Source organism: Mixophyes fleayi, chromosome 12 (genome assembly GCF_038048845.1).
Source record: "Mixophyes fleayi isolate aMixFle1 chromosome 12, aMixFle1.hap1, whole genome shotgun sequence".
In the NCBI taxonomy this organism is placed as follows: Eukaryota; Metazoa; Chordata; class Amphibia; order Anura; family Limnodynastidae; genus Mixophyes; species Mixophyes fleayi.
Window position 1 is genome coordinate 72,967,872 of NC_134413.1, and position 144,179 is coordinate 73,112,050.

The following is a 144,179-nucleotide window of genomic DNA, read 5'->3' on the forward strand; positions in this document are numbered from 1 at the left end:
GATGTTTAACAAGATTTGATTTCTGTGTAAAACATTTCCCACACTCACATGACCATTTCTCACCTGTGTGACATTTCTGATGTTTAACAAGAGTAGATTTATTTGTAAAACATTTCCCACATTCAGAACATGGAAATGGTTTCTCACCTGTGTGAATTCTCAGATGTCCTATAAGATTTTGTTTGAAATTAAACCTTTCCCCACATTCAGAACATGTAAATGGTTTCACACCTGTGTGAGCTCTCTGATGTTTAACAAGATTTGATCTCTGTGTAAAACATTTCCCACACTCAGAACATGTAAACGGTTTCTCACCTGTGTGAGTTCTCTGATGTAAAACAAGATATGATTTCTTTGCAAAACATTTCCCACACTCAGAACATGTGAATGATTTGTCACCTGTGTGAGTTGTCTGATGTCTTATAATTTTTTTACCTGTGTGAGTTTTCTTGTGTGAAACTAAATTTGATTTCTGTGTAAAACATTTCCCACACTCAGAACATGGAAATGGTTTCTCACCTGTGTGAGTTTTCTGATGTTCAACAAGATTTGATTTCTGTGTAAAACATTTCCCACACTCAGAACATGGAAATGGTTTCTCACCTGTGTGAGTTTTCTGATGTTCAACAAGATTTGATTTACGTGTAAAATATTTCCCACATTCAGAACATGGAAATAGTTTCTTGCTTGTGTGAGTTATCTGATGTTTATGAAGAGATGACTTAACCACAAAGCATTTCCCACCCTCAGGACATAGAAATATTTTATCATCTGTATGAGCTGTACTATGTGTAACAATATCTATGTTATCAGGAGAACATTTCTCATGATTAGAGAGTTCCGATGGTTTATCTGGATGTATAATTAGGGTAGTGGGGCTTCCTCCTGGGGAACCATGTGTGATGTTATCATCTTCTATTTCAAAATCTGTAGAAAAAATAAATTTTCCCTCCGAGATATTCCTGTGTTTGCATCCATCTGTTGGAAATAAAATAAATGTATGAAAATAAGACTTTGTATTTCACATTGATTGACATATTATAATGCCCAACATTTTCCTACTATGAGTAAGTTGAAATGTCCAGCTGTTTAATTTCAATTTGTAAACTACAAACACTTCTTCACTATTAGAAAACTGCATTACAAGCACATTGCATAAACCCAGCCACAGTGACACGCAAATAACATCCAACTTGGATAATTCCAGCCAAAATGTGGACATTGGAGAGTAACATCTCCTAAGCATACCCATAGCCCAGCCAGCCTCCTACAACAGGAAGACTCATTGTCTAACTAGACTCTGCCATCACACGCAAACACTGGAGCTTCAAAAGTAGAGTACAGATAGGTTAAATGAGCAGTGAGTCCTGGATATGGGTTTACACTACCGTTGGTCTCGTTGCACAGAGCAATAGAAAGTATCAGAATAGAGTAAGACAATGGAGTAGGGCAGAGATGGGCAACAGCACAAAGTAAAGTATAAGAGCAAAGCACGGAACTGAGTCAGATCAGAAAAATAAAGAGCAACTGTACAGAGCATACAAACACGCAGATCGGAGAGAAACTATTATGCAATGACGGGTGTGTGTGTGTTAAAAGGGGGAGATTGTGTGAAGAGAAGTTTGTGATGGGGTGTAAGTGATCTTAGAGGGAGGAAAATAATCTCATATTCTGCATTAGTATTACAGTGATAATATACAGCTGAGGATCAAATATTCATGGTAATGTCACATGTGGTAATACAGGGAGATGGTTATGGATAATATCACAGCAGGAAGTGTACAGGACATTCATGTGTAATTTCATGGAGTCAGACTGATGTCCCATGAGATAAACCAGACAGTGTGAGGAGGAGACTGGTCAGATCTGTGGGCTGGGAGCACACAATGATATGATGTGAGGAGGAGACTGGTCAGATCTCTGGGCTGGTAGCACACAATGATATGATGTGAGGAGGAGACTGGTCAGATCTGTGGGCTGGGAGCACACAATGATATGATGTGAGGAGGAGACTGGTCAGATCTGTGGGCTGGTAGCACACAATGATATGATGTGAGGAGGAGACTGGTCAGATCTCTGGGCTGGGAGCAGACAATGATATGATGTGAGGGGGAGACTGGTCAGATCTGTGGGCTGGTAGCACACAATGATATGATGTGAGGAGGAGACTGGTCAGATCTCTGGGCTGGGAGCAGACAATGATATGATGTGAGAAGGAGACTGGTCAGATCTGTGGGCTGGGAGCACACAATGATATGATGTGAGGGGGAGACTGGTCAGATCTCTGGGCTGGTAGCACACAATGATATGATGTGAGGAGACTGGTCAGATCTCTGGGCTGGGAGCACACAATGATATGATGTGAGGAGACTGGTCAGATCTGTGGGCTGGGAGCACACAATGATATGATGTGAGGGGGAGACTGGTCAGATCTGTGGGCTGGTAGCACACAATGATATGATGTGAGGAGGAGACTGGTCAGATCTCTGGGCTGGGAGCAGACAATGATATGATGTGAGAAGGAGACTGGTCAGATCTGTGGGCTGGGAGCACACAATGATATGATGTGAGGGGGAGACTGGTCAGATCTCTGGGCTGGTAGCACACAATGATATGATGTGAGGAGACTGGTCAGATCTCTGGGCTGGGAGCACACAATGATATGATGTGAGGAGACTGGTCAGATCTCTGGGCTGGGAGCACACAATGATATGATGTGAGGAGGAGACTGGTCAGATCTGTGGGCTGGTAGCACACAATGATATGATGTGAGGAGGACACTGGTCAGATCTGTGGGCTGGTAGCACACAATGATATGATGTGAGGAGGAGACTGGTCAGATCTCTGGGCTAGGAGCACACAATGATATGATGTGAGGAGGAGACTGGTCAGATCTGTGGGCTGGGAGCACACAATGATATGATGTGAGGAGGAGACTGGTCAGATCTCTGGGCTGGGAGCACACAATGATATGATGTGAGGGGGAGACTGGTCAGATCTGTGGGCTGGGAGCACACAATGATATGATGTGAGGAGGAGACTGGTCAGATCTGTGGGCTGGGAGCACACAATGATATGATGTGAGGAGGAGACTGGTCAGATCTCTGGGCTGGGAGCACACAATGATATGATGTGAGGGGGAGACTGGTCAGATCTGTGGGCTGGGAGCACACAATGATATGATGTGAGGAGGAGACTGGTCAGATCTCTGGGCTGGGAGCACACAATGATATGATGTGAGGAGGAGACTGGTCAGATCTCTGGGCTGGGAGCACACAATGATATGATGTGAGGGGGAGACTGGTCAGATCTGTGGGCTGGGAGCACACAATGATATGATGTGAGGAGGAGACTGGTCAGATCTCTGGGCTGGGAGCACACAATGATATGATGTGAGGGGGAGACTGGTCAGATCTCTGGGCTGGGAGCACACAATGATATGATGTGAGGAGGAGACTGGTCAGATCTGTGGGCTGGCAGCACACAATGATATGATGTGAGGAGGAGACTGGTCAGATCTCTGGGCTGGGAGCACACAATGATATGATGTGAGGGGGAGACTGGTCAGATCTCTGGGCTGGGAGCACACAATGATATGATGTGAGGAGGAGACTGGTCAGATCTGTGGGCTGGTAGCACACAATGATATGATGTGAGGAGGAGACTGGTCAGATCTCTGAGCTGGGAGCACACAATGATATGATGTGAGGAGAAGACTGGTCAGATCTGTGGGCTGGGAGCACACAATGATATGATGTGAGGAGGAGAGCAGAAGTCTACTAGGGACTGATGGCTCCTGACTACCCACTGGGCAAATACTTTTTTCTCATTAGTTTTTACTGACAGAGGAGGGTGTAGAGTAAAAGATTGTTTTAGTGTCTGAATAAGCAAAATATTTGACTCTTTTCTGTAATAAGTGTGTATTACTCACCTGTGCTGATATCTGTAGGGATTTCCTCCTCCTTACACTGCTGATCACCCCTCACATACGTCTCTTTATTTCCCTCTATAATTTCCATTTTAATGTCAGTCAGGACATTGTCCTAAATAGTTCACAAAATAATATAAAAAAATCATAATTAATAATCTGTGTGTAGAAGATCCACACCACTTTTTTACAGATCACATAATGAAAAGGTCATTTCGGAATTTAGCGAGATCCTAAAATCTACCTGATACTCCTGTGGGATAATGAGATTTTCCTGTTTACAATCTTGTGAATAAAGAGGACGGAGATATCTCTCTGGGGTATTTCTGTTACTGGATCCATCTGCAAGAAACACTGACTGATTACATTGCTTATATATGAGTACCAGATAATGTGTGTATCTAGATGGCCCTTAAGTCTCCTCTTACCTAGTGATGTGAGGGGCTGGGGATTCTCCATCTTCACGTCCTCGTACAGACCCTTGGGCCCTTCTAAATTCTCCAACTCATCCTGACACTTTATAGGAACCTGACATACACAATGACACAGTCATCATCCAGACACATGCCCTAATATTACTGTATTATGTCCCATTCCCAGCAGTCACCTCTCCTGTCACCAGCTGAACGATTTGTTTGGTCAATTCCAGGATCTTCTGGCCATTGATTTCCTCACGTATCAGTGACTGACGTTCAGGCACCGTGATGGAGATCTGGGTTGTGCTCAATACTCCAGAAACACGGGGGCGGCTCTTGGGTGTCACTGTGTAATCCTGCGTATTGAGAGAGACATCAAAATAAATGAAGTGAAATGATCCATCTATTTGGAATATTATTATTGGTTAATTGCGCAAAACAACCAATAATGTTCTATTTTATAAATACAACCCATAGCCTATATGTAACTGTTTCCTATATACAGGAATGTGGAGTGCATATAGCATTTACCTCTCCTGCAGCTTCGGACAGTGAACCCACCTATCAGAGTCCTCCATCTACAGCCGGCCCCCTAGGATCTATCAACTTCTTTGAACAAATTAGTGCAAACAGCAAAATGAGTTTAAAGTGGGGGTTAGTAATAGACAGCGACTCAGAATGGCCGACCTATGGAAGATAGTAGGTGAGGTAAATGCAGATTTAAAGAAGATAACAATTGTTTATTTATATTTGGTAGCTCCGGGATTATTCTTAAATAAAGCTCTGCCTTAATGCCTCCCTGTCGCCTCATTTTCATAGTAGGGGCTGTGCAGCCTATTGCTACAATGTACGCCCCCCTACATCCTCTATGGTGGCCCCCCCCCCCACATACTGCGGTGGGACCGCGTCATATGCACTGAGGCCACGCTGTGCTCTTCTTGGACATCCTATGGCAAGACATTTATCAGAAACTACAGGTACACACACTAGATCAACACACAGTGGGCACGCATACACTTGTTCAGTACTGGGCACACACAGGGACAGACACACCGGGATACATCTACACAGGGACAGACACTCCGGGCGCAAACATACAGGGACAGACACTCCGGGCGCAAACATACAGGGACAGACACTCCGGGCGCAAACATACAGGGACAGACACTCCGGGCACACATTACAGTCTTTTGATGAAACAGAGAGGTAGTGAGGGGGTTACTGAATATGAATGAAATTAACTGATGACGTGGGGATTAAGAATTAAAACAGGTTGAGGGAGTTAATAGTTATAAAGGGGTTAATGATGAAGGGGTTTTCATGATGAGACTGGAGTTAATGATTTTGAAGAGGGGTTAATTCATGATGAAGGGGATGGTATTGTGCGGCCGTCATAAAAATGCTCTTAGTATTATATAGGGTTACTAGGATGCTCTCTGTATTGTATGGCAGGTCACAAGAATGCCCTCTGAATTGCATGGTGGACACAAGAATGCTCTTTGTATTATATAGGGTCACTAGGATGCTTTCTGTATTGCGCCCACAAGAATGCTCTCGGCATTGTATGAAGGACACAAGAATGCTCTTGTATGGCTTTAATACTCTTGTATGGCTTTAAGTTCCCAACCCAACCCTGCCCAGAATCCCTACCTCTCCAGTCATGTACCCGTTTTATTTATAACATTAGGTATGATGTCACTGTAACATTCCCAGAATCCCTCACCTCTCCAGTCATGTCCCCGTTTTATTTATAACATTAGGTATGATGTCACTGTGACATTCCCAGAATCCCTCACCTCTCCAGTCATGTCCCCGTTTTATTTATAACATTAGGTATGATGTCACTGTAACATTCCCAGAATCCCTCACCTCTCCAGTCATGTCCCCGTTTTATTTATAACATTAGGTATGATGTCACTGTGACATTCCCAGAATCCCTCACCTCTCCAGTCATGTCCCCGTTTTATTTATAACATTAGGTATGATGTCACTGTAACATTCCCAGAATCCCTCACCTCTCCAGTCATGTCCCCGTTTTATTTATAACATTAGGTATGATGTCACTGTAACATTCCCAGAATTCCTCACCTCTCTAGTCATGTCCCCGTTTTATTTATAACATTAGGTATGATGTCACTGTAACATTCCCAGAATCCCTACCTCTCCAGTCATGTCCCCGTTTTATTTATAACATTAGGTATGATGTCACTGTAACATTCCCAGAATCCCTCACCTCTCCAGTCATGTCCCCGTTTTATTTATAACATTAGGTATGATGTCACTGTAACATTCCCAGAATCCCTACCTCTCCAGTCATGTCCCCGTTTTATTTATAACATTAGGTATGATGTCACTGTAACATTCCCAGAATCCCTCACCTCTCCAGTCATGTCCCCGTTTTATTTATAACATTAGGTATGATGTCACTGTAACATTCCCAGAATCCCTCACCTCTCCAGTCATGTCCCCGTTGTATTTATAACATTAGGTATGATGTCACTGTAACATTCCCAGAATCCCTCACCTCTCCAGTCATGTCCCCGTTTTATTTATAACATTAGGTATGATGTCACTGTGACATTCCCAGAATCCCTCACCTCTCCAGTCATGTCCCCATTTTATTTATAACATTAGGTATGATGTCACTGTAACATTCCCAGAATCCCTCACCTCTCCAGTCATGTCCCCGTTTTATTTATAACATTAGGTATGATGTCACTGTAACATTCCCAGAATCCCTCACCTCTCCAGTCAGCAGGTAGATGATCTCCAGGGTGAGATTTAATATCCTCTCACTCCTGTCCTTGTCCATCCTCAGGGAATCAGTGAATGATACAGAACAGGTTTCACCTTCATTTGACTTCTAGTAAAAGATCCTCTGATTTCTCACAGCTCAGCTGTCTAGGAATAAATATAACAATAATTATAAACATCACAGAACAGACATTTCACATAATTAGAAGCACTGAGGGCCTCATGTAGAGTTGGTTTTTGGTGCGTTTCTTTGTGTAAAATACGTATTTCTGTACCTCATATGCACACAAATATGTGTAAGAGTAAGTCCCTATGTAGAGTGAGACATCTTATACTTACCATCCTGTACGCTTAGATAGGCTGAGCAAGGAAGGGAAGGGGGGAATGCACGCGCAGGTCAAGTACAGTAAGTGCACGTCGCATAATCTGTGTAGCATGTAGAGGTGGAAACACCAGCAGATAAGCCTGGAGGCAGCTTAACTAAGGATCTGGAGTTCACAGGACAACGGGAGCTAGCACTCCCCCACCACAGACATTAAGCGCGTCAACAACATGGCACCAAAACAAAGTGTGTTAATTGACATTGTGACTAACTTCAGAGATAAATGGTAAAGATACTAAGACATTTGTGAATAATTTCTAAGTAGACTAATCCATGAACATTGCAGATAGTTATACTGAACCTAACATCATTCTTATGTACTGTGGCTGCATCATCTGTTTAAGGAGCTTGGCCGTTGCGTTATGCAACTTATCATATATAAATTAACCTGAACACATTATAAAGACCTTATATTGTTATTTACTCGTCATTACAAACTGACTATTTTGTGAGGCACAGTGGTAGAACGGTCACCCCAGAGGGGTACACAACCGGTTGGTTTCATCCACTTAGCCCTGACCCAAAGATTATCTTGACAACAAAGCCAGAAACAGGGCTCTATATTCCAATATAACCACTATAAAAGCCAAGGGGCTGATTCATTAAGGAATGTAAATGCTGATATGTGCCATATTTTGCATTAACTTGCACCGCACCTGCCCAGAAATGGACTATTCACCAGTGAACGCAAGTACAACTAATTCATCTTTGATCTCAAAGGACACTTCAGGTAACCTAAGTTTTCATAGGTGGAACACAGAAGGAAGTCTCATTCAAGCTTTGGGCATCTCTAAGATACGTGTCTTTCAGTCGTACCATTTGCACCAGCTGCAGGGCAGGTGTAAGTGCACAGTGATAGTGATGATGGTCACATATGTATGCTGCTAGAACATGTGTTTGCAATCAAGAGTAACCGTAAAAATGCATTTTTAAAAAACGCACATTAAGTTTGTTTTGTGTTCCGTAACGAATGAGGCCGACAGTGTTTAATAACCCAAACCTAGAAACAAGGTACAGGAGTTGTAATCACATCACTGGATACCATGCTTTCAAAAAGATTTCAAAGCCTTCATCACCCTACTAAGGCAACATAACATCAAATACGGGATGTACACACCCAGATCTCCCATCGAGGCCCAAACCCTCCTTCTTAATTTGGAAATTGCAACAGAGAAAGATCACCTGCCTGAAGCAACCTCCCTACCCCAAAGACCCCCAAAAATGACTCCACAACATCTGCCCAAGGCGGAATGGGCCTCTGGGACTTGAGTAAGCATAAAGTGTCCTTCTCAAAATTGAAGGCAGATGTGGCCTCCTGGAGGTATTTCATCATCTACTGGTTGGGCAGGATCACAAGAGTCAAAATTAGTATTAGCCCTAAATGGTGGTTCCCCTCTCCCTGCTAAACAACATCCATAAAGCCCATGTTCATATCATCTGGAACAAGAGGCCAACATCCTGAAGGAACCTATCACTAGAGGGGAAAGGGGACTCCCAGATAAAATAAAGTACTATCTGGCTTTTAAACATTTCTGAAGTGGCTGAATCATATGCCCACAGAGGCACATCCTCCTCGCTAGACATTGAATTCGGCTACCTAAACTGGCCTGACCTGACCCCACGTTTGCCAAAGGCTTCCAAATCTGCTACCAATTTTAAAATTCTCAACTAAACTCTGGGACTCATATTTGTTGAAACTGAACATCACCTCCCTATGACTCGTCTCTGGGGTAATTCTGCTTTCCGGCTGGAGACATCTATGGCCAAGTTTACCAATGCCCTCTATCTGACCTTAAATTTCCCACCGACTTCAATCAGAGGTGGCTGTCCCTTGCTGACCTCTAAAAGAGTCACTCTCTCACATTCTAAACGCATTTGAATACCTTCAAATACGACATTTCTTGTACTCCCTACCTCCAACCCACACGCTTTGCGACCTCACTCCATTTGAACGCATTTTCAGACCCCAGCCCACATGCAAGTGAATGAGATCCCAAATTGATGTCATTCCACTTGGCACTGCCCAACCTATGTGAAACTATTACTAGGCGGAGTAGGAGAGGGATCTTGTCGCCCCCCCACCATGAGGAGGCCTGGGAGGACACTAGTGACACTACAAATGATAGTAAGCACTGGCGCCCATGAATTTGATGGTGCTTGTAGTACTACAAGCACCAGCATGCAAACACTCATGGGCTGTCAGTACATGCTGACACTTATTAACTATCTTGGATGCCAGGCCTTTCATTACCACCCTTCCATCTTATTCTTTCCCACCACAGCGCTGTCTGTCAATGCTACCTCCAATATCTCTCCCTCCTGACTGGATCAAGAAATAACCCCTCTCTACACAGCAAATACTATCCTGCTTTCACTCACTATTATTCTCTTGCTCCAACAACCCTATACTCAGTCATTTACACTTCAATCTCTATGGTTGAACTCTATTCTCTTTCCTTTGCTGCCTGTTGGTCCTCTCCGTTCTCCTTTTCATTCAATCCTTGCATCATCACCAGGCTTCTGTACGGTGCTAAATTCAACTGTGTCTGCTATAAAGAAACTGAAATGACCGTGCAACAGTTTATATTGTCATGTGCAAGTTCCGGTGTTACAAGAAATATGGCAACTCCGGTGTAAATGTTCTTGCGTTTATTATCCTCACACTGCCTGCTCTTACTGTGCACTTCCTGCTTTAATATAACACCTATTTCTGCACATAAGAACAAACAGCACTATCATCATCATCGGTTATTTATATAGCGCCACTAACTCCGCAGCGCTGTACAGAGAACTCACTCACATCAGTAATAGAGATCATATTCTCTGGGTATCCTTGTCCATCTTCTATGCCCTCTTATCTTCTACTTGGACAGTTCAGGAGTAACAGGGAAGATCTGTAGAGACCGTCTGCAGCTATGCCGCAGCTCATACAGCAGATCTTCGGTCTGTCAGTGTCTCTCTGGTGTGAGAGGAGCTATACCAAGTGATCATTATTATGGAGGTATTCACGCTTACACATAATAAACATTTCCTCCATTACTGTCCTGTGCTCAGTTCTCTTCCTGACCCTTTTTCTTTCAGTCCCTCTCTATTTCCCACACACAGTTCTCCAGGAGCGCTGGTCGGACATAGTACAAATATGACAAACACGACTATGGTAAGTGTTATGACTGATACAGATAATAACAGTGACATGAATACAATTAAGCATAATAATGATTCCATGGATGGTCTCGAGCTAGCAATAGTGTAGGATCCATATTAATACATGAAGACAAAGTCGTATGAGGGAGACAGACATGAGGATGAGAGGAACCTGCCTGAAAGAACTGGAGACACTGAGGCCTTAAGGCTACATGTGATATATATGTATAATAAAGAGTATAATGCTAACAAATGGTGTCTGTTTGCTTGAATGTAGGAGCGACTCCTGGTGTTACTACGGTGCAGGCGGGCGGTCCCCTGTGTACTGAGTGGCTGTCATGTATCTGCTCATTTTTGGGTGAGTATAAGAATGAGATAGGGAATGTGAATGTAACATGGGCAGTAGACCCTATGCTGTACCTACGATGGAATGGTGTCTATACTGTGACAATTACAGAATGATGGAACAAAGTATAGTGGAATGGTGCGAGGGGGACTGTGGAATGGGCAGACATGGATCATTGTGTCCTTGAGTAAGGAACTGTGTTTGTATATGGATGTGTTTATGAACGTGGATCTCATGATAGGTGGTGGGTGAGTCTAGTATTTGGTCTGAGGAATAACCACTGGGGGCTTTGAAGCAGAAGACAGTCAGACTGTAACAACTGGGATACTGGCTGTGCCTGCGGGAGGCTGATGGTGTGCTGGAATGTAGGGTAGGGAGGGAGGTGCTGGTATATGGGGGGGGGAAATAAGATAAAAGTCTATGTTACATGTATATGGTGTGGAAGAGGCATGGTAAGGGTGGGGGGGGGTTAACGGCTAGAAGGGGCCTGATGTGTACATCACAGGAATAGGGTCTTAGAATGAAGGGGGAAGGTTGGTCTGGGGTCCATGTGGGTGGTGTAGGTAGATATGACTGTGGGTAACGGTATAGATTGCTGTTGGAGGGGTTTAGAGAAAATGGGTGAGGGGAGGTGTGTGGGACAGAGGTTAGAGGGAACTCTTGTTTGACATCGGGATGGGGGGGACTGTGTGTGGGGTTAGTCTCCAGCACTAGATAAGCTATGTGTTAGTGTTAATTGGTGAAAGAAGGGGGGGGGGGATTTGGGCTAGTCATGGTGTGTGAGTCCCTCTGTGGTGTATGGGGTGTAGCTGGTCTGGATATTCAGTCTCTCACAGCTCTGCTATTACTAACAGCCCTCTGCTGACTGCAGCACGGAGCCCAATGAGGATTATGCAGCAGCTGATGCGGGAGCTCACACCACATGTATGAAGCCCTGATCGCTGGGAGGCTGCACATAAACAGGGGGTAATGGCCTCTATGGAGGTAATTCCCGCTGTCTGGTGCAGAAGGAGTAATATATTATTATAGGAAGAAATGAACTCCGACTTACACAGGTCCCGGATGTAGATGTTCCTTATAGATGATTGATGGCAGCTCTCCAGGTACTAACATGTCGTCTAAGAGACGATGTGACCACGCCCCCTGTGCTGCGTCACTAGTTCGTTATCTGTAACACCAATATTGTGTGTGGGAGACTAAGGGAAAATGGCCGCCGCTATTCTGCATTAAGGACAATACACTAACATACTGTTGTACTCTAGTAAATAATTGTTACGTACTAGATCAGCGAGAGCTAACCTGTGACACTCCAGGTGTTGTGAAACTACAAGTCCCGGCATGCTTTGCCCGTAGATAACTAGCTGACAGCTGGTAGAGCATGCTGGGACTTGCAGTTTAACAAACACCTGGAGTGTCACAGGTTAGCCATCACTGTGCTAGATAAATGTCTTGCAGGAATATATTTGTACAAGATTAGTGTACTATAAAGATACTTGTAATTTGCTTATCTGAACACGCTCTAGAGGTCATCCAAGGTGTCTGGCAGATTCTTGTTGCATAAAAACACATATGGGGGGAAATAACCATATAGTGTAGTAATTTTTAAACGTGGGAGTTTCTCCCCTTCCAGAGTAAAGTATTTTTTTTCCTCTTAGAAGTCCTTGGTGTAACCACATAAAATAAACTATGTGCATTATCAGGTCCAGGGATCCGCCTGTAGATGTTTTTCACCTGCTCCAGGTGGTTGTACTCTGTATTTTCCCCCCAATATATGAGGGGATTCCAGCATTGTGTTGACCTGTGAGAGGGGGATATGTGGATGTTCAGAAGACTGGATGTATAAAGGCTATTTTGAGATAGGTTTTAGTAAGTGAGTGAAACAAGAATATAATTTGAAGACTTCACTATGTTATTTTTTGTCACTTCCTGTTAGGAGCCGTCCTGTAACTTGCGTTGGCTCACACTAATATACTTAATATATACTAATATACTTAACTCATACTTGCCAACTCCCCACGGAATGTCCGGGAGACTCATGGATTCCAGGTGGGTCTCCTGGACTCCCGGTAGTGTATGGCAGCCTCTCGCATCTGCCCACTTCCTAATGAAGTGGGCAGAATTGTATCCGAAATACAGCAATTCTCCGGGAATCGCAGCATTTGACCCTGCAGTAAAATGACGCGTTTGCATCATTACATCATGGGTGCGGGGCCCAAAATGATGCCATTTGCAGAATCCCGCCCCCCCTTTCACCGAACACCCACCTCCTCTGGCAGCTCCCAGATGCTAACTGCAAGAAGTTTGCAAGTATGACTTAACTTCATACTTGCCAACTCTCCCGGAATGTCCGGGAGACTTTCGAAATTCGGGTAGATCTCCCAGACTCCCGGGAGAGCAGGCAAATATCCCGCAAAGGCCCCTTGTCGTCAAAATGACGCGATTTGCGGTGAATTGCGTAATTTTGGTCCCCCATCGCAACAAAAGGGCCAAAATGTCGCGATTCACCGTGCCCCGCCCCTCCCGCTCCCCAACCACGCCCCTCTGCCTGGGATCTCCCGGAAAGATCTCTTAAAAGGTTGGCAAGTATGCTTAACTTCCGCCTTGGAGCCGAGCAGACAGGACGCTGTTCTGCCTCACCAGCCCCGGCTGTGTGCTAGGCAGCTGGGACGCTCTGTGTTTTGACTGTAATCACCTATCACTGTGGGGATGCTTGCCTCCTAGGAAGCCCTCTGATTGGTCCTAATGGCTTTAAATGGCAGGGAGGGTGTCCCTGCCGGTTATAGCGTTTTTGCCCTGCATTAGGTGTTGCCTCCTGTGTTGCTGAAATCTCATTCTACTGGATTACCTGCTGCCTGACCCTGCTTGTTCCTGGATTCTCCTAGTCTGCTGCCCTCCTCGACCCATTGGCTTGTTCTTTGAACCTTCTTTGCTTGCTACCTGCCCTGACCTTCTGGCTTGACTTTGACCTTCTTGTTTGCTGTCTGCCTTCGACAATTTGCAGCGTTACTAGTTACCCTGTGTATATCCCAGCCTCCATACTCGGTTACTAAGATAAGCTCCTATTATGAGTATAAGATCTGGGGGCATCGGAGTGCCTACATAGAATTTGACAGCAGATAAGAACCGCTTAGCCCATCTACTCTGCCCATTTTTAACCTATGGTGACCTCAAACCATATTTGATCCTTAGTTCTTTATAAGGATATTCTTATGTCTATCCCAAGCATGTTTAAATTGCTCTACTGTATTAGCCTCTACCACCTCTGATGGGAGGTTATTCCACTTATCTACTACCCTTTCTGTGAAGGAATTTTCCATCAAATTTCCTCTAAACTTATTTCCCTCCAGCTTCACCGACGAACACATCACGTTCTATGCGAACGGCGGCTTGTAGGTGAAGACCTCTAGCTGCCATGACCTAAGAGGTTAAGTAGTCTCCAGCGGAAGCTGTAACACTTGCGTTATGTTTTTATTGAATAAGACATTGAACCAATTGCTCAAGGAAATTAATGAAGAGTATTCTACAAGTGTGAACCAGTGGACATCATACTTGCCAACTATTGAGCCAATGCTCAATAGTGGATACTCCTTGGAATAGAAGATAACAAGCAGCGACGTGTTTCGTCTGTCTTGAGCATTTGCTCTGTTCAGCCTCATTTATTGTGAAGACATCTGATACATCGTCTCCAGAGGCATTACGTATATCGTGTCCTCAAGAGGACCTTTTCTCCAACTATCCGTGTATCGGTCCGGACAGACATTGGTGGTGCGTACCACACAATACTTATTGTGGAGCCTCAAGCCGTTTGAGCCGCTTGTGCAGCATGATGGGGATTTGGACATGTATTCCCTCTAGCGGGTAAGCTTTGGATGGTCTATTTATTTACCAGCTTGACAAATCATATCGGCTGAATGAATACCACTCACAGCGGAAAAGTTTTTTTGTATCTACGCTCCACTGATAATACATCACTATACAGCTGATACTATGGAGTTATACATCTGATTACATATACCGCTTCACTTGTGGGAATTTGACATCTAATCTAATAGCTGGAATCTGGTGAAATAGAGCTTTCTCCATCTATATCCTTATACAGAGCTATCACTCTTTTGGTCATATTGATACTCCGATTTATGAAAGTATTTAGGCCTTTTATATTGAGATACTGTTACGAGCCGCGACTCTTCTACCACAGTCCCGGCCGTCGCTATGACGGCCGGGACGTCACCTCTGGGGGCCAGCTGACCGTTGCTACGCAACGGTCGGACGCTTTTCTGTCCAGCGCCGCGTCCCGGCATTACAGGGCAGCCGGGCGCGTGCGCAATAAGGGTGCTAGCCTGTGGGCTAATTAATTTAGCATCGGATTAATTATGCAAGGGGCTGTGGCTGCTTCAGAGCTAGGCTCTGATTGGTGGACACTGGTATTTAAGGCAGTGAGGGTGGAAGCCTCACTGCCGGTTATAGCTTCCAGTTTCCTGTGTTGCTGCCTGCTGCTGTACTCCTGTACTTCTGGTGTTACCTTTGGATTGTTGCCTACCGTGTATGACCCCTGCCTGTTTACTGGATTTGCCTTTTTGCCTGTGCCCTTGATCTTCTGGCTTGTACCACCGTTTCTGCTGATTTGCCCGTGACCTCTACCCTTGGCTTGTTTCCTGACGATTCTTCCTAGCAAGTGACCCCTGACCTCGGCCTGTCTTTTGGAATTGCTGCCTGCCATTATCCTCTGCTCCTGGGTTCCCCGCAGCTGGTACATGCCACACGACCCTCTGTAGTCTGCAGCCAAGTCTGTCCCCACCACTAGGGGCTCCAGCGAACACCTGACTATCAGAGTAGACTCCGGGTGGTGTTGTATTAGTTGGAGGGGTTCCTGACAGATACCTGTTGGAATTCTCACACACACAGGTTCTTATGAGCCTGCGAACCATCTCATGTGAATATTGATTTTATCTAATTTTTATCATTATGTACTGTATTTATTTGTTGTTGGTGTAAACATAGGTACAATTATACACAGAGTCATTTGCATGTTTATCTTCACACACATTCACTTTGATTAGAACATCTCATGCGCAATCTGTCTTTTTTGGTTTGGTATGTCTGCTTATTAGAGGATTTGCACTCCCTCTATTTGATTTGCTGCATCTGATGTTCTATTTATAATTGTATGTCCATTGTGCTACCTATTAGCGCCGGAGATTCCTAATACACATTAGTGTCCTCAGCTATAGCGGGATCGCTAATTACTGGCGTTCAATGGTCTTTATGACATGCGGAGATGCGCATTTGCAACCTGCAGCTCTCCATATTGCTCTCCTCTAGCAGAAGCAGATCTCTTAGCTGTTTGCCACTTGTAATTTCCTTTCGCTCTCTAAGTTACCAGACCCGGGTCTGTCATTTGATCCTTCTTTTTATCAGAATACCACAGTCATTTCCACAGAATACTTAGTGTAAATAACAATCTTATTCCGCTCTCCTTACGCGTTTCTCGGCCTTGTTTAATCACGGTTACCTCAGAGATGTGGAGTCGTCATCAGGAAGGTTTCATTTTTAAACACATCTTATCCAATAGAGCCTCCTCACCAATCACAGGTGGTTCCTTTCATTAGACTCAAAAGAACTGTATATTGTTACAATAAATGTTAAAACCAATTTTTATTTGGATGGCGTAGTATATCTAACATGAAATATTCTATGAACTCTATCGCGTTTCTTTAAATAAAAATGAATGAAAATAAAAATAGTAATAAATATATGGCACCAAGAGTGGCGCTCGTTGTAAGTTATTAAATTAGCTCAACTCACCTCTCAAAAACAAATGAATTCTACCCCATGTGGGCATTGAAACTGGCACCTGTCACATCAAAGGTAAACGTCTAATTCAGCCACAGGCTCTCTTAATAAAAATGATCTTGAACCCTTAAATCTTAATTTCAGGCTAAACCTCCCAGTTTGGTGAGCAGGGTCTGGCTGGGCAGGGGGGCATCTGCCCCAGACGCCGGTACCGTAGTGGGCTACCTTGGGCTTTGTCACCGGGCCACTTGCATATTTTTTCTTTTAAAACAGGCTGCTAAGTCAAGTTTTGCCTCTGGGCTAAAATTTGCCAGCCCTTCCCTGTTGATGAGCCATAAAACATCTCCCTAAACATGACAGTAATTGATCTTAAATTTCATACAGTCTATTTTAAATACCATTCAACTCAATAGACTCATTTAAGACGTAAGAAACGGTGATCTTAATGAAAATAGCCAGAAGGCTTCCCTGCTGAAAGTATTGCCAAGCAATTACCTCCTCTCTGCGTTGGTTTCATCTCTTCTATCGCAGATACTCTTATACCATTCATAACCCCTCCATGTTTTTGAATGATGTGTCTAGAAAGACTGTGTACACCATTCCCCTTACAAATATTTCTTCTGTGTTCTTAAAAACGTACATTGTACGTCCCACATAGTGCATGCCACATACACAATCTATGACCTAAATAATCATTGTTGTTTGACTGTTCAAAAAATCTTTAATCACATATTTAGACTGTAAGCTCCAATGGGTCAGGGACTGATATAAGTGAGTTCTCTGTACAGCGCTGCGGAATCAGTGGCGCTATATAAATAAATGGTGATGATGATGATGATGATGATAATCCTTTAGGTTTCTCTCAAAGCCAGTCCAATAGTTCTATTTTTCATAGGGTTTTATCCTCAACTTGGTTTTCAGTACTAATTTATTCTTAAGAGTCACACCTCTCCAAAATACCAATTTTGGATTCTCATCAATAGAGGCTCTTAGGACCTCATCGTATTGTAGGAGAGCAAAATTCTTCTTTAGAACCTTCTTTATTTCAACTGACCAGGAGTTGAACTAACAAAAATCGGGATATCTTTATTACCTCCCTCTTGTTCTTCCCCAAAACTCTTTCCTTCTGATTACTCTTATGCAAAATTGAATTCCTATCAACCTCCATAAGTGCCCTATTCAATATATTCTCAGGCCATCACAGCACTGGGTAGTGAGTTCGATTCCCGAACATGGCCTTATCTGTGTGAAGTTTGTATGTTCTCCCCGTGTTTGCGTGGGTTTCCTCCAGGTGCTCCAGTTTCCTCCCACACTCCAAAAATATACTGGTAGGTTAATTGTCTGCTATCAAATTGACCTTTATCTCTCATCGTCTGTGTGTGTGTATGTTAGGGAATTTAGACTTTAAGCTCCAATGGGGCAGGAACTGACGTAAGTGAGTTCTCTGTACAGCGCTGCAGAAATAGTGGTGCTATATAAATAACCTATGATGATATGCGACTACTGTAGTTTACCTGTACAGTTGTTCTGTTATTCCAGACTTCATTAGTGATATGGTCCTAACAGCACAAATTTATTAAAACTCATTATAAAAGATCATGTGACTATGCCATCAATCTAGTTGGATAATTATACAATATTAAATATCTGGATGTTTTGTATTACGGCACATCTGTGATACATGTAACACGTTAATCAGTAGGGCATGCAATTTCGGTCACAGCCTTAAAGACATTTGTGGACATAAAAATAAATTGTTTACATTCAGAGCACTTTCTGTTCAATCACATGAAAACATAATACTTAAACTGTGACACAACCAGGCACAGTAACAGATAGGTGTCACGATTGCTCTGAATAAAATGGATTCCTAACCAGAATTTACACTGGCTGAGCAGATGTGCAGAGTCTTAACGAGCCCCCTGCTTTTCACCGAGAACGGTATGGACTTTGCTGCCAGGACTGCCTTTTAGCATAACACGAAGATATGGCAGAGGCAGCAGTAGACATAGCATGGTCAGACGAGCCGAGGACTGGTGCATGGGAGATCCAAGTGGTGCAGAATCAGAATCCAAGGAAGGTCAGACAAGCTGGGGACTGGTGCACGAACGAAACACAGTACAGCAGGCCTGTCCAAACTGCGGCCCTCCAGGTGTTGTGAAACTACAAGCCCCAGCATGCTTTGCCGGTAGACAACTAGTCGATAGCTGGAAAGGCATGCTGGGACTTGTAGTTTCACAACACCTGGAGGGCCGCAGGTTGGACAGGCCTGCAGTACAGAATCAGAATACAAGAACAAGGTCAGGATACCAAAAAATAGTCCAGAGTTTAGTATAACAATCAGCCAGATGCTTGGAGATAAATCTGTTGCTCCAACACTGCTGCAGTTTCCAGAGCAGGTTTATATAGACAAACACAGTTTACAGAGTCGCAATTCTAGAAAATAATGCTGGAACCTGGAAGGCAATTCTGTGGTGTAACAATGGGTCATTACATGACACACAGATCCTAGAGATGGGGGTGGTATAACGGTACTGTGTGCAGGAAATAACCCAGCGGTAGGAGTAAGTGGTCTGGTCACGCGATGGTGTAACTAATAAATTATTACCTTCTTCCTCATTTCTTGATTTGCGATTCTTTTGTTTCCAATGTGAAAAGAAGGAAACAACTGCACCACACACATGGAAAGACAGGATGCACATCCACTGAGAGGACGAAACATGCAATTGTAAAGGTTTATAGCATTTATATTAAAAATGAAAAATTCTAAAATGTGTTCGGTTTGACAAATATACAATAAGTTATAGCACCTCTAATGCACCAATTCTGATTTACTGAATCTGACATATAATTAATTTTTGTTTACCCATCTCAAGCAATTACTAATACAATATACAGTATAATGAGTAAATTACACTTTAATATACATACCTGTTGATCCAAAATATAGCGTAATAAAATGTAATAATTACAATTAAAATTAAGGGCATTGATTTATTCTAGCAAAACCGCTTTATTTTTATTTCTGTAGGATGATCACGTTTTAAGCATAGATATGTACACCCGGGAATTGAAACTTATTTCTTGATTTTACAAAAATAAAAACTGGGGATACAGAAAAAAATGGAAATGTAAGGGCCAGGATAACCAATAAAAGCTATATATATATATATATATATATATATATATATATATATATATATATATATATAAAATATGGTTAAAATAAATAAAGATTAAAAGAAAAAGCCATTATACAAAACTCAAAAAAGAAAAAATATACAAAATATATTTAATTATAATAAGTTAATATACAATGAAATAGAACTACCAAAATTATATAGTTCACATTTTAAAAACTAAAGAGGATTGACCACTCCCTCTGTACTAGTTACAGGCCCATCTCGTTATTAAATGTCGACCTGAAAATATTTGCAAAGATTCTGGCCACTAGGTCGAACCCACTTCTCCCAGCCCTCGTCCATCCTGACCAGGTGGGCTTTATTCCAGGGCGTCAAGCCCATGATAATACTAGAAGGATTATTGATTTAATTCACACAATAAACAATGATAATCTTCCTTCTCTCGTCATGGCGCTCAACGCCGAAAAGGCGTTCGACCGCATCTCCTGGTCATTTATGGAGGGTGTACTACGAGCAATGGGATTCACAGATAGATTTCTGACGGGTATCCTAGCCCTCTACCGGTCCCCGTCAGCTACTGTCTCTGCTAATGGCCTGACCTCGACGCCCCTTTTGATCACGAACGGCACTCGTCAGGGATGCCCCCTCTCCCCACTGATATTTGCTCTAGTTATTGAGCCACTAGCCGTTAGAATCCGAAACAATCACGAGATATCGGGCATACAAGTGGGCCCCTCTACTCATAAGATTGCTCTGTATGCGGACGACATCATACTCACAATTGCTAACCCCAAATCGTCCCCCCCCCCCCCCCCCCTCCTAGACAAGCTAGACCTTTATGGCTATTTCTCGGGCTACAAGATTAATCCAGATAAGACGGAGGTTCTAGATTTTAACATATCAGCTACAGACAAGTTATTACTAGAGCGCTTCTTCCCTTTTCAATGGGGACGACACAAAATTAAATATTTGGGTGTTTACATTACAAAGCACTATTGACATCTTTTTCAAGCCAATTTCCCTCACTTCCTCGATCAAGTAAAAATAGACCTTATAGCGTGTTGGCAGCTCTACATCTCTTGGATTGGTCGCATTAATGCCATCAAAATGAATATCCTTCCCAGGCTGCTCTATTTCTTTCAGACTCTTCCTATCCGCATCCCACCATATGTTTTTAAATTTCTGCAAATCCACATCTCTAGATTTGTCTGGTCGGGCAGATGGCCCCAAGTCCGTCTTAAGGTTCTTCAGAGATCCCCGCAGGGGGGAGGCCTGGGGATTCCTGATTTTCGAAGATATTACCTCTCCGCCCAATTCGCTCAGTGTATCCTGTTGTCCGGTCCGACGGAGGCCAGAGTATGGTTTAAAATTGAGGCGGAGGGTCTGGGATTGCTTTCTTTATCCTCTCTCCTATGGGTCCCAAGGTCTCGTCGCCCTAAACGATTATTATCTCACCCAGTAGTTTCACACTCCTCAAATACTTGGGACTCAACATCCCAAAAATTTGCCTTGTCTCCCCATCCCTCTCCGGTTGTTCCGCTATTCAACTCTCCGGAATTTCCCCCCGGACAGCATCACAGCTCATTCCAGCCATGGTATTCGCGGGGAGTCATTTACCTTAATCATCTATCCACCTCTGTAACTTTTCCTCAGTTTTCTGACATTCAATCACATATCCACATCTCCTCAAAGCACTTCTATCAGTTTTTGCAACTTCGCCATTTTCATAGTGTTGTTAAAGATCGTCTTCTATCCTGACCTCTTTCCACCTTTGAAGCCCTCTGTCTACGCCAATCTTCAACTAAAGGTCTAATATCAATACTCTACCACAAACTTGTTCCTTCTTCTTCCTCTCTTAGAGCCCTTCATGAACTAGCCTGGGATAGGGACCTTGGTGAAGAGCTACTGGATGAGGAATGGTCTGAGATATACAAAAATGCTGCCTCTAGCTCCATCTGCGTAAGAATTAAAGAGAATGTTTATAAGGTGCTATACCGATGGTACTATGTGCCATCGCGTCTTCACAAAATCCTTCCGGATTCATCTGATCGGTGCTGGCGAGGGTGCTCCCATGAAGGCACATTCCTCCACATATGGTGGTCGTGCCCAAAATTGTCAGGCTTTTGGATTCAGATAAGAGACCTGATTAATTTAATCCTCCAGGTGGATATTCCTCTGGAGCAAAAAAATGTTCTTCTTCCTATGGGGGCTCCCTCGACATAAGAATAAACTGATTAGGAATTCCTCAAGAGCTTTCACCAAGGTTTGGGACCCATGGTTATCCTTCTTTCACACGTGCTCTCCCTTTACTTAACTCGGTTCTAAAACCTCATGTCTTATTTGGACTTCTCTCCAACTAACAATGGATCTAGTCACTTCTTCTCTTCTTTCCTCTTCTCTCTTGATTTTTACTCCTTTCCTCCTCTATTCTCTCTCTTTCCTTCTCCCCTCTTTCTGTTAAAATTTTGGGTCACTTGTTATTACTAAAACTGTAAGTTTGGTTGTCTTATTGTTTTCGAATGTTTTTTGCTGATCGTTGACTTTCTTACTCTGTTTATTTCTGCTAACAGTATGCACTATGTCAATCGTTCTCTGTTGTTAACTTGACCTTGCAAAAATAAAACCTTTAAAAAAAATAAATAGGATTAAAAATAATAACAATAAAAAGATATAACCATCTCCCCACTGGAAACACCTAGAAAACAGTCCCAGGTGCATATAAACTAGAGATGCTTAGGCTCGGTTTTCCGAAAACCAATAAAACCGGGCCTCCAGGCAGTGGGCTCTGTGTTGCACACTGAGGGGTAAATGTATTAAGCTCCGAGTTCTTCAACACCCGTGAGTTTGGCGTCTTCGGCATTTAAATTTAAAGCGGCGCTGCCTTGTAAAGGGAAGTTTCCCTTTATAAGGCAGCGCCGCTTTAAATTTAAACGCCAAAGACGCCGAACTCGCGGGTGTTGAAGAACCCAGAGCTTAATACATTTAACCCCAGGCCTCCAGGCAGTGGGCTCTGTGTTGCACAGCGGGCCTCCAGGTAGTGGGCTCTGTGTTGCACACCGGGCCTCCAGGTAGTGGGCTCTGTGTTGCACACCGGGCCTCCAGGCAGTGGGCTCTGCGTTGCACACCGGGCCTCCAGGCAGTGGGCTCTGCGTTGCACACCGGGCCTCCAGGCAGTGGGCTCTGCGTTGCACACCGGGCCTCCAGGCAGTGGGCTCTGTGTTGCACACCGGGCCTCCAGGCAGTGGGCTCTGCGTTGCACACCGGGCCTCCAGGCAGTGGGCTCTGTGTTGCACACCGGGCCTCCAGGCAGTGGGCTCTGTGTTGCACACCGGGCCTCCAGGCAGTGGGCTCTGTGTTGCACACCGGGCCTCCAGGCAGTGGGCTCTGTGTTGCACACCAGGCCTCCAGGCAGTGGGCTCTGTGTTGCTCACCAGGCCTCCAGGCAGTGGGCTCTGCGTTACACACCGGGCCTCCAGGCAGTGGGCTCTGCGTTGCACACCGGGCCTCCAGGCAGTGGGCTCTGTGTTGCACACTGTGAAACCCTCCATCCCCCACCCCTGCAGCAGAGGACTCTACTTGGTTTAAGAAGATTAGTTCTCCAAAAAATGTTGCTAGAAAAATAAAAATAAAGTAATATCTAAGTAAAAAATGTAAAAGAAAATGGTTTGAAAAAACAAAACTAAACCACACACTCATTTTCAACTCCTATAACTTTCACTAAACTAGAGAAAATGACTCCGGTATCAAAATATATTGGAGAAATGGAGAAACATTGAAAGAAATATATAAATGGGACGAGTTAATTGCTTGAAAATGATCATAGCTATATTCATAGAAAAGTGATATTACAACCCCTTATACTAGGCTAGGGCCTTCTTTTATGCTCAGTGATAAAATGCGATGTCAGGGTTTATCGCTCCTCCATTGATTTTAGTAAAAAAGACAAATAGTTTTTTTCTGTTAATCAGTGTTTTAAATTCTACAACAGAAATATATTTTTGTGCTTATCATTTCATCGCTGTGTAAGTGTGGTGTCCCATGCTTGTATGCTTCTTGCTTCAAATCAAATGGCGCTTTATTGTTGCATCACAATAGCAGCAATACTTCTTGTCAGGATGACACCAGTAAACAATAGCGAGTTGCCTACACCTCCTGGTGACCCTAATGCTAATTAGACACTCAGTTCCCTAACTGGACACCGGCTAGCTCTTCTAGCATCAGTAACAAACATAAGTGAACAACACAGTCTTTTATTCCGCCACCCAAACACTGCAAACCAATCAATAACATCCATGATGCACCTGTGTGTTTGTGCACATTGGAAAACACTTTGTGGGAATTAACCCCGTCTGCAGTCTATACCTACAGACTCTTGGGATATCTCTTGTCCAGGGGCAGGCAGGCCTGAGTGGCAGGGGGACATCTGCCCCACAGGCCAGACCCATAGTGGACTACCTTGGGCTGCGTCACCTGCATTTTTCTTCATTTAAAATAGACTACGGAGTCGAGTCTCGCCCACTGGGCTGAAGCTTGCCAGCCCTCCCCTGCTCCTGTCCCTATACAGGAGAGGTGTGGCCAATAGGCCTCTTTGCCATTTGCCACTATATATATATTGTAACGAAAGGAGGCATTTAGCTGGCAATATGCAGAGAAAGCAGGGAAGTAGAGTAAAACATTGGCACAGTTATGTACCTAGGTGGAGATTAAACCAGGTAAAAACATATGTGTAGTTTAAAATTGGTTTACTTACATGATTTAAAAGCTGCTTCCTCTCAGCAAACAGACAGGGTGGGTCTGATAGTCTAAACAGAGCCAGGGGTGGGCGTTTCCTTTTAAAGAGAAGGTGGGTGTGTCACCTGTCCATCAAGCTAGGCCTGTGGGAGGAGTGTCAGGTATAAAAGCCTGCTTGTTTCATTGTTCAGGGAGATCAACGCTGGGCTAGCTGGCTGATCTGGACAGAGAGCTGGACTATGTATATTAAGCGTTGAGGGTCTCCATAATTGCTGTGCAAGTATACGGTGTCAAAACATTATTACCATCCTGACAATAAAGAACCATAAAAAGGAAGAAGTTGTACGCGTGTGCTTCTGCAGTAGCGGGCTCTTGCCACAAGTGGTGTCAGGAGTGGGATGCTCCGGGAAGCAAGTTTCCGCTACCCAACCCGCGCAGACGTCAACATGGAGGAAGTACTGAGAACTCTCGGGAATGTGGCCGCTGCGCAGCAACAGCAGCAAGCTCAGATGCTACAAGTCGCCGAGGCACAGGTGGAAAACACAAGGCTCTTAAGAGAAGAGTTAAGCCAGGTGAGGCATGACAGAAATGAACCACTTGGTCCTGTTCTCCAGAAAATGTCACCAGCTGATGACGTAGAAGCATATCTGGTGTCTTTCCAGAGACTTGCAAAAAGGGCAAAATGGCCTCCTAAAGATTGGGCTGAGAGACTGGCGCCATATCTGACTGGTGAAGCTCAGCGAGCTTATATGGATCTAGATGAGGAACGGGCCTCTGATTATCTGTGTCTAAAGTCTGAGATATTGGCTCGCATTGGAGTTTCCGGGCCAGGCCAAGCCCAGCGCTATCACCAATGGCGCTATGATAAAGAAAAACCGGTCAGAGGGCAAGTGGCTGAGCTTTCTAAAATTTTAAAGAAATGGCTGCAGCCTGAGTAGAATTCGCCTTCTCGGATTATTGAAGTTCTGGCGATAGATCACTGCATCCGGGGGCTGAACCGCGATTTGCAAAGGTGGGTTCTGCAATCAGACCCACAAACTTATGAAGAGATTGCCACCGTGGTAGAAAGGTTTTGTGCGCTACAGCAAATGACTAAAGAACCTGCATTTGTGCCAAAGCCGCTGCCACGCCAAAAGCCAGGTTTGACAATCCTTGCCACAGGGCCCAATGGCAAAACTGCTACAGACAGAGGGCCAGGTGCAAAGCTGTCTAATCTGAAGTGTTTTGAATGTGGTGAGCCAGGCCACTTTGAGGCAGAGTGTCCTAAACTACAGGAACCAATGGACTGTTCTGTAGCACATATTGGACCTGCATTTCCAAGCTGTTTTACCATGAGTCCCACATCAGGAAGTCCTTGTTTGTTCCGGGTGACTGTGCTAATCAACCAAAACCTTTTTCTGGCCTTGGTTGACTCGGGGAGTGAACTCTCATTGGTTTCCAGCTCTGCTTTACCCGAAACCATAACTTCTCGGTTGCCCAAAGTGAAAGTTCTTTGCGTACATGGCACAACAGAGGAGTATGAAAGAACAATACTACCAGTCACACTCAAAGACAAAACTGTTATGGTGGTAGCTGCCATAGCACCTAAACTCCCATATCCACTCATTTTGGGGCGAGACTTCCCACTGTTTAATGATGTCCTCGGTGAGCGGATCCGGCCAGACATGCCGGCAACTGATGCAACGGTCGGAAGCCCGGTCTTAAAGGAACCGTCTAAGAATCCACAACATCTGGACATCGATCTTTGGGAACCGCCAAACTGGAATGCCATCCTGGGAGTCACAGCAGGAGTTCCACAAAAGCATCTAACTGTGGGGAAACATGGACAGTCCAAACTAGCATTGGTCGGTGATGTCTCAGATGAGCCCACCCCGCTTGTCAGTGAGGATACGGACTGGTCCGCAATACCAATTTTGTTTCCTTTGCAGGACTTTGCTTGAGACCAACTTAATGATGCCACTTTGGAACTTGCCTTTAAAAGTGTGACTGAGGTAAATGGGGTAGCGAAAGCCGCCCAGCCTGCAGAAGGTATACCATATTTTATTGTTAAAAATAATTTCCTGTATAGAGTTGCTAATGTTCAGGGGGAAAAAGTAGAACAATTAATGGTTCCTCAGGTCCATGTAACCCTAGTGTTAAAAGCAGCACATACACATGTCTTTGGGGGACACCTAGGGGAGGATAATACACGGGAACGAGTTCTGCTTAGGTTTTACTGGCCCGGTGTACACATGGCAGTGAAAAAGTATTGCCAGTCCTGTCCCATTTGTCAGAGAACCTGTCCCAAACCCATGTACAGGGCACCTCTCATTCCAATACCAATAGTACAAGTTCCCTTTGAACGGATAGCTATGGACCTTGTGGGGCCCCTGGAAAAATCCGCACGTGGGCACCAATATATACTAGTGGTGCTTGACTATGTAACCAGGTATCCAGAGGCAATTCCCCTACGAAACATAAAGTCCAGCACCATAGCTAAAGAACTTGTATTGATGTTTACACGCTTGGGAATACCCAAAGAAATTCTCACAGACCAGGGTACTCCATTCATGTCTAAACTGATGAAGGACATGTGCCAGATGCTAGGGGTTACGGCGCTTCACACCTCTGTATACCATCCACAAACAGATGGCTTGGTGGAACGCTTTAACCGCACATTAAAGCACATGCTCAGGAAAGCAGTGGCTCAAGAGAAAAAAGATTGGGAAACTCTTATTCCCTATTTGATGTTTGCCATCCGTGAGGTACCTCAAGCTTTAACAGGGTTTAGTCCTTTTGAGTTATTGTTTGGGAGACAGCCCAGGGGTATCTTGGATATGTTAAAAGAAGGGTGGGAGCAGCAAGGTCCCAGGGAGCCAAATCTGGTACAATTTGTGTCCCAAATGTATGAGAGGCTAGGAAAGATAGGGCCCATTGTGCAACAACAAGGAACGACAGAAGAAAAGTTATGACAAAAGTGCTGTTGTTCGATCTTTCAAGCCTGGGGACAAGGTCCTAGTCCTGGTTCCTACCCAGGAAAGCAAACTTTTCGCCCATTGGCAAGGTCCATATGAAGTTCTAGAGGCTGTCGGTCCTGTCAATTACAGAGTCCACCAGTTAGGTAGGAGAAGGGAGGAGCAAATATATCATGTGAACCTCCTTAAACCCTGGCATGACGAGGAAACCTCTCCTCAGGTAGTGAGTACTGCCATTGAAAAGTCTGAAGTGCCCATAGAGCCAGCCTTGTCCCTTCAGCAGAGACAACAGACTGAAGAAATGATTCGCCGGAACAGGGATGTCTTCTCTTCCATTCCTGGGCGCACTACCTTAATCGAACACGACATTGTCACTGCGCCAGGAGTCATTGTCAAGCAGAAGCCATATCATATTCCAGAAGCCAGACGGGTGGACGTGAGAAAGGAGGTTGAGAAGATGCTCCAGTTAGATGTAATTGAAGAGTCCACTAGTCCCATTGTGCTTGTCCCGAACCCCAATGGGACAATTAGGTTTTGCAATGACTTTAGGCGCCTAAACAGTATGTTGCAGTTTGATGCCTATCCGATGCCACGTGTGGATGAACTAGTGGAAAATCTTGCTGGTAGCAATTATTTAACAACCCTTGATCTAACAAAGGGTTATTGGCAAGTTCCCCTGACTTCCACGGCCAAGCCAAAGACTGCATTTTCCACCCCTGATGGTCTCTTTATCAATATAAAGTCCTACCCTTTGGGTTGCATGGGGCAACTTCCACCTTCCAAAGGGCTATGAATAAATTGCTACGACCTCACACAGCTTATGCAGCCGCTTACTTGGACGATATAGTGATTTATACCACAGACTGGGGATCACATTTAGCCAAAGTTGAGGCGGTCTTAGCTTCATTACGGTCCGCAGGGTTAACAGCTAACCCAGAGAAATGTGCCATAGCCATGAGAGAAGCCAAATATTTGGGGTACATTGTTGGTCGAGGGCATGTAAAACCCCAGCTAGACAAAGTGGAGGCAGTCAAAAATTTGACAAAACCAGAGAAAAAGTCACAGTTAAGAACCTTTTTAGGCTTAGTAGGTTACTACAGGCGGTTTGTAAGCCACTTCGCCACTAGAGCTGCTCCACTTACGGACATGTTAAAAAAAAGTTGTCCAGATAGATTAACCTGGTCTGACTCTGCAGAAACCGCCTGGTCTGATCTTTGGTTAGCTCTTTGTTCCTCTCCAGTTCTACAAGCACCAGATTTTACCCGGAGGTTCTTCCTCCAAACTGATGCTTCTGGTGTTGGCTTAGGTGCAGTCTTGTCACAGGAGAAGAATGGAGTAGAAAATCCTGTCCTGTACCTAAGTCGTAAGTTGCTTCCAAGGGAACAAAAATATGCCACTGTGGAGAAAGAATGTCTCGCCATAAAATGGGCTACAGAAGCTCTGCGCTATTATCTCCTAGGCAAAGAGTTCACCCTAATAACAAACCATGCACCATTAAGATGGATGCAGAACAACCGGGAGGTAAATACCAAGGTAACCCGCTGGTTCTTGGCACTACAACCTTTCAAGTTCTCAATAGAACATAGGCCTGGGATTCTACACAAAAATGCAGATGCGTTGTCACGAAAATATGTACTCCTCGCGAAGTCCGCGTCCCCCTACTTGGAGACGCTAGGGGGAGGGATATGTAACAAAAGGAGGCATTTAGCTGGCAATATGCAGAGAAAGCAGGGAAGTAGAGTAAAACATTGGCAAAGTTATGTACCTAGGTGGAGATTAAACCAGGTAAAAACATATGTGTAGTTTAAAATTGGTTTACTAACATGATTTAAAAGCTGCTTCCTCTCAGCAAACAGACAGGGTGGGTCTGATAGTCTAAACAGAGCCAGGGATGGGCGTTTCCTTTTAAAGAGAAGGTGGGTGTGTCACCTGTCCATCAAGCTAGGCCTGTGGGAGGAGTGTCAGGTATAAAAGCCTGCTTGTTTCATTGTTCAGGGAGATCAACGCTGGGCTAGCTGGCTGATCTGGACAGAGAGCTGGACTATGTATATTAAGCGTTGAGGGTCTCCATAATTGCTGTGCAAGTATACGGTGTCAAAACATTATTACCATCCTGACAATAAAGAACCATAAAAAGGAAGAAGTTGTACGCGTGTGCTTCTGCAGTAGCGGGCTCTTGCCACAATATATATATATATTTATATATATCTATAATATAAATATCTAGTGGCGTGTGTTAGTCTGTCTGTGTGTGTGTGGAAAAAATAAAACCAAGCTGCAGCGCCACCTGCTGGGCGGAGTTATACACTGACCTACTAAATTCTTAGTGTGTGTGGAAAAAAAATTCAGAAAGGGCTGAAATTTGGTATACTAAGATGTTTTTAATTTGTTAATTTAATTTGTTAATTGTTAAAAGTGTTTATAAAGATTTAAAAAAATATATATATATTTCTTGAAGGAGAAGTGACAGTTGGGAGTGGTTGGTGGTTGCCGGGGGTGACAGTGGGGAGTGGTTGGTGGTTGAGGCCTGGGCTATGGCCCAAATGCATGACAAGAACCTTTTCAACACCTTAAGTAGCTTGATTTGACTAGAATGCATGAGTATCATGCACGGGTTAACTTGTAATTGTATATATATATATATATATATATATATATATATATATATATATATATATATATACTGTGACAAAGGGAGTGGTCTCTAAGAGTACCTACTAGGAGGGGCGATTGACCCTATCATCCTCCCTGGACCCATCACTGAACCCTGCTGGCGCAGAGGAAAAGCCCCCCCCCAAGGAGAAAATCTAAGCCCGCCCCTGACAGGGTTACACATTTGAACAGCAGTGCAACTTACATAAAGATATACAGGTGGAAGACATATGTGCGACAAAGTAAAAGTACAGAGTGTGAATTAGCTTATGTATTTTGAGGTGGTTTGGTTGCATTTTCTTCCACAGCTAACAGCAGCTGACTCAACATGGTCATAATAAGTGTATATATGTAAAGTATACATTGTTCTGTTTGTCACTCGGCTTAACTTTTGTAAAATAATGTATGCATTCTTTTCCACATTGTATTGTCCTTTTTCTGTAGCTGTGTTACAATGTAACAGGCTTAGATGTCATTGACCCCCCTGTGACACATATACACAGGATGACCGCTGCTTAAATGAGATGACCTACCCCTATACTATGTGTTCAGGACGTGATTAGTGATGGAGCGTTCAGAAAAACACCTGAGCCCTTACTGCTGTGGAAGTTGAATAACAGTCTGGTTTTTTTTTATGAACTTGGTTTTGTAGGAGATGAATATGTTTATAAAATGCTCTTCTTGCTTCCAGGAATGTGACTTTTTCAGTACGCACTAACCAGCACCTGTGAAACACTGATAAGAGACATAGGGGTATATTTACGAAACTGACCTGTGATTCCATCTAAGTGCCTGAGCTATCTACATATGACCGTTGATTGCTTGTTTGCACTGACTGTCTATATTTACATTGAGTTAAGAATTTGTAGAATCTAAACTAATAGTTCTGTGAATTGAGGAGTTCTTCTATAGGGTGAGTGTAAGAAGTATTCTCCCGGCTCAGGTCTGGGACCTCAACTGAAGAAACTCATTGGACCACTGTCCACTGTGCTTGGGAATTGTTCAATTGCATTTTTTCTTTGTGTATGAAGTGTATTTCAGTCCTCTAAGTGTGTCTGTAAATAAGCTTCTGTACCGAACAGTACCCATGAAAATTATGGCTTGAGACACATTTCACACTCACGGGGGGATTTCAATTGGCCGCGTTACTGTAAAAAGTAACGCGGCCTGAGCACTATTACCATTATTACGGTAATAGTGCGCTTAAATACTGTTATTATGGTAGTTTCAACGCCGGATTTTTGCTCGCAGCTCCCTGAGCTGCAAGCAGAAAGCCGATTTAATATTACCGTAATAATGGTAATAGCTTTTACGCGGCGGTACTTCGGGGGGGAAATAGAATTCCCCCTACACTGTCTAAAATAAATTCCACCCATCAAGGTACACTTTTAGTGTGAAGAATGTGCCTTGGTATGAACCAGTGCTAGCCGAAGGTATTTTGCAGTGCGCCTTTGGTGTGCTTAGTATCTGAACTCCAGTGACTGCTGTGAATTAGATCATAGATATGGATCATGTTAATTGAAGAAGTAAGCTAGAACCGCCATGGGAGCTGAAGTTTGCTTGGTCTGTACATATAACTAACAGCTTCATTGGGTGCTTAGTGCAATCAAGCAGATGTACACTAGAGGGGCCTCATTAAGAGTTGGACATAGGTATGTTTTCATCCTGTAGCATACACATTTCTGTATTGCGCAAGAACACTAAGGTGTATATTTACTAAACTGCGGCTTTGAAAAAGTGGAGATGTTGCCTATAGCAACCAATCAGATTCTAGCAAGTACTAAATAAATGATAACTATAATCTGATTGGTTGCTATCGGCAACATCTCCACTTTTTCAAACCCGCAGTTTAGTAAATATTCCCTATAATGTCTCATACACCAGATATAGGGTCTCTTCTCGTTATGTTTAAGTCAGGGAGGCACATTCGTTGGGTGAAGGTGCACATACTTAATATTCATCCAATCAAGGTTAAACACCCCTCTGCACAGGATGGGAAGACTATTGCCTATAAAACTTATGTGAAAATGTATACTCTGCCTCCTGATCTGATTAAGACTCAGTGGTCCGTGTACGTGCAAAATCAATAAGCTTATTTTTTCTTCTTCATAACTCCTGAGACTCCTTCTTTGGTCAGACGGCTACATCACTAGACATGAGTCAGGTGCCGACCTGCTTACTGCAACCCGCTAAGAACTAAAGCCTGTAGGTGTCTGCTACTGGAGGTAATTACAGTAATTGCAATATTAGAGAGGAGGGGATTCAATTAGCCGCAATGTTTGGAGGAACATCGCGGCTGCACAATCTTTCCAGAGAAATTCGCGGAGTGCCTTTGAGAGCGTTCCGGGGGCACTCCACCACTAATTGAATGTCTGACCATCATTAATTGACAGTACTACATTGGTACTACTGTGTCATTATAAGGGTTAAAATGTTTTATTAATTTTTTTTTATTATTATTATTTTTTTAATTTGAACTAGTAATGATTGATTTGTAAATCAGTATTCCAAAGACTATTACTGAGGCCAAATATATTCCCCCAAACTTATCCCCAAAAGAGTTGCTTAGCTCCATATGACCCTAGCAGTGAGGATCCCCACTCTGTCTGATGACAAGTAGATTAAACATCCCTGACACCAAACGGAAATAAACGGGGCTTCTTCCTGATGAGCGGAACAGAACAATGTATGTACACTCCCGTAAATTATATAGTATATTGGTGTAATATCTGGATATCGATGGCCATTACAATGTACCAGGGTTTCTGTGGGGCATATTTAATAAAGCACGATAGTGCTTTTAACCGGTCATTAAGGTGTCCTCCTGTCCTCCGCAAATTTATTAAGGGTGCATCGCAGCAGATATCATGGATATCTGCTGCTTTGCATTCCTCTTCGTTTTTGGGAGCAGTCACCATTCAACAGAATGGTGACTGCTCCCGGCCGCAATCTAACAAGTCCCGAAAAAACATTTTTTTCGGGAACTTGTCATGTTAATGTACAGCTGAAGCTGGCGTACATTATCAGAAATGAAAAAACCCAATGCTGTCAGCTCTGCTCCGAAGAGCAGAGCTGGACAGTGCATGTGTGGAGGGATCACATGATCCCTCCCTGTCACTCACCGCTCGCAGAATTGTGGAACTGCACATGCGCAATGGAAAGAAGAAGAGGAACGAAGATGACGTGAAGGAGATCCTAGAGACAGCGCGTCCCGAAGAGGGGGGGGGGGGTAAGTATGATTTTTTTTATCACAGAAACAGCAGTTTTTCGGAACTGCTGTTTCTGTGATCCATTTTTAATAAATTTGAGAAATAGATCAATCCTTATCCATGCGATAAGGATTGATAACTATTTCTCAATTCTGCCGATGAATGATAAATGTGCCCCTATGACCGTTCACGCATTGTAAGAAGACTTCATGAAACATTCCTGCAAATACATGAAATCTACAGAGAGCATAGTGGGCGGGATATACAAACTTTAAACAAAGACACGGCGTGCACTACTGTAAGGACATATATAAATAAACATTATACATTATATTACCTAATCTACTCCCAGCTTCTGCTCACACATCACAAATTAAATGAAAGAGAAGGCAAAGATATCCCTGTCCAGGTGAGCTCACAATCTAAGGGGTGTGGGGAGCACTTTAAAGCGGAATAACAGCTGTAGCTGCTGATTGGGAAGTGCGAGCAGCTAACGGTAGCACCATTGGCCTCCAATAGTAAGGCAGTAATTGGCTACTGGCATGTCTATGCAGTTACCGCTGGCGTCGTTTGGTTGGAGCGAGGAAAGACAGCAGAAGCCGGAGACACATTTTTGCGCAAAGACCCCATATTTATTTATTTATTTTTTAAAAAATGCAATTTTATTTGTTATTTTTTATATATTCTTTTTTTGGCATCTCTTCTATTTTAACCATTCATGTTTCACTTGTCTAAAATATATAATGTGTTTATGAATACTGTTTGCACTTCCTGGGTAGACTTATGTTTACTCCTTCAGCTCCCTAGTTACTATACAGAGTTCTCCAATTGCCTGTAGGAGTTTACTTCTGAAACGCGTTGCTGGGAGACCCCATACATTGGTATAAACCATTCTCTGCTACAACCTTCATCTATGCGGGTTTTCTATTTCAGCTCTTCCCCTGCATTGAGTACAGACGACTAGGTGAGCAGTTTCTTAAGTCTGAAATCCATGCTTTAAAATGTTACCTAGTCCCACGGTCAGCAGTCCTGAGCCAGTTAAAGCAAACGCTAATGCAGGAGGATTAGGGGAGCAGCAAAATGTAGTGACTGAGAAGTGCCGCGTTCACTTGTCCTCCAGGCATCAGAGTCGCTAGATTCCGCCCTGCCTACCATATAATTAGCTGGTTACACCCATCCAAATACCTTCTAGAATGATCTATAATCCAACATTGGACAACACTGATCTATAATAAGGTCTTTTTTGAAATTGAAGTTGTCAACTTTAAAATTTATTTTGCAGCTTCAAAAAGCGGAATTAAAATGGACTAAAAAACTGTAGGGCGAGAGGGTGAGAATTTGAAGAAAGTTGAATGACCGTCACAATACACTGCAGGCTGTGAGATGCCAGCTTTACTTTCTATTAGTGAGGGAGTGGTGTTACGTGTCTATATAGATCTAGTAACGAATCTTTCCTAGTCCTTTGTTACACATATTACGGTTATTTAGCTTCAACAATGTGTTATGTAATACAGGGAGCCAGGTGTATGATATATGGCTTAGTCTGCTCTGCACTATAAGCACTTGTGTGTATTGTTTTCTGTGTTAACAATTCCTGAACTTCTAAAAGACTTTACTAGCACAGGGTAATTAGAAGACAATGAAAACCAGGGGTTAAATGTATCAAGCTGCGAGTTGGGAAAGTGGAGATGTTGCCTATAGCAACCAATCAGATTCTAGTTATCAGTTATTTAGTACATTCTATTACATGTTAGATAGAATCTGATTGGTTGCTATAGGCAACATCTCCACTTTTCAGACTCGCCGAAAACTTGCAGCTTGATACATTTACCCCCAGGAATCCAGGATGCAGATTTCATTGAAGCAGAAAGTTTTACATTTTATGCTGGTTTGGAGATGTTACCTCACTGTTCCCAGTAACACAGCAACATCGTCTAGGTGATGTCTACATTATACATCCAAGGACATGGAAGGAGAGAATGTTGCTAGACTGGTCTTTTACTTGTTTTGACAGAGAACAGAGGACAACCAAAGACCGGCCATTGATAAATGCAGAATGAGACTGGATAGACTAGCTTTACCACCCGGACCGTTGGGGAAGAGGAGAAGGGATGTTACACAGTTGGCTGCTTTTTCACCGTCAGTAACTGACTGTTAGTGACCGCTCCTATTGGTGTCACCTTGCCACCAGACACTCGCCGACTTGCGAATGCCAACTGCGCAATAGTTGTAGGAGGATTCAGCTGCCACCACCAGTCTCCATCACCTGCACCCAGAACTGTTTACTTCAGGGTAGCTGGAATAGCTGATGCAGCACCTCTTTGCTGTGGGCTGGCTGGTGCCTCCTGATTGCTTACTATGGATCAAGGCTGCCAGGTAGCACGCAGAGTGTTGGCACAGAGATGTTGGGTTCAATGCAGGAACGCCAGCGAATGAATTACAGTGTAAGATCTTATCTGTTGGTCACCGGATACAGCAGGAACAGGCGTGAGGCAGAATCTTCAGGCAGTGATGGTTTATTGCTCAAGGGTCCTTATAAAGACCTTTATACACTAATTGGAGGTACTAGTGATCATCCAGGAGTACAGAAGGTATAATGCATTACATGGTCAAACGGGGCTCTTTTTATACAGACCTTACCTGGCAAGAGGTCATCCAGCCTCCTGCCCCATTAACCAATCCGGGCTGATTCATGCAGTCTGCATGTGAATCAGCCTGGAGAGATTAATACCTTTTAACATTATTGCTAGTGGCAAGGGGGAGTGTACTTCCCCACCCCCCATATCCACGAGTTGCCAGGGAACCAGGATGTCTAGGGCAGAAGATTTATCTTTAAATCTTCCGCCTAAACAATACTTCCAGGGACAATCCCTCTAGCCGAAAAAAGTAACAGAGAGAGAGTGAACAGACCCCGCAGCAGAAGCAGGCCCTGGCCTGGTACTCTTGGAGCTCTCTAACCTCCAGTATGATTTTCAGCATGATAGGTTCCCCAGCATGCCATGCATCTGCTGAACTCATTAGACTCCAGGGGGTAAATGTATCAAGGTGCGATTTTGCAAAATCAGCAATTTTCTCGGGAGAGTTGACACTCACAGATGTATAAACCTGAGATTTCATGTAAAATCGCCAAAGATGTGTTTCTACTAGCCTACTGCTGGTTACGTGAATATCGGGGGAAAAAAATTGCGTGGGTCTTGGTGATGTGAGGATTGCATGCAGCTGCTCGGCCATGGAAACCCATTCCATTAAGCTCCCGCCGCACAGTTTTTGTGCTTACATTAATGCCAGTGGAAGTTCAGAACTCTTCAGCTATGGAATCAGCAGAGTGCTGGCGACTTTTACGCACCATGCGCCTTAGCAGTCGTTGACCCCGCTCTGTGATTTTACGTGGTCTTCCGCTTCGTGGCTTAGTGGCTGTTGTTCCTAAACGCTGAAATTTCACGACCCGTGTTATTACAAAGGTGGCCTCCTATCACAGCACCACGCTTGAAGTCACTGAGCTCTTCAGAAAGACCCATTTTGTATCAGAAATGTTTGCACATGGAGACTGCATGGCTAGGTGCATGATTTTATACACTTCTGGCTTTGGGTCTGATTGAAACACCTCAGTTCAATAATTAACAGGTGTGGCCAAATACTTTTGTCCAATTAGTGTATGCAGTCATGAATGTCTGTTCCACAGTTTCACCACCAGGTGGAAGTGTTCCTTATCAACTTTAGATTGTACTATTGTATATTCCAATCACAAGTCATCAAATGTTTGGTATCTTAATAGAGACGTAGCGGAAACATATCACAAAGCTGCAATTACCATTGAGGTATGAGTTATATGTCAAGTATACCAATGCATACCTGTGATAAGCATTACTATATAAACCATTGCAGATCTCATGTAGGTGACTGTAGCTTGATATTTTGTGGACCCGATGACTATTTATTTTAATATTGTCCTTTTAGCTGCAATAAAGAACAATTTTATATTGTTTGTTTCATTGAAAATATATCTTACACATCACACAGTTACAATTTAGTGTAGTTGCATGTGTTTACGATAGGTTTGGTAAGTAGATAGATAGATTAATACAAGATAGACTCCAACAGCATATAGTGCTCCAGTATCTAAATGGCAGCCTATAGTATCACAGCAGAGCAGAACTGTGCAACAAAGATTTGGGGCTAGATTTACTAAACTGCGGGTTTGAAAAAGTGGAGATGTTGCCTATAGCAACCAATCAGATTCTAGTTATCATTTAGTTAGTACATTCTACAAAATGACAGCTAGAATCTGATTGGTTGCTATAGGCAACATCTCCACTTTTTCAAACCTGCAGTTTAGTAAATATACCCCATGATCCTTTAATGGCTGCCAGCACATGGTATTGCCTCCAAGAGCAGTTTGGTTGCACTTATAGTAATTTATCCTTTACTCAATGACGACTGTATTATTATCCTTACTATACTGAAACAACATAATGTTGCTTTAACTGATCCTGCACACTAGAACCCATCATCTCTTGTTAGCATTATCTCTGTAATTAGAATCCACCCTCCCTTCAGACAGTATTATACGTTTTCTGAAAACCGAGCCCACCCGAACTTAGGGGATCCGAGTAGGCTCGCGAGCCGGCTCGTTACTTTCGCGCATCCTCGGATCTGAATCGAGGCAAAGCATCATTGTTGCGTTGTCGGGTCTTGCAGGTTTTGGATTCCATAAGTACCTCCATCCCCAGGATATCCAGCACCATTACTCACACAGAAACAGGGGTAGCAGTGTTCTTGTCACTCTCCAGTCTCCAGTGACATTGCTCAGTGCCATTGCTCACACAGAAACAGGGGTAGCAGTGTTCTTGTCACTCTCCAGTCTCCAGTGACATTGCTCAGTGCCATTGCTCACACAGAAACAGGGGTAGCAGTGTTCTTGTCACTCTCCAGTCTCCAGTGACATTGCTCAGTGCCATTGCTCACACAGAAACAGGGGTAGCAGTGTTCTTGTCACTCTCCAGTCTCCAGTGACATTGCTCAGTGCCATTGCTCACACAGAAACAGGGGTAGCAGTGTTCTTGTCACTCTCCAGTCTCCAGTGACATTGCTCAGTGCCATTGGTCACACAGAAACAGGGGTAGCAGTGTTCTTGTCACTCTCCAGTCTCCAGTGACATTGCTCAGTGCCATTGGTCACACAGAAACAGGGGTAGCAGTGTTCTTGTCACTCTCCAGTCTCCAGTGACATTGCTCAGTGCCATTGGTCACACAGAAACAGGGGTAGCAGTGTTCTTGTCACTGTCCAGTCTCCAGTGACATTGCTCAGTGCCATTGGTCACACAGAAACAGGGATAGCAGTGTTCTTGTCACTCTCCAGTCTCCAGTGACATTGCTCAGTGCCATTGCTCATACAGAAACAGGGATAGCAGTGTTCTTGTCACTCTCCAGTCTCCAGTGACATTGCTCAGTGCCATTGGTCACACAGAAACAGGGGTAGCAGTGTTCTTGTCACTCTCCAGTCTCCAGTGACATTGCTCAGTGCCATTAGTCACACAGAAACAGGGGTAGCAGTGTTCTTGTCACTCTCCAGTCTCCAGTGACATTGCTCAGTGCCATTGGTCACACAGAAACAGGGGTAGCAGTGTTCTTGTCACTCTCCAGTCTCCAGTGACATTGCTCAGTGCCATTGGTCACACAGAAACAGGAGGGTTAGCAGTGTTCTTGTCACTCTCCAGTCTCCAGTGACATTGCTCAGTGCCATTGGTCACACAGAAACAGGAGGGGTAGCAGTGTTCTTGTCACTCTCCAGTCTCCAGTGACATTGCTCAGTGCCATTGGTCACACAGAAACAGGGGTAGCAGTGTTCTTGTCACTCTCCAGTCTCCAGTGACATTGCTCAGTGCCATTGGTCACACAGAAACAGGAGGGGTAGCAGTGTTGTGGAAGTAATTTGTAACATTGGCGCACACTGTTCGCCAGTGTTACAAAGTACTTCCAGAAATGTCCTTAAATACAGTATTAATCTTGTGTGCAAAATAATAAACTAATTTGCACCCCTTGCATTGTAACATGGTTTTATCTAGGAGCAAACCTACTCCTTTCTTTGTGCCTTACTTTCCTTAACGAATCAGGTCCACTGGGCCTGTGTATTCTGTAATATAAACATTGACCGATTCAGTGCATTGCATAGCAGAGGACAATTTAATCTATATTTGTTTTGATTGATAAAGTATCTTTATGTGTATAAAGGTACGAGAAAAACACACGATACATAACATTGAAGTGTACACAGTACAAGTTCATACTTTTTAGTACAATACAATACAGGACAATTTAATCTACGAACGAGCTGCTTCACGTTTTGACTTGACACTTTCACCTGTGTCTATTAGAAAGTCTCCAGTGTAATTTGTATAGTAGTTTGGGATAATTATAGAGTGTTGGGCGTTCCTGCGGGGGGGGGGGGGGGGAGGGACAGGGTAAAGTGAAACTGTTGCATGTAGATTCTTTACATTATTTCCTCACTCATGTCCTGTATGCAATGTTTTCATCTTCTGTCTCCTGAACAGACGTGTATGCAGTTCTCCGGACTCTCAGGTAAGACTGATATTAACGCTTTCAGTGTATAGAAGATATTACGTGTTGTAAGAGAAGGCGAAAGGGCTAATGAGAGGGGGCGGTCATATAAGTCCTTAATAACACAGGATCCCATTATCTCACTTATTACTGGGTTAACTTTCTCACTGATTCATAAATTGTGGCTCTTATTCCACATGCAGTATATAGGCCACTTTTATCTGGGTATGAGCTGAACGCTCACTGCCTGACGTACTGTATGTGTGAATCTAATATCAGAGCCACAGTAATGATATGGTTCTTCCTGCCTAGGCCCCTCCAAGAAACTTATAACTTCCTCAGCTCTTTACAGCCGGCAAGTAAACAATATATATTAACCCCTTCTTATGACCAAAGTGCTGAGATCTTTCATACCCAGATCCAGCCTTTACTGTATGGAATATATAGCTGATTTGGCAAGAAGAGATCCACAACACTTTATCGATAGATGACTTTTTATTTTATTTCATTATATGCCAGTGGCTTACTATTACATCACCAGTGAGTTGTATCCGTTATCATTACAGAGAGAATCTTGTGAATATTTTTTATTGATAAATGTATCAGTTATCCTTGTAGTCAGTATCTTCTTTGCTTATAGGTTTATGCTTTTTTTTTTGCTGATTTATACCTCTCTTACATCTATATGGTTTATAATGTTTATAGCTGATAGTTTATAGGCTCTCGATGTCTATAGCACACAGTGTTTGTGGCTCTTTTGCAAATTGTCTATCACTCTTGATGTTTTTAGCTTGTAGAAATGTTTGTGGTGGGAAGTTTCGTTATGTGTAGTGTTTAAAGCTGGTAGAGTGTATCACGCAATGTTTATAGCTATCAGTGTCTTTAGCTCTTCTGCCAAAGTTGACCTACTTATGAAGGAGCAGCTATGGGGCGGATGTGGAGAGAGAACCTCAGGGGCAAACGCAGGATTTGTAGAGGGGGGTTTCCACACCACCCCACCAGTGGGCGTGACCAGCATGCATGGGGGCTATAATTTTAGACAGTACTTGGCTGCTCTCCAACTCTTCCTATCACCATAATATACATGGGCAATGCTGCGTGCACTACTGTTAGGTGCATGCAGCTCTCCCTTTTCAAGTAGAGCTGTGTGAAGCAGGAGCAGGGTCCAGCCACCTCAATTATACAGTGCCGCAGGCTTGGAGGGGGTTTCCAGGCACTAGGAAACCCCCCCTTCCCCGGTTTGCCTATGAACCTCTACTATCTTTGGCACTTAAAGAGAATAACGATAATGTAACTACACCACAAGATGCTTTAACTGTGGCATTTATATTAAGATTCAACAGTTCATCATATAATACTAAATGAATCATTAAAACTAGTAATTCCTATTAAGACAAAACTACATACTGAAAACGCCATTTATTAGCCCTAGTTTTTACACACCAGTTTGTTATAGCTTGTAACACATGTTTAAATGCCTGACGATCAACAGTCGGACCCTGGTGTATATCAGGTTGCCTATTGCTGGATTAACTGGAGTTGAACACATCAAACTGACATCAAGGAGGAGGTCGATTCAAACGTTCATACAGACAGGAGGTCTTATGGATACATAAACTTTTTAAATCCAGATGGATTAAATGAAGCTTTGGAAATCAATGACATTGTATAAAAGGGTATCTAGCGGATTCATGAATTATAATTGGTGGTCACACAGTTTTGTTCATTTATTCATATTTTTTATAATTGTTACTTGATCAGATATTTGTATTGTTTATTACTCACTTTTTGTATAATTAATAAATAGATAGTACTATAAGCAGATGTATACATTAGGGTGATGATTTAGAGTTCCCCTTGCATGAAGCATGATTATAGATATTCTACTTTTACTGTAGTCTTTAAATAGCTAGAAATTACGTGACGCACACTCTAAGGGGTAAATTTATCAAGCTGCGGGTTTCAAAAAGTGTAGATGTTGCCTATAGCGACCAATCAGATTCTAGCTGTCATTTTGTAGAGTCTACTAAATAAATTATCGCTAGATTCTGATTGGTTGCTATAGGCGACATCTCCACGTTTTCAAACCTGCAGCTTGATAAATTTACCCTAAGACTCTAGAGGCTAGATTTTCTAGACTGCGGGTTTGAAAAAGTTGAGATGTTGCCTATAGCAACCAATCAGATTCTAGCTGTCATTTATTTAGTACATACCACAAAATGACAGCTAGAATCTGATTGGTTGCTATAGGCAACATCTCCACTTTTTCAAACCCGCAGTTTAGTAAATATACCTTTCAGAGTGCAGATCATTTCAGCTTCAACAGATATGACAATATTCCCTGTCTGTAAGAACACCTCACAATGGGAACAGACTGAAGAGAACAAGACTTATGGTGCTCAGTCACACAAGAAAGATTGGGGCCGTACTGAGCCTGGGGCAGTGGCCGACTGCAGATAATGTCACTCGGACAGTGGTATATCTGTTGTGTTCCCAGTGATGTAATAAACCTGACATGTTTCAGGGAATCTGGCTCCCAACTTCAGCTGTTCTTAATTAATTGTGATTTACATGTATTGCATGCATGCCAACTTTCAAAACTTCTATCCCAGGCAGGGCCCTCTTAACAACTTCTTGGGCCCCCGGGCACAGCAGTGCACCGGGGCCCCTATATACACATATATATATATATATATATATATATATATATATATATATAAAAAAATATTATATAAATGGGCCCTGCAGCCCAGGGCGGCCCGTCATAGGCAGCAAAAAAAACCAAAAACCTGTAAAAAAAAAAAGACAATACTTACCTTGCGGTCAGCTGACGATCCGGCTCCCTCCATGGTCTCCTCCTCCGTCGCGCTCCGCAATGGATGTCGGGCACTGCAAGCGCGACGGAGAAGGAGACCATGGAGGAAGCCGGATCGCCAGCTGACCGCAAGGTAAGTATTGTCTTTTTTTTTTTTCCAGGTTTTTTTTTTTTTTTTGCTGCCTCAGACAGGCCCCCCTGGGTTGCAGGGCCCCCTGGGACCTGCCCATTGTGCCCAATGGGAAAGACGGCCCTGACCCCAGGAGATCCTGGGGGAGAAGTCATGTGACAGGGGGGGTAGGAGGTGGCGTGGTGAGGTCGTAGCCCCGCCCCCACTATAAAATGCCGAAATTCAAGGCATTGAATAGCGGGGGCGGAGCTTAATGACACGATTAATTCCCACCCCTGCCATTCAATGCCGTGAATTTCGGCGAATCCGGGAGTTTTGCCTACTCTTCCGGGAGTCCGGGAGGACTCCCCGAAATTTGTAGGCAAGTATGATGTATTGTGCCCTGTGATAATGGTAGACAGGCCATGACCCTTATGTGTGATCTACTATTTACAAGACTGTTTTCAGGGCTGAAGATTGTTTTATCAGCTCTTAAATATACATTTTGGGCCTGATTCATTAAGGAAAGTTAAGCAAAAAATTGAGTACATTTTCTTACTCAAGTTTTCTGGACAAAACCATGTTGCAATGCAAGGGGTGAAAGTTGATCTAGGACATGCCCTACCCCAAATATCAATCTGCCATCACATTTTAAATATACCTCCCCCTCCAATGCAACATGGTTTTGCCTTACTTAATAATCGCCTTGTAAAAGACATTCACATTCTCATAGCTGGTTTATTGAAAACAAGACATAATTTTACAGGGCTAAAAAAAATATAAAGGGTTAAACCTCGCCCTTGGGATTGTGTGACGAGACATGCACCCTGTTGAAATTGTGAGCTAGATTTCCTCAGCGCTCCACGCCCACATCCAGCTCTAATTAACCTTAATAAATCATACACAGATTTATTTATTTATTTAAAACATAGAGACGGAAAGCGAATGGAAAATCAAAGTGCTTATGGATTCTCTATTCTATACTCTATTGTTTTAATGCTATCGGTTTAGAGTATTTTCATTGCATGTATTTTGCCAAGTCTCATTGGCAAACGGAACTATAAAATGAAGCTGAATTCAGCAAAACTCATCCACCTTGACAAAGACAGACAGTCGAAACGCGTCGGGTGATGAGAAGCCAAGCAGTGTGCTAAAATACCCACAGACAACCATCTTGATTCAAGTAAGCATCCAGCGTATAGTGCACACTAGGGACATCTTTACATCATTTATACGCAGCCAATTTACATTATTGCAGATGTACTTATTTTTTTTTATATTGGTATGTGTTTTGTATGGAAATGTATTGATTTTGGAGACAGTTTGTCATGTTTGGGTTTTGTAACTTTTCTATAGGAAGTCCCAAGTAAGCATATGAGTGGAGGGAATGTGTTTTGAAACTGTCTGGAGATAGGTAATCTCAAGTTAATTAGAACTTTTTTATCCTACTTACCTGCTGTAATTCCTGTGATTTACAGATTAGACCAATCTAATCCGTTATCCGGCTCTTCTGAGATTGGGACCCAGCATTCCAGTCCCAATGCTCTGCCTGTTATTGGCAGCCCTTGGCCAGTGTGATAGACCAGGGGGAACCTTCCACACTAACCCTGATTTGAAGGCAAAGGGTTAGTTGTACCAGCCCAGGTGTATCAGCAAGGGGTTACACTAGCAGCGAGAGTTACCCAGAAGGACGCGGTTCTAGGTGCCGGTAAAGGAGTCTAGTGGTGGCAGCAGGCCCCTCCTACTGCGGATAGAGGGTGCATTTGGGATAAAGAAAAGGGGACAGTGGCAAGGCAAGCCAGCCGGCCTCCAGCACCACAGCAGTCAGGGTGGCATAGGAGGTCTATCCTGTCACACCAAACTTAATAAATTTATATTACTTTAATACCATGTATGATCCAGTAATATAGGATATATGTATCAAGGCAACAGAGGTAGAAGTGTTGGCCAAGCATTGTTAATCATTAAAAGAGGCATTGCGTGTTGCGGAGATATTTGCAATAGTCCATGCACATATCCTTTGTCTCAAAATATCTCCCAACTCGGCAACTCCGTTCTGCACAAGATCTGCGTCTCTCATCCACCCTCATTACATCCTCCTATTCCCAGTTACAGGACTTTGTTCAGGCTGCTCCCACTCTATGGATTTCACTCCCTCGCACAATAAGACTCTCTGGTCTACAAACTTTCAAGCGTTCTCTGAAAACCCACCTCTTCAGACAAGCTTATAATATTCCTCAACCACCCTCTTAACCTCACTACATTACCCTATTACCATCCGTTACACAATTCAACAACCCTCTGACAAACATTGCCGTGTGACAGGATCATTTAGCTTACGAATCACTTTTACCTTTGCAGTCTGGCTGCACCGAAAAGTAAAATGTTGACATGTATCAAACTCCCATTGTCCCATAGATTGTAAGCTTGCGAGCAGGGCCTTCTCACCTCTCTGTCTGTTTTACCCAGTTTGTTTATTAGTTTACTGTGTTTGTCCCTAATTGTAAAGCGCTACGGAATATGTTGGCGCTATATAAATAAATGATGATGCACATAGAGAGGCCACAGCTTAGACAGGGTTGAACCCAAGTGCAAATAATTTACTAAAGTCAGTGTCCAGTTGTTTTGATGCTGTAAACATGGGGCTAGATTTACTAAACTGCGTGTTTGGAAAAGTGGAGATGTTGCCTATAGCAACCAATCAGATTCCAGCTGTCATTTTGTAGAATGCACTAAATAAATGATAGTTAGAATCTGATTGGTTGCTATAGACAACATCTCCACTTTTCCAAACCCGCAGTTTAGTAAATATACCCCATGGTGTCCTTTAACAGACAGGAAGAATTAAAATGTATCTAACTTCCTCATTCATAGAGTTCATTTAAGGTTTCCTAAACTCTTCAAAAATAGTAATCTAGAGATATAACTGGCTTAAACCACGTAAGCAGAAGAGAACAGTCCTGTAACTTTTTTTTTCGTTTGTTCAGCTAATATTTTTGAAATATTAATGCAATATCAATTACAAATGTAATATGTCCTGTTTACCTGCAGAGAGTACAGAGACATAGAGCAGACCTGTCCAGCAACATTCTATTAAAATCCTTTCCTGTCATCTAGGTGACTTAAACGTGACCGGAGTGTTTCTGTATTACTGGTCATGTGACGGTCTTGTACTATACATTGATACTACCTGTTACACGAGCAACGAGGTGAAATCTCTAAGCCGGAATAAAAGGTAAAACTTTTTGTTTAATTGTAATTTGTACCCTAGGGTCTTTATTTTACTTGACGACTGATTTGTAATTAACCTGTGTTAGCAAAATCTATGTAGACGTTCAGCAGGACAGGAAAATAGAGTGATTAGATTATAGAGAATAATTATACATATATCCCACGCCTCTCTCCCTGCATTGCATAATACATTGCTAAACAACAGGATATGTGTAACAAAGGATGAGGAAAGTATAATTATTAGATCTATATAGACACATAATATGTCACACACCTCACTCGCTGCATTACATAACACATACATTGCTGCAGTAATTAGTGTAGCTAAACTCTGGATTTGATTATGGTAGCGTGCTAAGTTCAACCAAGGGAGGGTGAGACCATGCAGCAGAATCACCATGGGTGGACTAGCAAATTTTATCCCGGGGGTGGGGGGGCGAACCTCAACTCAGCAGCCTATTACGAAAATTTTAAAGGAAAAATAATGCAGGTGGACCAATGACTCAGCCCAAGGTAGCCCAATATGGGACTGGCCCCGGGAGGGGTGGGAATGCCCCCCCAGCCCAGCCTACCCTTGAGAATTACACTACTTAAAGGCTCTCTAGAACATTAGTATTACAATGTAATGGAGAGAGTTTTCACTCTGTCAATACTTATGGATTTGAGTCAACAATATAGCACAGGGACATTGGTGCGTGGTAGAATAAGACCAATGAGCAAGTGTGCACTCTGGGCAAATGCTGGAATTGATCCTAAAGAATACAGTGTAATTTTAGCAATGTTACACCTGGTATCAGGTTATGATGAAGGTCTCTGCACAGGGGGCTACCTTGTAAGTAGATCTGCAGCTAGTACAGGACCCCTAGAAGATTGTTCTTTGACTAGGGCAGTCTAACCTATGGGATTGGCACTGTACTCTGATGGTCTTGTAGCTAGCTCTAGTTGTATTACAGCATTTCTTGACGGACTGACTGCCTTCTTCAGTAATCCTGCAGCCGTGTCTGTTAGGGTAGGAGCTCTATTAATATGATCGAGTCACAGCTTGAACCTGGAGTCCAGCTGTCACTTACCATACCCGGCATCTGCCGCTCTCCCCCCACAGTTTGTCTCATATCTACTGTTCCAGACAGGTAACCTGAAGCCCTCTCCCTTTCATAGAAGCCCTCTCTTTCATTGTATGTCTTATATCCCTATGTAATATCCAGAACAGCATGATAATATAACAAGTCTGATAACGGGACTATATTGCATGTCTGACACTGGTACTATATTGCATGTCTGTCACTGGGACTATATTGCATGTCTGTCACTGGGACTATATTGCATGTCTGACACTAGGACTATATTGCATGTCTGACACTAGGACTATATTGCATGTCTGTCACTGGGACTATATTGCATGTCTGACACTGGGACTATATTGCATGTCTGACACTAGGACTATATTGCATGTCTGACACTAGGACTATATTGCATGTCTGACACTAGGACTATATTGCATGTCTGACACTAGGACTATATTGCATGTCTGACACTAGGACTATATTGCATGTCTGTCACTGGGACTATATTGCATGTCTGACACTGGGACTATATTGCATGTCTGGTGATGGGACTATATTGCATGTCTGGTGATGGGACTATATCGCATGTCTGGTAATGGGACTATATCGCATGTCTGGTAATGGGACTATATCGCATGTCTGGTAATGGGACTATATCACATGTCTGATAATGGGACTGTATCGCATGTCTGACACTGGGACTATATTGCATACTTACCAACTTTCTGTTGGTGAAATCCGGGAGCCTGCAGAGGAGGTGGGCGTGACGGGGGGGGCGGGGCTCCAAGTGACGTCATTTTGGACCTGCCCCCATGACGTGATGACGCAAAATGCGTCATTTGACAGCGGGGGGCGGGGCCAAACGCCGCGATTCACCGGGAATCGCGGCGTTTGGGACTTAATTCTGCCCACTTCACTAGGAAGTGGGCAGAATTATCCAGATGCGGGGGATTGCCACACTCGCCCGGGAGCCCGGGAGACTCTCGCAAAATGCGGGAGTCTCCCGCAAAATGCGGGAGAGTTGGCAAGTCTGCTATATTGCATGTCTGACACTGGGACTATATTGCATGTCTGACACTAGGACTATATTGCATGTCTGACACTGGGACTATATTGCATGTCTGGTGATGGGACTATATTGCATGTCTGGTGATGGGACTATATCGCATGTCTGGTAATGGGACTATATCGCATGTCTGGTAATGGGACTATATCGCATGTCTGGTAATGGGACTATATCACATGTCTGATAATGGGACTGTATCGCATGTCTGACACTGGGACTGTATCGCATGTCTGGTAATGGGACTATATTGCATGTCTGGTAATGGGACTATATCGCATGTCTGGTAATGGGACTATATTGCATGTCTGACACTGGTACTATGTAATATGTCTGACAACTGGACTATGTAACGTGTCTGACAATGGGACTGTATCGCATGTCTGACACTGGGACTATATTGCATGTCTGACACTGGGACTATATTGCATGTCTGTCACTGGGACTATATTGCATGTCTGACACTGGGACTATATTGCATGTCTGTCACTGGGACTATATTGCATGTCTGACACTGGGACTATATTGTCTGGTAATGGGACTGTATCACATGCCTGGTAATGGGACTATATTGCATGTCTGACACTGGGACTATATTGCATGTCTGGTGATGGGACTATATTGCATGTCTGGTAATGGGACTATATTGCATGTCTGGTAATGGGACTATATTGCATGTCTGGTAATGGGACTATATTGCATGTCTGATAATGGGACTATATTGCATGTCTGATAATGGGACTATATTGCATGTCTGACACTGGGACTGTATCGCATGCCTGGTAATGGGACTATATAGCATGTCTGATAATGGGACTATGTCGCATGTCTGACACTGGGACTGTATCGCATGCCTGGTAATGGGACTATATTGCATGTCTGACAATGGGACTATATTGCATGTTTGACACTGGGACTATATCGCATGTCTGACACTGAGACTATATCGCATGTCTGACACTGGGACTATATTGTCTGGTAATGGGACTGTATCACATGCCTGGTAATGGGACTATATTGCATGTCTGACACTGGGACTATATTGTCTGGTAATGGGACTGTATCACATGCCTGGTAATGGGACTATATTGCATGTCTGACACTGGGACTATATTGCATGTCTGGTGATGGGACTATATTGCATGTCTGGTGATGGGACTATATCGCATGTCTGGTAATGGGACTATATCGCATGTCTGGTAATGGGACTATATCGCATGTCTGGTAATGGGACTATATCACATGTCTGATAATGGGACTATATCGCATGTCTGACACTGGGACTGTATCGCATGTCTGGTAATGGGACTATATCGCATGTCTGGTAATGGGACTATATCACATGTCTGATAATGGGACTATATCGCATGTCTGACACTGGGACTGTATCGCATGTCTTGTAATGGGACTGTATTGCATGTCTGGTAATGGGACTATATCGCATGTCTGGTAATGGGACTATATTGCATGTCTGACACTGGTACTATGTAATATGTCTGACAACTGGATATTGTAACGTGTCTGACAATGGGACTGTATCGCATGTCTGACACTGGGACTATATTGCATGTCTGACACTGGGACTATATTGCATGTCTGTCACTGGGACTATATTGCATGTCTGACACTGGGACTATATTGCATGTCTGTCACTGGGACTATATTGCATGTCTGACACTGGGACTATATTGTCTGGTAATGGGACTGTATCACATGCCTGGTAATGGGACTATATTGCATGTCTGACACTGGGACTATATTGCATGTCTGGTGATGGGACTATATTGCATGCCTGGTAATGGGACTATATTGCATGTCTGATAATGGGACTATATTGCATGTCTGATAATGGGACTATATTGCATGTCTGACACTGGGACTGTATCGCATGCCTGGTAATGGGACTATATAGCATGTCTGATAATGGGACTATGTCGCATGTCTGATAATGGCACTATATCGCATGTCTGACACTGGGACTGTATCGCATGCCTGGTAATGGGACTATATTGCATGTCTGACAATGGGACTATATTGCATGTTTGATACTGGGACTATATCGCATATCTGACACTGGGACTATATTGCATGTCTGACACTGGGACTATATTGTCTGGTAATGGGACTGTATCACATGCCTGGTAATGGGACTATATTGCATGTCTGACACTGGGACTATATTGCATGTCTGGTGATGGGACTATATTGCATGCCTGGTAATGGGACTATATTGCATGTCTGTCACTGGGACTATATTGCATGTCTGACACTGGGACTATATTGTCTGGTAATGGGACTGTATCACATGCCTGGTAATGGGACTATATTGCATGTCTGACACTGGGACTATATTGCATGTCTGGTGATGGGACTATATTGCATGTCTGGTGATGGGACTATATTGCATGTCTGGTAATGGGACTATATCACATGTCTGGTAATGGGACTATATCGCATGTCTGGTAATGGGACTATATCGCATGTCTGGTAATGGGACTATATTGCATGTCTGATAATGGGACTATATCGCATGTCTGACACTAGGACTGTATCGCATGCCTGGTAATGGGACTATATAGCATGTCTGATAATGGGACTATATTGCATGTCTGACACTGGGACTGTATCGCATGCCTGGTAATGGGACTATATTGCATGTCTGACACTGGGACTGTATCGCATGCCTGGTAATGGGACTATATCGCATGTCTGACACTGGGACTGTATCGCATGCCTGGTAATGGGACTATATTGCATGTCTGACAATGGGACTATATCGCATGTCTGACACTGGGACTATATTGCATGTCTGACACTGGGACTATATTGCATGCCTGGTAATGGGACTATATCGCATGTCTGACACTGGGACTATATTGCATGTCTGACAATGGGACTATATTGCATGTCTGACACTGGGACTATATCGCATGCCTGGAAATGGGACTTGGTATTATGGCAAGTTATCAAAAACTATGAGCTCAGATTAGACAAAAAGTAATTTTCTTTGTTTATTTCATTAAAAACACATATATGTGGCTGCCTTGCTCAGTAATGAGTAGACACACCACTTATTACATTACATAACATGATATATAACAATATGATAGCACAGGGAAAAGATAAGGACAACGATCTCTATTGGTTAAGACACATTCATTACTATGACAGTTATAACATTATACACCCTTAGAACCAAAGAGAAAATCAGGAAGGAATGTCTTTGTTTAAAGCTCCTCCAGCAGAAACAGCTTCTTATCTTGAGCAAATAGTTTCACAAGGTGTGAAAAGGAATGAACCCTTCACAGGCACAGAAATACGGAAACAAGAAAGTTTAACAAAGCTTACAGGTTAACTAAACGTTTTCAGCAAAACATTATTTCATCCAGCAAACCATTTTTCTCTGTTAATTTCCATCGTAAAATGTCTGGCAACTATACAGTATAACATGTCTTGCATTGGGACTATATCTCATGAAACAAACACTAGGGTGTATTTACTAAACTACAGGTTTGAAAAAGTAGAGACGTTGCCTATAGCAACCAATCAGATTCTAGTTGTCATTTATTTAGTACATTCTACAGAATGACAGCTAGAATCTGAAAAATCAGTCAAGAGTCGCTCCCTAACCGTTGCCTAAAACATAATAATCATAATCAAAAACAACATGGGCGCCAAAAAACTGATATAAATATATGCTAAATAAAATTAGATGAAATGTGCGTTTGTTTTTCATGAATCAATTTTATTAAAATGATAGAATACAACCAAAAGGAAAAAAAAATATACAGATAAACCAATAATATTATTATAATCTTTCGTTAAATATAATTTAGCAAAATACATGCAACATGTGTCAAAATTTTGGTACCCTGGGTCTATTTTGTTAAAGTATGTAAGGCAGTCAAACTTTTCAACATATATGTTGTGTTTTAGGATATCATCCATAAATTAGTAAATAGAGCAAATCTCATATGGATCACTGAAAAAGTCATACTTGGGATGGCAAAACGCGTGAGTATAATACATATCCTTTACAGCACAATCAGGTTCTAAGAAGCAGGAAATCTTTTGAATGGTGCTTCATATTCATAACTGCTGTATGCCTGCAGAAAGATTCTGTTTAATCATCGGGAATCTGTGTCAATTAAGAAGCTGAATACTATGGAAAGATCCTGAGCAGGAGCTATTTTGGACTGTACGGTACAAGAGGTAGTTATCTCCCATAGCACTAACCACTCCCGGACTTGGTGAGATTGTTCCTATGCAACTGTTACCTTATGAACACATATGTATTTATGTTTATGCTCTTGACAGGGACCCATAAGAGCAGCAACAGCTTGTTATTGGAAATAAATAAGGAACCATATGCAAACCATTTATACACTATATGGACAAGAGTATCATCATCATCACCATTTATTTATATAGCACCACTAATTCCGCAGCGCTGTACAGAGAACTTCATTCACATCAGTCCCTGCCCCATTGGGGCTTACAGTCTAAATTCCCTAACACACACAGACAGACAGACATGGGTCAATTTGTTAGCAGCCAATTAACCTACCAGTATGTTTTTGGAGTGTGGGAGGAAACCGGAGCACCCGGAGGAAACCCACGCAAACACGGGGAGAACATACAAACTCCTCACAGATAAGGCCATGGTCGAGAATTGAACTCATGACCCCAGTGCTGTAAGGCAGAAGTGCTAACCACTATGCCACCGTGCTGCCCAAGAGTATCCGGACGCTTGACCGTTATACCAACAGGGACTGTATTGATATTGTATTCAAATACATATACTTTAATATGGAATTGGTCCCCCTTTTGCAGTGATAACAGCTTCCACTCTTCTTGGAAGGCTTTCCACAAGATGTTGGAGTGTTTCTGTGGGAATTTGTGCCCACTTATTCTGTAGAGCATTTATGAGGTCAGGCACTGATGTTGGACGAGAAGGCCTGGCTCACAATCTCCGTTCCAGTTCATCCCAAAGGTGTCCGATGGGGTTGAGGTCAGGTCTCTGTGCGGGCCAGTCAAGTTCTTACACACCAAACTCATCAAACCATGTCTTTGTAGTCCTTGCTTTGTGGACTGGGGTTGGAATAGAAAAGGGCCCTCCCCAAACTGGTGCCACAAAATTGGAAGCATAGTATTGTCCAAAATGACTTGGTATGCTGAAGCATTAAGCTTGCCCTCACTGGAGATAAGGGGCCTAGCCCAAACCCAGAAATACAGCCCCATACCATTATCTCTCCTCCAATAAACTTCACAGTTGGCATAATGCAGTCAGGCAGGTAATGTCCGCCCATCTGACTGCCAAACAGAAGGATGATTTGTCACTCCGCAGAACACGTTGCCACTGCTCCACAGTCCAGTGTCGGAGTGCTTTACATCACTCCATCCAATGCTTGGCATTGGGAATGTGGGACTTGCATGCAGCTGCTCAGCCATGGAAGCCCATTCCATTAAGCTCTTGCAGCACAGCTTTTGTGCATTGATGCCAGTGGAAGTTTGGAACTCTTCAGCTATGAAATCAGCAGAGCGTTGGCGACTTTTATGCACCATGCGCCTTAGCAGTCGTTGATCCCGCTCTGTGATGTTACGTGGTCTTCCGCTTTGTGGCTGAGTTGCTGTTGTTCCTAAACGCTTACACTTTCTAATAATATCACTTACAGTTGACCGTGGAATATCCAGCAGGGATGAAATTTCACGAACCGTCTTATTACAAAGGTGGCCTCCTATCACAGTACCACGCTTGAAGTCACTGAACTCTTCAGAACGACTCATTTTGTATCACAAATGTTTACAGATGGAGACTGCATGGCTAGGTGCTTGACTTTATACACCTCTGGCAATGGGTCTGATTGAAACACCTCAATTCAATAATTAACACATGTGGCCAAATACTTTTGTCCATATAGTGTATTTGCTATTTGTTGTGAACATAGAAAGCGTACAGTTATGTATAAGGGATAAATAATAACTGCAGTGTAAATAGGTTCTAATGAATCCATTGATAAGTTTAGTTAAAGTGTAAAATGTGAAGACAGAGTCTGATGTAAATGTATTGGAGGGCTTTGCACATCCCAGTGTGAGAAGATAGAAGGGTCACCTGGGGCAGCTTCAAAGAGCTCCCGCAGTGAAATATAGCCTGGTTATGACACCTGAATAGACGTTTAGGTACCGCTCAGCATGTGGTCTGGCTCAAAGAGGCCATGTGCTGACATAGGCTATATGTAATATAGACAAAAAGAATTCAGTTTTAAAATGTGCCTCTTAAAATCAATAAAAGTAGTGATCAGCCACATATTCCTCAATAGCATGATGAAGGGCAACTCATATGTTGAATTAAGAATTCTGCCCCACAGAGAAATGAAGGAAATGAGTGTAAGCTCTGCGAATACACTGTATTTAGGCGTGTTTGAGATCTAAAGATTTACAGAGTCATAGGGGATTTATTAATGATAAAATTGGATCGATGTGACGAGCTACAAAAAAGTTATATCACACAGTAGAATTGATTAGTAAATCAGGCAACATGCAAATGGTGATTGAAAAAGTGGACGACACTATTACTAAGAAGTGAACTGGCCACTTACTTTCAGAATACAGGTCTTTTGCTCCGGACAGTGATCCATATGAGATTTGCTCTATTTACTAATTTAAGGATGATATCCTAAAATGCAACATATATTTTGAAAAGTTTGTTTGCGTTCTATTCTTTTAAAAAAATAAACCCGGGGTATCAAAATTTGGACACGTGTTGTATGTATTTTGGTAAATTATATTTAACTGAGAGATTATAATAATATTATTGGTTTATCTATATACAATTTTTCCTTTTCGGTTATATTTTATCATTTTAATAAAATTAAATCATGTAAAACTAATGCATTCCCGACATTTCATCTATTTTTTTTCGTATATAGTTATATCATTTTTTGGACGTCCCTTTCTTCATGTTAGTTTTGATTGGGACTATATCACATCTCTGACAATGGGAGTATATAATATGTCTGTATATTGGACTATATCATATGTCTGACACTGGGACTATATCTCATGTCTGACAATTGGACTATATAATATGTCTAACAATGGGACAATATAATAATAGACATGGACAATGTATAAAGAGAGGGATGAGGAGAATTATGGATAAAGTATAGAGCTCTGCTATTATCATTTTCTACTCTTCTTTTCCATTGTTTATTCTCATTTCTGTCTTTCTCCCATATCAGCTATTGTACTGCACTACTGATAACTGATATATCAACTTCTACTGCTACCATCCTCTCCTATATCTGAATCTCATCTCAATGCAAGTTGTGCTTTTTCAGTTTATGTAACAGCAGGTACTACTGCTATCATCCTCCAGCATAGAAACATAGAATTTGACGGCAGATAAGAACCGCTTGGCCCATCTAGTCTGCCCATTGTTTAACCTGTGGTAACCTCAAACCCTGTTTGATCCTTAGTTCTTTGTAAAGATATCCTTATGTCTATCCCAAGCATGTTTACATTGCTCTACTGTATTATCCTCTGCCACCTCTGATGGGAGGTTATTCCACTTACCCACTACCCTTTCTGTGAAGTAGTTTTTCCTCACATTTCCTCTGAACCTACTTCCCCCCAGTATCAGTACATGTCCTCGTGTTCTAATACTTCTCTTCCCTCCAGTGTCAGTACATGTCTTCGTGTTCTAATACTTCTCTTCCCCCCAGGGTCAGTACATGTCCTCATGTTCTAATACTTCTCTTCCCCCCAGTGTCAGTACATGTCCTCGTGTTCTAATACTTCTCTTCCCTCCAGTGTCAGTGCATGTCCTCGTGTTCTAATACTTCTCTTCCCCCCAGTGTCAGTACATGTCCTCGTGTTCTAATACTTCTCTTCCCCCCAGTGTCAGTACATGTCCTCGTGTTCTAATACTTCTCTTCCCCCCCAGTGTCAGTACATGTCCTCGTGTTCTAATACTTCTCTTCCCTCCAGTGTCAGTACATGTCCTCGTGTTCTAATACTTCTCTTCCTTTGTAGAATGTTTCCCTCCTGCACCTTGTTATAACCCTTGATATATTTGAAAGTTTCTATCACGTCCCCCATTTCCCTTCTGTGCTCCAAACTATACATAGTAAGATCTTTGAGTCTTTCCAGGTAAGTTTTGTGCTGTAGGCCATGCACCATTTTAGTTGCCCTTCTTTGTACAGTCTGTAATGTATTTATATCCTTCTGGAGATACGGCCTCCAGAACTGAACACAGTATTCTAGATGAGGCCGGACCTATACAGTGGTATTATTACTTCTTTCTTTCTGCTACTGATTCCTCTCCCTATGCAACCAAGCATCTGACTTGTCGTCCTCATTGCTTTGTTACATTGCTTACCTGCTTTTATGTCACCTGAAATAATGACTCCTAGATCCCTTCCCTCCTCAGTAGTTTCCATTATTGTGCCATTAATACTATATTTAGCCTTTGGGTTTTTGAGACTCAAGTGCATGATTTTGTTATTTTCTAGCATTAAACTGTAGTTGCCACTCTCTTGACCATTCCTCTAGTCTACCTAAATCATCATTCATTTGTTTTACCCCCCTAATGTGCCCACCCTGTTGCATATCTTTGTGTCATCTGCAAAAAGGCAAACCTTCCCTTCAATACCATTTGCCATGTCACCAATAAAGATATTAAACAGCATTGGTCCAAGTACAGATCCCTGAGGTACTCCACTGGTAACCTCTCCCTCCTGTGAATGCACTCCATTGACTACAACTCTCTGTTTTCTATCCTGCAACCACGATCTTATCCATTTAACCGTCTTAGAATCCAATACCAATCTTTCAAGTTCATTTAACAGTCTAGGATGTGGGACAGTGTTGAAAGCCTTACTAAAATCCAGATAAGCTACATCTACGCCCCCCTCCCCCCCCCCACACTCTTGATCTACTACTTTAGTCACTCAGTCAAAAATTTCAATAAGATTTGTTTGACCAGATCTTCTCCAAGTAAATCCATGCTGGTTAGGATCAAGTAAGATGCTGATATATTCTACAACTCTTTCTTTCCAGACATGTTATACTGTATAGTACTGTTTCCACCAATTACGTTACTACTGATATAAGGCTCACTGGTTGGTAGTTGCTTGCCTCTTTCTTGCTTCCATTTTCGTGCAGTGTAACTCCTATATCTGAATCTCTCCATAGGATTTGTTCTTTTTCAGTGTTATGCAACAGCAGTTACTACTGCTAACATCCTCTCCTATATCTTAGAGTCTCCATACAAGTTGTGCTTTTTCAAAGTATGTAACTGCAATTTATTATGAGTTTTTTTTATTACCGGTGTAAAACTTCTTATCGGTGAGGCAGATTTTATGACACCATTGTGGCCTGGTTCTTATCTAGACTCACTCACAGCAATAGTATTTTATTTGATCAGCTGCCAGTTGTTTCTAAAATCAGCCTTACTATGTGCTAGCATTCTGTCTAAGGCTGTCACATGTCACTATTTACCTCCACTAACTGTTTTTCTTGCAAAGTGTTGGAAATTCACAGTTATACAACACAGTAGAGCAAACAGTGAGCAACATCTGATTCCAACAAGAAAGAATCTTCAATCTTCAGAAGAATCTTCAATCTTCTGACACTGTACTTCTTCTCTCACTGTTCTGGTCATTGTAATTTGGTCACTTTCTTTTCTTTTTTTCTCTCTTTCTATTTCGATAGTTTTTTATCTGTAACATCCTGCCTGTCATTCTTAAATCCTGAAATGTTTAACAAATTGTTTTTCTTACTATACTTCCATGCCATTATCTTGAGAACATCACCCTCCCTCCGTCACAACCCTTTGTCTATATTGCCAATAACTGAAACATGGCTCACCCAATCAGACACTGCCTCACCGGCAGACCTTTTACATGGTGGTCTCTACTTCACCCACAACTCCATGCCCGGAATCAGACAAGGAGTTGGGGTTGGGCTATTCCTTTCCTTGCATTGTAAATTCACCCTTCTACCAAATGTCCCATTGTTTGCATTCACATCTTTTGAAGTACGTCCTATCCAGGGGCGGATCTAGGCAACTGCTCTACCCGGGGCGATTTTAGGGGGGGCGATTAGGCCCCGCCCCCTTTCTAATTTCTACGGCTGCTGACGGCTGCACAGTATGTGCAGGTCCGTTCAGCATTGGCAGTGTGCTGTCCCGCTGCTCTGATTGTGTTTAAAACACAATCAGAGCAGCCGGGCAGCATACTGTCACTGCTGAACGGACCTGCACAGTGTGCAGCCGTCAGCAGCAAGCACCTGCTAGGGGGCCGATTGCCCCCCCCTGGATCCGCCACTGGTCCTATCTGGATATCAAACCCATTCTCCTTGTGTGTTGCTGTGATGTATTGCCCCCGTGGAGCACACCAACAATTTGTTGAACATGTCTCTGTCTGGCGCCCTCATTTCTTATGCTCTGACATCCCCACCATCATCATGGGTGATGTCAACTTCACCTTTAATAATCCAAATTCTCCTTGTGCCTCCAAACTACTCTTTATCATCTCCTCTCTCTGACTCTTCCAGTGAACTGACTCTTGTACTCATCAGGATGGCCACTGCCTCGATTTGTTATTCTCTAGACTATGCTCAGTTCTGATTTCCTTTACACTTCTTTCTCCATCATCTTGGGTCATCACCTTATCACCAACAAGCTCTCCTCCATCACTTCATCCTCTCTGCTGTCCAACTCCACCAGGCCTCCACACACTAGCTGGATTCTCAGTTCTATTAAATATCGTGAACTATCCTCCTCTCTGCAACAACGTCTCTCCCCTATTTTCTACATATCCTATTCTGCTATGGCAGTGCCACATCTTAACCAAACCATAGCAAAAGCCCTTGATCAAGTTTCTCCAGCTACTCTTCACACTCCACGTCGACCTTGATGTCAGTCATGGCACACTAAAATAACACAACGGCTTCAGAAACTTTCTCGCAAGATAGAACATCGAACATAGAACATTGGTGTAAATCTCATACTTCTAGTGACTTCCTCACAAATACGGTTACCTACCACACATACGGAACTGCTCCGGTCACTGCCAAACAAGCATACTTCCAATCTTTCATCTCTGCTCAGACTTCTAACCCCAACTGATTTTTTTAAATATATATAAATGTTTTCTCAATCCTCTGCAAGGAAGAGATTGGGAAGATCTGATATAAACTGGTGCCCTCTTCCTCAACCAACAACTTGTCAAATGCCTTACCTCTGGCACCTTCTCTTTGAAGGTGCCAGAGGGCTCTTAGTTTGATCCCACAAATGAAGATGAAGGGCCTGATTCATTAGTGATCTTATCTGCCTTTTTTTGCTTATCTTAAGCAAATCCACTCTGTGCATGCTCAGAAAAGGGAGATAAGAAACAAAATCCACTGCGTAAATGAAGAATTTCTTAAGTTAAGATGAACATCCATCTTAACTTCACTCTTTTCTCCCCGTTTCTTCTTAAAATAAGCATCTTAAGTTTTGCACAAGTTAAGGTCACTAATGAATCAGGCCCAAAATATCTATTCTCTTTTTTAATATAATTTTAGTAGCGTAACTATACATTTTCTGCAGTGGCAAGACAAGATGTTTAGGCACCCAAGGCAAAATGCGCCCGCTATCCTCACATCCTCAAGAGTATGTTCAATTTACCGTTACCATCATTACTATTTATACATTGCCCACTATGCCCACACACACTAGACCCAGCAGTGACATTATAGCAGTACTGGTCCGGAATAGCGATCCACGTAACATACCAGTACAGTGACCCTAAGATCCATTCCCGTTATGAGAATTCAAAACAAGCCCTTTCTTTGGGGACAAGTGTGGAATACAGAAACAATTTTTGGGTAGCTATTATCCAATGTGAAGCTCATTTGCTGGTGGCTAGTATACAATTCAATGCCCATTCCCCGGTGACCTAGTTTACAACTGAGCTCATTGCTGGATGGTCCAGTGCATGACACAGACCATTCTTATGAACCAATGTCCAGTGGCCTAGTGAACAGGACTTCCCATTCCCTAGTTGTCCAGTTTACAAACAGATTGTGGCTCAATGTACAACAAAGCACATTCTGTGATGGCCCACTATACAACACAGACCATTCTTATGAACCAATGTCCAGTGGCCTAGTGAACAGGACTTCCCATTCCCTAGTTGTCCAGTTTACAAACAGATTGTGGCTCAATTTACAACAAAGCACATTCTGTGATGGCCCACTATACAACACAGCTCATTCTTATGAACCAATGTCCAGTGGCCTAGTGAACAGCTCTTCCCATTCCCTAGTTGTCCAGTTTACAAACAGATTGTGGCTCAATGTACAACAAAGCACATTCTGTGATGGCCCAATATACAACACAGCTCATTCTGACGTGGATTAATGGGCAGAACAGCCCATTCCATGGTGGCCTAAAAGATAACAAAGCTTCCTCCTTGGTGGCACAGTAGACAATTGAGGCCACACCTTGGTGGTTCAGTGAACAATGAAAAGCTTATTCATTGGTGGTTGCCCTCAGGAGGAAAAAGATAGCCAGCACCTTGAGAGCTCCTGAACCTCACAAAGACTGTTTGCTTTGCTTAACTGAACTTCAATAGCTAATTTAAATTCAATAGATGACATGAAACTGGAAGCTGTCAGCCAATAATAGAGGCTGATTGCAATTAGTTTAAATTACTTCATTTCCGAAATATTAGTACAGAAGAGAAAACAAAACAAACTGAAAGCGGTGGGGGGTCTGAAGGAGCGTAGTGGCCTAAAACAGCCTGTGCACCTCTGTAACACGATTACCATCATCTAAACAAGCTAAACAGTACAGTAGGCATACCAGTTATAAAGACAAGTAAAAACAAAGACAACACAAAGGGGTGAAAATGCTGAATGTACACTGTTTTGTTTATGCTTCATAAATTACACTTTTTGTCTTATGTCTTCAATTTTATAATATATGGTAATATTGTCAATCCTAATCTAAAGTGTTCTATATATTGAATTCTAGGTCACATTGGTCGCTTACCCCGGTTGAAAAATGGAGCTGTATAAAGCAGCTAGGCTCAAAGGTCAGTGTTACCCTATGGTTTGTAATTATATGTCAGAAGTAAAACGTATGGATATTAAAATAGAGCAACAAATAATTGTAATGCTCCCGAGCAAAGTGTGTTATCCACTTATTTATTGGAGCAGGGGATAAAGACAGAGGGGAAAATCCCTGCCACATGGGGAATAAGGAGCCCTGGTCTCATAGAATAAAGACAGGGGAAGGATGAGCAGGCTCGCTGAATAGTATTTGAATGCCTCTGAGATCCTCTGCGGAGATCCAGTAGAGAAGGCTTATGTGGGTTGAGATGTTTCAGCGGTTAGTGTGTCAGACAAGATACTGTATGATGTGATAGTGAGGAATATGATGGAATAGACAGGATACTGTATGATGTGATAGTGAGGAATATGATGGAATAGACAGGATACTGTATGATGTGATAGTGAGGAATAGGATGGAATAGACAGGATAATGTATGATGTGATAGTGAGGAATATGATGGAATAGACAGGATACTGTATGATGTGATAGTGAGGAATATGATGGAATAGACAGGATACTGTATGATGTGATAGTTAGGAATATGATGGAATAGACAGGATACTGTATGATGTGATAGTGAGGAATATGATGGAATAGACAGGATACTGTATGATGTGATAGTGAGGAATATGATGGAATAGACAGGATACTGTATGATGTGATAGTGAGGAATATGACGGAATAGACAGGATACTGTATGATGTGATAGTGAGGAATATGACGGAATAGACAGGATACTGTATGATGTGATAGTGAGGAATATGACGGAATAGAAAGGATACTGTATGATGTGATAGTGAGGAATATGACGGAATAGACAGGATACTGTATGATGTGATAGTGAGGAATATGATGGAATAGACAGGATACTGTATGATGTGATAGTTAGGAATATGATGGAATAGACAGGATACTGTAAAATATGATAGTGAGGAATATGATGGAATAGACAGGATACTGTATGATGTGATAGTTAGGAATATGATGGAATAGACAGGATACTGTATGATGTGATAGTTAGGAATATGATGGAATAGACAGGATACTGTATGATATGATAGTGAGGAATATGATGGAATAGACAGGATAATGTATGATGTGATAGTGAGGAATATGACAGAATAGACAGGATACTGTATGATGTGATAGTAAGGAATATGACGGAATAGACAGGATACTGTATGATGTGATAGTGAGGAATATGATGGAATAGACAGGATACTGTATGATGTGATAGTTAGGAATATGATGGAATAGACAGGATACTGTATGATGTGATAGTTAGGAATATGATGGAATAGACAGGATACTGTATGATGTGATAGTTAGGAATATGATGGAATAGACAGGATACTGTATGATGTGATAGTTAGGAATATGATGGAATAGACAGGATACTGTATGATGTGATAGTGAGGAATATGACAGAATAGACAGGATACTGTATGATGTGATAGTGAGGAATATGACGCAATAGACAGGATACTGTATGATGTGATAGTGAGGAATATGATGGAATAGACAGGATACTGTATGATGTGATAGTTAGGAATATGATGGAATAGACAGGATACTGTATGATGTGATAGTGAGGAATATGATGGAATAGACAGGATACTGTATGATGTGATAGTTAGGAATATGATGGAATAGACAGGATACTGTATGATGTGATAGTTAGGAATATGATGGAATAGACAGGATACTGTATGATGTGATAGTTAGGAATATGATGGAATAGACAGGATACTGTATGATGTGATAGTGAGGAATATGACAGAATAGACAGGATACTGTATGATGTGATAGTGAGGAATATGACGGAATAGACAGGATACTGTATGATGTGATAGTGAGGAATATGATGGAATAGACAGGATACTGTATGATGTGATAGTTAGGAATATGATGGAATAGACAGGATACTGTATGATGTGATAGTGAGGAATATGATGGAATAGACAGGATACTGTATGATGTGATAGTTAGGAATATGATGGAATAGACAGGATACTGTATGATATGATAGTGAGGAATATGATGGAATAGACAGGATACTGTAAAATATGATAGTGAGGAATATGATGGAATAGACAGGATACTGTATGATGTGATAGTTAGGAATATGATGGAATAGACAGGATACTGTATGATGTGATAGTTAGGAATATGATGGAATAGACAGGATACTGTATGATATGATAGTGAGGAATATGATGGAATAGACAGGATAATGTATGATGTGATAGTGAGGAATATGACAGAATAGACAGGATACTGTATGATGTGATAGTAAGGAATATGACGGAATAGACAGGATACTGTATGATGTGATAGTGAGGAATATGACGGAATAGACAGGATACTGTATGATGTGATAGTTAGGAATATGATGGAATAGACAGGATACTGTATGATGTGATAGTTAGGAATATGATGGAATAGACAGGATACTGTATGATGTGATAGTTAGGAATATGATGGAATAGACAGGATACTGTATGATGTGATAGTTAGGAATATGATGGAATAGACAGGATACTGTATGATGTGATAGTGAGGAATATGACAGAATAGACAGGATACTGTATGATGTGATAGTGAGGAATATGACGGAATAGACAGGATACTGTATGATGTGATAGTGAGGAATATGATGGAATAGACAGGATACTGTATGATGTGATAGTTAGGAATATGATGGAATAGACAGGATACTGTATGATGTGATAGTGAGGAATATGATGGAATAGACAGGATACTGTATGATGTGATAGTTAGGAATATGATGGAATAGACAGGATACTGTATGATGTGATAGTTAGGAATATGATGGAATAGACAGGATACTGTATGATGTGATAGTTAGGAATATGATGGAATAGACAGGATACTGTATGATGTGATAGTGAGGAATATGACAGAATAGACAGGATACTGTATGATGTGATAGTGAGGAATATGACGCAATAGACAGGATACTGTATGATGTGATAGTGAGGAATATGACGGAATAGACAGGATACTGTATGATGTGATAGTTAGGAATATGATGGAATAGACAGGATACTGTATGATGTGATAGTGAGGAATATGATGGAATAGACAGGATACTGTATGATGTGATAGTTAGGAATATGATGGAATAGACAGGATACTGTATGATGTGATAGTTAGGAATATGATGGAATAGACAGGATACTGTATGATGTGATAGTTAGGAATATGACGGAATAGACAGGATACTGTATGATGTGATAGTGAGGAATATGATGGAATAGACAGGATACTGTATGATGTGATAGTGAGGAATATGATGGAATAGACAGGATACTGTATGATGTGATAGTTAGGAATATGATGGAATAGACAGGATACTGTATGATGTGATAGTGAGGAATATGACGGAATAGACAGGATACTGTATGATGTGATAGTTAGGAATATGATGGAATAGACAGGATACTGTATGATGTGATAGTGAGGAATATGATGGAATAGACAGGATACTGTATGATGTGATAGTGAGGAATATGACGGAATAGACAGGATACTGTATGATGTGATAGTGAGGAATATGATGGAATAGACAGGATACTGTATGATGTGATAGTGAGGAATATGATGGAATAGACAGGATACTGTATGATGTGATAGTGAGGAATATGATGGAATAGACAGGATACTGTATGATGTGATAGTGAGGAATATGACGGAATAGACAGGATACTGTATGATGTGATAGTGAGGAATATGATGGAATAGACAGGATACTGTATGATGTGATAGTTAGGAATATGATGGAATAGACAGGATACTGTATGATATGATAGTGAGGAATATGATGGAATAGACAGGATAATGTATGATGTGATAGTGAGGAATATGATGGAATAGACAGGATACTGTATGATGTGATAGTGAGGAATATGATGGAATAGACAGGATACTGTATGATATGATAGTGAGGAATATGATGGAATAGACAGGATACTGTATGATGTGATAGTTAGGAATATGATGGAATAGACAGGATACTGTATGATGTGATAGTTAGGAATATGATGGAATAGACAGGATACTATATGATATGATAGTGAGGAATATGATGGAATAGACAGGATACTGTATGATGTGATAGTTAGGAATATGATGGAATAGACAGGATACTATATGATATGATAGTGAGGAATATGATGGAATAGACAGGATACTGTATGATGTGATAGTTAGGAATATGATGGAATAGACAGGATACTGTATGATATGATAGTGAGGAATATGATGGAATAGACAGGATACTGTATGATGTGATAGTAAGGGAATATGACGGAATAGACAGGATACTGTATGATGTGATAGTGAGGAATATAATGGAATAGACAGGATACTGTATGATGTGATAGTAAGGGAATATGACGGAATAGACAGGATACTGTATGATGTGATAGTGAGGAATATAACGGAATAGACAGGATACTGTATGATGTGATAGTGAGGAATATGACGGAATAGACAGGATACTGTATGATGTGATAGTGAGGAATATGACGGAATAGACAGGATACTGTATGATGTGATAGTGAGGAATATAACGGAATAGACAGGATACTGTATGATGTGATAGTGAGGAATATGATGGAATAGACAGGATACTGTATGATGTGATAGTTAGGAATATGATGGAATAGACAGGATACTGTATGATGTGATAGTGAGGAATATGATGGAATAGACAGGATACTGTATGATATGATAGTGAGGAATATGATGGAATAGACAGGATACTGTATGATATGATAGTGAGGAATATGATGGAATAGACAGGATACTGTATGATATGATAGTGAGGAATATGATGGAATAGACAGGATACTGTATGATGTGATAGTCAGGAACATCTGATATATATGAAATATATGAAAGTGAGAAACTGTGACAATGATCAGGGACAGACACGTGTCACAGAGGATTACACAGCTGCCAATAACAGATAGTGAGAGGTTTACAGCCTTAAGTTTACACACATTTATATAGCAGCAAATAAATTCCATCTTCTGTCTGGAAAATAGACTACTGAGAGCTGGACAGAACCTGCCCAGATTTAGTGTCTATATTATTCTAAAGAACTTTTGGACCAAATATTTATTTATAGAATTTTTGGTATTATAAAGACTTATTAAATGTTAATATTTTGTATTAATTCATAGGTCAAACTGGATGTTATAGATTTAGAGGGGGTATAGGCTGTCTGCACTGGTTTGTTTTGTTTTATAGCTGTGTTTTAGTATTATCTGCTTTACAGTGTGGATAGGGGCTCCAATCCTTTGTTATAAATCACTTAGGAGTACCGAGACACGTGCTTTACTACTTTGGTGATGTCAGTGTAACAGTGTGGTATGGCCTATTGATTGGCAGAATGGTTATTAATTCATTTGTGGTCGATCCTTGTGATGTGGGTCTCAGGAAGACCTAGTGGGTTAAGATTACAGTTGATATGTATGTATGTTGTGTAGTGGTCTTGGCGTTCTAAAGTAGAATGCGTTGTGGTGTGTTGTCTTAATACTGTCCTTTCAGCTTCTTGTCTTTACTTTGTGTTGGGCCTTGCAGTGTGGTCCTTGGCAGTTCCTTGTGTTGGGAACATTATGGACAGGTTTGTCTTAGAGCGCAATGTGAACACAACTTACATTTACAAATATTGTACGTGACTCGTATTCAAGCACAAGCGGATTTCAAAATATGGCCAATACGTTATTTGGCGTATAAAGACAGACAGTATTCCATACTTGTCAACTGTCCGAGCGACTCTTGAAATTCGGGTCAGTCTCACGGACTCCCGGGAGAGGTGGCAAATCTCCCGCATCCCGCTACTGCCATTACAAAATGACGCGATTCGCGGTGAATTGCGTCATTTAGGCCAAAATGACGTGTTTGGTGGCGCCCCGCCCCCTCCCGCCCTCCAGCCATGCCCCCTCCCGGAAAGAACTTGCCCAAAGTAGGCAAGTATGCAGTATACACTGCAATGCAGATGTACAATATCAAGTCCCATCAGGGCGCATACGCCCAGAAAATGTTTCTAAAATTAATTTACGAACTATATATACTATAATAATTAATAAAAATGTATGTAAAAATGTTTTTTTTACCATGGAACACATAAATCATGATGTACTTAAGGTGAACTGTACATAAAAAACATTTTTATAGTTTCCTTTACATTCAAACACATGTTCTAGCATACATACCTGTCAGACATCACTATCAGTCGGCACTTATACCTGGCTGTAGAGAGAATGCTGCTTCTCTTGTGGAGATTCCCTTCTGGCTTGATTAGTCTGTTATCACTGCCGCTGTGAGTGGCTTTATGGCGTTGTATGTGGTTGTATCCATCTCTCTGATCCAGAACCCTTAATTACCAGGGCTTCTGCCCCAATGTCATAGGTATCCTGACATAGTGCATGGTCCCAGCAAGGTCTGGCATGCCTAAACTATTAGAGTACACTGATGCTTGCAGGACTACTAGAGCCAGCATACCTAAGGCTGTCAAATTGATTATTTATTGACTGTGTTATGCTATTCATAAAACTATGTGTTTCTAGGAAGTGCCATGGCACGTTACAGAAATGACAGCATGGCGTCCTGGGTGTTATATTATCACTTTTTACGTCTGTATCCTCAGTCTTTGACGGGGAATTTATAATTTAGAAAACTAAAACATATAACTAGATTTGCAGCACAGACATTTTATTCTATACACCAGAATGTAAGTTATAAATGTAATTTATATTAAAATTGATATTTAAATTACATTCCATACTTACTTGTATTAATCTTAATTGCCTGGGATGGGTATATCATACAAAAATCTAAATTATTAATTATGATTTAGTAAAGGAGAATTGATGCATTGGGGTTCTAAATTTGATTGTTTATTTATCTATTTAAATCTCGTTTTGTGTTTTCTCCTGGACATTCCATTGTATTCCTGCCTCTGCGTGGGTGTGTTCTTGCCTCTGCGTGGGCGTGTTCTTGCCTCTGCGTGGGTGTGCTGTAGACGTTTCCTACTTCTCAGGCTGGAAGAAGAGCCAGCAATCAAGAGAGGAGGAACCGAATATGAAAGAAGGTAATCATTTATTGGTTATATCATCCACTGCCAGACCACTTACTACTACCAACGGGTTGTTTTTGCACACAGTACCCGTTATACCATCCCCATCTCTAGGATCTGTTTGCCACATAATGAAACAACTGTTTCTGTGTGACTGGTTGTTTCACAATCTAAGCATCATGTTTTTATCAGTTTGAACAGAAACTGGTCTGAATAGAAACTATTTATTTTTATTTTCACTAATGTCTGCAAGGCCACCCACCTGCCTTACTGATTCCCATCTTACATATATCACATACATAGATCAGTCACATCATTAAAATCACCTGCCTAGTATTTTATTTGTTCATTCTGCTGAGGGTAAGTTCCTAAAAAAAGTTTTGCCAGAACATTATTTTCAGGTGAATTAACATGTATTTTACAATATGTCTCTAATATTCACTAAGTTACGTCAAGCTAAGTTAAGTAGCAGCCATTTTTCTGTAGACCAAAATGTACTGAAGCCTATGTAAATAGCTCACTTATTATTACTATTATTATCATTATTATTATCGTAGATTTGTAAGGTGGGAGTGAGAGGTGGTTCCCAGAGTTGAGACAAGGCGCAGGTCAGAGGTAGATCTAAGAGGACGGGATGGAGAGTATTTTGATATGAGATTTGAGATGTATGCAGGGGTAGTGTTGTTGAGGGCTTTGTAGGTAAGGGTAAGTAATTTTGATTCTGGAGGACAAAGGGAGCCAGTGTAGGGATTTGCAAAGTGGTGCAGCAGATGTGGAGTCGTGAGAGAGGAAGATCAGTCTTGCAGTATCATTAACGATGAATTGAAGTGTGGATATATGGGTGTCAGGACTGCTAGATAGCAGGAGGTTGCAGTAGTCAAGATGGGAGATGATGAGAGAATGGTACAGTGTTTTGGTAGCATGTTGGGTAAGAAAAGGGTAGTGTTTCTATGGTATAGTCGTCAGGACTGGATCAAGAGATGGGTTGTTTAGAATTGGTGAGATGAGTACATGTTTAAAGGAGGATGGAAATGGGCGAGTGGAAAGAGACAGGTTGAAGAGGTGAGCCAAAGTTGGGCATGCAGTGTTTGAGAGGGAGCGGAGAAGTTGGGAGGGAATAGGAATGAGGGGACAGGTTGTAGGGTGAGATGATGAGTACAGTTACTGGAGAGAATGAATTAAGGGTGGATTGGGGAGTGTAGTAGGTACAGGTGGGTAGAGTGGCTGGAGTGTGTGGAATATCTAGTTGAATAGTGTAGATTTTATCTTTGAAGTAGGTTGCAAAATCATGGCCCAATGAGGAAGGGGTGGGGTGCAGGTGGGAAGAAAATAGTTGAAGGTGGCAAAGAGGTGACATGGGTTAGAAAACTGGATTTTAGAGATTGGAAGTATGTTTGTTTGGCAATTGATAAGGCAACGCTGTAAGATGAAAGGATGAATTTATAGTGGAGGAAATCAAACCAGGAAGGAGATGTCCTTCAGTGGCGCTCTGCAGTGCGGGAGCACTTTTGCAGGTAGCGGGTCTGTTTGGTGTGCCATGGCTACCCCAGCCATGGATCATCAGAGACTGTATGTGGTAGCTGGAGCTGCACTGTCTATGGCCAGAGTGTTATGTTGTAGAAAGAGGCAACCTGATTAGGGCCGTACAACGCAGTCATAGGAGAGAGTATTTATTTTACTGAAAATGAGAACTGGATTGGGTTATTTGTAGGTTATTTGTTTGTTTAGGTGTTATTATCTAAGTGTGGATTTTGGTGCAGGGGGGGAGGACATGAGGTAAGGTGAGGCTGAAGATAAATTGCTTATGGTTGGAGAGTGGGAAGGCAAAGTTGGAGAAACTAGAGATGGAGCAGTAGTCAAAGTAGACAAGGTCAAGGAAGTGTCCATCTCAGGTGGTGGGAGATGAGGTCCACTGGGAAAGATCAAAGAGGACGTCAGTGAATAAATTTAATAGCAGAAGAGAGAGTGGGGTTATCAATGGGAACGTTGAAATCGCGTAGTGTGAGTGTAGGCAGGTCAGAGGACAAGAAATAAGGGAGCCAGGTCGCAAATTAGTCAAGGAATTGGGAAACTCTACCTGGGGGATGACAAATGACAGAAACATGAAGGTGGAGAAGAGAAAATAGACAGATAGTGTAGACTTCAAGGGAAGAGAATGAGAGGGAGGGTTCAGAGGGTATGACTTGGAAGGTGCAGCTTGGAGAAAGTAGAATGTCTACTCCACCACCTTGTCTGTTTTTGGGTCTGGGAGTGTGGCTGAGGGAAAGTTCCCCATAGGAGAGGGCTGCAGGGCATGTAGTGTCAAAGTAGGTGAGCTAGGTTTCTGTAATGGCAAGCAGATTGAGGGATTTATAAATTGATAGATCATGAATGGATGCAAGTTTTTTACAAACAGATCTGGGGGTAAATGTATCAAGCTGAGAGTTTTCCGGCGGGTTTGAAAAGTGGATATGTTGCCTATAGCAACCAGTCAGATTCTAGCTGTCATTTTGTAGAATGTACTACATCAATGATAGCTAGAATCTGATTGGTTTTTCAAACTCGCCGGAAAGCTATCAGCTTGATACATTTAGCACCTGGTGTTCCATAGTGCACAGGAGAACGGAAGAGAATGTAGGGGAAGGTTGGCGGGATTGGAAGTACGGGATGAATGAAAAGATTTGGGGTGGAGTGAGGAGCGTGAGCAGATAGTTGGGATTGTACGGGGTGTCACCAGCAGCCATTAGAAGGAGCAGGGTGAGAAAGAGGACATGCAAGAAGGATTTGTGGTTGTGAGGTCTATTTCTGTTTATGTAGTCTGGTGACTGTGGTGGGCGCAGAAAACAAAACCGTTCATAGACACAGACTAGCGAGGAGGGAAGTGGTGAAGGCGGAAATAATAATAAAGAATGACGAAATAGGTCGATGGAGAGAGAAGAGGAGTTTGGAGAGAAGTGTGGTGAAAGTGAACAGGAGAAAAAGATAAAGTAAAGGTTGAGTAATTTGATGATGGCAGCATGTGAGAGATGTGGATAAATGTGGATTAGTAAGAAGGACAGATAATGAGAGAGTGGGAATGAACAATTGATCAAATTGTGCTGGGCAATGGTGGAGGGGATGTATACTTTACTGCCCCCTGGCTGGAGTAAATAGGGTAAGCAGTTTGTACCACTCTGACATGATGAGGTCCAGGATATATAAATAAATGATGATGATGATGATGATACAAGGTCCAGGATGCTGATGGCAACAGCAATCACACTTTTGGTGTGGCATCAGTCCTCAGTGCTACTGTCACATTTGCCAACAGTTGTCAGAAATATCCAATGCTTTATATTTTTGAGAAGGAAAATTGGGAGACTGGGCAAAGAGATGAGTAATTATGCAGTTTACTCTGACCGCAGTCATTATGCCACCTACTACGGCTTCTACATTGGAGACAAATTTGTTTGTGACAAGTGTTCACCAAGTGAAGATCACCAAGTGGAGATCACCAAGTGGGGAGTTAGACTGAGCAGTGGGAAGTACCAGTAGTACCATGTTATACAGTTGAATACCGACCCACTTCCACCACGACCTATGACAAATATATAGGTTTACTACATTCTATAGTTTATGGCTGCCATGCAATGACATTATTATTATTATTTATTGTTAATTTGTAAGGTGCCACAGTGCTCCGCAGGGCTATACAGTACAGAAAACAGGGCATACAGAAAACAAGGACATAAAAGGTAGACAAAATAAAGGCAGACATGAAAACACAGGGTACGGAGGACCCTGCTCATTAGAGAGCTTACATTCTATGTGGAAGAGGGCACAGCTGAAACAAGAAGAACGAGTGTGGCTTAAAGTGTAGATTGCGATAGTTGTAAGGATGCATTAGTGTGAATAGCGTTATTGGGGATAAGGTCACCTCTAAGAAAGAGACAGGTTTTCAAAGAGCATCTAAAGATTTGAAGGCTGTGGGAAAGTCTGATTGAGCGTGGTAGGGAATTCCATAAGTGGGGAGCAGCACGGGAGAAGTCTTGTAGGTGGAAGTGAGAGGTGGTTACCAGAGACGAGACAAGGAGCAGGTCAGAGGTAGATCTAAGAGGGCCGATGGGAGAGTATTTTGATATGAGATTCGAGATGTATGCAGGAGTAGTGTTGGTGAGGGCTTTGTAGGTAAGGGTGAGTAATTTGAATTTGATTCTGGAGGACACAGGAAGCCAGTGTAGGGATATGTAATGTAGGGACATTTCTATATGACCATTATTTCTTAGTAATAATTAATTATTTTCTTCTCATCTCTACTTAGACGACGCTGAGAAGTTCCATGAGCGTCTTTATCAATATGAAGATTCGGCACTGAGGATGATCTATGAATATTATAAAGATGATCTTGTCTACATTGTGGAGTCTGACCCGGACCGTTTCCTCAGTGAGTTGGAGTCATGGACTAAACTCAAGCCGGAGGTACGGAACCCATATATTTACTAATAAACTGTTCAATTTCCAGTACATTCTATTTACAAACCACGTTGCTATAGTGAAACTAAAGCAATAACCTCAAAACTGGAATTTCATTTTTCCTACAAGTCTCATATTTGTTTTTAAACTAACAGTGTTTCAAAGTAGTATATCCTATCTATTATGCAGAGCTCTACATCACCGTTTTAATGTTGTTTAAATAATTAATATGCAGTTATTTGAAAATCATATTATCATGCATATCGCCCAACACTGTATATCAGAGGTGCCCCAACTCAGTCCTTAAAAGCTACCGACATGTCATGTTTTCAGGAATTCTTTAATCACGTACAGGCTCACCAATTATCCCAACTGTCTCTACAGACAGAAATGCTGAAAACATGATCTGTTGTTAGCTCTTGAGGACTGAATTTGTGCTTTATTTGGTTTGTAAGGGGCAGGGGCGAGGTCATTTTCATTTTTTTAGGATTTGACAAAAGTTGTGCTATTACGGGACACCGAGAAGTGGGAAGATCCTCACAATCTGACTGATTTAGATGCACCCACCGAGGAGATGCAGAGGTTTTCGCCACGGACCCCCGCAAGGAGGTTTGGTCTTCATTGCTAACACCGAGCAGGTCGTGGTTCTCCGGATGGGTAACAGATGAGACCGACAGGAGAAAAGAATGTTCACCGGCAAGAGGAGACCAAGATATGGAAAATAGGATACTAGGATTACTTGAAAAGCAAAGGGCGCTGGATACCGGGATCTGCAGAGTAGCAACAAATACAGGATACCAGGATTAGCTGAGAAGCAGGATACCACTAGGAAACTGAATACCACGATCCACAAGGAATACACAGGGAAACAGGAGCCAAAATGATCCAGCAGCTAGCAGGCTAACAGGACATCCAGAAGAGGTGCCTTGAATAGTCAGCAGGATGAGAGGAGTGGAAGGTAATTGTCCATTGCAGGAGAGGAGAAGATTATAAAGGATAGGAGTGAGCATGCCTGCTCCTGCAAACCAATATGACGGGCTCCACCAGAAGGTCGTCACCTTCAAGGAGGAGCCCGATGGAGGAGACCAGTCCTGTGCACCAGACCCCAGTTAGTAAGCCGGAGGGTCCGGCACGTGACATGTGCTCTGTAAAGGTAGTTGGAAATAGAACAGGTAAGTAATCAGCGCCAATGGACAAGATGTATAGGGCCAAGGACAGCAGCCAGGTAGAGAGAAGCCTACAAGCTAGCTTCTGTGGTTCATCTGGTTCAGAAACATGTTTATTCTGGCACTTTATCCTTGAAGCTCTAGTATAGACTCAAAATGTATTTTATAGTGTACTCCATGTGTTAAGCAGATTACGTTTTAGTAATGAAAAGCACTCTCCCATTGTCTTGTACAATCTTACACCGATGTCCACCGGTGGTTGCTAGACCCAACAAAGCTGAATTCTGTGCGAAGTTTGTCAGGTTCCAGGATCACAGTGTCTCTTTTCGTTATATCATTTGTGTTCCAAACGAAAAAGAAAACATATAAAAATATCATAATATAATCAAATATAAAATAAAAATGTTAAAAAATTAGACAGATGGCAATACTTCTCCACTACAACAGATACAACGCATTTCACAGACCTGTGTCTGCTTCTTCATGGTTGCATCTTAGCGCTTACTAAAGAGTCAAGGCCTGAGTCATTAAATAAAGCAAAGCAAAAAAAAGGAGTAAATTTGCACCTTGGCAAAACCATGTTGCATTGGAGGGGAGGTAAATTTAAAATGTAGGGACAGATTTATAGTTGGGGGATGGACATGTCCTAGATCAACTTTATATTTCAGCGTTATACTAAAGCTATCAAGTATTTGTGCGCTAGATGAAAAAAAGCCAGTCTTTAACTTATGTGCAAAATAATAAACTAATTTGCACCCCTTGTATTGTAACATGGTTTGTTCGGGAGCAAAGTAACTGCCTGTCACAGGGAACACTTTTAGTGCCATCCAAATCTAACCATAAACCAGTGGATTGGGTGAAAATATTAATTTGCTATTTGGTGTATTTTCCTCTCTTCAGGAGGAGTTGGATTTTACCACTTGTCCTAAATTTGAGTACTCCATCTAAAATTGTGGATAACTTGTATACTTTCAAATTTTGCAATGCAGTACCCAAATGACCAGTATAGAATTATGTAGCCAGATTGCCCCTGAGTAGTCTACAAACATGAGCCAGTTCTATATAAAGTAATTGAGATGTATATCTGATGACGAGTGTAACATGGGGAATGTTAATAAGTTTTCTCAAGGGCAAAACCATGTTACAATGCAAGGGGTGCAAATTAGTTTATTATTTTGCACATAAGTTAAAGACTGGCTGTTTTTTCAAGTAACACATAAATACTTGATAGCTTATTTGTACACTAAAATTTAAAGTTGATCTAGAACATTCCCTACCCCAACTTTAAATCTGCCATCACATTTTAAATTTACCTCCCCCTTCAATACAACATGGTTTTGCCCAGGTGCAAAGTTACTCATTTTTTTGCTTTACTTTCCTTAATGAATCAGGCCTTATATGTGCACTACACATACCAGATGTAGTTTTCAGACTGCAATTCAATGTGTTGTGGATTCCAAACCCTTAAGCTTTATGCAATTCAGGCTAAACCAGATGGTGTAGCCAAATGTCAAACAGCCTTTTGTACCCATTAGATTTCTACAAGCACCGGACCCCGTTCTCAAGGGAGCGGGGGGGGCGCGAAACTAATTATATGAGCCCTGCACATAGAGCGCTTTGCTGCTCAGTATTGGGCCCTTCCTGGTACCCAATCCCAGTAGGTACTAGTGTTGACTAGGGTAATACTCTTAAAAAATAGTGCATGCTTTGCCAATGTGCAAATGTGCACCAGTGTTGCACCCATCCTAAAGTATATAAACAATAATGCCCCTGTAGTAAATTATATAACTACTAGTGTCCTCGGTACAAGTTAAAATAACTAATAGTGACCTCAGTGGTAATTAAAATAACTAGTAGTGTCCTTAGTAGAAATTAAAGTAAATAATATTGCCCGTATTAGTAATAAAATAAATATTAGTGCCCCCTTGTATAAAATAATAAATTGATACCACCGCCTTAATCAATAAAATATTATGACCCCCATAATTTAGAGATAAATGTTTACTTCCTATTAAGTACTTGCCTAAAATATTCCTCTCTTGGTCTGATGTAATCCAATGTGAAAATGGATAATCCATATGGGAAATGTAAAAAAAACTCCTATGGACCAGGGTCCGTTTTCCCTCCTCCTGTCCAGGGTGGGCGTTCCCCGGAGAGGCCCCACTTGGAGGACCAAGTGCGAATGAGAAATCTCCCCCCTCCCCACTTGTCCACCCCAGGAGATCGGGGAGATGTTGGATCCCTTCTCCTGAAACGATGCATGGATTTGACACCCTCAGACCAATTCTGGAAAGCTTCAAGCAGGACTCTGAGTGGTGAACTAACCCTTGAGTTCGTTCTGGAGGCTCCAGCCCCCTCCCACCCCAGCTCCTCACCTCCTGGGTCTCCGCAGCCCTCCCGGGCAAACAATGAGTTAAGCTCCAGCGAGCCTGGCTACTTACAGGCCGCCAATCAGAAGCAGTCACTGTTATCCGATTGGCTTAGCGGTGTAATATTTATTTTATTACTAGTCACATGTTGCTAGTTATTTTAATTACCACTGGGGGCACTACAAGTTCTTTATTTTAGGATGAGGACTCTACTAGTTCTCTACTGTAGGGTCGGAACACTTCTAGCTATTTACTTTAGAATAGGGGCACTATTACTTATTTTCTTTAGGATAGGGGCTGAAGCCACAGGTTAGTAAATCTCCCCGTAATGTTTTCTTATAATTATTTGTTAAGTGTCACAAATAACTATGTGGCAAGTTTGTTTTCTTCATAAATTGAATTCTGATCCTGTTTTCCTTATAGCGATATCTGTCAGTGAAAGAAAACCTCGGTGACTCCGTATTTGCTGAGACGTTGGTACAAGATATTTTGGAAGCGGGAAGAGAAGCTGTCATTGGGTTCTGGAAATGTCTCTACTTTGCAAAGACCGATCGCCCACATCCTAATTTACTCACTATACTGGATGAAATCATTCACAGAGGTAACGGAAGGTCTTGTGGACCATATATAATTCTGTATATGTAATCACAAATATAGTCTAATAACTCTGGGCTCGATGCTGAGTTGGATAAAATTTAAGTAAGTTGCATCTGGAGATACTACGGTTAATACGTCTAGTGGATGAAGTTGGGCCGGATTATCCAATAGGCTGTCTAGCCTGCAGCCTAGGGCGCAAAACTTTTGGGGGTGCAATCTTGTGACAGGGAGAGACACAATCTGAAAATTAACTTTGAGATATAAGAGTTATTCTCTAAATAAATAAAAAAAAAACGTGAAAGAAAACTGTGGTCAATGTTTAATCTTTATGTATTTCCATGGTAAAGGCTGAAGACAATGGACAAGGGTGGCCCCCTGCCCCCTGTCCATTGAGAATAAGGGCAATTTAATAGCAGTCAATTAACCTACTAGTATGTTTTTGTAATGTGTGAGAAAACCGGAGCACCTGGAGGAAACCCACGCAAACACGGGGAGAACATACAAACTCCACACAGATAAGGCCATGGTCGGGAATTGAACTCATAACCCCAGCACTGTGAGGCAGAAGTGCTAACCACTAAGCCACCTTGCTGCCCACATAATTGTGTTACAACTTCAGTGAGCTTCAAATATTCAGTATCCTTCAAACAGCTGGTTTGTTTTGCCAATATGGGTTGAAAGAATGTGTCTATATAAGTAGAAAGTTTTGAAGTTAGAGAACCTACCCCAGAGACAATGGGTCTACCCAGCGGTTGGGCTATGTTTTCATGTAACGTGAGAAGCTGATAAGATTTGTTTAAAAAGAGCACGCAACTTGTGTATAGTTCCACCTGTATTCAAAACAAACTGTTTAAGATATGCTACTATTTGATTAGGGTTGGAAATGTGTTCTGTGTAAATATTACTTTCCATACATAGATAAACATAACAAAATGAAGTATACACACATGCATATTTACAATAATGTCACATCAGAGAGCCTGTAACATTTATCTGATCATAAAATAAAATAACAACTGCTAACAATAGAATAACAATATAATACATTTAAAAGAAAATATGTTTTTCATATATAATCCATATATTTTGTTTAATTATTTTACATTAACTAATTAATTAACTCTTCAATGCATACACTGCATGCAATGCATTTTAAACATTTATCTTCTACAAGCGTGCTTATTATGAACAAAGGACTTGAATTTGGCCGCATCTGCATTAACAAGCCCTTACAGTACATGACCTAGATTAGTACACACCTTCCCTGTTCCACCTTTCACTTCATAAGGGGTCAAAAGTGTCAGATGCGTATGGATATCAATTATATGCAATTAAGCTTATTGGCATAAAGTTTGTTCCTGGGCATGGACAGTGTGGACTCACATAAGGTATGCTACACAGACAGACATACGTTCTGACTTGACGGACAGGGTGGGATTTCATCGTCTTATTTCTTGCAGCAAGTGGCTGGGACTCCCTGTTTTGACACAACCTAGACACACAGTGAGCATTTATTGTGCTGGGGAATATATTTCATCATCATCAGTTATTTATATAGCGCCATTAATTCCGCAGCGCTGTACAGAGAACTCATTCACATCAGTCCCTGCCCCATTGGAGCTTAGTCTAAATTCCCTAATATACATACAGACAGAGAGAGACTAGGATTAATTTTGATAGCAGCCAATTAGCCTACCAGTATGTTTTTGGAGTGTGGGAGGAAACCGGAGCACTCGGAGGAAACCCACGCAAACACGGGGAGAACATACAAACTCCACACAGATAAGGCCATGGTTGGGAATTGAACTCATGACCCCAGTGCTGTGAGGCAGAAGTGCTAACCACTGAGCCACTGTCATTTAAATTTCAGCCGATTTGGACCTTATTTGACTGCTTTTGTTGGCTTCATTTAAAAGAGCACTGAATACACATTAACCCAGTACATTGGGAAATGTTTCAATGGCAAATGTTGAAATTGTTGAAAGGATTGCACTAATTTGACCATTACTCTTCTGACAATATCGCAGTCAGGGCCGGACTGGGACTAAAAATCAGCCCTGGCATTTAAAGCACACAGGCCCACGTGTTGTGGGCTCCATGCACTATATTGTTGCACACTGATGCTGGCGCAGTACAACATGATGTAGTATGAGTGTGTGTGTGTGGGGGGGGGGGTATTTATTTCTCCTAATGACCCTCAACATTACATTATTAGCACCCCAATTACATCAATAAACACCATGACAATACATTATTAGTACCCAAATTACAGCAATAAATAACCCCCCACACACACTCATACTACATCAATCATCCCCACATTACAGCAACTAGCATCACCCCCCACATTACAGCCTCCAGCATTACCCCCACATTACAGCAACTGGCATCACCCCCCACATTACATCAACCGGCATCACTCCCCACATTACAGCAACCGGCATCACCCCCCACATTACAGCAACCGGCATCACCCCCACATTATAGCAATACCCTCTCCTACTTATTAGCAATACTAGCACCAAACACACTACAACACTGCCATCAGCACACCCCCCCATACTACAGCAATACCACCAATTATACAGACGCCACTGTAGGAAACAATGTTTTGCTTTTTTCAAATCTCCCACAAAATAGCAACAACGAACAAAGTACTTACACACATAGGTAACAGGTACCCTTTTCCCTCAATTAAATAGTAATGGCAGAATTTTCATGAATCATTCCACATGAAATAAAACTAACATATATCTAAAAAAACATAACTATTGAATGATCAGTTGAATCCACACGGCCGCATTAAAAGTATTTCCATCTACAGCAAAATGACAGAGAAAAATATTTTTGTTTTACTACAGTAATTGGATATGCGTCTTTTCTATTCATTTTAAATAACACAGTATATAAATTAAGGGGGATAGAGGAGGTGGGTGAGAAATAATTGGATGTGATCCATCAGTTTGATTAGATAGGAAACATTTAGATTATTTACCTGGAGGCGTCTACCCCCTTGACTCACAGGCAGGGCTGACAAGAGGAATTTTGGGCCCCGATACAGCAACTTCTTTAGGCTCCCATCATATTCAACAATGAAAGACTTGCCTTTGGCAGAAGTTCATATGATGCCACACCGTAGTGTGCCCAGTTCATATTATGCCACATCGTAGTGCCCCAAGGTCATATTATGCCACATAGTATTACCCTCAATTCATATTTGGTCATGCAGAAGTGCCCACAAATCATATTATGGCATAGTAGTGCCCCCAAATCATTAGTAAAGCTCAGATAAAAACTCATTCACAAATAAAAATTGCTACAGCATATCAGATACTGAGTGTGAGTCCCAAGAGCAGCTTAATACATCATTTACAATGCAAACAAAAATAGATATATTGACACAATTACAGATAAAATTTATGACAAGCAATGTTTTTTCCTCTTAATTAAAAATCTCTGTACAGATAAATATGCAAAAAACATTACAGCGCAATAATGAGCAATACATAGTGTTAAACATTATTGGATACGCTGTAGTGTCCCCAGTTCAAGAAAGGATGGTTAAAAACATATTGCACACGAGAAAATATATGAACTTACCTGATTATGGCATCCTGTGTTCTGTTCTCCTAGTGGGCGCGCTGGGCGAGGAGGGATCAGCAGCTGTCAGCTCACACAGGCAGTCGGGAGCAGGAATAGAGGGCAGTGGTCGAAGCAGAAATTTAGGAGTGGGGGTATAGAAAATATAAGTGAATGGAGTATGAAGGCTTGATTTTTTTATTTTTTTTAACACTTGTCCCCTCTGTGCATTTCCATTCTTCATTACTACTTGTGTTTTATGATGGCTGCATCCCTGACATTCCCATTCTTAAGATGTCTCTCTCTTTACACTTTCTTTTACCTATGCCCCTGCACCATCTTCTCCTTTGTCCCTCTCACTTAACCCCCTGCACCACCTTCTCCGCTGGCTCTCACACATCTTCCTGTACCACCTACTCCCCTGGCTCTCTCGCACGTCTTCCTGCACCCTCTACCCCCCGGCTCTCTCACTCCTCTTCCTGCACCCCCTACCACCCTGGCTCTCTCACCCCCTTCGGCTCTCTCACCTCCTTTCCCAGCACCCCTTCGGCTCTCTCACCCCCTCTCCCAGCACCCCCTGGCTCTCACCCTTTTTCCCAGCACCCCCTTCCGCTCTCTCACCCCCTCTCCCAGCACCCCCTTCAGCTCTCTCACCCCCTCTCCCAGCACCCCCTTCAGCTCTCTCACCCCCTTTCCCAGCACCCCCTTCCGCTCTCTCACCCCCTTCGGCTCTCACACCCCCTCTCCCAGCACCCCCTGGCTCTCTCACCCCCTCTCCCAGCACCCCCTTCCGCTCTCTCACCCCCTTCGGCTCTCACCCCCTGGCTCTCTCACCCCCTCTCCCAGCACCCCCTTCGGCTCTCTCACCCCCTCTCCCAGCACCCCCTTCGGCTCTCTCACCCCCTCTCCCAGCACCCCCTGGCTCTCAACCCCTTTCCCAGCACCCCCTTCCGCTCTCTCACCCCCTTTCCCAGCACCCCCTTCGGCTCTCTCACCCCCTCTCCCAGCACCCCCTTCGGCTCTCTCACCCACTTTCCCAGCACCCCCTGGCTCTCAACCCCTTTCCCAGCACCCCCTTCCGCTCTCTCACCCCCTTTCCCAGCACCCCCTTCGGCTCTCTCACCCCCTTTCCCAGCACCCCCTTCGGCTCTCTCACCCCCTTTCCCAGCACCCCCTTCGGCTCTCTCACCTCCTTTCCCAGCACCCCCTTCGGCTCTCTCACCCCCTCTCCCAGCACCCCCTGGCTCTCATCCCCTTTCCCAGCACCCCCTCCGGCTCTCTCACCCCCTCTCCAAGCACCCCCTAGCTCTCACCCCCTTTCCCAGCACTCCCTGGCTCTCACTCCCTTTCCCAGCACTCCCTGGCTCTCACTCCCTTTCCCAGCACTCCCTGGCTCTCACCACCTGAAAATCGCGGCACCCCCACGACCCCCCCCCCCCCCCCCCGAAAATCGCGGCACCCCCGCGACCCCCCCCCCCCCTCCCCCGTCTTCAGTAAAAAAAAAAAACAAATTAAAAAAGACAGGAAACTCACCAGTGTAACTGGCTGCACAGCATAACGGGGGAGGGAGCTGGGGAGCGCGCAGCAGAGGTGGCTGGTTCCTCCAGCCACCACCAGCCACCACCAGCCACCAAGAAGACAGGGGGAGTCGGGCCGGCCCATATAGCCATCGGCCCTTCTGGCATTTGCCAGAAGTGCCAGATGGCCAGTCCGGCCCTGATCGCAGTGCATGACAATTGTGTGCAGATACCAGCGGGTAATTCATATTGGCTTTCACTGATTTCTGTCCACAATGTGTTGAGTTACGTTGCTGTTCAGTCCTGTCAGTACAGCTTTAGATTCTTTGGTTGGTTTTATTACTTTTTGTTCCTAAGTGTACAGCGCTACGGAATTTGCTGGCGCCATATAAATAAATGTTGATGATGTTTATTATTATTCCACTGTAAGAAAGTGAATTCATCAACAAGTTCAGTGTCACCGTTTCTTTCATGTTTCTATCCTTCTCCATAAAACTACTAACGGTAGTTGGCAATGGTCAACCAGTAAGTTAATTGTGAAAGAAGTAAATGATTCTCCCAATTTTAACACAGATGCGGTGAAATAACAGTACACGCTTCCTAAATGATATTCAACCACCGAGGATACATTACAAAACCGGTTCTCAAACACCATATACTCATCTTTAAGTGTAATTGTACATATGATATTCATTGCTCTTTAATTATACAAGTTACATGGCTAAGCTATTTAAAGCTGCAATATACAAGAAGCACATCACTCATCTCCTCATATACTTTGTGCTGCTGGGGACCCTGCTACTTCCACTATATAACTCTCAGTCTGTGGCTTCCTGCTGCCTCCATTCCCCTCCTCACATCATGTCACTGCCCCTGTCACATGCAGCCCTGTCCTCACTAACACATCACTCATCTCCTGATATACTCTGTGCTGCTGGGGACCCTGCTCCTTCCACTATATAACTCTCAGTCTGTGGCCTCCTGCTACCTCCATTCCCCTCCTCACATCATGTCACTGCCCCTGTCACATACAGCCCTATCCTCACTAACACATCACTCATCTCCTGATATACTTTGTGCTGCTGGGGACCCTGCTACTTCCACTATATAACTCTCAGTCTGTGGCCTCCTGCTACCTCCATTCCCCTCCTCACATCATGTCACTGCCCCTGTCACATACAGCCCTATCCTCACTAACACATCACTCATCTCCTGATATACTTTGTGCTGCTGGGGACCCTGCTACTTCCACTATATAACTCTCAGTCTGTGGCTTCCTGCTGCCTCCATTCCCCTCCTCACATCATGTCACTGCCCCTGTCACATGCAGCCCTGTCCTCACTAACACATCACTCATCTTCTGATATACTCTGTGTTGCAGGGGGACCCTGCTCCTTCCACTATATAACTCTCAGTCTGTGGCTTCCTGCTGCCTCCATTCCCCTCCTCACATCATGACACTGCCCTTGTCACAGGCAGTGCTGCCTTCCCTAATATAATCACAAGAGTAGAAAGGTCGCTGCCTACGGACAAAATGGGCACACCCATCTCATGAAATACTTTGTGCTGCTGTGAACATTCTGATAATTGGTTTGACTACTAAACTGGGTATAAATGGTTTAAATTGAAGAGCAGGAGATAAAGATTAAATACAATAAAGTGCTCAGACACTAGTCACAAGCACCCTAAAAATGGTTAAACAATGCAAAACAGCTATTTTTTGTCTTGCAGTTGTAATTGAAACTCTTAATTATCACCATAGCTATACTGACGTGTTACAATTAGTTGTTTCTTGCATTTAAGGTGATGTTCTGGTGGACAAGATACTATTGGATGAACATGGACCCAACCTGAGTTCAGAACTGAAAGGTAAATAAATATTATGCTAAATATGGTGGAATTTTCTAACCCTGAGACATTTGTATACAGACATTAATGAATATTTAGTAAATGACATCATGATGGTTTATACAGTAATTTGATTATAACGATTTGAGTTCCATATTTCATGTACAAAGTTGTAGAACATACCCAGGGCCGGATTAAGGGAATGGAGGCCCCTGGGCTAAGGGCGCCTCCATTCCCCCGTGAGGCCCCCAATGTGAGCCACCCGCCGCGCCCCCCCGTACCCTGTGAGGGCCCCCCCAAGCGCTTACCTGTAAGCTCCTTACTGAGGAGATCTCGCGAGAGTTCACTCGCGAGATCTCCTCAGTAAGCAGATTACTGAGCGCCGGGGACGGAGGACTACAGTGACAGTGCTCAGCAGCATTGATCGGGCTGGGGGCGCCCCCGCCCCCGGACCGATCAATAATGCTGCTGAGGACTTTGAAGGGCCCCCTGGATGCCCGAGGCCCCTGGGCTATAGCCCAGTTAGACCTCAGGTTAATCCGGCCCTGAACATACCTGGAAAAGCAATTAGTAAATATTAGCGAAACTAAGAATCTAGCCATCGCTAACATTCTAATAGTTCCTTTTTTTTTCAACTAGAATTGTCATGTCCGCACAGCAAACGCTAAAATGAGTGGCTAATGCCCCTATGAGGTTTATTCCTGACTAGCCCTCACTTTTTTCCTTTAGGTGATCACTCAGGTACTCTGCAATCATGATGACAGCGGTACAAAGCTAAGACTCCTTATGAGATCTTATCGGTGCTTAAACGCAGTGATATCAAATCTGTCCAGTGATACTGGCAGGGAGGGGTAAGACTTCACTTACCCCTTTGCTGGCCAATCTTAGGAGACATGCCGTCCTGAGTAGATGGCTCAGACCAGGGGCAAACGCAGGATTTGAAGAGGGGGGTTTCCACACTACGCTGCCAGTGGGCGTGACCAGCATGCATGGGGGCGTGGCTATACATGAGCAATGCTGCATGCACTACTGTTATGTGCACTCAACTCTCCCTTTTCAAGCAGAGCTGTGTGAAGCAGGAGCAGGGTCCAGCCACCTCAACTATACAGTGCCCCAGACTTGGAGGGGGGTTTCAAGGTACTAGGAACCCCCCCCCCCCTCCATCTCATTTTGCCTATGCAGACATGCACAGTGAAAACTGAAAGCCCAAACCACTTACTGAAAAGCAATGCCGAAAAATCATTCATTATATCAATTTATGGCACAGGTCGTAAATGCTAAAATGTCCTGGAATCTCTGTTTAAGCTTGTATCAATATCAATCAATAATATCCAAAACAGACCCCTCTCTCTTTGATATCTCAGGATATCTCCACTGAGTGACAGAAGACTAAGCAGGATTCATTTCTGATTTGTAAATAAAGGGAAACTTATGACCTGTTGCGTGAATGTAATATCATCTTTTAAATGACGTTAGGCCAGTATAAAGAATTCTGGACTAAAAAAAAAAGATGTGTTTATAAAATATGGTTGTAAATGCTTATTTGCTCTTACCTAGGCATTTTGGTGCTTACATCACTGTGGGAGGTGGGTTGTGGGCACCTAAAAATGTTCGGTAAAGCTGAAATATTTCACGTTTGTAAGTCAATTTTCAAATTGAAAAGTGTTTCAGCAAATTCAAGCTCACCTAGCGGACAGAAATCTGATCATTTGTGAGTGTACCATTTTTCTGTTGTTTAATAATTTTCAGTTTATAAGAAACTATTGTGCACTGTCTTTGTATGTCAATGTTAATTGTTTTTGTAACTTAAGCATTGTGGATTTTTTTTTGCATATTAAACCACAATTAGTAAGTTTATGTCTCTTACCAATTCATGTGTCAGGACTTAGCTTGGTAATAGAAACCGAGGCGGTCATTTGGTTTATTGATCACTCTGGGTCTTGAGCTTTATTTTTATATTGTTGTTTTTATTTTTTGTATGTTTAGATATTCAGGATATTCACAAGACACATCTTCTAGAGAAAACTCAGACTCTAGTGGAGCATAGACCCCCGAGATCTACCCATGAACAGCAAAGTTTCTACATTTCTGAGCGTTATGTGGACATGATTGTCGTCTCCAACGACCATTTCAGACAGCGATCTCAGCATGAGCTCATAGAGACTGGGAGAAAACATGAGGATAGAATGAAAAAGGAACAGCTTATGTTGGAACATATAGCCCTTAACAAGCTGTTCCGCTGGTCCTGCCAAAAACAATGTGAGCCACGTGTAGTGATGGTGAGCGGAGTACCGGGAGTAGGGAAGACCACACTGATGCAGAAGTTTGTCTATGACTGGGTGACCGGAAAACTCTATCAGAGATTTGCATTTGTCTTCTTCTTCAAATTCCGGGAACTCAACAGACTGGATAAGATCAGCTTGGAGACGATGATCCTTCAACAATATCCATATCTTCAGGGTCAGCTTGAAAACATCTTACAGGATCCAGAGAAGCTGCTCTTTATATTTGATGGTTTAGATGAAAGTTCTTGCCCAATAGATTTCAGTTCAGATCACTTATGTACTAATACACAATGGACAGAAGACGTTATGTTGATTGTAGTTAGTTTGGTAAGACAGTCTCTTCTCAAGAGCTGTTCAGTGTTATTGACCAGTCGTCCATCTAAACTGGCATCAATTGATACAACTATTTTTCAACGCGTTTCTGAGATCATGGGATTCTCTCCCAAAGAAAGACTAATATACTTTGAACATTTTTTCCAAAATAAAGTCTTGTCAGAAAAGGCGTTTCATCATGTGAGAGAACATGACACACTATACACGTTCTGCTATATCCCATCATACTGCTGGATCATCTGTACAGTGTTATCAATGTGCTTTAAAACCCAACCATCAAACGCTGATCAGCTGATGTCGTCATTGCCCAAAACAGTGACACAACTCTTTGTGACTTTTGTCAGCAATATCCTGTGGAATCACTGCCAGGATAGCCGTGGTGCTCGGGAAATGATGACATCTATTGGGTGGATGGCAGAACATGGAGTAATGAATCACTTCATTGTATTTGATGAACGAGATCTGGGAGCATTCAAAGTGGACAATTCCTCACATCTCACGTCAAGTTTTATGATGGAATCTGATCAATCTCTTAATGTGACCTTCTCCTTCCTACATCTCACCACCCAGGAGTTCTTGGCTGCTTTGGTCCATTATCTGGACTACTCTCCTGAGAAGTTGCAGAGTTCGCTTGATAAATCTAAATTATACACGGACGGACGTGCTGAAATCTTCCTCCGCTTTCTCTGTGGTTTTTTGGATGGCTCCACCAGATCCCTTTTGAAATGTTTAGGAGATTTTGACCCTAAAGCTTTGAACCACGTAACCGATTGGCTACAGAAATCTCTTGTGGATTTCCAAGAGGACAGAAGTGGTGATATGGGGAAGTTTCTAAGTATTTTTGCCTACCTCTTTGAGTCCCGGAATAGCATTCTAGTGGAAGAATATGTGGGGGCAAATAGAACTTTTATATTTCGTAGTGTCAGTCATCTAACACCAGTGGACTGCACATCGGTGGCTTTTGTCCTAAAATCCTGCAAAGAGACGGAAAAGCTTGATTTAGAGAAATGTAATATTCAGAGCGAGGGCTGGGAGAGACTGGCATCGGTCCTGCACACTATCAAGCACGTTGTGTAAGATTTTATCATTTAGATATGTGTAGAAAGCAGTTTGGTTGTTGTTGTTGTTGTTGTTGTTGGTGTTGTTGTTGTTAATCGAAAAGATTTTTTCACAGTACAGATAGGTTTCCATTTAAAAGAAAGTTGCACAAATGATTCGATTACACTAAATGCATCATCATCATCACCATTTATTTATATAGTGCTACTGATTCCGCAGCGCCGTACAGAGAACTCACTCACATCAGTCCCTGCCCCATTGGAGCTTACAGTCTAAATGCCCTAACATACAACCAATAAGAGAGAAACCAGGGTCAATTTAATAGCAGCCAATTAACCTATTAGTTTGTTTTTTGGAGGAAACCGGAACTCCCAGAGGAAACCCACGCAAACACAGGGAGATCATATAAACTCCACACAGATAAGGCCATGGTCGGGAATTGAACTCATGACCCCAGTGCTATGGGACAGAAGTGCTAACCACTGAGCCACCGTGCTGCCCATATAAGGTATTCAAATAAATGCAGACAAGAGAGCTTATAATATAGTGGGTAAAGGGTACAGCTGAGGAACGAATGGGGCTCTGATTGGAAGTTGTGAGTAGTATAGGCGAGAGTGGAGTAAGTTGTAATAAAGAGGTGAGTTTTGGTAGTTTGAGGGACACATATAACAATCTATTAGAATTGTAGTAATCACTTAGATCAAAATATACCTTTTTTGTCCATATTTATCAAAAAAAAAAATTGTGCAATGTTAATCAGCTTCCTCAGTGATAGTGGCTCGGAGTGTAAGAATTACTTAACATTTTCCTTGGGCAGTCTCTGCGATTGTGCGAGTCGGTTCACTCGTAAGCAATGGAACTGTAAACAAGGATTGAACCCCTTCCTCCCTCTCACACACACACGTAAAAGCATAATATATAACATATAACTTAGATTTATTTTTTTTAAAAACTCAACCTTTGTAAAACTCAACTCTCTACAACGCTGCGGAATTAGTGGCACTATATAAATAGCTGCTGATGATGGTGATAGGGAAGGGTAGTCAATATCAGTTTTACGTGATTTATAGGGCAAGTGGAGCCTAAAACAACAAGGCGGTGGTAAAGTGCTAAATATATAATCAATAGGATGGATTGTGAACAATTATTGTAAGATATATCGTCTAATACATTATATAACAATATAATGGTTCACGTGGCTCAGTCATACTTGCCAACTTTCCAGATCACCCCACCGGGAGATCTCCAAAGTTGGCCGTGTCTCGGGGGCGTGGTCACGCTAATCGCGTCATTAGGCCCCACCCCTGCTATACAATACCAATGACAGCCTATCATAGCAGGGGGCAGGGCCAGGGTGACATGATTAGCCCCGCCCCTACCGACTTCACTAACGAAGCGGGGAAGGTTCAGGAGTTTACCCTGCTGTCACAGAGAGTCCGGGATTGCTCCAAAATATTTGGGAGTCTCCTGGACATTCCAGGAGACTAGCCAACTTATGGGCTCAGGTAAATTCCAACTTTCAAACATTCAGATAGGTATTCTATTTCCCAAAATGTATTTACCATCACCTTGTTGTTTTAGGCTCCGCTTGCCCTATAAATCACATAGAACTGATTTTGACTACCCTACCATTGGTTGGTTTACAAAATAAGGGAACTGGGTCTAGAAATCAAAATTTGTACTTGGATCGAAAACTGGTTAGAGAATAGGGAACAGAGAGTTGTGATAAATGGAACATTTTCTAATTGGTCAAAGGTCTTAAGTGGAGTACCTCAAGGTTCCGTGCTGGGACCACTCCTTTTTAATATATTATGGACCTTGGTGATGGTTTAGAGAGTAAAGTTTCTATTTTTGCAGATGACACTAAACTCTGTAAGGTAATAAAATCAGAGTAAGATATAGCTTCTCTACAGAAGGACTTAAATAAACTGGAAGATTGGGCGGCTAAATGGAATATAAGGTTTAACACAGATAAATGTAAGGTTATGCATTCAGGGATCAAAAACAAGAATGCAATCTATAAATTAAATGGAATTAATTGGGGAGAATCTATAATGGAAAAGGATTTGTGAGTGCTCGTAGACAGTAGACTTAGCAATAGTGCTCAATGTCAAGCAGCAGCTGCAAGGGCAAACAAAGTATTGGCATCCATAAAAAGGGGCATAGATGCAAAGGGAGGCAGTGTAATTTTGCCACTGTATAAATCGTTGGTAAGACCTCATCTTGAATATGCAGTACAGTTCTGGGCACCACTCTATAAAAAAGATAATTTGGAACTAGAAAGGGTTCAGAGAAGGGCGACAAAATTGATAAAGGTTATGGAGTCATTAAGTTATGAGGAAAGGTTTGCCAGTTTAGGCATGTTTACTGTAGAAAAGAGGCGTCTAAGGGGAGATATGATTACTATGTACAAATACATTAGGGGTCAATACAGAGAGCTTTCATGGGAACTTTTTACCCCAAGGACCATACACAGGACACGTGGTCATCCCCTAAGGTTAGAGGAGAGGAAATTTCACAACCAGCAAAGGAAGGGGTTCTTTACAGTAAGGGCAGTCAAGATATGCAATTCATTGCCAGGGAAGGTTGTGATGGCAGATTCAATAGATATGTTTAAGAAAGGGTTAGACAAATTTTTAGCGGAAAGGTGTATCCAGGGATACGACCGTTAATTTAAAATAAAGGATAGTAGTGGATATAGGGTAAAATTGGATTGCAATATTGAGTCTGGGGGGATTTTCAAAATTGAAACAGATGGGCGGTTGCTTACTCTGGATTAATTTCAAATATAAGTGCAGGATCGCAGGAGATCCAAAATAGGTTGAACTTGATGGACTGGTGTCTTTTTTCAACCTCATCAACTATGTAACTATGTAACCATATTTCACAACTTTGCCCACTGAGCCCATTTGCCAGACAACTACTTTTTGAAAGACAATGGGAATTGAGACAACCCCTTAGGGTCTGTGGCAGCATCCAAACTCTCCCCTCCTAGGGAGCTGATATGTGTCTATTTACTATCACTAGTATAATGTCATCTATTCATTGTTTTTTCCAGCCTCACTGCCTCTGGCCTGAAGGACTCGTGTATGCATTTCATAGCACCGGCGTTACGTAACCACGAGTGCCGGATCCAACACCTGTGGTAAGTTTATCCTTGTCTCTACCTCTGTTTGTATTTACTCCATAAAGTTCTGTTCTCTTTTGTGAGTTCTACTTACTGGGTTTGTTCCAAGTGACGCAGATAATGGGGGCTTTTAATGTTGTCTGCTACATTATCTCTCCTCACTTCCAGGGCTTGTCTGATGGCAGAATTCCTAAAATCACAGCGCAAATTACATAATGACATCACTGATGATGTCACTGATGACATCACAGAGAACATTACAGATAGTATTAGTCAGAGGAGGGCTGTCAAGTTTTGGCCCAAGGGGCAAGACTAGACTCAGCAGCCTATTAGGAACATTTTAAAGGGGACCGGTCCAGGGAACACTTTTCACTTTATACGTGCAGATGTTAAAATAGTACACAAAATTCTCTTTAATGACTCAGAAATAAACATATGAAAGATGAACAGAGTACAGAAGAGGGAGTTAAGCATTTGGGTCTTTAGAAAAAAAAGGGACATTTCTGAAATGCTTGGGTAAACAGGTACGTTTTACTCTGTTTTTGAAGATTTCTAGAGTGGTGTCCTCTAGTACCGTAAAGGCAGCGAGTTTCAGAGAGTAGGAGCCGCAAAGGTAGTATCCGGAGCCCCAAGCAAACAAAATATAACTCATTGTTTTATTCTGATTTTCTCTTACAGTTTGAGCCACAATAATCTGACTGACAGCTCCTGCGCCCAGCTGGCGCCTTTTATTAAGAATAACCAGTCCCTGAGGAAGCTTCATTTGTCTGGCAACAAGCTGGGAGGTCCTCACTTCTGTGACTTGGCGACAGCTCTGTCCAGTCCGACATGCCAGATAGAGGAAATACTGTGAGTATCTGGGGTGTAGAAGGGGGAGGGGTGGAGACAGCGGAAAAAGGGTGGCACTGCCAGAGAGCTTGGTGGTCTATGCCCCACTGCCATACACTGACAGACTCTCGCTGTGTGCCAGTGCATTGCCGTGGTGCTTAGAGCCCTGGTCTGGTACCTACACAGTGATGCCTGGGGTCTGTTTTGACGCGGAGGGGGTTAGAAATTGTTTAATATGCAGAGTATACAAGAGAAAATGTAGTAAGTGCTCTCAATCATCATCATCATTATCATCATCATCATCATCTATATAGTGCCACTAATTCCTCAGCGCTGTACAGAGAACTCACTCACATCAGTCCCTGCCCCATTGGAGCTTACAGTCTATATTCCCCAACATACACAGAGAGAGAGAGAGACTAGGGCATACTTGCCAACTTTCCCTCGTTGGCTTCAGGGAGGTCCAGGGGAGGTGGGCGTGCGGGGGCGGGGCTTGACGAATAGCATAATTTTGGACCCGCCCACTAAACGATTGTCACAATTTTGGCCAATTACAGCAGGGTGTGGGGCTAAGATGATGCGATATTTGCGTCATTAAGCTCCACCCTCACCACTTATCTATTGCGGGGGGCGAGAAGCAGGAGGTCTCCCAGAAATGCGGGAGTCTGCCGGACATTCCGGTAGAGTAGGCAACTATGTGTTAAAGAAAAGCAGCTAATGAATCTCTAGAGACTGAAGTGTCCATTACATTTCTGTCTCCATTACTGAAGTCATGTTGTCTTACCTGTCAGTCTTTGATTAAATCTTCGTCTCCATGAAAATGGCCACCTCCATAGACATCAATACATGCACATAGAACACAATTTCTGAACTGTGTCATCATGCCACAGATGGCGAAGCCAACCACGTCTTGTACTGGCTCAGCATCAGGGAGAATGCCAGACTCTTCAGGGAGTGAGGGAAATCACCCCTATTTCAGGGAGTCTCCCTGACATTCAGGGAGAGCTGGCAAGTATGGACTATGGCCTAGTCTCAATGACGTGCCTTTATAGCCATAGCAGCGGCCAGTTCGTTAAAAGGAAGCTGTATTTTGCACAATGTAAATCCTGTTCACATTTCAGTCTTGAGAAACCAGGATTGTACAGGTATGACGTTACACATCTCTTTCTATGAAAACCAAATATTGCGCAATGCTTAGAGCTATGTTTACATGTAGATCTAAGGAGGACGTAAAGTATGTCTTTTGTGTAGAAAGAATACTGATGAAAAGTTGAAACGTTTACTGCTGAAATGAATGTCCCTATATCTACATTTATAATCCCAGTCACCTTTTCCCAAATATTTGCTGTGTGTCAGTATACTGCAAGAACGTACTTATCAACTTTTCATATGTGGACTCTGGGAGATCCCAGATGGGGTGTGGGGTGTGAGGATGCAGGCAGGCAGGGCATGGCGAGTTGTGCTATTTTGGCCATTTTCCGACGACGGGTGAAACATTAATGGGTATAATTAATGACGGGACATGGTGAGAAACTTTTAGTAATAATGATGGGCAGCACTTAGTGGTTAGCACTTCTGCCTCACAGCACTGGGGTCATAAGTTCAATTCCCGACCATGGCCTTATCTGTGTGGAGTTTGTATGTTCTCCCCGTGTTTGCGTGGGTTTCTTCTGTGTGCTCCTGTTTCCTCCCACACTCCAAATCAATACTGGTAGGTTAATTGGCTGCCCTTAGTCTCTCCAGGTCTGTGTGTATATTAAGGGATTTAGATTGTAAGCTCCAATGGGGCAGGGACTGATGCAAGTGAGTTCTCTGTACAGCACTGCGCAATTAGTGGCGCTATATATAAATATATAGATGATGAATGATGGGAAATTGATTTATATTATGTGAATGCTTTCTTCTAAATTTAGGATTGAGCACTTGGGTAGCCTGAATCCTTATATTGCAAAAGTTCTATAAATGTTTCAGCACTTACAAACTCCATGAAAATAAGTCTACCCTTAGTTGTATTTGGGAAATTCAGATAATTACCTAGACCCATTATCACTTTTTTTTTTTTTTTTTTTTTTTTAGATATTCTAGTTTGGAAGAAATTAAAATGAATGCACTTGTTGAAATATTTGGATTTTGAAAATATGAATTGTAAACGCATTACCGGAGTCATGACTGTGTTAACCCACAGTTGTACAGGGCAGATTTGATGCACTTACACACTCTGACTGTACCACAACTCACGATTCGCTGGTATATTTACTAAACTGCGGTTTTGAAAAAGTGGAGATGTTGCCTATAGCAACCAATCAGATTCTAGTTCTCATTTAGTTAGTGCATTCTACAAAATGACAGCTGGAATCTGATTGGTTGCTATAGGCAACATCTCCACTTTTTCAAACCCGCAGTTTAGTAAATATACCCCTTGGTGCAGAGCTGGATTAAGGCTTCGGGGGGCCCGGGGCACTTAAGACAGGGGGGCCCCTAAGATCTAAAATTAAGGGCATAGTGACACATCCTGCATTACATCACGTACAGCCCACAGTATGACACTTACAGCTCTCCCAGAGGGCTCGCTTAGGTTGTCTGCATAAGAAAAATCATTGCTTCCACAAACTAAAATACTGTACATTAAAACAATCATCAAAACACCACATTAAAATGGGTATTGACACCACACATTAAAACTAGCAATGATATCACACATTAAAAATACCATTGATAATGTACACTAAAACTAGCAATGATACCGCACGCTAAAACTAGCAATGATACCGCACTTTAAAAATAAAATTTATAATGCACATTAAAACTAGCAGTTATACCGCAAATTAAAATACCATTGATAATGCATCACTGGGCATGGCCAGGCCACCCTCCTACAGACAAAAAAACTGCATTGTTGTGTACACCATTGAACGGTCACCAAAAATTGGGATTGTCCCACTAGAATCACAACATTTCACAGACTCTGCTGCTCTCTCCTACCTGTTCTTCTCACTTTCACCACCTGTGCTGCAGGTTTCTTTAGTTGCGGCTTGTCTGCATCCTGGAATGTTAGGGGCCCTATTTGGAGAAAAAAAATGGGTACATTTAGAAAATTACAGCCACCCCCGGCGTTAAATCAGTACCACCCATGATTAATAGTTAGGCCTTCCTCCAGCCCCAGGATTAAAATAATAGTATTCACATTTAATAAATAAACCTATTTCCCTCCCTACAAACAGCCCCAGCAATAAATTAATAATATTTACATTTCAGAAATATACCTATTTCCCGCAACCGTCACTGCCATTAAATAATTCATAGGCACATTTAATAAAGGGACCTCATTCTCCCCAAACCACCCCATCTTAAATTAATTGTCCCCACTGTTGTGTCTCTTCCCCCCCCTTTTTCTTCATGCTGTGCCTCTCCCCCTTCCCCCCCCCCCCCATAGTGTGCCTCTCCTCTCCCCCTTTTTCCTCCATACTGTGCCTCTCTTCTCCCCCTTTTTCCCCCATAGTGTGCCTCTCCTTTCCCCCTTTTTCCTCCATACTGTGCCTTTCTTCTCCCCCTTATTCCTCCATACTGTGCCTATTCTCCCCGTTTTTCCTCCATACTGTGCCTCTCTTCTTTCCTTTTACCTCCATACTGTGCCTCTCTTCTCCCCCTTCTACCTCCATACTGTGCCTCTCTTCTCCCCCTTCTACCTCCATACTGTGCCTCTCTTCTTTGCTTTTACCTCCATACTGTGCCTCTCTTCTTTCCTATTTCCTCCATACTGTGCCTCTCTTCTTTCCTTTTACCTCCATACTGTGCCTCTCTTCTCCCCCTTCTACCTCCATACTGTGCCTCTCTTCTCCCCCTTCTACCTCCATACTGTGCCTCTCTTCTTTGCTTTTACCTCCATACTGTGCCTCTCTTCTTTCCTTTTACCTCCATACTGTGCCTCTCTTCTCCCCCTTCTACCTCCATACTGTGCCTCTCTTCTCCCCCTTCTACCTCCATACTGTGCCTCTCTTCTTTGCTTTTACCTCCATACTGTGCCTCTCTTCTTTCCTATTTCCTCCATACTGTGCCTCTCTTCTTTCCTTTTACCTCCATACTGTGCCTCTCTTCTTTCCTTTTACCTCCATACTGTGCCTCTCTTCTTTCCTTTTACCTCCATACTGTGCCTCTCTTTCCTTTTACCTCCATACTGTGCCTCTCTTCTTTCCTTTTACCTCCATACTGTGCCTCTCTTCTTTCCTATTTCCTCCATACTGTGCCTCTCTTCTTTCCTTTTACCTCCATACTGTGCCTCTCTTCTTTGCTTTTACCTCCATACTGGGAATCTCTTCTCCTCCTTTTACCTCCATACTGTGCCTCTCTTCTTTCCTATTTCCTCCATACTGTGCCTCTCTTCTTTCCTTTTACCTCCATACTGTGCCTCTCTTCTTTCCTTTTACCTCCATACTGTGCCTCTCTTCTTTCCTTTTACCTCCATACTGTGCCTCTCTTCTTTCCTTTTACCTCCATATTGTGCCTCTCTTCTTTCCTATTTCCTCCATACTGTGCCTCTCTTCTTTCCTTTTACCTCAATACTGTGCCTCTCTTCTTTGCTTTTACCTCCATACTGTGCCTCTCTTCTCCCCCTTTTACCTCCATACTGTGCCTCTCTTCTTTCCTTTTACCTCCATACTGTGCCTCTCTTCTCCCCCTTTTACCTCCATACTGTGCCTCTCTTCTTCCCCTTTTACCTCCATACTGTGCCTCTCTTCTCCCCCTTTTACCTCCATAGTGCCTTTCTGCGTTATTCCCTTTTTTTTTACTTACCTTTCTGTTAGCTTCTTTCTTCTCCTCTCTTCTGTCTTCTTTTTTCTTTCCTGGTCCTCTCCGCGCTGCTCCTCACTGAATGACAGGCGTGACTTGATGACGTCACGCCTGTCATTCAGTATCAACAGTGCAGAGAGGAGGGAGGAGGAGGGACGCCAGCGCCGCGGTGAGGTGAGTAGTGTATCTTTTTTTTTTTTACTACCCGGCTCCCCCCACCAACGAAGGGAGCCCCGAACCCCCCCCTTCCGCCGCCGCCACCGCCATTAAAAAGAAAAGAGTAAAAAATAACTAAAAAAAAAATCAGTAGAAGTTATGCGCGCGGCGGCGGGGGGCCCTCGGAGAGAGGGGGGCCCGGGGCACGTGCCCCCCCCTTAATCCGGCTATGCCTTGGTGTCTCTTTATAACTTTATTCATTCTGCTTCTTTACAGCATGGGGAATATTGGCCTAACAGAGAGTTCTTGTTGTCACTTGGCCTCCGCATTGAGTCATAACAAGTCCCTGAAGACAGTTGACCTGTATGATAACAATTTGGCTGGTCCTTATTTCAGTCACTTGATGAAAGCTTTGTCCAGTCCAACATGCGGGATAGAGGAATTACGGTGGGTATAACAGATCTACAGAGTGGTCCATACGTATGAAAGCGCCCTTTAAAAAAAAGAAATGAGTAAGTAAATATTAATCCAGTGTCTACAGATATGATCTGGGTGTGGTGGAACACTTTTTAGGGTATGTGGCCAGTATGGTGGCCATCTTGAAGTCGGCCATCTTGGATGCAACTCTCATTTTATTAATGGGAAGGCAGTAATGTGACATATGCAGCAGATGCAAAATTTCATAGCAAAAAACAATGTTTTAACATAACTTAATTCATTCTTTATGTAATGTAAAATTATTGAGATTATTATAGTTGAAAATAAATATTTATATAAATTATTATACTGTTAAGAGTTGCTGTTTTATTTTATGGTCAAATAAATTTTTTATGTGTTCTTATGTGACTTTTTATTGCACTTACGCATGTGCGTATCCTGCAGTCTGTTACATCTGTCTATGTACGGCAAGTACGGTGAAGACTGGGCGTATTTCCACCCAGATTCAGATGGAAACGTATCTTTAGATCTATGCTTTTTGAACGCATAAGGAATCGAGATAGTGAAGGTTATTTACAAATCTCTCCAGATGCACACCGCAAAATTCCTTGGTTTTGTACCAATGTGCCAACATATCCGTCTAGCACACGTCACTGTGAATTCCTACTCTCCACTCTTGTAAGCCTCCTGCATAAAATAGAAGTGCATCTAGAGTTTCAGGGAGGCAGACATATTTTGAGGGAACCCAATCTGCCTTTGTTTAAAATTTAAGCTCCGACCACTTTAGAAGTAGCATCACACGGCACTACCAAAGATGTTTTGTGCCGCATCTTGGCTGTTTGGCCCTTCGTAAATGACCTAATGACCTTCAGTGACCGAAAACAACGATTAGGTGGAATAGGAAAAAATGTAAGGATAAATATGGTTTACTAATTTGGTGTTGGAGTGTGATGCTTGCCATGATTGGAGTATTAGAAAGTGTGCAGGATATTTGAGAGTGTCTAGTAGACACTGTGAGAAAATTTGGGATTGATTTTTGGATGATGGACGTAACATAAGTTGAACTGAACAATAAAGGGTTATAGGGAGAGACATTTCTGGGTATAGTGGTGGGAAAGTGATGTATGATGCATATAAGTGTGAGTTCTCTACCACACATAGGAACACACACTAAGGGCTAGATTTACTAAGCTGCGGGTTTGAAAAAGTGGGGATGTTGCCTATAGCAACCAATCAGATTCTAGCTTTCATTTATTTAGTACCTTCTACAAAATGACAGCTAGAATCTGATTGGTTGCCATAGGCAACATCCCCACTTTCTCAAACCGGCAGCTTAGTAAATCTAGCCCTAAATGGGAATCCAGACACCTTATTTTACAAAAGTACAATAAATGTTTCTTTCAGTACTTAAAAAAGTGCCATCAGTCTAACATTCTGCCAAAAGTTGTGTTGGGGAGTTCAAATTATTAACTCGAGCTGTCATCACATTTTTGAGATCTCCTCCTAGTTTGCAAGCAATTAATTTACTAATTAATATACTAAATACTTGGGTCATGCACCTGTGATCTCACCGTTATATAGCACAGATGTGATGCACATACATCTCTATGTTGGATACACATACTTGTTGATTGTACCACAATCGTGATTTGGTGGCTCTTTATAATGTTATTTATTCTGCTTTTCTTCAGTATGAGGAATACTGGCATTACAGAGAGTTCTTGTCCCCAGTTGGCCTCTGCGGTGAGTAATAATCAGTCCCTGAGAAAACTTGACATCACTGAGAATAACCTGGCCGGTCCTCATTTCAGCGACTTGGTGACAGCTCTGTCTGCTCCAACTTGCCGGATCGAGGAATTACTGTGAGTATGTCAGATCTATGTGTGGGTGAGCTCTGACCTGGATCTGTGCCGACATGGGATAAATTAAAACTCAAGATTTATACAACAACCTGTTACAAAGAACAAATAGGTTCTGTAACCCAATGGCAACCAATCATATCACACCTCAAATTACTCTGACTGCAATGGATTGCTCAGAAAAGACATCTGATTGGTTGCTACTGTTTAGAACATATATCTCTTTGCATCATCTTATTCTTAATCCCCCATAGTGTCACGTGGCCTCATATGGAGGAAGCAAGCTGATAGCAGAGTGTGTGTGGCACAGGGGTTATCATTGCTCTCTCTGAGCACTGGGGTCATGGGTTCCAATTACCCCAGACTGTACGGACCCCCTATCTGAATGTTCTCCCTGTGTTTAAGTGGATTATAGGTGCTCTTGTTTCCCACTAGACAAAAACATCCTGGTAGAACTGATAAAATGAAGCCGTGTGTGGTGGAGAATTCAGTCTGAGACTTCCCTGAGACTATAATATATTGGCACTGCAGTGATCCCCACCACTCCGCTGCCCACCAGGTGTTTAAGGACATTGTGGACAAGGTGGGCAGTCTGCAGGATGAGATAAAACAAATAACCGCCTTCTTTATAGTACTCCTCTATCCCACCCTCACGCATATTCTCCTCATTTACCTCCTCATCAGTGTGATAATTGCCATAGTGGGTCTCCTCCCCAGATGGTATTATCCAGTTTCCATCCAATGTCCCTGGTTCTCTCTACCCCGCGGTTCTTTCGAAACTGGGCAGCACGGTGGCTCAGTGGTTAGCACTTCTCCCACACAGCACTGGGGTCATGAGTTCAATTCCCGACCATGGCCTTATCTGTGTGGAGTTTGTATGTTCTCCATGTGTCTGCGTGGGTTTCCTCCGGGTGCTCCGTGTTCCTCCCACACTCCAAAAACATACTGGTAGGTTAATTGGCTGCTATTAAATTGCCCTTAGTCTCTCTTGGTCTGTCTGTGTGTATGTTAGGGGATTTAGATTGTAAGCTCCAATGGGGCAGGGACTGATGTGAGTGAGTTCTCTGTACTGCGCTGCGGAATTAGTAGCGCTATATAAATAAAAAGGTGATGATGATGATAACTCTACCTTAGACCCAGGATGCAGTGCAGCTACTTTCTAGTAGCAACATTTCAACATCATTATGTCAGGTCCACACAGCTCAAGGAAGCCTCTACGTAAGCTGCTTCTGTGAGCTACATTACTATAGTACTAGGGATTTGGGCGGAAGGGGTGGAGAGAGCTTGAGGAATAATGAAAAAGAAAGATGGGGGGGGCTTTTGGAAGTAAGGTGGCAGAGGGTTTTGGGAGCAGTGGTAAATGGGAGTAGGGTTTGCGAGTAAGGGAAGGAGAGAAGTCTTGTAGTAAGAGAAGGAGGGAGAGGGGTTTAGGAGTAGGGGTGGAAGAGGGGTTGGAAAGTAGGGGAAGATCAGATGTGGGAGAGATTTGAGAGCAGTAAAAGGTGAGTTGTTGATAGGAATAGGTAAGAAAATAGGTGGGAGACGGGTTTTTAAAGGTATTACCTATCTGTCAGGTCAGGAAGGTGAGGTCTGTGAAAATAGGTGATGTCTTTAGATGCGAGTATGCAGTGTTGTGATTGGTGGGTCGGGTGACGTGGGAGGTACATGGCATTGCATGTTTTGCCCTTTATTTGGAATTTTTTGCACAGAAAAAATCCTAATCTGCCCAGCACCTCCATTCAGAACGAGCAAAACGTTCCCTCTAAATGTTGGCATCTTGATGCACTAAGTTTATTGAGAACCCCCCAAAAATACAAAGGGGGGTACGTGACTTCACAAAAGATAAAAACATTGTCTGCATTCCTAAACTACCTTTAATATACCAGTAAAGTGGTGGATATCAGTAAACGGGTTGGATGTCGATAAAAGACAATTCTGGGTCTCTCATCTGTTATGGGGAGTAGAGAGGGAGGAGAGTGGTCTCAGGAGGTCTCCATGCTGTAGAATTATTATGCAGCATTGGAGTGGGAGCGACTCATGTGTGAATATAATTACTGAGTACAGGATTTGAGCCGTGAGTATGGTATAATTATATATATTTCACCTGTTTCCTTATGGTACTTTGTATCTCCTTTATATTGTGGTACAATGTGTTTGTCATATATTGCAGTCTCTGGGATACCCGGATGACGGATGAAGAAGCTCCATTACTGGTGTCACTGTGTAACAACCCAAATCTCACACATCTGAATCTTAGTTCCAATAATTTCCGGGACCGTGGCTACAGCTTCATCAAAGAGCTTATACAGAGATCTACCAGCCTGAAAGAGATCAGGTATATAGACCTCCTATTACTGTGCAATCCCAGACCATCTTCATCTCTACCTTTTATTTTTTGTATGTTTAGTCCCTTCCATGTCCATTTTTTGTTGTGTGCAGGGAATACTTGGATACTGGCCCCTTCCTGCAATAATTACATTTTGGGTACGATGCACCTCTTTTCTCATATTTCACATCCACATGTTGCTGGGTTTAGCATTCAGTTCCACAATCTAGGGACTTTCATTGCTTCATTCATCCTTTTATGCACCACAAACACCAAATTGTTGTTGTACCCCACATTGTTACTTCTTCTGTGGAGATACAGCTTCCACTTACTCTAACCGTTACACTAAAACCCACTCCACATGTACTCTGTCACTTTCTGTAATTGACTTGGACATTACCCTCCCTCCTGGGAGTAGGTGGCAGAGACTCTTTTGAGGGAGCTTACCTTGGACGTCTGCGCTTGATGTGGGTTTATTGGGGGTTGTTGCTGCCGTTACGGATATTCCAGGTGTTCCAGTTCCCGAGCTTGTTGGCTGTTTCGTTGTTTCTGCCGTGGCGCAACCTGGGGTGGAGATAAAGAGGGATGCGGGAGGGTGGAAGTGGGGGGGGGGGGGAGAGAAAACAGTTGACGGAACAGACAATATTCTTTGATGCTTATTGTACTAGCAGTTGTTTATAGCTTATTTTGCAGTTCTGCGTCTATAGCTCTTTTGCCTAGTTTATAGCTCTAATGCGGTGTATATTGTTGTGATGGTGGTACCGTTACCAGTGTGGTGAGTGGCTTATAGCTCTGGTGGTTAAGCCGGGCGGGGGTGTTTATAGCCTTATGCCTCCTCAGTGTCTATAGCTCTGGAGGTTATGCCGGACAGGGGTGTTTATAGCCCTGTATTTTCTCAGTGTTTAAAGCTCGCAGTATGGCAGTGAAAGTATTGGCTGCCTGTTTATAGCTCTCTGTGTTTAGCTCTTAGGTTTTGTGTTGGTGAGTGGTGGAGTTGATGAATGGGATGGTATGTGTCTTTGAGCAGGGGTTGCCCAAATGAGAGATGGTGCTATGTGTCGTGTGGGCAATCTATTGTATGTTTGGTGGGATTAAGTGGAGACTAGGTATGTGGGTGTATGAATAGGGTAGGTGCTATGTAGGTGGGTATATAAGAGATGCGTTAAATGCTTATGCTCAAAATGCTCTTATAAGAGCAGTTTTCCGATGGGGGTGTCTTTCCTGGCGGAGGTTGTGGGTAGGCTATATACTTGTATGTAGAGGTTGCTTCCCAGGTGTTGTTTGTAGCGTTGACCGAGCGGTCACTGTAGCTGTGGCTGAGCGGCTTCCTGCTTCCTCTGACGGCAGAAACAACGAAATTACCCTCCCTCCTGCCCTCAATATGTCTTTCTGCGGGAGCTGCTGTTTATTGTGGACCCTGTGCCATGATTCCATAGTATGTTGTTGTCATAGTTAAATATTGCATGTCAACTAGTAGTGTTTATAAAGTTCTTTTATCAACTCATTATGTATGTATGTAGAGATACCACAGGTTTGTGGCACTTTACTGGTGTTTGTTTACATGAACAAACACCAGTGGGTCACCGCACCAAAGCTAGCATGCAACATTATCTAAAAGGAGCTATAGTTGCCGTCCCTGGGTAGCATTTTCCTGGCTGCTGAGTCACGGTCTTCCGCTCCTCTACCAACATAATAGGGACCAAGTCCTAGGTCTTCCCGCTTGTGGCAGGCTCACAGTGTGACAAAGTCCCCTGAGAATTCCACAGGCAGAATAACAAGCAAATCCTCCAACCAGCCCAATAGAAGCCATAAGCCCTAGTCAGACTGTCCAGGTAAGAGAGAGAGAATTGCCTAGGCTATATCTTCTTTTATGCCCACCCTAGTTCCCGCTGCTATAGCAGAGAAGTTCTTAGATAACCCACCTGTCCTGGATTGGTGTACACTTACCAGAGGGGCTTATCCTTAGTCTCCTCACAGCTCTCATTTAACATCAGGCCCCACATAATATCACTCTCTATTATGCTTTACAGCGGAAGTCACTTTAGTCTATAAAATATTTGCCAACAATTCTCATTCTGACCTTTCCTGATTACAATGAATCTATTCTCCAAGTTAGGAGTTGAAAATGAACAAACTAATTGATCGGCGTAACTCCACAGTGAAAGTTAATTACTTGCAGAATCTTAGGCGAATCAGAATCCCTTGTAGTGAGTGCATTATACTGTATACTAGACAAGATAGACGCAGTCTCATGTAACAGCATACAGGTATAGAGGTTATACCTTATACTGTTCTGTATTTACATGTATCTTTTTGCTCTCTTCTAGACTCAATGGCATTGAATGGTCAAAGGAACAAAAAGATGAACTGATGGAAATAGAAAGGCTGGGCCTGAAGATATTATTATAAATCCCATAAGAGAACTCACATACAGTTATGTGACAAGTGTATACATATAAAATTTACTATTTTTTTAAAATATTATTTAAATATTTTATTTATTAGTCATTCTTTTTACCTGACAACATATCACGTGTCATTATTTAATTTATTATTAAAACAATAAAAAAAAAAAACCGTGTACTGCTTCTCTGGACACATATGACACATACCAAGTGTTCCCTATCTGACAGTACTGAGCATGTAACCTAGCTCAGTACTGTGAGATAGGGAACACTTGGTATGTGTCATACAGCAAATAGGGATATATTTAATGTATACAAAACGAAAAAGACAGTTGTCAGCGCTTATCCTTTACACTGCATATCTGTGTGTATCTAGCAAAATGATAACATGAGGTGTTGGTTCATATTGTGATCAAAACATTTAAGCCTGCATCCCAGCGTCAAGGGCACCTCATTATATGCAGGTCCTACAGTGACCTATATGCTTTGAACACTTCATCATCATCATCATCATTTATTTATATAGCGCCACTAATTCCGCAGCGCTGTACAGAGAACTCATTCACATCAGTCCCTGCCCCATTGAAGCTTACAGTCTAAATTCCCTAACACACACACACACAGACAGGGAGAGACTAGGGTCAATTTATTTATTTATTTTTTTATTGCAGCCAATTAACCTACCTGTATGTTTTTGGAGTGTGGGAGGAAACCGGAGCACCCGGAGGAAACCCACGCAAACACAGGGAGAACATACAAACTCCACACAAATAAGGCCATGGTCGGGAATTGAACTCATGACCCCAGTGCAGTGAGGCAGAAGTGCTAACCACTACGCCACTGTGCTGCCCTAAACACTTAAAATGCAGTTACAATTAGATGCACTCACCTCCCTGCTATAGGGGTTTACATATAATTAATGTGTTGTTTATAGCACAGTACAGAGAGTGATTCTCATATATTATGGAAAAAGAAGTTACTAGTATACATATAGGCCCAATGCTCACCATATACAGTTCTATATCTAGATTAACAGCCTCGTGCCAATGTAGTCCTATAGTAATATACTCAAGAACATAATAATATACTAAGTAATATGCGCAACATGGTATAATATACCAAATAAGCACAACTACATCTATTACAGTCATGGCCAAAAGTTTTGAGAATGACACAAGTATTGGTTTTTTACAAAGTTTGCTGCTTCAGTGTTTTTAGACCTTTTTGTCAGATGTTGCTATGTTATACTGAAGTAAACTTGTCGATGTTTTGATCCCTGACCCACTAAGTTATCACTTTTGCCTTATGGCAAGGTGCTCTACCATGCTGGAAAAGGAAAACTGTTCTGGAATGGTTGGGAGAAGTTGCTCTTGGAGAATGTTTTGGTACCATTCATGTCTGGACCTTGTTTAAACAGTGTCCCTGCGGGGTCCCGACATTGCCGCTTTAAATTTAAAGGCATGAAGGGCGCACCGACATCACACAGTGCTGCCGGAGGGCCGGCCAGTTGGAAGGAGGTGCTGTCAGCCTTCTGCCGCCATCGGAGATGTGCACAGTCGTTTTTAAGGTAAGTCTGTCGATATACCTGTCGTTTTTTCATTAAATTGTTTCTTTCTTGTAGCTGTGCTCTGTGTCGGTGTTATCGTCATCGGCTAAGCGATTACCACCGACTATGGCAGGGGGGACCCAATGCTGTGGATTTTCCTGCTACAGTGCCACCAGCCCTGGCTGCCATAGCCTAGTCCTAGTATCGGCAACTTCGGGGGTTGGTTCCATACTTTTTGGGAGAGGATCCCTCTTTCTTTCTTTTTGTTTAATAGGTGGGTAAGCTCTGTGCTAGTGATCATCGTCATCAGCATGGATTTTGGATAAGGGGGTCTCACTCCTAAGAGATAACATTTCAACCTGGTTCTAGGTGAAAGATTTACCAAGCCTCTTGTCATTAATTTATTGTGACAATTAGACAAATTATCACTAGTGGAGCAACAATAGGTAATAAGCAGTTCACTTTATATACTGCAACCTGGAAAGACGGCTCTAAACTGTCCTAGTACAGAGTCAACATCTTGGAGGTAGTATTTATAACTTCAAATTCAGGTGTTGATCTAATTGGTTATGATTTCTGCATTCAGTCTCACAAAAAACTGTATCAACGTCCACACAGTATTTATTTAATACTGCTATAACATTGAGAGATGTGAAAAATTCTCATAGCAGTTACAAGTAATCAAATGAGACCATTTAAAGGTAACCATAAACCAATTTATTAGGAATCACACGTAGAGGAATCATAAGGTATACTCAGTAGATTTTAATATCACTTTAATTCACATTGTCAACTGGTTTGTTATTTCGCTGTTTTTAATATTCTAATTTTAAACGTAGGTAATAAAAGTTCTTTTGAAAAAAATAATTGAGATTTACAATCATCCGTTAGAAGAATAACTATTATTAAGAAACTGTCAGTGCACTATGTTACAGCCATTTCTTTTTCTTTAAATCTCATTGTCTAGAGACCTGCAAGGTGTCATTATACTTACAGTTTAACAAACATTTGCAGAAGGATGGAATCTGACTGTGGCACCGATTATGTCTAATCCACCTAAACCTCTATAGGTAAAACAGTCCAAAGCATCAATGTCCAATGTCTGGAGGTTATTCATGCCCCACATGCACTCACTTGATATGTTTGCTTTTTAAAACTTTCCTATATTCACTTCCTTGAAGTCCTGGGAGTAACTGTATCCAGCTGAGAGTTTTCCGGCAGGTTTGAAAAACCAATCAGATTCTAGTTCTTATTTATTTACTACATTCTACAAAATGACATCTAGAATCTGATTGGTTGCTATAGGCAACATCTCCACTTTTCAAACCAGCCAAAAAACTCTCAGCTTGATACATTTACCCCCCTGAAGTCAAAGAAAATCCCAACAGTTCCTTCAATTTCCTCATCAACATCTTGCGTTGTGTTTGTACTGGCAAGTCTGAATCTGCAGGTGGTGGACCTCTTTCTGGTATATCTATGTAAATCACAAAACCGGAAGGGTCTGGTGTATTTCTACCCTCCCAGGGGACTTTGTCAAGACTATGGGGACTAAAGGCTATGCTGGCTTCTTTTATAATGTGAGTATAAGTATCTGATTATCAACTATCGGGTTTGTGTTATTTGGTGTGTTTGTTTAGATTAGAGATGCTCGGGCTTAGTTTCCTGAGAACCGAATATACCCGAACTTAGCAGATCCGAGTACCGAGCCGGCTCCATACCGTGCGCTTTTTCGGATTTGAAAACGAGGCAAAACGTCATCGTTACGTCGTCGCATTTCGGATCTCGTGATTTTTGGATTCCTTTTTAAGATCCAACATAACGGTAGGTGGGAGGGCCCAAGGACAACTCCATTTTGCACCATTTTTCTTTTCTGCCACTGCTGTGTGCCAATGTGTCCTAGATGTGCTAGGCAGGGCCGCCGAGAGGGGGGCGGTTACATTTTACCCGGGCCCGGGCTTGCCAGGGGGCCCGGGCCGGGCCCTCGCTGCAGATTTTTAATTTTTTTTTATTTTTTTTTTGTGGGGGGAGCTGGAAAGAAAAAAAAAATCATACTCCCGTGACCGCGGCGCCGCGTCCCTCCTTCCTCTCTGCTCCATTCACACTGACTGTCGGGCGTGGCGTCATCAAGTCACGCCCGTCAGTCAGTGAGGAGCGCCAGACAAGACCAAGCCAGGAGAAAGAAGAGAAGACAGAAGAGAAGAGAAGGAAAGAAAGAAGCTGACAGGAGGTAAGAAGAGAAACGGAGAGGCAAGGGGAGGAAAACAGAAAGAAAAGGGAAGATCAGAAACCAGAAATGTAATGTATTATCTGTAAAGTTATGCAGATGCCCAGCACATTTACTCTGTGGGATTGTGTCCCAGATGAAACGTTCATTGTCCAAACCTAAAAAAACTAATTTTAAAGTCTTGCCAACTATCACTTGTGGACGACTCTCTCAGTTAATTATAATTTCTACTTTTTCTTTTAAACTAGACCTCATTGGAGTCACATTTATGTATCATAACTCATTAGAATGACAGGATATTAGGCCTGTATTATTTAATGAGTAACCTTTGTATTTTACATTGATAGAATTGTGCCAATAAATGCTCTTTTCTGTATAAAGTGCACTTGGCTGGTTTAAAAGACACCACAATGAAAGTCTTAGCCTAAGCCAGTGGTTCCCAAACTTTTGCAGTTCACGGCACCCTTAGAGTCTCCAAATGTTTTCAAGGCACCCCTCCAAAATAATTACTGAGCAGTCCTGTTTTAGAAGTAGTTGGGTCAAAAAATTGTAATAAGTATTTAGGTCACGACAAAAATACTTATTTAGTTGTATGCAAAAATGCCCCTCTGCATCCAGGGACACTGCCCCCTCTGCATCCAGACACTCTGCCCCCTCTGCATCCAGGCACTCTGCCCCCTCTGTATCCAGGCACTCTGCCCCCTCTGCATCCAGGCACTCTGCCCCCTCTGTCACGCTGTCCCCTCCTCTGCCCTCTGTCACGCTGTCTCCTCCTCTGCCCTCTGCCACGCTGTCCCCCTCCTCTACCCCCAGGCATGCTGCCCCCTCTGCAGCCCTCTGTCACGCTGCCCCATCTGCAGCCCTCTGTCACGCTGCCCCCCTCTGCTGCCCGCTGTCCCCCTCCGCTGTCACACTGTCCCCCTCTGCTGCCCACTGTCCCCCTCCGCTGCCCGCTGTCCTTCTCCGCTGCCCGCTGTCCTTCTCCGCTGTCACACTGTCCCCCTCTGCTGCCTGCTGTCCCCCTCCGCTGTCACACTGTCCCCCTCTGCTGCCACCTGTCCCCCTCTGCTGCCACCTGTCCCCCTCCGCTGTCACCTGTCCCCCTCTGCTGCCACACTGTCCCCCTCCACTGCCACCTGTCCCCCTCTGCTGCCAAACAGTCCCCCTCTGCTGCCACCTGTCCCCCTCTGCTGCCACACTGTCCCCCTCCTCTACCCCCAGGCATGCTGCCCCCTCTGCAGCCCTCTGTCACGCTGCCCCATCTGCAGCCCTCTGTCACGCTGCCCCCCTCTGCTGCCCGCTGTCCCCCTCCGCTGTCACACTGTCCCCCTCTGCTGCCCACTGTCCCCCTCCGCTGCCCGCTGTCCTTCTCCGCTGCCCGCTGTCCTTCTCCGCTGTCACACTGTCCCCCTCTGCTGCCTGCTGTCCCCCTCCGCTGTCACACTGTCCCCCTCTGCTGCCACCTGTCCCCCTCTGCTGCCACCTGTCCCCCTCCGCTGTCACCTGTCCCCCTCTGCTGCCACACTGTCCCCCTCCACTGCCACCTGTCCCCCTCTGCTGCCACCTGTCCCCCTCTGCTGCCACCTGTCCCCCTCTGCTGCCACACTGTCCCCCTCCACTGCCACCTGTCCCCCTCCGCTGCCACCTGTCCCCCTCTGCTGCCAAACAGTCCCCCTCCGCTGCCACCTGTCCCCCTCTGCTGCCACCTGTCCCCCTCCGCTGCCACACTGTCCCCCTCCGCTGTCACCCTGTCCCCCTCCGCTTCCACACTGTCCCCCTCCGCTGCTACACTGTCCCCCTCCGCTTCTTACTGTCCCCCTCCGCTGTCACCCTGTCCCCCTCCGCTTCCACACTGTCCCCCTCCGCTGCTACACTGTCCCCCTCCGCTTCTTACTGTCCCCCTCCGCTGCCACACTGTCCCCCTCTGCTGCCACCTGTCACCCTGTCCCCCTCCGCTGCCACACTGTCCCCCTCCGCTGCCACACTGTCCCCCTCCGCTGCTACACTGTCCCCCTCCGCTTCTTACTGTCCCCCTCCGCTGCCACACTGTCCCCCTCTGCTGCCACCTGTCACCGTGTCCCCCCCCGCTGTCACCCTGTCCCCCTCCGCTGTCACCCTGTCCCCCTCCGCTGCCACACTGTCCCCCTCCGGTGCCACCATCCTTTTCACTCTGCCCCACGCCAGACATAAAAAAAAGAGAAGACAGAAACTTACCAATCAGCGCGGCGCCGGGACCCAGCAGCCTCCGATCTCCCGCACTGAATATAGATGTCAGTGACAGCTGCTGCGGGAGAGAGGAGGCTGCTGGGTCCCGGCGCCGCGCTGATTGGTAAGTTTCTGTCTTCTCTTTTTTTTATGTCTGGCCAGCGGCACACCAGTGACAGCCCTGCGGCACCCCTGGGAGCCGCGGCGCACACTTTGGGAACCGCCGGCCTAAGCCCAATAATTGTGGAATGCAAATGTGAGCACAATATAAGACATAGTGCTGTACCTAGCTCACTGTCATCTAGGAATGTCTCATTATGCCCAGCTCCTCAAATCAAAAACATTTTGCACCCTAAAATGCCTCCTTCATTACCTCGGACCCTGTTAGTTTCGCACAAGCTCCTTGACACTTGCTCCCTTCACGCTGATATACTTCCTGGTCTATCCCCTTCGCTCCTATGTAATAATTTCTGTCTGTTCGTTGTGTAAAGAAGAGGGAGTAAAAAAACGGGGGAGAGAGGCTGAGAGTAAAAAAAAAAAAGAGGAGAGAAGCACTGATTAATAAAAAAAAATGGCAGAGGCACAGAGTGAATAAAAAGGGGGGTAAGCAGCATGGAGGGCGCAGTGTATTGTGTGTATGATGGCACAGGGGGCTTGTGGTAGTGTGTGTGTAATGGCACAGGGGGCTTGTTGCAATGTAGTGTGTGTGAGGTAGGTGGTGGCTAATTAATTGATGCTATTTTGTTTGTAGGGTGATGGTGGGCCAATTTAATAGTGGGGACTATTAATTTAAGATGGGGTGGTTTGGGGGCTATTGAATATGGGGGTGAGTTTAGGGAGAATGAGGTCTATTTATTAAATGTGACTATGAGTTATTTAATGGCAGTGATGATTGCGGGAAATAGGTATTGCTGGGGCTGTTTGCAGGAAGGGAATAGGTTTATTTATTAAATGGGAATACTATTATTTTAATGTTGGGGCTGGAGGAAGGCCTAATTATTAATCGTGGGTGCTATTGAATTAACGCCGGGGCTGGCTGTAATTTTCTAAATGTAGCCATTTTTTTTCCAAATAGGTCCTTCAACATTCCAGGATCCAGACAAGCCACAACTTAAGAAACCAGCAGCCACAGGTGGTGAAAGTGAGAAAAACAGGTAGGAGAGAGCAGCATACTGTGTGAAATGTTGTGATTCTAGTAGGGACAATACCAATTTTTGGTGAGTGTTGTGCCCAATGTAAGGTGCAGGCCAAGACTGAACTGTTTGTGTACACACTGCATTCTTTGTATACTACACTGTGGTGCTAGATGTCCTGAAAGTCAGGAGTGCTTGGACATATGTGACGCTCCGGCGAATTGAGAGCCTAGTGATTTTGATGTTTGCTACGCCCCCAAATGCATGACCACACCTCCGAAAAATTTTGCGCCAGCGAATTGAGAGCCTAGTGATTTTGATGTTAGCCACGCCCCAATGGCGCATTTGCCACGCCCCGAAATGCATGTCAAAACCTCAGAAAAATTTTGCATGCTCGACTATAAGGGGGGCCCCATGAATTTGTTGTACCGGGGCCCTGAATTCCTCTTGGCAGCCCTGGTGCTAGGAACTGCCATGTGTTTGAGTCATTGCTCCGTCGCTTACCATCCAGCCAGGTCGCTGCAGTATTTGTCCAAAAGTGTATGAAAATAATATTGTGACCTGTGAGGTGGTCAAAATTGACTGCAAATGACTTGAAATTAGTGTTATTGAGGTTAAGAATAATGAAGGAACAAAAAAAGAGCAAAATTATGTGATTTTAGCATATTAGGATTTTTTCTAAAAAAAACAAAACTAAAACACACCAGGGCGGTTTTGCCAAAACCAAAACATGAAGCTAATCCAGATCCAAAACCAAAACCAGTTCACGGGGGTCAGTGAGCATCTATAGTTTAGATACACAAACCAAAGTTTCCAACATCTTACGTCTTAGTAAATACATTTGTTTCCAGTGAAACTATTTCAGGTTCTTTCAGGCTGCAAGGAGTGAAAGAGTCGTGACCACAAAGTTCAAATATCAATCTTTTATTGCAAACAAGTAAAAATATAATAATAATAATATACTTAGCTTTGATAGTTCTCTTAGTAATATGTTTACTCAGCAATTATCCAGGGCCCCACTCTCATCTCTCTCTCTCCAGCTGGATAGACAAATGACTGTCACCATTACCGACGGTCCAGGATGAGGCACCTTGTGTCGTAGCAAAACCAGCTTTTATAGAGAGGAAACTAAGGGTGCCGGATATCACTAACATGTAAGGTATACACATAAATAAAAACGTCTTATTGGTACAGCTTTGAGTAACAGTTTCACATATTCTTTGCAGATACAATAGCCGTGAAGTTACTTGGGACTTTCCAGTACATTTAGCACTGGGAGAATGCTTAGCTGATATATGTATATAGACATATCCCGGCTTTGCCTTGGTTACTATAGCATTTCATAATACACACAATAAAAGTACAAGAACAATAAAATGGAGTTCAGCTGCCATTTTGCTTGGCCTGTCACAACATACTACAGCAAAATATAATAGGCATTAAAACAAAACAAATATAAAACATGATTTCCAAACCAATTTTAATATCTGGATATCATGACAAGGAACTTTTTCCAGTTCTGTATTAACCTGCAAAGAGCGCATGTTAATACATTTACCTCAGGACTTCTCTTAAAACAAGAGCATGCTAAATTCTCATTGGCTAGATTTCAGCTGTCATTATATTCTGCCGAAGAGACCGGCAGAGCTGCTGCTCTGGTATAAATACTGGGAGAGGAGCTGTACATAGGGGGAAGTGGGAAAAAAAGCTATTTATTGAGGGTTTGTTGGTCCTTTAAAACTGTAATCAAAGGTATGGTTTTTTTTTTTTTTGCAGGTTGTATGGTTTAACCAGGGCTGTGTGATGCTGTACAGCGGGTGTGAGTGGTAGAGGAAGCTATCTCTATGACATCATGGAGAATGTGGCCTATGATTAGTTCTCCTGGTCAGAGCCACCTTGACAGCCATTAAATAGTGGTGAGCAGAAGTCACCTCCCGGCTATGTGGGAGTGCAGCATTAAGGAATACTTTCGTTGACTAGCTGTACAGGATTAGATTGCTAGTTTTCAAGTCTACTACATATGTGAACAGTAGTTGAAGGTGATATAACGTTATTGGTTCAACATGCCTAGTAAGACGTGGTGCCGTCACCCACAGGTGGTTTGTTGGTTGTGCTTCTCAAGTAATAGAAAACAATTAGTGATCCAATAATTAATACACATGCAGATAACGTCAGCCGTATTATATTCTGCCGTGTATAATCCTTCTGTCCATCTGAAAAGAGAACACACAAAGTATTAATATTCACACTTGCATGCTTCAATGGGGAACCCACATACAGGAATAGCCTGCTCTAAATAGTATATTTCATTGCTGTTTAGAATCATGTTCATTGTGACTTATAAAACACTGATAGCTAATTAAACTCCAGCATGGTGCTTTAATAAAAACACAGTAGGTTGTAGTACATCAGCAGCGCCACTAATTCCGCAGCGCTGTACAGAGAACTCACATCATTTCCTGTCCCATTGGAGCTTACAGTCTAAATCCCCTAACAGACACACACACAGACTGGGAGAGACTAAGGTCAATTTAAAAGCAGCTAATTAACCTACCAGTATGTTTTTGGAGTGTGGGAGGAAATCTGAACACCCGGAGGAAACCCACGCAAACACGGGGAGAACATACAAACTCCACACAGATAAGGCCATGGTCAGGAATCAAACTCATGACCCCAGTGCTGTGAGGCAGAAGAGCTAACTACTAAGCCACCATACTTGTCATTCAGAGCAATTGCACATGAATTAGTGTATTTACAATCCCAAAGTAGATTGGCAACCAAATGCATGCAATATCCGCCCTCTAGACCAGACTTAGTGATTAATCTATGAAGAAAAACTTGTTACATGACAATTTCTATCTGTACAAATACTGGCACTGACTCCATCTGGCAGGGACATGTGACTGGTCAGAGCAGGATGTATATATAATGGTTGCTGTATACACTATATATGTATTATTACAGTATGGGCAGTATATACATAGAATAGGAATATTTCGGAGATAGGGAAAGTTGGACTCCTGTGTATGAGTATCCAGCACTTACACCCCAGCAGAGACCCCTTTGTACTGTGCAGCTGTCTCTCCAGTGTCTGCTGTGTTACTCAGGGGAAAGGTCAGATGGACGCGCTGCCTGCTGCCACATTTCCAGCAACACATCATTCATTGTACCTCTTACTGATTCCTCCCATAGTGCTGCCCAATCCGCCCTCATTACGGTATTACATGTCTCCTAATAGTAAGGGGACATCAATCAAAGTTGTCTTTGTCATGTAATGTCTTTGCCTATCTTTGGGGGAGCCTCTTCGGAGAGCAGCCATGGGCATTGTAGGCCCCCTTCTAAATCCCAGCCATTCCAGGAAACGATTTATTCTAACTGAAGTTAATTACGCAACCTGGTATCTCCACCAACGCAGAACAGACTGCTCAGGCCCTGATAGACATTTTAAGCCGGTTAGGATTTCCGCAGGACGTTGTCAGTGATCAGATAATGCAGTTCCAGGGCGAACTTATGCAAACAATAAGGGGGAAAATTTGGAGTAAAACCGATGCATATCACACCATGAATGCGAACGGACCTTCTGCCAACTAAAGGAGATATTGTCCCAGTCTCCTGTACTAGCTAACCCTGACTTTTGGCGGTGATTCATTATGCAAACTGATGCCTCGGGCTGCAGATTGGGGAAGGTTGGGGAAGATGATCAAGAACACCGGGTAAACTGGTGGCTAGGGAAATTGCCTATTCAGCCATTAAGAAAGAGTGTTTGGCCATAGTGTTGGCACTCAGAAAGTTGCAACCCTATCAATATGGTCGAGAGTTCTCAGTTGTTGCTGATCATAATCCCCTTAGCTGGCTTAAACGGACTGTAGGAGACAATGGACGGCTGCTGCGGTGGAGTCTGGCTCTGCAAATGTATAACTTTTCCATTTCCTACAAAGAGGCCATCCAACATGGGAATGTCGATGGACTATCTCTTCAGGAGGAGCCAAATGCTATTCTTCCTACCGTTCTACACACTTGGCCCGTTCACCACCGCCATCACCGACTGAAGCATAAAGACATTGTCAGGGTTCCTAGTACGAACACCCTGGAGAGAAATATAAATGACACTAGGTGGTTTAATTAACATAAGTACTAGATAGCCAGAGTACGCAGGACTGGCTGAGAAGCTGAAAACTCTGTCCAGGTTAAGCTGGGAAGCTTATGAACAGGATACCAGACAGTAGCGATAGTCTGCAGACACAGATACCACAGACAACCAGGTAAACTGGAAAGCTTAGAGCTGAATACCAGGTAGTAGTGATATTCTGCAGGCACAGGTACCACGGAGGTCCAGGTAAGCTGGGAAGCTTGGAGCTGTATATAAGGAGATTGCGATAGTCTGCAGGCACAGGCAGCATGGAGGACCAGATAAGCTTAGAAGCTTGGAGCTGGATGACAGACACATATGATGATCAGGGAGTCAGTCAGGATCAGAACACAGGAGTCTCTCAAAGAGACGAGCACCAGCAAGACACTTTTACTGGCTCAGATTGCAGGGAAAGGCAGTCTCTTAAAGGCCAGCTACAGGTGATTGGGATCCACATTCAATAATGAGTAGTTAACTTCTTGCAGACAGGATCTGCAGACGGCAATGTAGCATCTATGGAGAAGATGCTGCACTGCAGCCTGAGGCAGATCGTGACAGACACTTACGATCCATTGCCCCCTTTCTGCGTACTGAACGGTCATCATCTCACTGCTCTACAACTTATTGTAATTTGTGTTCACATGCATTTGTGAAATTAATCGGAAATGAACCGCTTATAAATGTTACTTTAAGGCTGCTACAAGGTAATTTCCTGATTTTTACTTATTATCCGGAAATCACAACCCATCAAGCTGTAAAGACATCTTGTCATACCTTCTCATGGAAGTAGCTATGAAAAGTACGCAATTATGATTACATGTTTTCTAAATACCACTCAATATTTCCTAGCTCATAAAATCCAAATGAATTATAATATATAATTATATATGTTATAAACTGTGTTCAACATGCGGAAAACTAGGATTTTATTGTGCAATTTGTCAATATTAAAAACAGGGACAAATCCTTAAAACCTGTCCCTGAAATTATGAACAGTTAACAACTATGCTCATGTATTATAAGGAATAACGCAGCCCCTATTGTGAAATACAAGGTTAACAGAAGTCACCTAGGAGCACCTGGTCATGGAACTTCTCTGAGACTTTTAAAATTCTTCCATTTAATTTTGGGCAACAGAAAATATATCAGGTCTAATCAGCTTTCTGTGCTCACCTTTTATCTGGAGATAGAACACTTCACTCGTCTTCTTTACGCCATTGGTTGAAGTTTTCACTTCACAGGTATAATTCCCAGAATCCTCCAGCTGAGCGGACAGAACTCCATATTTATCAGATGAACTGAAATCCTGAACATTCCGTTCATCTCTGTAGAACGCAAACTGCAGATCTGTCCTCTGTCTGAGCGGACTAAGACTTGTGTCACACGTCAGAGTCATGTGATCTCCTTCTGTCACAGGATATGGGGTCACTTTTATTATTAGAGAGGAGATCAGCTCTAGAGGATAGAAAAGGGGTGACTAAGACTCAGCCTTTTTATTCAGAAATAAATTAAACATATAAAAGCACGCATAAGTTTACAGAGGTCTATTGTGATGGTCACAGAGATGTTCTAGTGAATATTAGGGCTTCTGCTGCTACATATGTGCTACTCCAGTGTATCAACTAGGCAACATGTACCCATCTTGCTCCTAGCAGTTTATGCTACCAAACCTGAACTGCAGATTCTAATGGGTGCTCTTCATTTGGGACACCCACGAGGAATTACGGGCTTTGCCACAAAATGTCCATATATCACAACCACCTAGCTCACCCCACTTGGGAGCAGCTGACAAATTAGACAAGGACACATTTAAAGTCATACATAGGCAAGTATTCGCGGCAGGCAGTACAGATTAGCAATCGGTAAGTCAGGATAACAAGAGGTCAGGCATGGACAAAGATAGCAGTATCAACACCAAAGGTCAATCACAAAAAATTCATAGTAGAGATAAGACTGAATGATCACAAGGCTGCATTTTAAGAAGACCAATTACACTACCAGTGCGTTAATTCTTCCACAACTCATAGTAACAGTACCGTAAGTCATTTTTCTTTTTATCAAACCTTTACCCTCCCTCTGCGTTAGTACTTTAATACTCCCCTTGATGGGTGAAAAACCCCCATAGCAGCTTGAAATAGCAGAAAATCAAGCCTTGCTTTGTAAAGGTGAAGGTAGACTTCTAGCTTGACTATCCCCCGGACATTAACCTAGTTTTGACTGGATAAATCAGAAGGTAGTATATAGGGGCGTAGATAGGGGCGAGGTCACCCCTCAAGAGGGCTGCCTAGTGCTGTAAAGGCTTCCCATTAGCTATCTCCCTTCCCCAACATTCCCACCCATGGGACCAATATTTTGCTGAGGCAGAACCTTAAATTCGGGACTGTCCTGCTGAAATCGGGACAGTTGGGAGGTATGGGGTTGAGAACCACTATTGTCATTGACGGCAGCGAGGTGGTTGACAATTTGAAACGCGCAGACTTTCTGCTTTTTATTTTTCACCAACATTTTTGAGATAGAGTGTTGTGACCAATAATATAGTAATATAGGTACGGCCACAAAAAAAACAGTCTCTGTTAAGAACAAGTAACTTCTCCTAATGTACGACTTTAATTTATAATCTAGATGTGATCATGTCTACCTTGTATCTGGACATGTAACACTCTGCTCTTCTTCTTTACACTGTTGGTTGAAGTTCTCACTTCACAGTAATTATTCCCAGAATCCTCCAGCTGAGCGGACAGAACTCCATATTTATGCGATAAACTGAATCCCTGAACATTCCGTCCATCTCTGTAGAAAGCAAATTGCAGTTCTGTCCTCTGTCTGAGCGGACTAAGACTTGTGTTACATGTCAGGGTCAAGTTATCGCCCTCTGTTGTTGGCAATGGGGTCACACAAATTTTTGGTTTTTTGAACAACTCTAGAAGAGAGAAAAATAGAAATACAAATATATTATATTATTATTATATTATATTACCAGGTAAAGTTGAGTTAATTATTTTACAGGATAATTTCACTGAAAATAGAAATCCACATTTCTGTGGAACATCATAAGCACAAACCAATACCAAAATATTATTTACTTGATCTCCAAATGCCTTGAAGCACTCCGAGCTGCTAAGGTCTCTATTGCTGGCAGTATACAAGTTGATGAACATGTAATCAGAGTAAATAAAGACCTAGCATAAGTAACCTGTTAGAGCCAAGCTTTTCATTCAGTTTAGGCTAAAATCATCTTCTAACACATTAACACGTTGACGTTTGACATCCTCAGACTCTGGACAGAGCCATAATAAATGTATGCGTCTGCTGCAATCACGCATGTGAGGGAGACAATGCAAGACTGGTGGATGGCTAGGTAATACGGTTGAGACACAACAACTAGGGGGAGACATGGTACTCTGTGCAAACAGGGCTATAGTCCAGGGTCTGTATGCTAGTTCTAGGCAATAGACTGACCGGGGTCTCTGCGTGGATTTGTTCACAGTTACTGAGGTGAGGAAGAAATAGTTAGTGCAGACTAGGGAGAAGAATGGAATTGGAGAGGAGGCTTTCAGGTCCTACAGTAACTTGCTTCGTGTTTTTTTCATCTGCATATCTGGAAACTTGGCCCAGTGAACACCAGGATGTGTTGAAGTCACATGACACAGGACATGTTCTTTAATGATGACTATATGAATTGAAGGGCTTATGCTGAGAAGTAAGAAAATGAGTGCAGTGGCTAGCATTCTTTTCGGATACAAGGACGTTGAGATCTGGATGGCAGTGCAACAAGCTACCAAGTCAGGGCATGCGGTGACTTCGTATAGAAGCCTCCTGCGCAAGGCCAACCGGGCTCGTCCTTTCTCGGCAGAAACAAGTATTTCCCCTTTAACAATTCCCAGTGGGGTAAGAGCATGTTGCAAATACAAACACACTTGCTTGCCCTGCAGGAGTCAACACGTTGCCAAGGAATGCCCACAAGGGTCGGTCCCTTCCGCCACTAATAGAGGGGCACAGGGAGCTCCTGCTAAGTAAGGCCTCTTGCCCTATCGTGGTTGATGGCCTGGCTTGTTGGCTTCAGTTGTACTCTGATCAGGAACTACTGTGTTTCCTGTTGAAGGGTTTTAAGTATGCAGGAACTTTGCATACTTTGGCTACAAAGAACCTCCAGTCGGCCTACGCTCACCCTAGCAGATAAAATATGGAAAGAAGTTGAGTTAGGCCATATGCGTAGTCCATTCCCTTCCCCTCCCCTTTAGGCAGGCTGATCATTTCGCCCATTGGCGTTGTACACAAAAAGACCCCCAGTAAATTTTGTCTGATACAGAACTTATCCTTTCTGGAGGGCGGTTCAGTAAATGAGGCCATTGACCCATAGCACACCAGAGTAGTTTACCCAACATTTGAGTTTGCCCTGGGTTTAATGAGGGAATTAGGCGGGGAGTATTATTGACGAAGGTCAATATATTATTGGCCTTTCGCGTCCTCCCGTTGCATCCTGAATCAATCAGATTCATGGGTTTTCATACCCCAGAGGAGTTTTTCATAGATGGTGATTTCCCGTGGTCTACTCTATATCGTGCGCCTACTTTAAACGTTTCTGTAGTTTTTACACTGGTGCATTGAAGCGGGCACAAGTCATCTGAGATTGGCTCACTCCCTGGATGATTTCCTTATCATTTGCCCTTGTGACTCCCTCCAATGTGGCAAAGTTTTATCCGATACCCAGGCCCTGTTCCAGGTGCTTGACGTACCTATTGCACCTGATAAGACTGATGGCCCCTCTATGGTTCTGTCATTTATGGGCAACGAAATTGACACCCTAAGAGGTTGCTGCCATCTTCCTATGTACAAGGCACTGAAGTTGAGGGAGCTGAATTTGTCAATTAGGCATTCGGATAAAATATCCCTTGGGCAGATCCAATCGATATTAGGGTCCCTTAATTTTGCTTGCTGCATTATCCCTATGGGTAAAGTTTTTTGTCGGAAATTGCAAAGGGCGATGGCCAGTGTGAAAAGATCACATACAAGTATTCGGATATCCCAAGAAATTAGGGACAACTAGTCGATTTGGGTGTGTTTCTTGATGAATTTAACACTGTGCGCATATGGCCGCCATCCGTTGTGTCTAGCCGTTAGCTCCAGCTGTAAATGGATACTGCGGGTTCTAAGGGTTTTGGGGCTTACCTCGGTGGGGCATGGTGCACAGTGCCGTTGCCCTTGTAATGGGTTTCGTCAGGCATTGTTGCTAATCTGTTAGTGCTAGAACTATTACCCATCATGGTGGCTATGGAGCTATGGGCTCCTCATTTACGGAGCCGTGGCATCATTTTCTGGTGTGACAATTTTGGGGTTGTCCAGTCCATCAATAAGCAAAGCGCCACTTCATCCCATGCGATTAGGCATATTAGTCATTTCGCTTTGCGCTGCCTCGAACATAACATCGGGTCTACGGCAAAACACCTGCCGCTGAGAGCGCTTTGGCTAACACAATCTCCCGTTTTAACTGGGTGAAATTCAGAGAACTTGCTCATCGTGCTGGCCTTAATTGTACCCCTTGTCCTTCTCATGTTTGGCAAATTATCAAGCTGGCAAAGTGGGACTTGGGGAAACATCTTTGGCCCACCTTGAAGGCATATAGGGCGTCCTTGGCAGGACTGGGTTCAATTTTCAGCAAGTAAAGGTTGGCAACACATTGAATCAGTGGCACTGCATGCTGGACCTTGTTTGGCATAAGTATAAGATAGGTGTATCCAAGGTGTTGATGCCATCCACGCTAGCTGAAATTTCTGTTATGGTCCAGTTGCAGGTGGAAGTGGATTTTACAAAGGGTTTTTTAAGAACTCTGCCCAGGGCCTTCGCAGAAAGAACCCTAAGAGACATAGATCGAAGGGGGAAGAATCCTGCGGCCAAACATAAACTCTTGCGCCAAGCCTCAACTGCTAACTGCACTGCTTTCCCTTGCGAAGGCCCTGGGCAGAGTTTCAGTGACCGGACCCTTTGAGGCCAAAAGGGGCATAGTCTCTCTGACGCCATAAGTTAGCGCCTGGTATTCTGGGCACAGTTGGGCATCCCTATGTTTGGTTGTATATTATTAGCTGGTTAGTAGAACTTGCATTGCTTTCTTCTCCACCATCATTTCTATAATTAAAACCGTGACCTTAGTGCCCCAAAACTGAAATCTGTGTCCGTGTCTTATTTCAGGTATTAATAAGTATTCTTTATTATAAGGAAAAAAGGTAAATGTGCAGAGGGAGAATATCAGCCATTTGAAATTTATAGTTAAGGCTGATATTTAATACTCTGCTACTGTCTTTCATATCTAATTATATGGCTGATTGTCTTTCATATATAAGACTGCAGGATCTACACACGTATCTTGCTGTAAACACTAAATTAAGTCTCAAAGGACTAATTAATCCATTATCTTCTACCTTGATGGATTGATTTTACCTAATTAAATCTGCACCCAATAGGAATGGGTGTCCTTTGCAGGCTATATACACCACCTGGGAACTCACAATACATGGCATTTATTCCCTGAAGAAGCCCGACAAGATTTGGGTTGAAAAGTGTAGGATACGGATACATAAAGATTACCGCCATGGCATCTTCAAGCCACCCAGAAGGGACCCCCCTTTTTTACAGCCGAACCAGCTTGCCGTTCTGCTAATTCTCACACTGCACGGAATTATGTAACAACTGAAGTAGTGAGGTGAACCACTGCTACTTAGCACTGAACTGGATTTTCTAGGACCATTAGCGTGAATTGGCTGCATAATACTGGATATATGGACGGACTTTACGTCACCCTGTCAGAGTGACTGCATTGCTTCATCAAAGATTTCTGCTCTTCAATTCTGTGCCATACAAAGTATTTTATGCATGTTGTTATTATATTTTGATATTGCATTATTATTCAATTGTTAAAAAATATATCTGCGACATTCATAAAACTATTTTGACAACAAACTGAAACACACACCAAGCTTCCACTAGCAATCCACACTACATCTGCACCTTGAAAAAGTTACAATTTATTGTGGATTTATGCATAAGAGTATAGGGGACTCCTCTCTGACCATTCCTAGTGGAAGCAAAAAAAAAAGACTTCATATATTTTACTGTATAATGCTGTTTTAAAGCCAACATTTTGGCCAACAGAAAGGAAATCCCGTTTAATCGGTTTTCTGTGCTCACCTTGTATCTGGAGAGAGAACTCTTCACTCTTTACACTGCTGATTGAGGTTTTCACTTCACAGTAATAATTCCCAGAATCCTCCAGCTGAGCGGACGGAACTCCATATTTATCAGATGAACTGAACTCCTGAACATTCCGTTCATATTTATAGAAAGCAAACTGCAGATCTGTCATCGGTCTGAGCGGACTAAGCCTTGTGTCACATGTCAGGGTCACACGGTCTCCTTCTGTCGCAGGATATGGGGTCACTTGTATTTTTGGAGAGGAGAGCAGCACTAGAAGTTAGAAAAGTGGCGACTAAGACACAGCCTTTCTATTCAGAATTAAATCACATAACACATAACAGCAATATCAGTTTACAGAAATTAAATTCATGTATTTACGGCAGGCAGAACAGATTAGTAATTGGGAAGGCTAGCAAAAGTCAGGATAACAAGAGGTCAAATATGGTCAAGGATAGCAGTATCAACACCAGGGGTTAAATGTATCAAGGTCCGATTTTTTCAGCGTTTTAAAATCGCGGCAAAGTTATCAAATGTATCAAGCTGCGATTTTTACCCTGAACTTCAAAATCGCTGGTCATCTCTGGTGATTTGCTGCGATGTCAAACACTCCCGTGTGTAGCTAACTCTCCTGTGTTGTCCTTATATTGCTGCGAGATTACTAAACACATCACTGTTACACTGCCCCTGTCAATAGAGCCGGAGGTCCGGGCAGCTATCAAAACGACAGTCAGGTATCCGTCACTAGACTTTAACGTCATTGCGACCTCTATCTGCTTGCTGACTCTCCTACCAATAACACCAAGCCACGAACCTAGGGAATCACTGTTCGCCTCCTAACATCCTAACCATTGCACTAAGCTTCCAAAAAATGTACTCAAGGAAGATCCAAGTACCTTCCTCCATCAAATGTACTTCATCTGCTCTGAAGAGGTGGATTTCTCTTGTGGGCAGTAGGGGAATCTCTATGACTGTTCCCCCCAGGTTCTTTACGACCTGTCCAATGGCTTTTTTGCCCTTTTTAACTATGTGTGCCATGACGATTGGGGAGATGTCGGATCTCCACGATAGGCGTGGTATTCTGTCCGACCAACAAGATTGTATTTTTGGCCATCGTGCCACGATATTCTCCAGGCCTTCTCTTATCTGGATGCTGAGAGCCAGTGCTGTGCATGACCCCACATTGTTGCCCCCTAAATGTATCGCTAATATGTCAGCGGTACCTTGGGAAGCTATTTCCTGAGTTATAAAGGACATAAGGGCTGACCATTTCATGCCCCTCTTACCTACCCATTTTATGTCTACCGGGGAAGGGAAACAGGACCAATTGGTGGCCATCTTGTGTTTGGCCGCCTAGGACAAAAAGACAAATAAAAGCATTTAACTAAGTCTGATTCACCTTGACGATTCCCTCTAGTACATTATAATGCAAATATGATAGGGGAAAACTTGAAAAAATAGGAGCGTTAACCCAAATGAAGATAAAAACCCCTTAAAACCTCAAAGGCTCACCACTCTTCCGGCCTTGATCTGAGGAAAAAATCCCTTCATGCCTCCGCTAAAAGTGGCATGCGGAGGAGCCTTAGGTTTCCGCCAAAGGTAGAGAAAGGTCAGGAGAGGAAAGGTACCTTATTTCTCTGGTCTTATATATTTTGTGTATGTATTCCATTTCCAACGCCCTAATGACCTAATCTCGGGGGCTGTGGCTCCGCCAGCGGCCACAGTAGTCCCCTATCCTAAAGGAATGTGTGCCATATAAAGCCAGGACTATTTGGGCTAAGGTTTATTACATAAGGGCATTGAATTGGAACCTTGTGAGGGGAGAGACGACTCTGTGTATCAACCATATTGAACTTTGGGGTCGTATGTTAGCGAATTTAAGACATAGAGCTACGGGGCAAATGTTTTGGTCAGGTTGGGCTGTCAACAATAACCAGTGAGCGGGGGGCGTGGCTTGGCAGCCATCGTGTGAGGCAGCACTTCGGGTGAGCTCCGACAACTTCAGCTCAAACTAGACTTGTAAAGTCCCTCTCTGCCCCTCTGACCTGCTGGAGTGTCTCCTAGTGCCTCTCTGGACCGGACTGCGACTGGGCCTGCCTTTATTGAGGGCTCCAGTGGCCCCACTGGACGCGCCTGGAGGCCCTGCATTACCGCCCCCTTCAGTGCTGGTCCCCGCCTAGCCGTCGCATCACCCGCTGTGCTGGTCCCCATCGGCGGCTCTGGCATATGAAGAGGGAGACCCTTACCTGCTCTGAGTCCAGTGCCCGCTGTGGCCTCCATCCAGCGCCTCATCCACGGTCTCCAGTCCCAGCGCTGACTGATCAGCTGTACTTCCGGTCCTCGGCGCGGGACTTCCGGTCGGCGGGTCCCCGCAGAAAGCCACCCAGCAGTGCGTGAGTGTTTACCTCTCCCCCACCAAGCCCAGCTGTGTCCACACAAATCACCACTTTCCCCTGCGGCTACACTGACAAAAGGTGACCTGCCCATATCTACACTGGCACAGTCAGCTCCTCTGCCATAAATCTCCCACTCTCTGCTCGCCTATGCTTCATTCATTTGTGGAGCAATATTGCCCTCTAGTGGTGGTTTAAAAATATTACACCCACTGTTTATTGCTGCTGCACTTATTTTCACTCAACTATTGCCTATTTGAAGGTTCAGCGAGGCAAGAAATTGAATCATCAAGCCTTGTCGCTTCTCAACCTCCTAACCTGACGGGACTACTTTATATTGATACCCATTTACTGGCCTCCCTCCGGCCACTGAACATGTGACCTCCTCCATTCAGGCTGGACCAGGTCTGACCCCTATAATACTAACCAACCTAAAGGTGTGTCCCTCCTACGTCTTCTTCCCTCATACCAACCCTCCTCTGCCTCCTTCATCCTCGACTGGCCAACGGCTCCCAGCCTTTTCGTCATGTCCAACAAACCAAAGAAAGTGACTTCCGGGTCCTCTACTCCTTTTTTTGGCTCAAAGAACAAACCGTCTTCCCCGTCTCTGACGCCTACAGAAGCGCCGGGCTCCCAACCGCTCCCTGATACGGGGCTGGACCCACAGATCCTAACTATAATGACCAGCTTACTAGAAGGAGTCAAGCAAACTTTCCACCAAGAACTCTCCAAAGTTGTTAATGACTTTAAATCGGAACTAACCTCACTGGGCAACAGATCTGACGCGCTCGAGTCAAAAACAGACGACCTCTGCCGCTCACAATCTACGATGGATAACGAACTTGCCCGTCTCCGTGACGAAGTGGAGACTCTCAAGGAACAACAGGAGGACTCTGAGAACCGATCTCGTCGTAACAACATTCGTATTCGAAATGTTGCTGAAGAAATTTCTCCAGCGGATCTTCAGGCTTTTCTTAAAGACCTCTTCCAACATATCCTTCCGGAGCTCTCTGACTCTGACTGTATGATGGACCGTGCCCACAGAGCTCTTCGGGCCCGTCCGGCCAATGGCCTGCCCCCTCGAGACATCATTGTGCGGCTGCACTACTTCCACACAAGGGACCGAATCCTCTTTGCGACTAGAGATCAATCTGCTCTCTCTTTTCGGAACATGGACATCCAGCTGTTTCAGGATCTTGCTCCTTCCACAATTCAGAAACGGAGAAACTTGCAGCCTGTTACTAGGATTCTGCGTCAACACAATCTACGGTATCGCTGGTGCTTCCCGTTTCAACTTCAGGTGTTTGCGGCCAACTCTTCTTACTTCATCAAAACGATTGAGCAGGGACAGGATCTCCTGGCGAAACTGGACATTCTCCCCGAAGCTACTGCCATGCAGACAGGCTCTCCGAAGGCCCAGCGCTCAGCCCCTCCACAACCAGATTGGTCCCGCTCTTCCCGTCGCAAAGTCCGAGACGCCGCACCGCCATGACATGTCTATTATTGTTGCTGATTTCTGTTAACATTTTGCCTCCACAGGTGGACTTCCTACTTGGGTTGGAGCTCAGAGCTCCTTGTTTTTTTTCTCTAGATATGTTACCTTCTCCACGTCACCCGTCTGTTATTGAACCTATAGTGGCACGGACCTGACATGATGTTACATTTGAAGTATGTTGGCGCTACTATACTTACATCTTGTGTTTTTCTCTTGGTAGGGTGATCCCTCTCCCCTTCTCTCCCCATCCCTCCCTCTTGTTTTCCCCCCTTCCCTCCTCCCCTAAAGTTGTAGAATCTTAAAGTTCTAATATGATTGTTAATGCACACCATCTTTGTTGTTTTTGTTTTCTTCTCTTTCTGTTTGGTTAGTTGATAATGCTGCGGGAGGGGAAGAGTGAGGAAGGGAGGATCTCTTTCTTCCCTCTTCTCCTTTTCTCTTCCGTTTGCTTACCTTTTATTAAGATTTTCTTATGGGTCTACGGTCCTGGCCTCACCTTATATTACACACAGGACCACCCCCCACGCACCCTTTGATATTGCCTACTGTTATTTGTAAATATACCTCACCATGTTTTTGAACCCCTCCTGGGTTCCTTTCATACAGGGTTTATGCCCAATTGGGCTCTTCTCTCCTCCTCTCTCTCCTCTCTCTTTCCTCGCTTCTCCCTTTTCACCTCTTCTTGTGTCTCCTCTCTGTTCTCAAGGACGGCTTATTAACTTACTCCATTCTTCCCCACTATTAGTCAAGCTGCCGGGACTTATCACTTCTACAATGCTATGGCCTTAAAGGTACTCTCGATCAATGTCAACGGCCTCAACACCCCCCGAAAACGTACGACGCTACTGGGAGCCTGTAGGAGAGAAAAAGCGGATATTGTCTTTCTACAGGAGACACACTTCACTGGACTCCACTCTCAGCTTCAGGGTAAGCAGTTTTCCCAGACTTTCTTTGCCTCGGCGGACTGCAAGAAACGGGGAGTGGCTATTTTGATCCACAGTAAGATTCCCTTCCTGCACTCCAACACTTACGCAGACCCGGAGGGTCGTTTTGTTCTGGTGGGTGGTACTCTCCGATCTATTCCTGTTACCCTGGTTTCGGTCTATGCCCCTAACCAGAAACAAAAGCCTTTTTTTTCCAAACTCTTTAAATGCATTGAGCGGCTGGCGCGGGGCCACGTGATCGTGGGAGGTGATTTTAATGTGACTCTTGACCCTGTCTTGGACAGGTCTTCCCCCTCTTCCTCCCGGCGGGGCTCTCCCACTTCAGCAGAATCTACTTCACTAGCCACACTGCTCTCTCATCACCGCATGTATGACTCCTGGCGACTCTGTAACTCAGACGCCAGGGATTACACCCACTACTCTGCCCCCCACCAATTGTACTCCCGCATAGACATGATACATATATCCCATGCACTTACTCCCAATGTGACTCAAGCGGGAATCACCCCACTCTCATGGACTGACCACTCGGGGGCGTTCATTACTCTAGACCTCCTCAAAACATCTCCACCCCAGAGAAAATGGCGCCTAGATGACTCTCTCCTGCTCAATCAGACGACCCTTTTAGACCTCAATAACTCAATAACCAACTACTTCCAAGATAACTCTGCCACAGATGTCCCCCCAGGCATTATCTGGGAAGCACACAAAGCCACTATACGGGGCCATTTGATTAGTCTGTCTGCGGCCTCTAGGAAAAAGGCTGCAGAAGAGATAGCTTGCTTGGAGCGCAGGTTAGCCTCTCTTCTTCCCCAACATCAGTCTCTTCATGACCCTGCTCTACTCACTCAGATTACTTCACTGAAGGGCCAACTTAACACTCTTCTCTCCCGTAGGGCTGCTATTACTATGCAGAAACTACAGCAAAGGTACTATGACAAATCAGACAAAGCAGATTCTGTGTTAGCCAGAAAGCTTCGTAAGAAGATGGCTCTTGGCCACATTGATAAAATTTACGACCCACAAAGGAGCAGAACTACATATGACCCTAAGGAGATAGTCCAGACGTTTCAAGATTTTTATTTCTCCCTCTATAATTTAACCCCCCCACCCTCCCCTCTAAGAGCCCATACGGTGCCGTCTCTGGACGAATACCTAGCCGCCACTCCCCTCCCTAAGCTCACTCCACCTCACATAGAATCCCTGAATGAAGATATCACCCTGACCGAGGTTTTGGCCGCTATTAAATCCCTGAAACCCTCTTCAGCTCCAGGTCCTGACGGTTTTACCCCGCAATACTATAAAAATTTCGCTGCAGTACTAGGCCCCCACCTGACATCTTTTTTTAACGAGATCCTGGATGGTGCCACGTTTGATGCAGCCACAACCAGAGCGAATATTATTGTCATCCCAAAGCCTGGGAAGGACCCAACTCTCTGCTCTAGCTATAGACCAATTTCCCTCCTTAATGTGGACCTTAAAATTTACGCAAAAATTCTGGCCTCTAGATTGAATCCCCTCCTCCCTTCCCTCATCCACCCCGACCAGGTGGGATTTATCCCGGGACGTCAAGCCCCGGACAATACTAGGAGAACAATTGACCTGATACACACAATTCACAGGGGTAAGCTCCCCTCCCTCCTTATGTCATTAGATGCTGAGAAAGCGTTCGACCGCATCTCCTGGTCGTTTATGGTTGGGGTACTGGGAGCGATGGGTTTCTCTGGCAAATTTATGACGGCCATCTCAGCCTTGTACCGTTCTCCGTCGGCCACAGTCTCTGCAAATGGTCTATCCTCGGTCCCCTTCACTATTTCCGATGGCACTCGGCAGGGCTGTCCCCTTTCTCCGCTCATTTTTGCCCTTATCATAGAACCCTTAGCAGCTAGGATCCGGGCTAACCAGCAAATCCTAGGCATCCCGGTGGGTAGCTCTTCCCATAAAATAGCATTATACGCGGATGACGTCCTGTTAACAATTGCTAATCCAATTTCCTCTGTCCCTCCTCTTGTAGACGAATTAATGCTTTACGGCCACTTCTCAGGATATAAAGTTAACGCGGACAAGACAGAAGTCCTAGACTTTTATGTCTCCTCAGCTGACAAGGTGTCTTTAGAAAGCTCCTTCCCGTTCAACTGGCGCCCTCAAAAACTCAAGTATCTTGGAGTTTATCTAACTAAACAACCTCATCAGCTTTTTCAGGCCAACTTCCCCCACACTCTTGCTCAAGTTAAGCTAGACCTAGTTTCATGGTCGCAACTATACATCTCCTGGATAGGTCGTATTAATGCGGTCAAGATGAACATACTCCCTAGACTCCTCTACCTTTTTCAAACCCTCCCCATCCGAGTCCCCCCCTACGTTTTTAAATTTCTCCATTTCCATGTATCTAAATTCATTTGGGCGGGTAAGCGTCCCCGAGTCCGTTTCAAGCTTCTACAGAGAGCCCCGCGGGGAGGGGGACTGGGAATTCCTGATTTTCGACGCTATTATCTCTCCGCTCAGCTTGCTCAATGCGTTCTGTGGTGTAGCTTGTCTCCCTCCAGGGTCTGGGTCGAGATTGAGGCTGAAAGTCTGGGTATGCTATCCCCATCCACTCTCCTATGGCTTCCACGGGCTCGTCGACCAAAACGTGTCTCACTTTATCCGGTCATTACACATTCCCTAGCGGTCTGGGATTCATGCTCCCAAAAATTTGGCCTTTCCCCCCATCCTTCTCCCCTAGTTCCTTTGTTTAACTCCTCAGACTTCGCTCCAGGCCTTACCCCTAAAGCATTCTCCTCGTGGACCTCACAAGGGGTCCGTTTCTTAAACGATCTCACCTCCACAGCTGTGTTCCCCTCGTTTTCTGACATCCAATCGCAAATAAATATTCCCACTAAATTATTTTACCAATTCCTTCAGCTCCGCCACTTTCACCATACTGTCAAATCTCGCCTCTCCTCCCGCCCCCTCACCCCATTCGAACGTCTATGTCTCCGTCAGTCTTCCACGAAAGGCCTTATTTCAACATTATATTATGAACTTGCCCCACCTTCCTCAAATACTAGAGTATCGCACGAACTGGCCTGGGAACATGATCTGGGTGAAGTTCTTTTGAGTGAAGAATGGTCGGAGATATATGAGAATGCTGCCTCCAGCTCAATCTGCGTTAAAATAAAAGAGAATGCCTATAAGGTATTGTACCGCTGGTACTACGTTCCCTCCCGGATACATAAATTCCTCCCAGACTCTTCTGATCGCTGTTGGCGTGGGTGCTCCCATGAGGGTAACTTTATCCATATATGGTGGACTTGTCCCAAACTCTCAAACTTCTGGGCCGAGATCAATCACCTGATCCAATCGATTATTCAGGTAACGATTCCATTTGAGCCTAAATTTTTCCTCTTGCCCCTGGGAGCGCCAGCGGCAACTCGGCATGAGAATAAGTTAGCTAGGCATATCTTATCGGCAGCTACCTGCCAAATAGCAGCAGACTGGAGGCAGCAAACTCCCCCTTCGCTTCAAGCTGTTATCAATAGAGTCTGGCAGGTCCACCGCCTAGAATATATGACCAGCATTATCAATAGGACATCAAGATCGTTCACTAAGGTATGGAGTCCATGGCTCTCATTTTTTCAGATCTATCCCCCTTTCACTTGACTCTTCCTTTACACATGTCCGTCCTCCTCCTATAAACCCCTCTCTTTCTCTTTTCCTCTCTCTTTCCATTCCTGTTCTCTACTGTACTAGTCTCTCCTTTTCTCCTTCTGCGTCATGCCATTCTCTGTTGAGGCATTTCGCCCCCTCCCTTATTTTCTTAAAAATCCTTGGTCAACTGTCACACACGCATATTGTGGCACTGATTATTTATATCTTAATACTGATTTTATGCTTTGTTACCTGTGATGTGCTTCTATTGCTTGTTTTTTTTTGTTTTTTCTTACTGACAGTGCATGTCGGTTCTGTTTGTTACTTGACCATTCAAAAATAAAAATTATAAAAAAAAAAAACAAAAAAAAAAAAAAAAAAAACAATAACCAGTGAGCTTTTTCCATTTGGTCAGTTTTGGAACTAGATATTTCACATTTTATTAGCCAGGGTAAACATATGGTATCTTTTGCTAGTAATGCCGTACCTGGATATTCTCTGAATCATGTTACTAGTTCGCTGACTCTAAAAGCCCCCTAGTAAGCCATAGAAAATGCAGAGCTGAACAGCAAAGTTTCGTATGTATCCCTTGTGAAGGATAGACAATACTCTGGATTCAGGAATAATAGGCAAAAAGTAGGAATAAACAAATCCCCGGATCAACGTAAATGGAGAGAGAGACAACACAGTTATCATTTTTCGTCTCGATACCCCATTACGACTAGGAATAGATATGAGGGATTGAACCAACAAGAATTTTTTTTTTAGGAAAATAAGACAGATTCATAAAAAATCAAGGAGGAAAAGGGGAAAAAGAGGAGATCAACTCTTTGCCACCCAAAGGTGAAAGAGTAATGATATACAATCGGAGTAAATACACATTATCCAAAGATGAAGAAGGTCTCTTAGCCAAAGGGCTTAAACTTTCCCCATCAAGCGATCCCATTAATTTTAACATTTATGTTGATCTTCAAAAATTTATCAGAAATGTTAGTCTGAAAAAGTTTTTCCGCAAACAGAACGAAGAGGAAAATAGTGCTCATGAAATACATTAGATCCCATTTAACGGACAAAATGAATGTGTTAAACAAATTAGAAAGTATACAGTGGCAAGAAGGGTACACCCTTGTCACTGCAGGTGTAAGTTCTTTATACACCATTATTATATGAGAAAGGGTTAGAAACAGTGAGATATTTTTTGAACAAAGCAGAAATGGAAAAAAATCTAAGTGAATTCATTATAGAAGGTATAGAGTTTATTCTGAAGAATAATTTCTTCTGGTATGGTGAACATTTCTATCTACAGAATCAAGGGACAGCTATGGGGACCCGATTTGCCCCCAGCTATGCGAATGAGTTCATGGAGTGGTGGGATGATACCCACGTATGGAACCACCATGATGTGGGGGTAAATCTGGTCTCCTGGTTTAGATATATAGGTGACGTCCTATTTATATGGCGAGGGAATGATTTATCTCTAAAGGAATTTTGTGATCAATTGAATTTCAATACCTTAAATATTAAGTGGAAATATAACATCAGTAAGGAGAAAGTACACTTTTTAGATCTGCGTATTTATATCAAAGATAAACATATACTTACCAGCAACTATAGTAAACCAATGGATTTCAATTCTTTCATTGCTACCAATAGCAACCATTTTTACAAATGGTTAGTCAGTATCTCTATAAGCCAGTTCCAAATAATTCAACGCAATTGTACTGAGCCAGACATGTTCCAGGAACAATCGTCTAATTTAAAGAAACAATTTCTACAGCGAGGGTATAAGAATGACCAATTGGATGAGGTTTTAAAAAAGTTGTGAGTATGGATAGGAATAAACTTTTAGTCCCAAGAAACAGGGAGGAAGATCATAGTGATTTTAGAAAAGCAATAGGAATCCCGTTTGTCACACAATATAATACCCACTATAAGGATGTAGAGAAAATTAGACGCCATTGGCCCATTTTGAGTAGTAATACTCCAAAAGAAACCAAAAGCCAAATGGAGTTACAATCTTCATCGACGGGCCAAGCATACAGTATTAAGTACTTTATGATCTGCAACTCCACTAACTGTGCATATATAATGCAATGCACATGCAAAAAACAGTATATTGGTAGAGCCAGGGCCTGATTAAGGGTTCTGGCCGCCCTAGGCTAATACGGCCGCAGTGCCCCCCCCCCCTCCTCTGAATATATAGGTGTATAGGAACACTCCTGAATATGAATGTTCAGGTGTATTCTCCAGCATTCAAATTTAGACAGATTGTGCCACTGCCTCTTACCTGTTCTTGCTCTTCTCTCTTGCAACTTTGTTATCCTCTCGCTGGCTTCTGGAAAGTTGGCGTCCTGTTTTGAAAATGCAAAAATGTATTATAATGCAAACCCTGAATGATTAGGCCCTTTAGTTAAAACAAAACACTCCATTATGGCCAGCTAAAAGTACCCCATTGGACAGGCATATATAAGCAATATCTGAATATTTGTTGTCAATCAAATACAAACCTCTACCAGCCCATCTCACTAATATTTAGTATTCTAGTGATTGCTGAGACCACCCATGTGACCACCACACAATCAGGAGATTCTGCCCCCCAAAGCTGCTGTATTTTTTAAATACCCCCTGCAGCCATTTTCCTTAACCACAATCCCCCCCACAGCCATTTTCCTTAACCCCTGCTGCAGCCATTTTCTTTACCTCCCATCCTGCATCCATCCCCCTTGCAGCTATTTTCCTTACCTCCACTCTGCTAGCTAGCTATCACCCCCCCGTCACATCAAAACTCCCCCAGTCACATATATCAGCCCCCCTCCTCTGCCCTCCTTCATACATATCAACCTCTCTCCCTCCCTATAGATTTTCATGGCAGCCCCCCCCCCTCCCACCCTATAGATTTGTATGACAGTCCCCCTCTCCCTCCCTATACATATGCATGACAGTCCCCCCTCTCCCTCCCTATAGATATGCAGGGTAGTCCCCCCCCCCCTCCCTATAGATATGCAGGGTAGTTCCCCCCCCTCTCTATAGATATGCAGGGCAGTTCCCCCCCCTCCCTATAGATATGCAGGGCAGTTCCCCCCCCTCCCTATAGATATGCAGGGCAGTTCCCCCCCCCCTCCCTATAGATATGCAGGGCAGTTCCCCCCCCTCCCTATAGATATGCACGGCAGTTCCCCCCCCTCCCTATAGATATGCAGGGCAGTCCCCCCCCCTCCCTATAGATATGCAGGGCAGTTCCCCCCCTCCCTATAGATATGCAGGGCAGTTCCCCCCCCTCCCTATAGATATGCAGGGCAGTTCCCCCCCCTCCCTATAGATATGCAGGGCAGTTCCCCCCCCCTCCCTATAGATATGCAGGGCAGTTCCCCCCCTCCCTATAGATATGCACGGCAGTTCCCCCCTTCAATTACCTGTAGTTGTGCCAGTGTCGCTCCTCTCCTCAGATCAGCAGATAGGAAGTGAAGACGTCCTGCTTCCTGTCTGCTGCACAGCAACAGGCAGCCTGGCGATTGGCTGTGTGTTGCTAACCACTGACCACCATTGCTATTGATTGTCGAGCCCTCCACCCCCCCGCGGCGACCCCCCCCCCTCCCCCACCCCGAAAAAAAAAATGAATGAAGGAAAAAAAAAAATAATAATTTAAAAAAAAAAAATTTTTTTTTTTTAAAAAAAAAATACCCACAGGGCAGCGCCCCCCGGGACCCAGCGCCCCAGGCTGCAGCCTGGTCAGCCTAGTGGTTGATCAGGCCCTGGGTAGAGCCTCCAGAAAATTAAGAGAAAGGTGGGGTGAAGATCTAAGGAATATTACAAAGGGTTATGAATTGCAATCTTTGTCATCCCATTTTAAAAAATTCAATAACTATGACACCAAATATATTGAATTTTTCAGCTGTCTACAAAAAATTGAGGGGGATTGGAGAAAAGGATGCTCCAATAGAAATTTAAAGCGGCAATGTTGGGCTAAGTGTTTAAACACTTAGCCTTAGAGGTCCCCACATTGCGGCTTTAAATTTCTATTGACAGACTTCGCAATGACGTCAAGCTGCAGTGCTGAACACTTCTCCAATCGGAATAACTTGCTGTCAGCATCGTGCTCCCATTTGAGATCTCCAGCGTCACCTTCAAGGTAAATCTGTTTATTTTCCAATCGGTTTTTGCAGAAATTCGGATTTTATTTGTAGGGCTTGTTGATGTCGCATTTTTCCTCATCGGTCAAGCATACCCAACCCGCACTATGATCTTTTTTCTGAGAGCTCTTTATTTTATATATATCATCACAGAAATTTATGAAAATTTATGAAGGGAAACTGACCTGTTGTCGTCTATCGTTGTGGTCATTGTCTGATCAGCATTCTTACCATCGCTTAATGACTGTTTCTGGTGACATTTTCGCTTTCCTTATTGGGCTGAGTTTATAGAAGAAATATCCAATAGAGACTTTGTATCTGTCACGAGCCGCTGCGGCCGCGGGCACCGCCGCGACTCAGTTCCTGTGTGTTCGGACGTCCCGGCCGTCGCGGCCAGACGCCGGGAGGTTTGCCTAGGCACTCTGGGCGCACTAGATAGTAGGGCACATGCGCAGTCTGGCGCAATCAGGCAGGTGCTGTGACTAGTATCAGAGCTTAGCTCTGATTGGCTGATACTGGTATTTAAGGCAGTGAGGTCTGCAGCCTCACTGCCGGTTATAGCGTTCTGTCCTCAGTTCTGCTGCCTGCTTGTTCTCTCTGTTTGGTTATTATTACCTTTGATTGACTACCCGTGTTTGACCTTTGCTTGTTCCTGGACCATTGAACCTTCGCTTCTGACCCTGACCTTTTGCCTGGATTCTGGATTTTGCTCCTTTTGCCTGTGTGTCTGACCCTTCACTTGTCCCCGGATTTTGTACCTGTGCTAGTGACCTTCGACCTTGGATCTCCTCCTCACTACAGCCTGCCTATCACTCCACTCCTGGGTTCTCCTTTAAGTCAGTATACGTTACTCGACCCTCGGTCGGCCCGCAGCCAAGTCTGTCCCCACCACTAGGGGCTCCAGCGAACACCGGGCCTTTAGAGTAGTCCCCGAGTTTCACTGTACTGGCTTGGGAGTTCCTAACAGTATCTATAGAAATATTTGGCATTTATAGTTTGATCTATACTTTAGCTTTTTATCGTATCCATTATTAGTGCCGTTCCTATGTATATGCTTTTTGTATCTCTAGTATTTCAAGCTCATTGGTGGATGAGAGTTTGCACATAGGTTGCTGCTGGTATATTTAGTGTTCGCCCTTTTGTACCACCTATATTGCTTTTTGCTATTCCTGGTAGTGTCCGTCAATGTTAAAACCAGTCGGGATAACATGGGGCCGTCAATTGGTCTATGGCTGTCTGCTATTACGGGGTGGAGTTTTATCCAACCTTTGAGGGCCTTACCTATGAGTAAACCTTTTGTGGAGTCAGGGAAGCCTTGTAATTTTGCCATGAAAGAGATTCCTGCCAGAGTGGAAGCCATTGTTGTTTTTGATATATCCTCCTTGTAACGATCCCAAACGAACTCAATCATACCAGTAGACGGGTCAGAGTGGGTGGAGGGGCGCGATGCTTGGAAAGCTAACCATCGTTATCACGCTGTACAATAAGTGTTTCTGGTAGACAGGGCCCGGGATGTCACTACAAGGGCCCTTATGTCGGCTCTACCATCTGCCAAACATAAGGACATGTTAAACTTTCACTCTGGGCATGAGGGGCGAGGGATCTAAAATGTTGTCATTTAAAACGTGAAGCGCATCGGCTATTCTATTGTCCACGTCGGGTATGTGGCGTGCACGATAGTTGATGCTGTAATACAGGCACCGAAGCACCAAGTCCATGAGTAAGCAAGCCGTGGGGCGGGATGAAGCGCGCTGACATTTAATTGCCTGGAACACACCAGGGTTACCGCACCAGGAAAACATGTTCCTGCCGAGGAGACGGGGGCCCCATAGTTCCAAGGCTACAATGATAGGAAAAAGTTCTAAAGTTAAAAGGTTGCGCACCAGACCGTTGAGTTTCCACCGTTGTGGCCAAGGGGAAGTACACCATTTCCCTTGAAGGAAGGCATGAAAACCTTTCAACTCCTGCATCTCTGTGTAGATCCAAGGCTATGGTTGATATATGTGGATTAGGCCATTTTTTGCTGCCGTTAAAGCATTCTAGGAAGCTTAACCAAATTCTCACATCACCTCTGATTTCCTCCCCCAGGCAAATACGCACATGGGAGCACGTGAAACCGGCTGTGGCCAGTTGAAGCTTTCTACAAAAAACTCTGCCCACCATACGTATTACTCTGCAGGAGAAGTTCAGTGAACACAGAAGGGATTGGATCCGCCGTAGGGTTCAGGAAGGGGAGGATAGTATCTCTAAGATTAGACATACTAGTTTCCTAATTTTATCGTAGGGGTAGCCTACAACAACCTTCTAGGGTGCCAGTCTCAATGCCGAGAAAAAGTAGTCTGGGCAGCGGCCCTTCCATCTTGTCTTGGGCCACTGGGACCGCACATATTGTGGAGGAGGGGGGACCCATGAAAAGAAAATCATCCAGATAGTGTGCTATCCCATGATTGCCTGTTTTTGCTTGTATGCACCAATGCAAGAAGGAGCTGAACGTCTTAAAGAATGCGCAAGAGGTTAAACATCCCATGGCAAGGCACCTATCTATGTAAAATCCATCTTGAATTTTAAAGCCCATAAATTTGAAAGAGGAGGGATGAAGTGGGAGTAACCGGAAAGCGGATTAAGTATCTAATTTTGCCATCAAAGTACCTACCCCTAAATTTCTAATGAGTGACAAAGCTTCGTCAAATGATTGATAGGTCAATGTACTAATTATTGGGTCGATGGCGCCGTTCACAGAGCTGCCCGGGGGGTGGGATAGATGCTGTATGAGCTGAAATTTCCTGAGGATTTTCTTTGGTACTATTCCAACTAGCGAAATCACTATGCCGGTTGGGGAGGGTGGAGGGAAGGGGACCAACATGTGCCTGAGGCTAACCTCCCTGTGAAATTTCTCGGCCAGTATGTTTGGATAGATAAGGAACGACCGTAAGTTTTTGACGATCCTGTGGAGATTCTTCCTTTGATGGGAAGTATGAACTCGTCTCTAAAACCATTGTGAAGAAAGTCGCTGCCATCCATTTAGAATTGAGAGGTACATGGAGGAGTAAGCCTTACGCGTCACCTCCTGGGTTGCCGCACACTCGGCCAGCCCCTTTACTAGTTTTTGGGCGATCTTTAAAGGGGTGGGCTCTGCGACAATTGGAGCATATGTGTCGGTATCTGCAGGTTCACCGCATGATGAGTTGTTGAATGTGAGGCATCTATCTTTACAGAAATGGGGAGCGCTACGTCTCCCCACTGGGGAAAATCGTGATGTCTGCGTTATCTGATCAGGGCATATACTGGCCCAATTTAGCTTCATCCAAATTTAAACATTTATATGTCCTAAAGGGATATCTGTCAATCCACTCAATTTTTCTCATAATTGCTCGTCATATGAGTGCCACGTCCCTGGGCGATCGCATACAAATATTTCCACACGTCAATACAGGTCTCTGGCCTAGTCTCTAGATGACACGCCGCAAAGACGCAGTAACCGTTTATCAAGTTTGGAAAGTTCTTATACGCATCTATACCTATGCCTCCCTGAGCCTCTGCTGCTGCCAGCTCTTTTTGGGCCATATTGGTCAAATGGAATAAATCCACATAATACCCCTTTTTTATTTTATCCCTCATGCTAGGGTGAAGCCCTGACAACAGCGCGCTGTTCTCGCATCTAAACATGGGGGCTCCTGTTTATTCTTTAAAAGCTCGTTAGGCAGTCAACACTTTCTTAGCTCTGCTGCCCCCGTAATGGGTGTTCAGTATTTTTATTAGCTTGCAGGGGCCTTGGTTGGGTGATGAAGCAGAGTCGTCACTGGTTGTGGAAATGGGTGGGCTGGGTGTGTGAGCACATGAAGCAGGTAGACTTTCATACTCACCAGATGCGTCTGGAGACGGCCCCGTGTCTCTATCCATCTCTTGGTCGGGTTGTGTGGGAGACGCTATCCATGATGGATCTCTTGCGGGTGGCTGCGCCTCTGGGACTGGGGGCACAACCTGGAGAACTGGATGAGAAAAATTGTTAGTACTCATAACAGGTGTGGGAACCGGACTTGGAGTGGAGGGAGGCTGGTAGGCTAACCGGGGTAAATCCGACAATGTTAGGAACCACAATTAGTGGTTGTGGAAATGCCCGACTGACGTAATGCAGTGAGGGAAAGTGCCATAACTCTCCTTGGTCCATGTGATGAGATGGGGCTGGCAAGGGGAGGAGTATCCCTGCGTGTTTCATTTTAGGAGGAATAACAGAGGAGCTGTGGCTGGTTTATGACCCAACTGCCCTGGAGGTGGGGGCTGTGTGGTTGGGCAGCACGGTGGCTAAGTGGCCATATCTGTGTGGAGTTTGTATGTTCTCCCCGTGTTTGCGTGGGTTTCCTCCGGGTGCTCCGGTTTCCTCCCACGCTCCAAAAACATACTAGTAGGTTAATTGGCTGCTATCAAAATTGTCCCTAGTCTCTGTCTGTCTGTGTGTGTGTGTGTGTGTGTGTGTATCGTAGGGAATTTAGACTGTAAGCTCCAGTGGGGCAGGGACTGATGTGAGTGAGTTCTCTGTACAGCGCTGCGGAATCAGTGGCGCTATATAGATAAATGATGATGATGGTAGCGGTTGTGGGGACCTGATGATCCATTTCAAGGGAAAAAAGTAAAGGGGACATATCGGGTGGGGGGTGTCCCTGTACCCCATTGGGGGATAGACTGGCCCTCGCCCATCAGCAAGCACTGAGCAGTGCATGGGGTCAGAGATGCATGTGGGGGAGGATACACTCCCTGCGGCCGCTGAGGGCTGTGCGGATTCATGGTGATATGCCGCTCTCGTGTTATCCCTTGTGAGCCCTGCGTTTCTAACGAGTGAGGCTACTCCATGGGATGGTGCTATGGGGTCGTATATGACCGGTCCTAAGCTCCTATAAAGGGACTCTGGTGAAGTGGCGGGGGTGGTGCAAACTGTGTGTCCCCTCCTCTTTGAATGTGGCCTTGCTCTACTGTGCCTCATCTGATATCGCGCTGCCCACGTGAGGGTCGGGGAAGGGAATCACCCCTCCCGTGCGGACATTGTGGTGCGCCCTTGTCTTCCCACTTCTGAGTAGGGCGGCAGTGCTGCCCACTCCGGAGCGTGTGTTCTCACAGCCTGTTCGGACACTGGCGGCATGACGACCTGCCAACGTGTCCGAGTCTCGTGATTGACGTCCAGAGCCCTGATGTCACACCGGAAGAGACGGCCACCATACCGGAAGTGGATGCAGCGCTCTCCGGTAAACCTTTTCGTCCGGCTCCAAAAAATTAGGAGGGGGAATGGTGGCTGGGAGTGTCCAGCCGGATGGGGGGGGTGAATTGGGAATATCTTGGAGGGATGGCTCTGGCAATCTTGGGGCGGGACATGGCGACTGCGATTTATGGAAGTGGAACCGTGTAGGGATGGCTACGGTAACTTGCTGTGAGAGTAGTGAGGTGTTCAAAGGGTTTGGGATGTAGGATGGGGAGAAGGGATATAAAGGCGGATGATCTGCTGGGTAAAATGGAATAGTGCTACTTAGCCAGTAGCTTGGAAAGGTTCGGGGGGGGGGGGGGGGGTGCTATATGTGAGCTAAAGGCAGATTAATATTGAGGGTTGTTAACAGATTTAAATGTTTAACAGATACATGATAACCCCCCCCCCCCCCCCCCCCCTTCCTCAAGAGTACTAGTAATGATGTCTGGATTTAGATTGCACCAAGAACAACAGTGTTGGTTTAACTTGCTGAGAGAGTAGAGACATGTAACCCAGGTCTAGCCACAAGAGCCCAGATACCTATGGACTGTGTCGTCCACCTGAAATAAAACAAAGTGACCACAGTGCTTTATAATGGTCCAATCAAAACCTAGACGCATTATGGCATAAAGTGGAAAATTTAATTTATTGGCTGGTTGAGCTGTCAACTTCTGATCCCACTTACAGTCCAATTACGACAAGCAATGCCCCCAGGCTGGTAAGCAATCTTATGAAGCAACCACGTCATTGGAGCTTCAACGAGGGCGGCGGCATAAACAATTACCATATGTCAGCAGCTGGAAGGCCTGACACCTGGTCACATGACATGTCATGTGACCTGGGTAACCATGCAGAAATATTGGAATGACGTTATATAATTATTATGACATTGATACTGACATTTCAACAATCCTTTATTTCATTAGTTCTTAAAACTTTTTGGCTTTTCTTATAAAACCAATGCAATTCCAGTGTGAATAAAAGATTGCCATGTTCATATCGTAAGCTTGGTTGGTAACCCTTATCTGATCTGCCTTTCCCCTGAGATGTGCCTGTGTCCCTTTTCTTTATTTATTTTGAGGGGTGTGAATCACCATTGTTATAGACGGCACTGTGATGTTTACAATGTGAAACACGTGGACTTTCCATTTTTCACTTTTCGACAACCAACATTTTTTATACTATCCTTCATAGCTTATTGTGACAATTAATACAGTAATAAAGGTAAAGCCAAAAAAAGTTAAGTACAAGTGACTTCTCCTAATGTACAACCAGCTGGATAAATGATTATATTAATAATCTATATATGACCATATTTACCTCGTATCTGGACATGTGACTCTCTGCTCATCTTCTTTACACTGTTGGTTGAAGTCTTCACTTCACAGTAATAATTCCAGAATCCTCCAGCTTAGCGGACGGAACACCATATTTAGCAGATAAACTGAAGCCCTGAACATTCCGCCCATCTCTGTAGAAAGCAAAACCGCAGATCTGTCCTCTGTCTGAGCGGATTAAGACTTGTGTCACATGTCAGGGTCATGTGATCTCCTTCTGTTGCTGGAATTGGGGTGACTTTAATGTTCGCTTTGTGAAGAGCTCTAGAAGTGAGAAAAATACCAATACAAATATATTACCAGGTAAATATGTTATGAATACTCTGTGTTGTTAACTGCAGTTCAATAACTTACAGGATCATTTCAATAAAAACAGGAAAATTAAGATTGACACTTTAAATACTTGTTGTAATAGAATAAGGAATATGCAAATTACTATGTGGTATATTAATTGTAGGTCAGGGAGATGTAGAGGCATTATATTACTGTAAATAATGTTTTTTTGTTTGTTTTTAAAACTGAGGCATGATATCCCCCCCTTCAAGAGTACTAGTAGTCATGTCAGCATTTATAGTGCACCAAGGACAACAGTGTGGTTTAACTTGCAGAGAGAGTACAGAGACATGTTACCCAAGTCTAGCCCAACAGCCCAAGGTACCTGTGGACTGTGTTGCCCACCGTAAATCAAACAAAGTGATCACAGTGCCTTATAATGGTCCAATCAAAACCAAGAACCATTATCGTATATAGTGGAAAATGTAATTTATTGGCTCGTTGAGCTGTCAACTTCTGATCCCGCTAACAGTCCAATTACGACAAGCAATGCCCCCAGGCTGGGAAGCAATCTTATGAAGCAACCACGTCATTGGAGCTTCAGCAAGGGCGGCGGCATAAACAATTACCATATGTTAGCAGCTGGAAGGCCTGACACCCCGTCACATGACATGTCATGTGACCTGGGTAACCATGCAGAAATATTGGAATGACGTCATATAATTATTATGACATTGATACTGACATTTCAACAATCCTTTATTTCATGAGTTCTAAAAAGTTTTCGGCTTTGGTTATAAAACGAATGCAATTCCAGTGTGAATAAAAGATTGTCATGTTCATTGTGTTATTACTACATTATAAAGAATATTATAAATAAATATATTTTTTTCTGCCATTTTGCTTTACTTTTCACCAATCAGATATCCGCTAGTCGGTCACCCAGATATCTGGAGCCGGTAACACAACCGCTGCTTAGGCAAAGCTTCTTATACTGGCACTGCATGGATCAGAAGTTGGCAATAATATTATAACAACCGTGCGTACGCCCGGTGTATGGTTTATTCTGCATGCACCATATTTTATATTATATTTGGCTGATTTTATTTGTGTCAATTTATTTTAAATTCACTGCTTCAAAAACATATATTAAACATAAGTGCCAAAAGGTCTGTCTATATCTATTAGATTTAGCACTTATCTTGCATTATATAAATACTGGCTATATTTACTTAAATCCTAATATTGGTTTTATTTATATATTAGAATAATTATAAATGACCAGCCGGATTTGTCATCTCAACTATAATCTATCTACCTATTTTCACGATGTTTGTCTATGTATTGTTTTTTATCTGTTTGTTATGCAGGCGCTACCTATTATACTAGCTGAAGTACCTGGCGCTACCCGGGTTTAAATCTTTAAGTTATTAAGTTATCAATGAGTTGGATGTAACTGTCAACATTTTAAAAATAATTAGCAGCTTAGCAGCTCTTTCAACACACCCATGAGGTGGCTGCCCAGTGTCATTTTGTAGTAAATGTCATCCAAATCCATTCAGTGGAAGGACCAGAACAGGCTCCCTGGCTCAAAGTTCTGCCCAGCGTACACCGACGGGAGGTCCAACCAGGACCCTAATCCTGTAAAACCCGTCCAGGATCCAACGGGACTACCTCGCGTTGGTTTCAGTTGCTGCAGGGGTGTCCGAATGCATAAGCGGACAAACAAACAAACAGACCAATAAATTTTATATATAAGCTTGTTTGGTAACACCTATCTACCTTCCCCTGAGATGTGCTTGTGTCCCTTTTCTTTATTTATTTTAGTTTTATTTATTTTGAGGGGTTGTGAATCGCCATTTTTATAGACGGCACTGTGATGTTTACAATGTGAAACGCGTGGACTTTTCATTTTTCACTTTTCAACAACCAACATTTTTGATACTATCCTTCATAGAGTATTGTGACAATTAATATAGTAATAAAGGTACAGACAAAAAAATGTTATTGCTAAGTACAAGTGACTTCTCCTAATGTACGACCAGCTGGATAAATGATTATATTAATAATCTATATGTGACCATATTTACGTTGTATCTGGACATGTGACTCTCTGCTCATCTTCTTTACACTGCTGGTTGAAGTTTTCACTTCACAGGTATAGTCCCCCAGAATCCTCCAGCTGAGCGGACAGAACTCCATATTTATCTGAAGAACTGAATTCCTGAACATTCCGCCCATCTCTGTAGAAAGCAAACTGCAGATCTGTCCTCTGTCTGAGCGGACTAAGACTTGTGTCACATGTCAGGGTCATGTGATCTCCTCTGTTGCTGGAAATGGGGTGACTTTAATGTTCGGCTTTGTGAAGAGCTCTAGAAGTCAGAAAAATAGCAATACAAATATATTACCAGGTAAATATGTTATGAATACTCTGTGTTGTTAACTGCAGTTCAATAACTTACTGGATCATTTCATTAAAAACAGGAAAATTAAGATTTCCGTGGAAAAATCAATACCAAAATATTATTTACTTGTGGTCCAGCACTCACACCTTCTGGAGGATTCTCAAATGCCTTGCATTCCCATGCTGTCGGTGAGAACACTCCCTAGGTTGTAAATAGGACCTCGCAGGAACTATGTTTCTATCGTCTGTGCTGGTTTATTTTAATTTTTTGCCAAGTGGTTCCAGTGGATTGCTTATGGTTGGAGG

General features: G+C 43.3%; 3 protein-coding genes across 6 annotated transcripts in view; 1 reads left to right on the plus strand and 2 right to left on the minus strand.

Annotated features, from left to right (window-relative positions):
- LOC142108251 (uncharacterized) overlaps positions 1 to 12,084 on the minus strand; it is a 13,231-nt gene extending 1,147 nt beyond the window's left edge. Inside the window, exons 1-7 of one of the 2 annotated variants that reach the window (XM_075191880.1) lie at positions 12,022 to 12,084; positions 7,088 to 7,245; positions 4,536 to 4,700; positions 4,357 to 4,456; positions 4,173 to 4,270; positions 3,932 to 4,043; positions 1 to 978 (exon numbers count right to left, since the gene is read on the minus strand). The exon at positions 1 to 978 is cut by the window's left edge and continues 1,147 nt beyond it. In XM_075191880.1, coding sequence (XP_075047981.1) covers positions 1 to 978; positions 3,932 to 4,043; positions 4,173 to 4,270; positions 4,357 to 4,456; positions 4,536 to 4,700; positions 7,088 to 7,156 — 1,522 coding nt within the window. In that variant the 5' untranslated portion in view covers positions 7,157 to 7,245; positions 12,022 to 12,084. The remainder of the gene's footprint in view (positions 979 to 3,931; positions 4,044 to 4,172; positions 4,271 to 4,356; positions 4,457 to 4,535; positions 4,701 to 7,087; positions 7,246 to 12,021) is intronic. The other variant, XM_075191881.1, reaches the window with a different exon arrangement.
- A 27,869-nt stretch (positions 12,085 to 39,953) lies between these two features.
- LOC142109022 (NACHT, LRR and PYD domains-containing protein 12-like) lies at positions 39,954 to 103,765 on the plus strand. 2 transcript variants are annotated; one of them, XM_075193014.1, is made up of 14 exons: positions 39,954 to 40,030; positions 46,051 to 46,168; positions 61,313 to 61,373; positions 68,448 to 68,516; positions 72,781 to 72,938; positions 76,891 to 77,068; positions 83,964 to 84,029; positions 85,995 to 87,699; positions 90,744 to 90,830; positions 91,491 to 91,661; positions 96,861 to 97,031; positions 98,714 to 98,884; positions 101,052 to 101,216; positions 103,535 to 103,765. In XM_075193014.1, exons 3-14 carry the CDS (start codon positions 61,343 to 61,345, stop codon positions 103,614 to 103,616), a joined length of 3,054 nt encoding a protein of 1,017 aa, XP_075049115.1. In that variant the 5' UTR covers positions 39,954 to 40,030; positions 46,051 to 46,168; positions 61,313 to 61,342; the 3' UTR covers positions 103,617 to 103,765. The 2 variants fall into 2 exon arrangements, with proteins under 2 accessions (XP_075049115.1, XP_075049116.1); XM_075193015.1 differs by lacking the exon at positions 46,051 to 46,168 and having other exon boundaries at positions 39,997 to 40,030.
- A 7,879-nt stretch (positions 103,766 to 111,644) lies between these two features.
- On the minus strand, positions 111,645 to 143,892 carry LOC142109243 (Fc receptor-like protein 6). Of its 2 annotated transcripts, XM_075193346.1 has the most exons (6): positions 141,180 to 141,251; positions 138,490 to 138,615; positions 122,032 to 122,307; positions 117,488 to 117,769; positions 116,023 to 116,304; positions 111,645 to 112,933 (listed from the first exon to the last, which is right to left on the minus strand). In XM_075193346.1, exons 1-6 carry the CDS (start codon positions 141,208 to 141,210, stop codon positions 112,788 to 112,790), a joined length of 1,143 nt encoding a protein of 380 aa, XP_075049447.1. In that variant the 5' UTR covers positions 141,211 to 141,251; the 3' UTR covers positions 111,645 to 112,787. The 2 variants fall into 2 exon arrangements, with proteins under 2 accessions (XP_075049447.1, XP_075049448.1); XM_075193347.1 differs by lacking the exons at positions 138,490 to 138,615; positions 141,180 to 141,251 and adding an exon at positions 143,560 to 143,892.
- Between the last annotated feature and the right edge of the window lie 287 nt (positions 143,893 to 144,179).

Coding starts and splice junctions, on each gene's coding strand:
- LOC142109022 (XM_075193014.1), top strand. CDS start 61,343: ATGGAGCTGTATAAAGCAGCTAGGCTCAAAG. Junction 97,032..98,713: donor TGCGGGATAGAGGAATTACG/GTGGGTATAACA, acceptor GCTTTTCTTCAG/TATGAGGAATACTGGCATTA. Junction 101,217..103,534: donor ACCAGCCTGAAAGAGATCAG/GTATATAGACCT, acceptor GCTCTCTTCTAG/ACTCAATGGCATTGAATGGT.
- LOC142109243 (XM_075193346.1), bottom strand. CDS start 141,210: ATGAGCAGAGAGTCACATGTCCAGATACGAG. Junction 122,308..138,489: donor GCCGTCTCCAGACGCATCTG/GTGAGTATGAAA, acceptor TCTAACTTCTAG/TGCTGCTCTCCTCTCCAAAA. Junction 112,934..116,022: donor GTTCTATCTCCAGATAAAAG/GTGAGCACAGAA, acceptor TTCTCTTTTCAG/ATGGACAGAAGGATTATACA.